General features: G+C 40.9%; 2 protein-coding genes, 2 long non-coding RNA genes and 1 pseudogene across 4 annotated transcripts in view; 3 read left to right on the top strand and 2 right to left on the bottom strand.

The window, feature by feature from the left end:
- mex3b (mex-3 RNA binding family member B) overlaps positions 1-2,974 on the top strand; it is a 5,001-nt gene extending 2,027 nt beyond the window's left edge. The window contains exon 2 of the mRNA XM_071472957.1: positions 263-2,974. Coding sequence (XP_071329058.1) covers positions 263-1,656 — 1,394 coding nt within the window. The 3' untranslated portion in view covers positions 1,657-2,974. The remainder of the gene's footprint in view (positions 1-262) is intronic.
- A 9,503-nt stretch (positions 2,975-12,477) lies between these two features.
- LOC139615096 (uncharacterized) lies at positions 12,478-15,063 on the bottom strand. Its single transcript, XM_071472924.1, has 3 exons — positions 14,954-15,063; positions 14,402-14,783; positions 12,478-13,594 (listed from the first exon to the last, which is right to left on the bottom strand). Exons 1-3 carry the CDS (start codon positions 15,061-15,063, stop codon positions 12,857-12,859), a joined length of 1,230 nt encoding a protein of 409 aa, XP_071329025.1. The 3' UTR covers positions 12,478-12,856.
- Positions 15,064-28,990: 13,927 nt separating this feature from the next.
- On the top strand, positions 28,991-62,290 carry LOC139615097 (proprotein convertase subtilisin/kexin type 6-like; annotated as a pseudogene).
- A 3,755-nt stretch (positions 62,291-66,045) lies between these two features.
- Positions 66,046-101,017, bottom strand: LOC139615140 (uncharacterized). Its single transcript, XR_011687237.1, has 4 exons — positions 100,380-101,017; positions 95,561-95,596; positions 69,527-69,592; positions 66,046-68,378 (listed from the first exon to the last, which is right to left on the bottom strand). It is a non-coding gene; the product is annotated as an uncharacterized lncRNA (long non-coding RNA).
- A 205-nt stretch (positions 101,018-101,222) lies between these two features.
- LOC139615146 (uncharacterized) lies at positions 101,223-102,994 on the top strand. Its single transcript, XR_011687241.1, has 2 exons — positions 101,223-102,463; positions 102,651-102,994. It is a non-coding gene; the product is annotated as an uncharacterized lncRNA (long non-coding RNA).
- Positions 102,995-104,459: the final 1,465 nt, after the last annotated feature.

A 104,459-nucleotide genomic window follows, 5' to 3' on the forward strand; every position in this document is an offset into this window, starting at 1 on the left:
CTCCTTCCCATTTCCATAATGCCATTAATGTAAACCAAGAATAAGAACTGCAGCTGTTGTCGATGTTGACTATATTGTAGTAAATGAACAGTTATCATGTACCCAGAAGTGAGGGTTCTTTTGAGATATTTTTGTCCTGCTGTATATTTGTGGTGGTGCATCATAAGGGTGGTTTCATCTGATTCCACAAAGTAATGGTTAAACACATGACATATTATTCTGCGACATGCCTTCACTTTTACCATTTGCTTCCATGCCCCAGGTTGCAAGATCAAAGCACTGCGAGCAAAGACCAACACCTACATCAAGACTCCAGTTCGAGGTGAGGAACCTGTTTTTGTGGTGACAGGAAGGAGGGAAGATGTGGCTATGGCCAGGAGGGAGATCATCTCTGCTGCTGAGCATTTCTCTATGATTCGAGCCTCAAGAAACAAAAATACCACCCTGAATGGGAGTGGCACCCCAGTTCCTGGACCACCTAACCTGCCTGGACAGACCACGATCCAGGTGCGGGTGCCTTACCGTGTGGTGGGGTTGGTTGTAGGACCCAAGGGTGCCACCATCAAGCGCATCCAGCAGCAGACCCACACCTACATCGTGACACCTAGCCGAGACAAGGAGCCGGTGTTTGAGGTGACGGGGATGCCAGAGAATGTGGACAGAGCACGTGAAGAGATTGAAGCCCACATTGCCATGAGGACAGGAGGCCTTATTGAGCTCCAGGATGAAAATGACTTTCATGCCAATGGGACTGATGTGGGTTTTGATCTGCAAGGGCATGCCACCCTGTGGTCCAAGCCCAGCACCGGGATGACCCCTTCATCGGTGCATAAACCCTTCTCCAACTACCGCAATGACTCATCCTCCTCCTTGGGCAGTGCCTCCACAGACTCCTATTTTGGTAACAACAGCTCACGCATGGCTGACTACAGCCCTCCCAGCCCCGCACTAAGCAGCACCACGACCAACAACAATGGCAACAACAATAACAACAACATCAATGTCATCGGCGATGATTTTGTTTACGAAAGTGAGGTGATCTCGCCTGATTGCACTGATGTGACTTTTGACTCCTCACCAGGGTTTGACCCTACGCAAGCTCCACCGGGCCTCCTTTGGTCCCACTATAATAGTTGCATGACCCCCTCATCCACTGGAGGCAGCTCCCCCACCTCCACCTCAGCCATATTCCTCACCAACACCCCAACTAATGCCAATGGGATAGTGATGAGTCAGAGAAGGGTTAATGGATGTACCCCACAGCCCAGACTGTCGCCTCCACTCCATAGCCACACTGGAGGTTCCAGTGAGCACCCATTAGCACGGAGGGTGCGCAGTGACCCGGGTGGAGGCCCACTTAGTTACCCTGGTTACTCCAGTAGTATCGCTGCCCTACCGGGCCCTCACCTACCTGGGGTTCCATGCGACTCATCTGCTTCGTCCACATCTTCCTCCTCCTCCACCTCATCTGGCACCAGCCGAAAAGGCAGCCGCGACTGCTCAGTGTGCTTCGAGAGTGAGGTCATTGCAGCCTTGGTCCCCTGTGGGCACAACCTCTTCTGTATGGAATGTGCCAATCGAATCTGTGAGAGGAACGACCCCAAATGCCCTGTCTGCCACACTGGCGTCACTCAGGCTATACGTATATTTTCATAATAAGTGTAACTCTTTGACTATCTTGACAGCGAGACTGGCTGCAATCGCAACAACAGACTCTTCATACTGCTTTAATGGGATTACCCAATCATCATTTGGAAAGTGTATATAGATATACATATGTATGTAAGAGGCTGCAGTATCCAGAGAAAGGGACAGATAGCCTTTTGGGCTCAGTTGCTGCCGACTGGTCTGCTGTAGTTGTTAATAATATACCATAGCCTGGGGAAATAATTTCAACATCTAAGTGCATGTTTTAAATAGAAAAGTAATCAATAGTTCTAGTAAATTGTATTCTATATTTATGAAGTGAAGAGACACAGCAGGGTCAGGACGGAGGTAAGTGGGTCAAACTGTAAACTGCAGAGCCTTACAGTTTTGCCAACTGACTGTAGGAAGAGGGGAGGCCATGCTGGGAAACATGGAGGGCTCCAAGCCAATAGGACTATTGACTTACAAAGATACTGCAGCTTGAGGTCAGAAACTACGTGAGGTAACATATCCTACATATATATGTATAGAATAAATTTCCACAAGTTGAAAGTTTTGAATGACATTAATACAGATTGAAGTATTTTATTCTTTTTTGACTTGAAAGAATATATTTGGTATTGCAAAGATGTTTACAGATATTTTAATTTAAGTTCAGTGAACTTTTTGTAGCTGGGTTGAAATAGTGTTTATTTTTCAGTATGGCCTTATGGCATTGATCACTGTATTATTTTAATATCACATTACTGTGGGAGGAAATCCACAAAATGTGTATTGTATTTGGCAGTATTCTGTTGGGATGGAGTTTTTATAGTTTCAGCAAAAAATGTCTTTTAAATCTGCTTTACCCAGCACATTTTTTATTCAGTAATATAAAATATATTTTATTCTATATTATTATGAAACATTGAAATGTACAAACTTAGTAAGTTGAACACAAAGAAACCGTTGCTTTCTAAAATTTGTATGACTTAGATTCCAGTGGGAATTACAGGCTTCTGTTGCACCACTATAGTTTTAGTATTTCTATTTTAATACATTTGTTTACCACTTGTTTATGTATATGTAGGTGAAGTTACTTGAGCATAAATGTACTTTATTGAGCAAAGTTTAAGAACAAAGTATATTTTATTTTATGATAAAGGGCCTTTAACCTCATGGTCAAATACTAATATTATATTTGCTGAGACAAGATTTGAAAATGTATCAAGAGTTTTATTTTTCTGACATTTAAAGTTATACATGATAAAAAGTAAGTAATGGTGCTACTTTTTTTTTTTTTTTTTAAAGTATTTCTATATAATTCCAATAAAAAATGGTACATTCATGAGGTGTCTGCTTCTCATGTTCATCCTGACCTGTTGTGTTCAGTTCTGCTTGTGTTTACAGCAGTCAGAGGTGAGCATTTAGGCTTTTGAGGATTGTTTATTTGTTGTCTGAACATCTAACCCCTCTTTTCTCCTAATGGAAGCAGGAGATGGCAGTGGCCTAATTATTGTGTGTATGATCTACAGTAAGACAAGTGGACAAGGCCTGGCTTGAACGGTCACAGAACGTGATTATTGCCTGTCACACTTCAAACAAGACACACACATTTTAAATTGCACGACTGCAATGTAAAGCCTTACCTTTGTTGCTTTCCTTGATGCATCATCATCATCAAATCATCATATGAAATCTGCCCAGCAATTGCTTGTTTAATAATTATAGAGATAGAAGTGTGCTATTTGATAGATCCCCCTCCATCACCAATTCTTACATAATCTTGCTTGTCCAAGATACTGTGACATGTAATAAATATATATACATAATATATACATAAAATGTGACATTTCATTGCTATGATTTGCTATGATATTTTGTAACAAAGGCTGGTTATCAAATATCATATTTTGAAAAAAACAACCTTACTGTCACCAGTTATTGATAATTGTAATGGAAAGCTGTAAGAAGTTTCACTAACAAATTAATCACCAACAATTAAATCATTTCAACATTAAAGTCATGTATGAAATAATGAAATCTCACAGCTTCTCAAATGTGATGATTTGCTGTTTCTGTCTGTTTTATATTATTGTAATCAGAATACCATTGGGCTTTGGCCTGTTGGTGGAACAAAACTAGACATTTTCAGATGCCAGAGGACTACACAATGATTGATCGACCAATTGAAAAAAATGATCAGAATCAACTGTGAAAATAACCACACTTGTTAAGGCCTGCAGCAAATGTTTGGTCAGATTCCTAGTCTTGTTCATTTTGATCAGATATTTACCAGTACAGAAAGCTAAAATAGACATAAATGACAACATTTCATTCTGCAGTGGACAATATTCAAATACAAAAAGTCACATATTGCATTTTCATTTACATAATATGTTGGGGACAAAATGAAAATGCAATCTGTGAGTTCTCTCATCAAGGCGGGTCTTCAGATAGGACTCATTGCCTTGTCACTTGTTTGTCACTGTACTGTAAACTGGGACAATGGTAGCAGCTAATAGCTGGTTGTTCAAAATACGCTCTGCTGTTTTCTATCAAATGAAGTCTCACTGTAGCCACCAGTAGCATGCCATCAGGGCAAGGAAGGCAAGCAGTGCTTGCCCAGTTAAAGCTAAAAAATAGACATAAATTAAAACCATACTTAAGTTGAAGTGATATCTCTCTTTACATCTGATCCCAGAACACCTTTCTGTCCCATAAAGGATCTGATGCCCGTTTGCATTCATCATGTAATTTACTGCCCACTTGTGGTGACATTAGGGTATTGTCCCCTTCCAGCTGGCTTGCCTTCCAGCAATTTCTGTCATTTTCGTGGGTGTGACTATGCCCCATTGTCAAATGCAGGAGCTTGGCAAGTGGAGAGGACAACAGCTTAATTTGAAGGTTTGTGCATGCGCGTTGAGGATAATCCTGGGATTTTTGATTGGTGATTAGTTACAGTATGCTAGGCAAGCTGTTCTTGACTCAGCTTCTACTGTTCTGAGATTAGTTATGATTTTTGTGCTTCACTAGCAAGGACAGGGTTTGTTTGAACGATTTCTTGAAAAGATGATGAAAGTTGTTCTTGTGGTTTCTTCCTTGTTTTGGATGCATTGTGGGGAGCAAAGCACAGAGCGCAAACTCTGTGGGATTACTCCCACAGACCAACTCTCTGGAATGAGTTGGTGTTCTCCATTTCGGGAGGAGACAGTCCTTCATTAAATCTGTCAGCAGAGGGTTGGTTGAGGGAAGGCATGCAAGGTCTACATAATTACCATCTATTATTTGTTTATAGATATTGGTTGGGACTGGGGAAGGATAGGAAGCAATAAGGTAGGAAAACGCATGGGAGGATTGGCAAAGTGAAGCTGCTGCGGGGGCTGTGGAGGACAGCTTGATGCCGACATCCTGGTGCTGACAGCTCCAGCTGATGTGAGCAGCAGGGGCTGGTGGTGCTGAGAGGCAGAGGATCCTGGCAAGAGCTCCTCTACAACTACTGTGAACTGCTGCAGTTGGAGGAAGGAGGCAGCGGGGGGTACTGGCATCCCAGTGCCAGGTTCCTATGCCAAACTGACATCTTTCACTATAGTCTATGTCCAGGCTGAATCTGAAAATGTCATAGACATGAAAAACTCTAAATATATTTTTTAACCATTTTAGCAGCTACATTGGTTGTCATGCACTTGAATATCACACCCTAGGGTTCTCAGTATGCTGTCCGTTTTTGACCATAATAGGAGTCAACTCCTGTGCAAAGGAATGGACAGCTAATAACCTAAAATAATAACCTAAGACAGGCAGGTGTGGAAGGTCAGCCACCGATGACAGGCAAAGCAGGATGCTTGATGCCATTGTCTCCCTACAGTAACCAGTAGTGTCAGTGGGTTTCTGAGAAGGCACACTCAGGGCCAGAGAATTCGCTCATCAAGTCTTTAATAAGCAGATTGGTGACTGGGTGTGAAGGAGCCAACACAACCGGGTGCACAGAATTCTCATGAGACCCATGACCATTCTGAAGCCTTTCACCAACACTTATGAGGCATGTCAGCCCCTCAAGCTCAGGAGCAAGAGCTCTGAGCTTGCTGCTGAGAGGAAGAGGCTTGCCAGACTGCAACAATTTTAGCTCCAATGGAAAACTTGCTGCTTGACATTGTTTCAGCTGTCTGATCTCAGCATCCTAGCACCAATTTATAGGAATAAGTTGGTGCTGGTGAGCTCTCAGAGGCTTAGTTTGAGATTTAAGATTTACCCTATTCTGATTTATGGAATCATGATAGCAATCAGTCTCTCATTTGCTTATGGGAAATAAATCTTTAAATGTTGACAACTGACTTGGTTGATGAAGTTATCATACAGTTGTTTTTGTTACCAATACTTAAAGATTGTCATGCGACAGATTAACAACTGAACTTCCCTTTACAGGGAAGTTACTGATGTTCAGTTTTTCTTTATTATCTTCCCATAGTGAGTTTGTGCCATACCTGTTGGTGTAACAGGTATAGCATGTGATTCCACTTGCTGTATTTGCCATGATTTTATGTTTATTTATGGATTTATTGGCTCAAGGGCTCCCTCTCCTGTATGCAGTAGATATATGCTCCTGGCGGCTATGAGGCTAGTTAGTGAGAGATGTGCCCGAGGTGAGTTGCTGAGCGCAGCACAGTGTGCTAATATTGTGTAATTAAAAACCACATGAATTAGCACAACAGCTGAGGAACAAAGAGAATGATTGAAAATTAGTAATTTCGACTGCTCTTTTTTCACAAAGCAGTCCCTTCCAACTAGAAGAGAGACAGGGAGCCAGTGTGACATGGAGAAAGTCACTAGAGAAGTAGGATGTCAGACAGATCAGTTTGTGGGGAAAAGACTGTGGCCACACTGTCACTAAGGACACTGGGCAACAGAAAGAATACAGGTAGGTTTAATGTTATTGTGAATGTCTGACCTTAATTAATTTAATGGTGGAAGGCCAGCAGAAAACATTTTAAAGGTCATCTCTCTTAAATATGTAAACACTACACATAAAGAAAGCTTATTAGCATTACTATCTGTATTTACATATTTCACTGGTTCTCAAGCAATGGTAGCCACCAGAACTGTTGCTGTGGGCAACGCTACATCCCAGCTTTTTCCGCTCAGTTGATCTACACCACTAAAGTGCAAAGTGGTCACATCTGATTGTCCACCATCAAAACGTTCTCTTTTGGAGTCTTCCTCTTTTCAGGAATGTGACCTTGCAGATCCTGATGACTCTACCTACTTACCTAGCAGGTCAGAATTGGATGACAAGAACAGTGAACACTGAGTAGACTTCCTCATTTTTAATCATAGTACATAATATGAACAAACTTTTAGTCAACTTTATTTTAGCATTTAACCAGTTTTATATTTATATTAGATTTCTGTCACATTATTTCACTATAAATGTGGATTTTATAAATAACAACCTTTGAAGGAAGTTTTTGTGGTCATTGGCAGTTTTTCTGTCAATAGAGCACCAACCAAGAAACCGCAGGAGATGGAGAAGTGCTGGGTGTATGAGGAGTGCCTGCTTGAGCTTTTTAAAATTTGGCCCACCTGCTCAAGAGTCTGCAAACATTTGTGAAAGGAACATTCTTTTCTATAAAACAGAGATGCCTCCACCAGAGCTGCTATTAAACCACAGAATGGAAAAGCATGCCACTTCTGGGAAGCTCTCCAGCAGGGAATCTGCACCTGTCTGCCGCTGTGTACTTCACAGGCTGTTCTTTTGTCCAGACTAACAAGGTTTGTACAAATGATGAGGTAATCTAGTTTGTCTTCTCTTGCAGTTTTCTGTTTTTTTAACCTTGCAGGAATCTTACTGTACTCACGTTTCTATGGCCAGTGTGTCCAACAGAGCCACATTGGTGGAGCTACTGTGAAGTGCATACTATTAGCACTGTCACAGATGTACTCCGTTTTTACATTACAGGTGCTCAATGTGATGCATATGAGAATCTTTAGTGGAATGACACATGAAAATCATGTACATTCTGCACTTCCGTGCTGCAAAAATTGAGATCGCACCAGTCCGACCTGCTTGAGGGACTGAAACAAAGGAAAGCTGTATCTCTTGGTGGTAACATGAGAGCTGACAGTCCTGGCCACAATGCAAAGTATGGATCTCAGCACAAACAAAATTGTTGACATCCAACCTGTACAGGTAAACAAATTATAAAAACTTATGAGGTTGTGTACAAGCACAAGTAAATATCAGTAATTACATTAGTAAGCACAATTTGAGAAACTACATTTTATAGTTTTGAAGTCTGTATTTAAAAGACATTTTACACTTGTTTATGTTTGAAAGAGCAATGAAGTGGGAAGCAGTGTTGGTATGGGAAAAGGAGCTGTAGAAAAAAATCACCTACATCTACAACTGTCCTTAGCACTCACCAAGAAGGTGGATGCCCTCTCCAAGGAGAAGGACTGCAAAAAGGTCAAATTGTGGCAAAAAAGTATCAAAAATCACCTCTACAGGTCAGCATCATGTTCTTCCAGCAGACAGGGAACACTGGCAAAGTGGACATCTCTTCTCAACCACATCCAGAATATACATGTCCATGAAAGTCCACTCTTTCCCAAGTGCTTCCACCCCCTTCCTCTGACAAAAACAAGTGTTTGAAGCCTGGTATGCAACTTTTCAATGGCAATCAAATTAGATTTTATTTAGAATCCAGTAATGTACTTTCAGCAGCTGTGCTTTTATGCATTTGTTGTTCTCTTTCTCCCCCTAGCTACATAGGCCATCTACACACTGGAGAAGGTGCTGATGAACAAGTGTGTTCTAGGTGATGTGAAAAAGCTCAGCCCTCTTTACTAAACATCTGTACTGGGGGGATTCCACAGTCTGATCCTCAGGTTTGCACTGAAACATGCGTCATTCTCATACTTAGGAATGTTGTGCAGGTAAAAGTATGTTAATCATGTTGTCAATATACAGTAGTGCAGTAACAGGAGTCCAGAGTGCTGTAATCTAAGTGCCCTTTCACAATTTTGGACTAATCTCATTAAAAATCTTTCTCATTTAAGGCTTTACCTTGCTGCACTGCATTACAATGAAAATTCTGTGCACACACAAGCAAAGACAGCAGCAGGAGAACTGCGTTTCAAAATTACATTTCCCAAGGCCAAGAGGGGGGTAATATGTTCTGTCAGTTGTGAAGACCAATTACACTACTGGTTAGTTAATTTTTGATTCTCTGATGCAAGTATTTATTTCCACACCAATATTACAGATATGTTTACCTCATTGGCAAGATTTTGGCACCACATAAGAGACGGGGTGTAGGACATTTTCCAGTGTGTCAAAATTAGAAACAAGTAGTAAACACAAAATTTACAGTTTAATTTACTTGGACTGTATGCTACATTATATGCTCTCTTGTGTGTTTTAGAATATGTCACTGAGTTTATAGACCTCCTCTTAATGAGGTCATTCATTACCCCGCAGCATTCGTTGCTAAGGGTGAAAGTGGTGTCTGTTCCTGGATTCCTTTGTTCACAGTATAAACGATCTAACAAGGCAGAAGCAGTTGCTAACCATGTGTCCAGGCTCAGCAGTCCAGGTGGGGTAGGCACAGCTCCAACACATGGTGACCCAGCACCCGTCTAACATCTCAGTGATGCTTTCTGCTGTATACATAAGTCACCATCACCAAAATAACATTGTTACTCTATTTATATTATTACTCAAAACATTGTAACTTGTGTTATGTATATGTTACCGGCGCCAGAGCTAGGGGTCTCTGGTCCGGCAGCATGAGCTACTCAGGCGGCGGCACTGAGCGGCTATGGTGTGACTGTGGATCCAAACACACGACACGAGAGCTGTTAGCTCATGCTATTGCTGCTCAGCGGGTTTATTCTCTGCACACGCGCCAAATGTTCACATTTCATAAACACAACATGGCAAATACCATACCAATTACTCTCAGAATAGTATTAATAAACAATAACTACTATCCAGCAACATTTATGGTCGGAACTACTCACACACACGTACACACTCACTCTTGTTTAACCGACCTTTTGCGGGCGGGAACGCCCGATAATAAACCACAACAATAAGGTACATATTTCAACATTCTACCATGCTTAGCTTCATTTCACGGCTTCGCCGTATGTTGTTACATGGTTTAACTAAACAAAACTGTACAAATAATACATTTTACATACCTGTGGATCCAAACACACGACACGAGAGCTGTTAGCTCATGCTATTGCTGCTCAGCGGGTTTATTCTCTGCACACGCACAGAGCAAAGCAGAGCAGAGACTATTTGCTTGGACCCACTGGTATTAGAGCACCCTCTACTGGTGTAAAGTGGTAATGCTTCTGCAAAGGTTCAAATAAAGGTTCAAATAAAGGTTCAAATATTAAAATGAAAAAGAGGGGGTGTCTGTTAATATAATAAACTATATGTGGCTATTTCAGACCCACTACATATACATCACTCAAATGCTCTTCCTTTGTGTATTTCGCAAAGTGAGCAGTAAAGTTAATTGTCTCAAAAACAAATGCACCACAGATGCAGATTTCCTGTTGTGAAAAATGCCAGAAGGTTTGTAAAAGTACTCATCTCTCTCATCTAATCTCTCTATTCCTTGTTCTTCAAAGAAGGATTCCAGATTTGACACCAGTGTTGTCACCATGAAACATTTTACTCCAAAACAACTGTGGAAGGCTTCAGTGAAATTCATTAAAAGTGCATGAAACAGATAATCTTGTACATTAAAAAAAAGAAGTAGAACATTATGATGTTTACATTGTTTCACTGATTCTTGAGATAAGGGACAAAACATCAAAAAGTGTTGTTTGTGTTAAAAATCAAGAAATTATTTTTTTTAAAAGGACTTGTTTTTTAAGAATTTGTTAAATTTGTTAAATTTAATTTGTTAAAATACAGGCTCTGTACTCTCAAAGTACATGAAATTTAACCTGTCCTCAGCAAGAGGTCACGATGTCAAACTGCCAAAAAAATGCTACAAATGCATGACTATAAATATCAAATGAATTGAATGGTTAAATAAGATATCACATTTACATAAAGTGAACTTTAAATTATATAATCCATAAAAATCTGCCTGTCAAAATTAGGGTTCCTCACTTTCTGTCCCCTCCGTCAGATTTTTTAATAATCCTGAATAAATCAGGCAATGTCTTGGTCAGCTATAACCCTGAGGACCCCTTTTGCACATCCTGCTCTTGATGGATGCAACAGTAGGACACTTGGTCTTGTAAGTTTTCAACTTTTTTATATTTTAAACAAACAATGTTGAAATCACTGCAGTCACAGCTTTAATGTGTCAACACCATCTTCCCATTGTGATAGTCTTAGTCAAGAATTGTGAAATTAATTTTGGCATGTTAGTTTAGGTTATGGAGGCAGCTGGCAACTGAGGAAAAAGAAAATGGTTCCAGTGTACAAGACATGATGAGGATGGAAAAATATTTCATTGTCAAGACATCAGACGTCAACTGTTTCACCTGACAGATTTGACAAGTGCTCCCAAAAATCTTTTGTATGTAATGGATAACAACCATATATGCTAATTAGCTAGCTATTGTCCCTTAGCTAACTTATATTTATTGCTTTTATCTGTGCTGCAGGCAAGCATGGCTAGAAAGAAACTGTCAGTGGAAGAACAAAGAAAGAGAAATAGGGAATATCAAAGAAAGCGAAGAGATAAATTAAATAGTGGCCAAGAAAACACAAGGGAGATGCTAAAGAAGGAAAGACAAAGGTAGAAGAAGAGGGTTCAAGACAAAAAAGTGAGAAAAAAATAGGAGAATTGGGAGCAAGGGAGCAGAGGCGTCAGAGAAGATATTGGAGGGATGCTCAGAGAAGGTCAAGAAAGTGAAGGGCTGTGCAGCAAGTAGACACACCCCCAGATAGTCCACGAGACCAGAGTACTGAAGAGCCAACTATGAGCAGATGTGCTCTCGCAAGTAAGAAGGAGAGAAGAAAAACTAGGAAAAGGCATTCAAGGGAAATAAAAGCTTTGAAAGAGAAAATTAAAAACTGACTGAGAAAGTAGAAATGGTGAAAAAAGAAGGCTCCAATAATTGTCAAATCAAATGGTAGGCAAAATAGAAGAGATGAAACAAAAATAGACTCTTCAAAGACAGAAACTGAGAAGAAACATCAAGAGAGCTCTTCTCTTCCACAATGTTCTCTACCAACAACTTAAAATGAACAAACAAACTCCTGTATTGCGGAGACAGGCAACTGACAAATCAACTAGTCAACAACTGACATTGTCAGACAAGATTCTAAAGAAATATTGCCTTCTTCATAAGATCCGCCAGTTTGGTTTCAGTTACAAGTTACTGAGTGAAAAGAACTCTTCTTGCATGACAACAGATAAAACTGACACCATCACAAGGAACAATTAAGTGAGTAGGCACCAGTGAATGATTCTAACTCTGATTGATTCAAACTCCGAATGATTCTAAATCTAATTCCATGCTCAACCTCCACAGTGAATTCATCAATAAGAACCCAACTGTGAAGCTCAGTTACTCTTCCTTCTGTGCAGCTGGTCCTGACAGCATCCCAGGATGGGCGCTCAAGGAAATTCAATTAAATTCAATTCAATTTTATTTGTATAGCGCCAAATCATAATATACATTATCTCAAGGCACTTTACAGGGTAAGGTCAAGACCTTACTTTGTTACAGAAAAAAACCCAACAGTTCCCACAACGAGCAAGCGCTTGGCGACAGGGGGGAGGAAAAACTCCCTTTTAACAGGAAGAAACCTCCAACAGAACTGGGCTCAGGGTGGGCGGCCGTCTGCCTCGACCGGTTGGGTTTAGGAGAAGATAGAAAGAGGGGGAGGGGGAGGAGAGGGGAGAGAAGAGAGAGAGAGAGAGACCAGGAACAGCTGTGTCGGTAATGGTGTTATCAATAATAATGACAGGTAACAGTGGTTAATAGTAAAGATGAGTAGTAGTGGATCTGGATCCTGCTGCTCCCGAGGCAGAGATACCTGCAGAATGAGGACAGAGAGAGGGAGAGAGAGGAGAAGCACAAACTACGGGAGAGAAAAAATACAAAGTTAATGGCATGAAGTCATCGAGAGAGAGAGGGGGAGAGAGACAGAAATAGAGAGAGAGCGCCCAGTGAATCATGGGAATCCCCCAGCAGTCTAGCTCTATAGCAGCATAGCTAAGGGATGGGCCAGGACATACCCGAGCCAGCACTAACTATAAGCTTTACTAAACAAGACAGTTTTAAGCCTGATCTTAAAGGTAGAGAGGGTGTCTGCCTCCCGAACCCACACTGGGAGCTGGTTCCACAGGAGAGGAGCCTGATAGCTGAAGGCTCTGCCCCCCCCCATTCTACTCTTACAAACTCTGGGAACCACAAGTTGACCTGCATTTAGAGAGCGAAGTGTCCTATTGGGAAAATAGGGAACTATAAGCTCTCCAAGGTACGATGGTGCTTGACCATTAATGGCTTTGTAGGTGAGGAGGAGGATTTTAAATTCTATCCTGGATTTTACAGGGAGCCAATGCAGAGAGGCTAACACAGGAGAGATGTGATCCCGTTTCCTAGTTCCTGTCAGTACTCGTGCTGCCGCATTCTGAATCAATTGGAGGCTTTTTACTGAATTTTTGGGACATCCTGACAATAAAGAGTTACAGTAGTCCAGTCTTGGGGTAACAAATGCATGAACTAGTTTTTCAGCTTCCTTTAGACATAGAATGGGTCTGATTTTAGCAATATTGTGCAGGTGGAAGAAGGCTGTCCTAGAGACTTGCTTTATATGTGAAGTAAAGGACAAGTCCTGGTCAAAAATGACACCAAGGTTTCTGACTGTAGCACTGGAGGCCAAGGTGATGTCATCCAGAGTCAGTATATTATCACATAGTGTATCTCTGAGGTGTTTTGGGCCAATTACAATAACTTCAGTTTGTCTGAATTTAAGAGTAAGAAATTACTGGTCATCCAGATTTTTATGTCCTTAAGACAGACCTGAAGCTTGGCTACCTGGTTAGTCTCACCTGGCTTCAAGGATAAGTACAGCTGGGTGTCATCTGCGTAACAATGGAAATTCATCTGGCGCCTCCTAATAATGTTTCCCAGAGGGAGCATATATAGACTGAAGAGCATTGGTCCTAGCACAGAACATTGTGGAACTCCATGACTAACTTCTGTGATGATAGAGGAGTCATTATTAACATGAACAAACTGGAGTCTATCTGACAGATATGACTTAAACCAGCTTAGTGTGGTTCCTTTGATGCCGACCATATGTTCTAGTCTCTGTAATAAAATCTTATGATCGATGGTGTCAAATGCAGCACTAAGATCTAGTAGGACAAGTACAGAGACAAGTCCATTGTCTGAAGCTATGAGGAGATCATTGGTAACCTTAACCCTTCAACACCTGAGCCTCAAAATGGCCGCCCGGAGTCCTCTGCTTATTTTGACCATAAAAAGGTCAGAAAATGTCCTGTGAGTTAGTGCTTTTGTCCATGTCTCCAGAATACTTGGAACTTACAATATCTGGCAGTTATTTTCAATTTACTGCATGGTCTAACACTGCAATAAGAGTTTAAATGAAGGGAGAACACACAGAGGGAATTTGATTTTAGAGTTTTAATAAAGAAAAAAAACAGAAACTGTACATGAACAACAGGTTTTCTGAAATATGAAAGTATAGCACTATTTACAATATAATTTGTGAACTTACAATAAACCTGTAGTGCATAACACACCATGAGAAAATCAAACTATATACAGGGGTAGTTTCCCCACACAGGGCAGTTGCTCCTCTGGCTGTGGACTCAAACACCTTGGTGGTGCTGCCAGTAGCAGCTCCTCTCTGGCTGCAGACACAGGGCACATCACCTTCCTGACACTTCCAGGGAGTGCTCCTGTTAGGGAGCCTGCAGCGCCGTCGCCCCATGCGGGCTCCGTCACACTGAGTGGGGCCCATACTGAGAGGGGGTTGGACACCTGGGGTGTGTTTGGGTTGAACCTCGGTGGTTGAGGGACTCATCATCAGGCTCTGCCTCGGTCCTCCCCCTTTGATGACGCGGTGAGCGGCTCCGGTCCCAACACCGTCACCGGAGCCTCCAGCATCCCCACGGCCGCTCCCTCTGCGGCCCTGAATGTGACCCCTGAGGGACGGATAGATAGATATAACTTTATTCATCCCCATGACTAAAAGAGTCACCACGCAATACAAGCGTCGATTTACACATACAATAACATCAGGAAAGTAAAAACTAGATAGAGAGAAGTTAGAGAGAGCTTCATTCAGTCAGACACTCAGCTTGTCTAACGTTACCTTTCTTCGCCAGAAGTTGCTCCTTCGGTCGCTCCTTCGTCCTCAAACTCACCTGTGACTGTCCACGGAGGTTTTGTTGGCGGGAAGGCCGTTTTGCTGACATTTTCCATCAGTAATGTGCTGTATTGCTCCACTCTGTGTCTCTGTATTCGGGGCACTTTCCCGGTGTCACGGCAGCAGCGGGAGTGAAATTACCATAATGACATGTATCTGCCTGTAAAGCGCAAGGCCTTCACTTTCAGAGACCGTTGGAATTTTTCGGATCGCTCAAACCGTTACAGTGTTATGGTAATCCGAAGTGCGCCTGCGCAAATGTGTCGCCGATGACACGTTCCGTGTTAAAGGGTTAACCAGAGCTGTTTCTGTGCTATGATGGACTCTAAAACCTGACTGAAAATCTTCAAACAAACCATTCCTGTGCAAATAATCACATAACTGGTTTGCAACAACCTTCTCAAGGATTTTGGAAATAAAGGGGAGGTTGGATATAGGTCTATAATTGGCTAAAACATCTGGATCAAGAGTAGGCTTTTTAAGTAGAAGTTTAATTACTGCAACTTTAAAAGCCTGCGGTACATAACCAATTGATAAAGATAAGTTAATCAGACTTAATATAGAGGTGTCGATTAAAGGAAAAACTTCTTTGAACAACCTTGTTGGAACGGGGTCAAGAAGACAAGTCGATGGTTTAGATGACGAAACTGTTGAAATGTGCGGACAAGTTACCAGAGGTGCTAACAGACATTTTCAACATCTACCCCAATCAAGCTATTGCCCCCACATGCTTCAAAAGTTCTCCCTTGCTCCCAATGGCAAAGAAATCAGTAGTGACCTACCTGAATGATTACCGTCCCATAGCCCTGACCCCTATAATAATGAAATGCTTTGAATGCCTGGTTAAACCTCACATCACTGCCAGCCTCTCACCATTGTTAGACCCCCTTCAGCTTGCCTATTGCCCTAACCATTGTACAGAGGACGCCATCTGCACGACACTGCACACAGTACTCACACACTTGGAAAATAAAAACACCTATGCCAGAATCCTGTACATTAATTTCAGATCAGCTTTTAATACTATAATCCCACAGAGGCTGGTGGAGAAATTAGCTCTGCTGGGCCTGAACACCACCCGTGCCACTGGATCTTGGACTTTCTGACAAAGAAACCACAGTCAGTCCATGTTGGCAAAAACACCTCAGGCACAATTATGCTGAGCATTGCCCCCCCTCAAGGCTGTGTGCATTGCTCTCACATGACTGTGTTGCCAGATTCAGGGAAAACAGAATAATTAAATTTGCAGATGACACCATGGTAGTGGGACTCATCAGTGGAAATGATGAAACAATGTACAGGGAGTGGACATGTGCGGCAACAACAACTTGGAACAAAAACCAAGGAGATGATTGTGGCCTTCAGGAGATCAAAGCCCAAACACACACCCCTTAACATCAGTGGCACTATGGTGGAGAGGGTGGAGAACATCAGGTTCCTAGGAGTGCAGATCACAGACAGTCTCACCTGGTCCAGCATTAAAGCCCGAACAACTAGACTGCTAAACAGCGTCCTTCCGCGGGCTGTGAGGCTGCTGAACATTCACTTCAACATGAAACTTAACTTGCACAAAAACTTAGAAGTGAGACCACAACACGTTTGCTTGGTTCACAATCAAACAAAAGCATTCAGAAATTGTATTGAGACCTGCAGTGAGAACACAGTCATCATGCATGTTTATTTTTCAGAATCCTGGAAGTACAAGTATGCCTCTGAAGTTCAAGCCTGACATTTTGGCCAGAATTTGCCACAGTTGAATCTTCATACTGGAATGTATTACACCAAGGGTGAAAAGGCTGCATTTTGCACAGTTTCATATTCTAAGAGACAAGATGTTGCAGCAATCTGGCCATACATGGATCTAGTCCTTAAAGATATTTGGACAAAATATCCATTAGTTACCACTGTGCACTTTTAGTCAGATGGTCCCAGTAAGCAGTATAAGAACAGGAAATACTTCTTCCTCCTTTCTGAGAACTATATGGAATTATTTTCGAACATCCCATGGCAAGGATGCCCCAGATGGCATTGAGGGAACAGTAAAGAGAACTGCAGACAAATTGGTTGTGCGAGAAAATGTGACAAAAAGTTATTTGAAATGACCTCAAACAGTCTAAATGGTGTTCATCGGTATCTCAGTGAGGAAGAAGACATGGAAAAATATGACACACTTCTTATGCGACAACTCAAACAGGTTCCATTGACAAGAAGAATACAGCAGGTCATCCCACATCAAAATAGTGTCTACCACAGAAAATTATCATGCTTTTGCAGTGAGCCATGCCAATGCTTTACCCCAGCTACTTTCTGTTTACATGACTGCAGAGGAACAACAGACTGATATAAGAGCCAGGAAGAAAGGTCCTTTGGCCATGTTGATGGAGGAGATGGAAGAGGAGATGGGGGAAATGGAAGAGCTGACAGAGAAGGAAATGGAAGAAGAGCCCCTGAAAGGTCCTGAGGGCACTATAGTCGAAATAACTATTGACAGTATTAAGGAAGGAGACAGGCTAGCAGTGGTGTATGATGACCACTGGAGGCAAGCAAAGGCCATTGATATAGACACTAGGCACCAAGATGTTAAAGTGGAGTTCATGCATCCTCATGGTCACCCAAAACATGGGAGGAGGGATGTCTGTTTCTGTCCAGTCAAAGACATTCTTCTGAAACTATTTTTTTTTAAGAAATATGTTACTCTTTGTTCAATTTATTGTGTTTATATATTAAAACACCAGCTAATCTACATGCAATGATGTCTTATTTGCCTAATAATATGGATTATATATTTTTTAAATAAAAAATGTTACAAAATCAAGTAATTTCTGAAACAGAATTTTTCAAAATAGTGTAAAATGAGAACAAAAATGTATATGGTGCATTTTATTAATTAACTCTGTCACATAACACAGTTATTAGATACTTGAGGACCTTACACTTGTTGAATTGATCAAATTAAAATAGCATGCTTCTTGATGTGTCAGACGGAGTTGACACAAATCAAGTTATGATGTGAATAAATGTCAGTTTTCATAAAAAGTATTTCAATAAAAATCCTGTTCCCCTACATGGTTTGTTAGCAGACATTTGCCTATACATATATCCATTTCAAATTAAAGTAGTATTTAAAAAAAAAAATTAAGACTGAAAGCATGTTTTGTCCCTTACCTCAGGAATCAGTGGATTAATTTAATTAAAAATACAATGTAATTAATTCAATTTTAAATGGGAGGTTTGAAGCCTGTGCACTCCTCATCTTTATCAGGGTGCACCTCTCAAATACGCTGCACAACACAAGCTGCGATTACTACCCGGTTGGGCTTTCCAAGATATCCCCACTGTAGCAGGATGCGGCACACTGCGTCTCTGCATCAACCCAATTTAAAAAGATGGCCTCCAACTGCATGACTCCCCCTGGCCAATTGCAGTGGGGAGAGGGGAGTATAAAAGCTGGTAGGGATTACGAGATCTCTCTCTCTCTTGCTTGTGGAGGCCGAGGGCAGGTTACTTCCTGTTGCCTTGTCCCTGTTACTCTTCCACTGTTGTTGCAGGTAGGCTAGCGGTGGCTGCAATGTCGCAGCAATGTTGTCTTAATAAAGTTAAAATATGCGACAGGAAGAGTATCCCCACTCCTCCTTCTCAGAGTAAATCTCCCCAAACAACACAAGGAATTCAGACCACTCATACTGCTTGCCAATGATATCGGGACAGGACACACACAAAAAAATAAAAAAAGTTTAGATGATTTATTTTATGTTGGAATTGAAGTTGCCTGCAACTTGCAATTAGTAATATTGATTGCCCGTATTAATTTTACGTTCATTGTGGTTATTTTGAGCAGGTTGCAGATAATTATGTTGTCTGTCCTATTATGATTCAATTTATTTTGTATTGATTATTTTTCTATCCAGTTTAGTTATTTCCTTTTTGTGTGTGTGGTCAAGAGGTTTTTTTTTTTTTTTCTACATCCTTAATTGGGTTTCTGTGTCCTTTCAGAGGCCGAGACTACGGTGGTGGGATTGATGTCCCAGGTGGTGGTGTCTCCTCCCTTTGTGCTGTGTGTGTGTGTGTTTTCATCCCGGGTTGATTTTCACTACTATGTCTGTATGCCACAAGTGTTTGGGGTGACTTTCCTGGGATCCTTCTTACCCCTTGGAGCCATCTCCCTACTGGTAGGCCTTCACCCTGACTGGTTTCTCCTCTTTCCCCTGAAACATCAGTGTGAATGCCAATTGATACCTTTTATTATTTGATGTCTAATAAAGTAATTTTATAATTCGTACCTCGTCTCTGCCCCGTTGTATGATGGACCCAAGTGGACGGACCCAGGGTAGGCAACACTGAGCTAAGGTTAGTGTATCAGTTGGTTAATGTACAACCCCGGCCGCCATACCAGCACCAAGAAACAAAAGAACTGTAGGCCAGACAGCGAGCACACCTGTAATGAAAAAAATAACAATTATGTGATTATTTCATATGTATTTGGGTCTAACTGCAATAAATTATGAAACAATTGAGCTGTAGTTCAAGTGTCTTTGTAGAAATCACGTGTCTTTGTTCACTGTATTTGTTTGGTTGATGGATTATGCTAAATCAGTCTGATAAGACAAATTGTTTTGGTTGGACTGATAGACCAGGACACAGACAGCCATTTTGTTATTTTTTCAAATGAATTTCGTTGGTGGCCCACATCCAATTCCATAACAACATGGAGGATAAATAATGCCTTCTCAGAGCACTTTTTGTTTTACTGACAAGGATTGAATGTTCAGAGTTGGACTGAAAGCAGGGGAAGCTCAGTTTTTATAGTTACAGTTTTAGTATAGTTTTTTAGAAATCACTTGTCTATTCACCATCTGTCTCTTTACATTTAATTCTTCCTGTTATTAACCAGCTATCCGTTTGATTCTCACTTGCCAAGGATGTAATCTTTTGGCACACAATCAGACTGAGATAGTTAACAAGTATACAGTACAATAGTTCATGTCTATGCAGTTTATGATGGTAATAAGTCATTGTCTTTGACTGAGGCTGAGGTGTTGAACAGTCTGATGGCAGTGGGAACAAAGGATCTTCTGAATCTCTAAGTCCTGCAGCAAAGAGAGATGAGACATTGGCTGCTGCTGTAGCTATTCCCACAGGTTGGGAGCCACTGATCTAATGTATGTGACGTAAGTGATGTTTAATTGTACAAGTTGAGAAATCCTTTTGAAAGAGATCCAGAATGTCATGGTTTTTCTTCTAGGCAACTAGATGACAGTGGTTGTGTCACGGGTCTCCTTGCAGCTCCTGCTGAAATATATTTTATTGGCGTTTTTGCAAACTTTTACCAAGTTATCTTTATCCCAAAGTTGTAAGAGACTTGAGAGACTGGAAATATGCCAGGAACGAGACAGAAGACTAAAGATATGCCCCCCTCTACGGCTGACTCCTAGTCCACGGCTAAGTTAGCTAACCAACCTAGCTTGTGCTCCCCCCCGCCCACACTGACAATGGATGCCGCTGCTGACTTTCAAGCCGCCATCAACAAACTGAGGAACGAAAACCTCAAGTTGCTTGCAAACTTTCAGAAAGAGTGTGGCGTGGCTATTTCAGCTCTGCAGCATACGGTTGATGCACATGGGAAAAAGATTCAGGACGTGGAGGAGTTCCTAACCGACATTTGTGACCAACTCGCGGGGCTAGGTGAGACAGTAGCGCGGCTGACGAAGGAAAACGAGGCCATCGAGAAACAACTTGACTACTTGAGCAATTACACACGAAGAGAGAATATCTGCATTATTGGCCTGCCCGAATCAGTGGAGATGCCTAAACTGGCTGATTTCGTGTGTAACCTCCTCTGTGAAGTTTTTGGCCCCAATGCCTTCGAAATGCCTATTATCATTGACCATGTCCATCGAACCACCGCACCCAAACCACCAGCTGAGACCAAGCCAAGACCACTTCTGGTTCAGAAGCACAGCTACAGAGTACGCAAATCGGTGCTGTGTCTCGCCAGCCGGCATGAGGGGCCGTTTCTGTACCAAGACAAGCGGATTCACTTTTTCCCCGATGTCAGCCCGGAGGTTTACCGGTGTGAAACGCAGACTTCACCAGACTAACATCACCTTTCATCTCTACCATCCCGCCCGTCGGGTATTCATGTGGGACAACCAGAAGATGAGCTTCACCGAGCCTTCGGAGGCTCTCAGCTTCATAGACCAACATATGCCAGCAACCTCCGGTGATTCCATATAATATAAGAAGTTTGCTATTTTCCTGTTTGTTTTCTATTTAGCCAGGATGCTGCTAAAAAGGCATTGTAACCTACCCTACAACACAGTTGCCTTCACCCCATTTGGGGGGGTGAAGTGCATTTACTTCAGTTTAGTCGTGTTTTTTTGTGTTTGATTCTCCTTATATCTATTTTTTTCACTTTTTATTTTTATTGTTTTTTCCTTTTTCTTTCGGTGTGTTCCTTGTAGTTGCCCTGTCCACAGGTTCAGTTGCCGCTGCTTCCTCACCTTGGGGAAAGGTAATTATACCAATAAACACTCTCTAGGAAATTACATACGAGTCTGGTCAGCTGGAATGTAAACGGTCTAAATAATCCTGTGAAAAGAAAGCATGTACTTGGCCATCTTCAACACCTGGAAACAGGCATTGCCTTTTTGCAAGAGACACATCTTTGTACATTAGACCAGTTTAGGATCAGAAAGGGGTGGGTGGGGCAAATGTTCCACTCTAATTTTCATTCTAAAAGCAGAGGTACTGCAATCCTCATCCATAAAGATGTTCCTTTTTCTGTATCCAGCTCCATTTTGGACCCTAATGGTCGCTATGTGATGGTCTTTGGCACCATGTATAATACAACCCTTGCACTGGTTAACATCTATGCTCCTAACTAGGATGATGTTAATTTTTTTAATAACCTCTTTAGCTCTATACCAAATTTAGACACACACCATCTAATCCTTGGCGGTGATTTTAATTTAGTTCTAGACCCTGCCTGTGATCGCTCCTCCAATAAATCATATCCTGCCTCTAAATCATCTAAGGTAGTTAAATCGTTCTTGGAGACCCTTGGCATTCAAATTCCCTAACTCCAGATGCTACTCTTAACAACTCAGCGCGCAGAGGAATCACTACTTAAATCCCACCAAAAACAAAAAACATCACATTTTTATAAAAAAAATTTCAGACAAATTACTGCCCCTTTTGCATGTGATGTACACTGAGTCCTTTCAAACAAAAACTCTTGGAGTTTGTATCATGCCACCATTTCACTCCTCTTGAAAAAGGACAAGGATCCCCAGTGCTGCTCGACCTATAAGCCTCCTTATTCAGGACTTTATGATTCTAGGTAAAGCCCTAGGTCTCTGTTTGGAGATGATTCTCCCATCCATCGTTTCTAATGATCAAACCAGTTTCGTCCATGGTAGACAGTCATTCTTTAATGTGACAACTGCTCAATATCTTCCATACCCCTTCTCAACATTCAGGTGCTGAGGCTGTAATTTCATTAGACACAGCAGTTGATTTTGTTGAATTGGAGGAATGCTGCTCCGCCCACCCACAAACATCTCATCAAGAGTATCATGTGTAATCTCAAGTTAGAAAAGATCGGGTATACTGTTAATGGTGCTCTTCAGAACTTTCATAAGACATGGGATGACTTTATTGAATTTGTAAAGCAATTACATGGGCTTTAATTAGAGTGATAAACTTCCAGCTGACCCATAATAACTTCATGTACCCTGACTGTGTTACAGCCTGGCTGGGGTTTTTTCCCCAGTGTTTCTTTGTGTGTCTTTTGTCTGTCTCCTCCCCCGTGTTCTTCACAGCAGGGGCGTGGTGAAGCACTGGCAGCCTGACCCACCTGCAGCCCATCATTCATCAAGCCAGTTTGAAATCCCCGGTTCATCACCCACTCTCTACCAGATTGTTCTGCTTGCTTAGTGGTAAACACTTCAGGCCTTACCAGTCCCTTGTGGATAATCGCTTTGTGTTTTTTAAAGTACTCATCAGTGTTTTCTCCTCGATCCAGAATTTCCTGCTCCAGTGCTTCTACCTGCTCCTGCTGTGAGGCCTGTCCTGCTCCCGCAACCCCGACTCTCCCTGAGTCTCCACACTCCACAGCTATTCCCTGCCACACCACTCAGAGCTGCCGAGTTCTGACAATAAACCTTCCTATTTCCTTGATCTGTTTGTCTGAGTCTGAATCTGCTCTGGGGTCCAATCCAGACAAAAGTACAAGCCTTAACAGGCTGAGGACAATTAATTCAATGTGCAACTGGACCCCCCCCCACTCCCAATCCTTCCCCTCCTCTTTATGTTGTCCCTTCCTGTCTGTCTGTTTTTATATGTGTCTTATTGTCCTTTTTTTTCAGTTTTTCTTATATGGTTACTTTTCATATTATATTCTACTTGCATTGTTTCAGTATATTTTGATTCTATATAATTTTGGTATTATTATTTTTGTACTTACCTATAATTTTGCTTCATTCTCTCATCAAAGTTGTAAACATTGACACCCGTTTTGACACGCAGGGAGCCTTTGACACTCAATTCCGCCCTTGTGTAATTTGCAGAACCCTAAGCAACTTGAGTAGTTAGTGTATAGCTCCGCCCAAGCTATATGGTGTTTGTCTTAATATAGATAGGCTCCAGGGCATATGATTGTGATGGATCGGACAATTTAGAGCAATTTGGAATGTGAAAATATATATAGGTAAAATTGAAATATAATATGTTCTTTGTTTTATTTATTGATAGCCTAGTTGTATTTGGCTAGGTTCTGCTTGTCAGTATAATGCTAAATAAATGAGAGGAAAAACTTCCCAATCTGTTGCAGACTGAGAGGAACGGGGTTGTTGGCTCATCTGGCTCAGAATTCAAGTCTGGCTCCGGTGGCTCAAACACGTAGGGCTGTATACAACCAATATAGTAAGTTGGATGTAGTCATGTTTCCTCTCAGCATAGATTTGTTAGACCGTTAAGCAATGTGGAAGCTTTCCCGATGTTGGGCATGATTTCAGTGCCTCCAGCAGCAGTGTTCCAGAGTTGATTCACTCAGTAGCAGGGTAACTGAAAGTAACTGGAGCTTAGGGGGCTTACTAGTGCAGGGTAGGCCCATAAAAGGGGGATCCCAGGAGAAGCCACCTGAAAGCACACGTACATACACACCCACACAAGTGGAGTCAACACTGGGAGACTCAAGACACTGCACACAAAAAAGAGGGCTCCACCACCAAAGAAGGACACCAGCCCCACCACCACTGCAGCTACCCAGCTCCTAAAACAAACAAAACATAATTAGGGCATTACAACTTCCAACATAAGATATAAACCATGCAGTGGCCAAATGCTGAAACCTTGACACTGGTTATAAGCAGCTCTCAAAATGGCCTCCTGCCAGTGGTGTAACCAAAGAAAAAAAAAGGAAAGTAAACTAATAGAAAATAGACTAAAGAAAAGAAACTAATTAGTGCTAAATGATCAATTCAATTAATAAATCAGCACATATATAACGATACATAAATTAACATGAAAATGAAGAGTAATATCATCTTACAAATCCTATGTATAACAAAATAAACTACAAGACTATTTGTGGATGAACAGCTGTGTGACTGCACTCACACAACGTAAACCATACCTGATTAAGGCTGCTTAGATGGCAGCTGTATTACTGAAACGAGTAATAAATCACAAATAATACAAACAATAAGAAAAGTAACCAACCATACGGAAAAGTAGATACAAAATTACAAATAAATCAGAACATCGCAAAATAGAATCTTGCACGATCACATTTCTTCCCATTCACACTTAAAAAACGGGCCCAAGTTAAAATAAACACAGACACATTAAACAATTACAGGCCGAACAACAGCCAGAGGCAAAGCAGCAGCGTCCCTGCTGTGTGCGCCACAGCAGCAGCCGTCGCTCCAATAAGGCTGCGCACGCCAACAGCAGGCCAATTCCTACAATGCATGTAGATCAAATTAGACCACAATAATAAAATAGAAAACTAATGTTAGAGCAGGCTACATACCAATCGGGCCGCGTGAGCTCTCACCCGCAGGAAGACAAGGGAATCTGCAGGCGCTAGTCTGCTACAGCAGTACCAAGTGATCTAACAGAAAGATCCTCTTAAGCCAAAAGCCACTACAACAAATCTTTATACTGCTACATAAGCAAAATTGAATGTTTAATGTTAATCTTAATATCATAGAAATCCAAAAAGCCATTATGTATCTCAAAAACAAGACACCAGGCCCTGATGAGCTTCCAAATGAGCTGTGCAAGAAAGTTAACAACATTCTGGATTGGATTGGATTGGCTTTATTGTCACTGTAACAGTACAAGTACAATTGCCGCGAAATTACAACAATCGCCCCGTCAACACATAACATAACAGGATGACTGTAGCAAAAAGGGGGGGGAGAGAAACATGTGGAGAGGAGAGGAGAAAAAAAAGAAATAAACCCAAACTATACTCCGGGGGGGTACAGTGTGGATTTGATAAAAAAAACCTCGGCAACATATAAGCACATTTTACAACATATCGACGCAAACAACTTGCTCCAGGGGAGGGGGGAGGGGGGGAGGAGGTGGTTCCAGTGCAGACAGGCAGCCAGCCTTAGCCGCTGCCATTGAGGCGCCGCCATCGGCCCCCGCCCGCCGCACTGGATGGGAAGAAGCGGCGAAGGCGTGGGATGGGGTTGGGGGTTGGGGTGAGTTGCATATGTACATGTGAGGAGTGCCGTGAATGTGTGTGTGTGCATAGGCCTGGAGAGTCGCTTCGTCTAGTTCACAATCAGTGCCTCAGTTCGCAGGGTGTCATCGCGATAACACAGCAAGTTGCCATGGAGACATCCTTGATCGGGTCCCGGACGGAGTCAACAATCAACAGGTGTCCGTGGAGGAAAGGAGGGAGGGGTAGGAGTAGAAGCGTCTCACTGCAGAGATCTCGTGGGGGAGTTCTTCCAGCACCGGCCTTGGCCAAGGCTGGTGCTGCGGGGGCTGGAACACAGATTAGATTATGATTGTTTGGGTTAGGGCGTACTCAGAATGTACACCTAGAAGGTATACTACCACCAATCCTTACTGAGATGTCAATTATATTGATCACAAAAAAGATACACAAGATCTACATTTTTTTTTTGTGATCATGTATAGCCAATCTCTCTTTTCAATCTGGAAGGAAGCTGTTTGCTAAAATTTTAGTGAATAGATGAAGTCCCTTGATAAATAAACAAGGATCAAACTGGCCCAATAGAAGTTCTACTTTTAATTTAAAACGTGATGCATGTACAGAAAAAGGGAGGGAAAGGGCCTGGTCATTCTTCCACTTGACGCTGAAAAAGCATTTGACCAGCATTTGAATGGTCATATCTATTTGACATCCTCAAGAGGTTTAACTTTGCTTATTTTCTTGCATGGATTAAGCTCCTTTATATATTGTTTAGAGGGACGAGACATTAGTATTTAATAATAATAACAATAATAATAACAACAACAACAACATGTCTGCTTCAATATTTGCACTTGCCATTTAACCATTAGCAAAGAGTATTCTTTTAGACCCTTAAATCGAAGGAAACTACAATACAAAGGAAACAATAAACAAACTATCTTTTTGAGCAGATGATATCCTCCTATATATAACAAAACTACAAATTACCATACGAATGACATTAGAAAAAATTAACTTATTTAGTACATTTTCAGGATATATTAATTGGAACAAAAGTATACCCCTTTAAAACTCTAAAGCAGTTAGAATTTTGACACAGAAATGTACTTATTGTACTGAAGGTATATTTTAACTCTAACTCTCCCGATCTCCTTACTCATCAGAATTAATTTCATAAAGATGATCTTTCTACCTCAGATATTATATCTTATCTTATTAACTCACCTTACCTTATTATACCTATCTTGCTGACTATGTCAGCAAAAAGCTAAAATCAATAATTATGCATTTAACCCCCTTGAACCATTTTACCCTTTGCACGAAACCCTACATTTGACCCATCCAATTTAGACAGAATCTTCTGCACATGGAGTGATATTGAGGGTACATTTGCCATCTTTACACAATTACAACAGAGATTTTACCTCCCAAACAGCTCTTTTTCAGATATTTACAAGTAAGAAATTACATACTATCAGAACATATCTATCATGATTTGAAAAAGAAAGTCAGAGGATCCAGATCCACCACTACTCATCATTATTATTAACCACCGTTATCTGTCATTATTATTGATAACACTATTACCTACACAGCTGTCCCTGGTCTCTCTCTCTCTCTCTCTTTTCTCCTCTCTCCTCCCCCCACCCCCCCTTTTTCTCCTCCTAAACCCAACCGGTCAAGGCAGACAGCCGCCCACCCTGAGCCCGGTTCTGTTGGAGGTTTCTTCCTGTTAAAAGGGAGTTTTTCCTCCCCCCTGTTGCCAATCGCTTGCTCGTTGTGGGAACTGTTGGGTTTTTCTGTATAACAAAGTAAGGTCTTGACCTTACCCTGTAAAGTGCCTCGAGATAATGTATATTATGATTATGATTATACAAATAAAATTGAATTGAATTGAATTTAATTGAATATTGAAATACCAAACGACATGGTTAGAAGGAACCAGACAAATACACAAATGTTCAACAATGCCAGACCTTATACAATTTAAAATAATTGATGTCTTCAAAAATATCTCAGAAATTACTAACACTCTGCTAAATGCAGAACTTTTGCTTGTTATTTTTGGAGTATCTGAAGCATCAAAACTTGCAGCCCAACAACTGCCTCATCACAGCACCAAAAAAAAAACTGTTACTAATGTCATGGAAACAAACAACAGTTCCTACATGTCATAGGTGGCTATGAAATTTCACCAGGACATAGAAAGGATATGTCCTACAAGGCAGACTCCAACAGTATGACAGGATCTGGCAACCCCTTATTTTATACCTTCACGTAGAAATCTCTTAGTTGCAGTTGTTTATACACAGTTTCTTTCTGCTTAAGGAGTAAATGAATGAGAGAGGGGTAGGGCACAGGGAATTTTGACTTTTCTACCTTATTTATTATTTAGCACTTACACATTTCATTTTGTCTGCTTATTGAGATCATCATAGTACATCATCTTGTACTAGATCTCTCCACAATGAGTACTGGGCTTAGACTGTGTTACTGCTGACCTCTGAGTTCAGTGGGATCTGGCTGGCCTGTGTGTTTAGGCCATGCAGGCCAACAGCAAACAAACAACTTTCATTATATCAGAGGCAGAGGACTAGCAGAAGACACAAACATGCACACACTAAACATAGGACACACTGAACAAGAGACAGCAGGAGAGAGGGAGGGAGGGAGAGAAGCCATTGGTAACTGATAAAGAAACTAGCAGATCTGAATAGCATGCGAACAACAGAAACACCAGCAACTGGAAATTAGACTTTATTAGCACAGCAATAAAAGCCCTGTTAAGAAAATGGTTTCTGCCCACTGAAAGGCTACGGGGCATTTAATTTTACAGGAAATGTAACGTAATGTAGAAACTTTAACAAGACAACTGGAAACAAGGCTTCAAGCTAAAATACCTATGAATAATTCTATATATCAAACAGAGGTTAGAAATGAAGACCTGCTTCTATGTTCTGGAGGCTGTTGGCTATTGTGGATCCAGAGCTGGGTGAGAGACAAAATAAGAAAGATAATCTGTCACTTCTAACTTTCTTGTCTGAGCGATCATCCGTCTATCTATCAATTTTCTTCCACTTATCCGGGTCAGTTTGCGGTGGCAGCAGGTTAAGCAGGGAATTCCAGACATCCCTCTCTCCAGCAACGCTTTCCAGCTCCTCCTGCTCCCGCAGGTGAAGGTGTTCCCAGGCCATATGGGATATATAATCCCTCCTGTGAGTTCTGGGTCCATCCTGGGGCCTCCTCCCAGTTGGACATGTTTGGAAAACCTCCAAAGGGAGGTGCCCAGGAGGCATCCTTACCAGATGCCTGAACCACCTCAGCTGGCTCCTTTTGAAGTGAAGGAGCAGCGACTCTACTCACAGCTCCCTCCATATGTCTGTGCTCCTCACCCTGTCTCCAAGGCTGAGCCCAGTCACCCTAAGGAGGAAACCCATTTCAGCCACTTGTATCTGCAATCACATTCTTACAGCAGGCACTACCCAGAGCTCATGACCATAAGTGAGGGTAGGTGAGCGATCATTTTATATGTAAATACAGCCAAAATCACAGCACAGTGTATGTCTTTACATTGTGTTTGGTGAATTTGTCAGATGATATTATAAAACTCGGACTGGATAATCCTAGTTTGTCCAAACTGTCTTTTTCTGTTTTTCTGTCAGCTTGGCTGAGGACATTACTTATGACTGGCAGAAACTCAAGTAAAGCCAATGCAACAGCACACAGGTTTAAATACAGCAGGCATTTCTGAGACAAAGCCCCCACGCAAAGACAGCAAAATGCTTACAGGGGCACAGATTAGTTAGTAAATTGGCTGCAACTGCTGAATGAGACTCACTGCGTAACTCATGAGGATGCAGGATCTGTTTCATTCCCCAGAACAGGCAGAGAGATTCAAACCAGATGTAGTGACAACCAAAATGTTATCACTAAGCCATATGGCTTCACAGGCTATAATGAATGGAGAGTATGCACATCATGACACCTACGTAGCATGAGGCCACCATGTGCCAACAGTCTTCACTGTGGTATGAAATGCTATGAATGATTTGTACCGCTTTTACCAAAGGGTTTCCTGCTTAATTCCATTTCAGCAGTTTTGAAATCATGTTCTGCACACAGTGGCAGTATACAGATGCAAAACATGTCACGCTGATAAGCTCCAAGAATTACAATATCATCTCAAGATTATACACATGATTATCTGTGTGTAGGATGTGTGGCTATTGGTTTAGGAGAATATTTGATGAAAGAACATGTGGCTGTTTGGAGGACAGGAAATGTAAAAACAGTTGAGAAAACTGGGAGAACAAGACAAGGCAATCCTAATGAGATGTAAGACGAATTTTTCATATATGCTCCTTTTGTATTCTCTTGCCCTGGGTTTTAAGTGGGAAGCACAATTAAGTAGGCGTAATAAGTCTTTAGGTAAGTAATTATCATTGTCTTTCCTTAGAGTGTGTGTCCTCAGAGATGTTTTTCTGCTTAGTACTGCAGGATGTCTCTCTCTGGATATCACTGTATTGTGTTGAAGAGGGAGGCCCTGTGCAACACAAAGCACATGTGGAACTGGACTGCTCGAACCATTAAGAAGCTCTTTTCTGAGGGAGCTGAATTCTTGTCAATTTCTTAAAGCTGTATTTTTATTTACACAATTGATCAACATGGTAATAATGATGAAAGATGTCACAAAAGTTGTCACCTACACTCTTTTCTTCAGCTCTCTGGAGTATTTGAGTGTCACCTGGTTCGTTGTTCTGGATGTTCTGCCCACTTAACTGTTCTGGTTCAGTGAAACACTGACACAGTCAGCAAGTAACCAAATAACCAAGTGCTCAGTGTGAAGTGGTGATGCTGCTCCCAGATTGACTGAGGTTTCCCACTCAGGAGGTCCAGGATCCAGTTGCAGGGGAGGTGTTCAGGCCCAGCAGACTCAGCTGAGGAATATTTGTGTTGAATGCTGAAGTCTATGAACAGTATTCGATGTATGTGTCCTTCTTGTCCAGGTGGGAGGGTGGTGGCTATGGCATTGTCTGGTGACCTGTTTCGGGAATGTGCAAACTGCAAGGGAGGGGTCTAGTGAAAACTACACCGAGAGTAAACAATTATTTTATTATTTATTGCCTCTTAATTTGCCATAACATTACCAGAAGCCAGTTGCTTGTTTACATTTCTCAGATATTAATTTTCTGATGTATAAAAACAATAGTTTTTTTAAATCTTATGGTAATTGTTTCTGTGGCAGGCAATATTCATTTTCAAATTTCATTTTAAAAATCTGTTAATAATTTGAACAAAGCTGCATGGCAAACTGTAAAAAAAAGATTCTCTTCTTTTTTTAACTCCTCTTCTTCTTCTTTTTTTTTTTTGCCTCATGGCGTGTTACATAGCTGTCAACTCTGTGACTTCTAGAAGTTACTGGTATGAAGATCCAGGTGCAACCACAGAACATTTCTCTAGTCTACATCTGCTTGAGGTTTAAAATATGAAAGAGTGCAGTTAAGTTACATTCAGAATGTCAATATGGACAGTGCGTATTCTCTCACTACACAATATCCACAGTGTATTAGTTACTGGTCAGTTCATTCTTGATCTCCACACATAGGTCTGGCTAGGAATTATATGTACAGGGTAACTCCAAAATCGATTCACAGGTGTGTGCAACTGGTCGACGGTCCAGTCCCTCCAAAGCTGTAAATATGATTTTATTCAAGTCTCAGCAGCAGTCTGAGACCCACCTCATCAAATCCGTATGTACTGCTGTAAAAATCAGAGGGCTTGTCTTTCAGCTGGAGTCACTGTACTTGGTTCAGTCAGCTTCCAGACTTTCCTGCAAGTAGTTTTTTTCTGTGTACCTGACCTGTATGTCAGGAGTTGTTCTGCAACTGCTGACATGTTATCATGCATTTTGGTTGCTGTATTATTTGTTTGTGTGCTACTTGAAGGGGGTCTGCCCTCAGGTTATCTCGTGATCGAACAACTTTCACTTCCAGACAATCTAATAGATCTGACCATCACTATCACGATCTTACTGCAAAGCAGTGATTATGAGCTCTCTTCCACACAGCAAAGATTCAAACCGTGTCTCCAAGTATCAGTGCTGTGGTAGATGCTGGGCAATGTGCAGAAATCCCAATATTCTTCTTGGCTTGGCTCCTGTGGGCTCCTCCTCCTGCCATTTTGGTGTTAGGGATGGCACCCGCATTTCTGCCACTTTACAGAATCCAAGAATTCTGCCCAAAAAGCAACAAGGGCATCCCTGACCACACCATCTGCATCTACCCTTGTCATTAATAAAACTAAACTTTGTAAGGCACTTAAAAATTGACTAATCTTTGAACTGACAGATTTATTTTTAGTATGTTGAACATGGTCATGGTCCTGAGACAGGAATGGAGAGGGCACCACTGATGACTTCCTTTGTTGGAGTGAAAACTGGAACAGCATCATTCAGCTGGATCTCTGAGAAAGGGTCATAATGTGCGATTGAATGGACAGCATGGTCAACACAATCTACTGAGACGAGAGGATGTGGAAAGGGCAACTTTGATATCTTCTGTGGAAAGAAAAACTAGGACAGTGTCATCCAGCTGTCCTCCATTTGATACACCTATGAACACCTCTGAATCATAAGACTGGGAGCTAAGATCAACAACATCAAGAATAACTGAATGTGAACCTAAGCTTCTTCAGCTGTACCAGATGGTTATATTTGTGATTCATTCACTCTAACTGGCTTTTCCTGGTCCTTCTCATCAGAATCTGGTGCACCCACCAAAATACTTACTAACTTGTTTTCCATTATGGATGCATCTAACTCAAATTTTCTCAAACTCTTCATGATGTCATATGTTGTTTTTTGTTGTTTTTTTTTTGCAGGCCAAGGTTCCTGTTCAGATTCTTTATCTTGGCTTTCTGTAGATGTCCTTATTTTTCTTTCGCTTTTTCAAGTTTTACAAGAAGAGACATCCTTGAACTAATGTCTTGTTTTCAATTTTTTTTGTCCAGACAGTATCACCTTGTAGCAATCCTGTCCCCAGAAACAGGTATGTAGTGTGCAAGGTATGGATCCCATATTTCTCTGATGAGCAATGTGTCAATCTGTGAATAAACATTAATAAATACAGGAGCTATCTTTTATGAGAAGCCATCTAGGCCAAAACTGAATACTTCACTTGCACCTACATGCATACTATCATACTATCATGCATATACATACATGCAAATAGACATATTTTGCACACACACATGCACACGCACACACAAACAAACACACACACTATGTACTTTCAGGTAGTACATTTTAAACAAAAAACAAAAAACATGGTATCTAATGTGAAAGTCCACACTGGAATATCTTTGTATCTTTTTTCAAATGTTTTCTATTAGCAGCTGTTCTTCACCCACAAGGCTGTCTGTTTACAAATTGTGTCACACAATCACATTTTCTTAGTTCACATGGACTGTTCTTTTGGACAGCACTGTTATTTATTTATTATATGCTATACTAAACATTGGCAACAATGAAAAATTAGTCAACATGTATCATGTATCAACAATAATAAAATATGTTATGATGATTTTGGCTCTTCCACTATTCACAAAATGTCTCAAATGATCCTCTTGCTTCAGTTTCCGATTGAATGGTTTTATTGTGCATATTCCTTTGTGAATAATCAACTTCCCATAGTCCTAAATCCAAGAAAGTTAAATACCATAAATTAATACATTTTAAGAGTAGTAATGCAGTTACCTTTTTGTGTTTGAGGCTGTTTCCTGATAGGACAATCTGGGAATCTGTGAAAAGATAACCTACTTTCAGATTTTCCAGGCTACAAGGTGCACTAGCCAGAGATTGTTCATTTTTTAATTGTCTGGAATTGACCTGAAATCTCATAACTGCCACAGAGTTGTTAATTTTTTTAATCTGATAACATTTGTTTTAATGATTACTGTTTCTTTAATAAATGGTTTTCTAATAAACATGTATTCAGCTGGTAAATGGCAAATGACTTCAATATGAAATATTACTATTATTAATATTTCTGCATGTATATTTCTACATTGATGTGTCAGGTATGAAGGCAACAGGGTAGAAAACCCAGACCCAGTTTTCCTAAAGGGGAGGGTGTGCACTTGTATTTACTTCAAGTTTAGTCATTAATAAAGTATGTCTGAACATATAAGATTACTAGTATAATCTCAGCTATTTTTATCATGTATAAAAATATAGTCATATGTATAGTCATATAGTCTCATTCACACTCTCCTCCTCTCTCTCCTCTTCCTCTGGCTGGACTGTCCCCATGTTCTCACTATCACCATGCTCCAGCAGCTGCAAGTGTAATAAGCAAATTTATTATTTATTTACTATTATTTGCAATGGCTGTCGAAGCCATTTGGTGGAGGCTGAGGTGGAGACCATTAATTTGCCCATTCAGGTGGACACCGCAGGGTTATCCATACTTGGGAATAGTGATAACACCATTGCTTCATCAGTTATATGGAGCTAAGCCCACACCATTGCTTAAACATATATGTCAGAACCTTGAAAAGGTGGACTTCCTTACATCAGGAGGTGGACCCCTGTTTCAATGTTCTTAAACTTTATGTATTTCAGATGCTCCCAATCTTACTCCCAGGAAAAGTAATTAAAGAAATAAACAGTCGGTTTTGTACATTTATTTGGAATGGAAAAACCTTGTATGAGTCTGACCAGACTTATGAAACCACAGGAAAGAGGGTCTATTCTTGGTTCCTAGTTCCCGATGTTAGGCTTTACCAGCTTTACCAGCTGGCTTCACAACTACGCTACGTTACTGATTGGATTAAAATGCATAATAACAGTGACTCTGTGACAAAAAAGATTAAAATATTAAAGCCTGACAGTATTGGTTGCAGATGTATTGAAAAATGGAAGGACTAGGACTGTTCTTGGCAGTATGGGGCAACATACTACAACACTGACAGGGGCATTTTTACTGTTGGGCATCTTTATGAAAAGGATGTTTACCAGATGCACTGAATTGATCTTCCACACTCCACCACAAAAATAGTTTTATTTTTATGACTTGATGTCAGTACAGACATGTTACAGCTGGTACAAACCATCTGTCCATCCATTATTTATACCACTGGAACCAATCCCAGCTGACATTTGGCGAGGGCGGGGTACAACCTGGACAGGTCACCAGTCTATCATAGGGCTGACATATAGAGACAAACAACCATTCACACTCACATTCACATCTACAGGCAATTTAGAGTCAGTCAACCTAATCTTTGGACTGTGGGAGGAAGCCAGAGTACCCAGAGGGAAACCATGCAGACACAGGGAGAACATGCAAACTCCACACAGAAAGGTTGAGGCCAGAATGTTCTTGCTGTGAGGCGACAGCGGTAACCACTGCACCACCGTGTCACCCTGGTACAAACCATTTAAATCAACATCGGAATTAGAAGAATATTTATTTTTCCGGATTTGTCTTGTCACAGCGTGGATGCATGTATAGACAACTTAAATGTACAGCCACAAGAGCTAAGCAAAGTATAAAGAGATATGTGGTGAAATGAGAAATTAAGGGGTAGGTGTAAACAGGCAGAGTCCACCTTGACAAGCTGATATCACTCAATCACCATCGCACCAGACATGGGAGGCCAAATCAGACTAGTTTCCCTCAACAAAAACTGAAAACATGTTTATTTAGTTTTTTTTAGCTGAAATAAATTCTTGTTCCATTTATTTTGTATCTATGTATTTTAAACATCTTTGATGTCTAAAGTTACTGTGGTTAGAGGTGTTGTTGTTGTCCTTTGTGAGGTTAGCAGAAATTTGATTCATAGCTTTGTAATTGTTCATATTATTACGTGCCGGAGTGTTGTGTGTTGTGTGTGTGTGTGTGTGTCTGTGTGTCCTCTGCCCTTCCCTTTTCCTCCAGCAGGTTAATTAGCAAAGCGGTTCTTGATTACCTAGCTGGAGTACAAAGGAGAAGCGGGGAGGCCTGGTTGGGCCCAGATTGGGCCATTTTGGTGCTGTGGGATTCTCCACAGCTGCTTGGTCATGACAGAGCCAATTTTTAATTTATGGTGTTGGACAAGTGTTGGTGTTTGGATTAGTTCTGTTTCTTTTGTTCCAGTGTTCCACTGTTGGTTTTCATTTTATTCTGTAATTATTAATAAATTCCCTAATATTCCCCCTGAATCTGTTTTCCTGATCCTTTTGTTTTGCCCGGTTTTATGTATTTCATTTATTGTTACCTCCCTCACCTCTGGACGTACAACGGGAATATAACAAAACAAACAGTGCCTTTGTGACAGACTGGCTTTTTTGTTTGAACATAGCTGTTCTTGGCTTCTGTTTTGTTGCTACTTCATGCGGAATTTTCAGAGGGACTGTAGGTAAATGTATAACAAAACAGTAAATATTTTATACTAGCAATGACACGACTACTGTGAAAGGTGCAACTAGTGATGATTCCACAGAAAATATCACCAACCAGAGTCCTACACAGGCCCAATTTTCTTACAATAGTCTTACGACAGTTGTAAGAACTGTTGTAAAAAAAAAAAAACAGGACAGTTGTAGAAAAAAAACAGGACGTTCTGGAATGATGATGAATTAAGGGTTAGGCATTCACACTACAATATAATGGCAGCCAGGATTGATAAAATTGTGACAGTTTAGATCATAGTTATAATTTTACCATATAGTTATAAGTTATTTCTTATCTTTCTTTATTGTGGAACAAAAGGTGGTCATGGAATTGTAATTTTTTGTGGATTTTTATGAAATTAAAACAGTTCTATATTTACCACAGTATCATTACATACAAGCATATTATGCATATTCCATATTATATTTTAACTTTACATTAAGCAATACATATCTCAAAATATTAAATCAGATTAAATTGGAAAATATGATACACATACACAAAGTGGGAGCTCATATATGTTGTGATCAGGGCCACATCTGTCTTGTCTCCAATGCTGGCAAGGATCTGTATATGAAATCAGCTGTGGCTATATTTCTAACAGGATACCGTTGGGTCATGGAGGGGATGCTGGTGTGCTGCCAGACTGTTGAAGCAGGATGTTGGAGATGATCAGACTATAAGATTGAGCCTGGCTTTGCTAAGGTCATTGATGAGCTTCATGATATCCTCGAATTTCAATAAGTCCTTTTAGGACAGTAGCTGTGCTTGATAAACAGCATGCTTGGTCAGGCTTGGTTTGGGCGAGTTTGATAGTCTGTGATAGCCTTTTCTCTGTGTTACTGATGGTGAGAGCTGCATTCACAACCACAGCCCCTGCTTGTACTCCATATGCTGCCACCTGCTCCTTCAGTGAGAAGTGGTGTTGTGGCAATCTGCAGAGGGGGGTGGCAGACATGGCAGGCAGGCTTATCACTGTGGAACATCCAAATCTCTGCAGCTAGTCATTGCTGTCAATCTGCAGGAGGTGCCTCTAAGGTTTACCATTTTTAATTTTTCTGAAGACCAGTGAAAATACTCATACCTGCCACCTCTCCATGAATTTAGGCAAGCTAGCATTGTCGTTTCATTGAACCCTTGTTTTACCATGTGCTTCTGAAGTATTACTGGCATGCCACATCTGTTGCATCCTCGGTTTTTTGTGTTTTCTGCCTGAGTTGGCAGCCCGCCACCTACATTTTAATGTCAAAAGGGTGTGCACACACACATACATAGACAGACTCACACGCTTAAACATGGCATACATAGTCTGCACCTCCACTCTGCACCTCTCAATACAACTCTCTAGGAGCAACAGTATAAATGAGTCAGGAAATGTGTAGGTGGACACTACATTCAACCCAGCCATTAGTGGCAGGGAAGTGTGTGTGTGTGTGCGCAGATAGCTTTTAATTCTGACTGTGCTCCACTGTGAAAAGCAGGTCATGCCCCATGGATATGATTTTGGCTGTTGCTATTACTGCACGCATCCTATATCTGCTGCACTGTCTCTGAAATCTAAAAATTTAACTACTTTGACCATGTCCCTGAGTGATGAGCAGGCTTTATTTACTAATTCATTCTAATTTCTGGAACTCACTGAAAAGGTGGTGGTGACACCTTAATGAATTAGTGACTGAACCTGAGTGAGAAGAATTTATGGATGTGCAGTATGAATGTTGCGATAGATGTATTTAAGCAGAAAAATAATGTAGTCAGTCATGCTATAATGTTTTCCAGTCTGCACTCTAACTCAAGATTCAATTTGCTAATTTCATGGAGTACTACTCAGTCAGTGAAAACAGTTGTATAATGTATTTTGTAGCTTAATCAAATCTAAAAAAAAAAAAAAAAAAAAAAAGACAAAAGGGATCACCCTGGCATCTCAGCTTGGGCTTAGAGGGTACAAATTTATAATAGCTGCGTATAAACTGAGGGGACGAAGTTCTAAAGACTGTTTCAATGAAAGATGCAAGTTGTATTATAGGAAGTGCAGGATGCAGCGTTTCAGGGACTAAAAGTGAAAATATCTCAGTCTCTTCTGCATTGATTTTGAGAATTCTTTTTTAAAAGGTAAATGCACTTTGCCACAGCTTTTGCTGTTTTCTACCAAGTAGTACAGTGAAGCTTGTGGAAAAATGAATGCCTCGCTCACTTTTTTACAGATATATATATCTATAAAGGACACTTCATTGATACTCATTGATACCTTGGGGAAATTCAAATAATAGTCCAGCAACTCAATAATGTATGCAGTTAGATTTAAGTCCATGTCATGAGCCATTACCTTTGGCTGAGGTGGTCTGATGGCTGTGGCCACAAAGGATTTCTTGAACAGCTCAGTCCTGCAGTGACAGTGATGATGAGACGGTGGCTGCTGCTGTAGCTACTTCTCTGGCCTGCAAGGATGCTGTGGAGAGGGTGATTGGTATTACCGAAGATGATCTTGACTGGTCATGTCTTGAGTGAGTCCAGACTCCTACCAAGCACAGACCCAGCTTGTCAAGTCTCCTTGTGTTCTTTGTCTGACAGGCAGGCTGCCGCAGCAGACTGCAGCATAAAAGAGGACACTTGCCACCAATCACTGACATCTGCAGCTGCATGTTTTGCCAAAGAACCTGAGCTTCCTGAGGAAAAAGAGCCACCTCAGTGTCCTTCCCTCGAACGTTGACTGGCTGAAGAATGGGCTTAGACCTGTGTAGGTCAATGACAATCTCTTTGGTTTTCAAGGTGTTCAAAAGGCAGTTCTTGTCGCTCCATTCACGGAAGGCCATTGTCAGATGTACAGGGGTGTTAACCTTCCTACCCATTCCTGATACATGCCACAATAGCGGTATCATCCAAGTATATCTGGATGTGGCAAGAGTTGTATTTAAAGTCCAATGTATACAGGGTTGAACAGCAACTGAGAACACAGTGCTCCCCACCAGTGTGCCTGAGACACAGTTACCCAGCCTGACGTCCTGTGGTCATCTTGTGAGGTAATCCCAAGTCCGGGACGTGAAGTAGGGAGCCATCCCCATCCTATTGGATAATGTTAAATGCTTTTAAAAAATCAAAGAACATAATCCTCATGGCATGGGTGGCTCTTCCTGGAGGCATTGTCCATTACCAGGGTGACGGTTCTGCAGGTGTCTCTCCGTGGTTGTAGCTTTAGGTGAAGTCTGCCAACAGACTGTCTTCCTGGAGCACTCTTGAGGCTTTGATTTAAAAAGTTACAAAAATAGCCTGAGGCACTTCTGCTGCTTGATTCAGATGGTTTTGACTTGGCTTATAAAAATAAAAGATTGCCCATGTAGACTAAGAAAAGTAACTTAGAGCAAAGACAAAGAACACATGGAAAAATGATAAAGTGCAAAGAGAGAGGCACCAGTTTTACAACAGTTTTCACAACAGTTTTATCCCCTGGGGTTTTGCACACATTTGAGGGGCATTACCTGTCCTCTCCTTTTGTTTCAACTTGAGGAGTGAGTAACTTTCTATAGAACTTTTGAATTGTTTAAACTGGAGTTTATCTATATCTCACACACCCATCTTCCACCATGATCATAAAACATTAACAGACACAACATATAAACCTAATGGCACTAATAAAACATTAGAAAAGAAAACATTACAAATACGGATTTCATATTAGGCCTACATCCTTCAAGACTTTATAGTAAGTATAATTTAAGTAATTACATAAGTGGTTAACTGATCAAACAACCCAATCAGTGTTTCCTAAAGCTAATAGTAAATAAGTGTGGGTTACACAGTAGTCCTTTGATTATAATAGTAATAACAGTAAAGACATTGTGGATGTCACTAGTGTCTGTTACCTTGTGTGAAGAATGGTGAGTGTGGTCATATGAAATCTATATGTTACATCTCAGATCTATCACATAAGTTCCAGAGCAGTTAGAAAGTTGATTTTATAATTTTACTCAGATCTGTGTCTGCGAAGAATAAACTGCTGGTTTCTAGTCGGGAATGTAGCTTTTAGCCTAATTTATGATTCTGTTATCTAAAGAGGGACAGAGGAATATTATTAATATTGAAGCATTAGTTTAAGCAGCATGTTGCTGGTTGAACATATTATATATTACATATTACTAAGGCTGCAGCTGTCGATTATTTTAGTAATTGAGTATTGTACCTATTATTCCATCAATTGTTTAAGTAATCTGATAAGAACTACTTTTGTCTTATTAAAGAATAAGACATAAAAAACAATAGAATAAATACAAGATGCATAGAATATAGAAAATGTGAAAAAGAGAAAAGAACACCGATCTCTTAAAATGAACAACTAATTGGTTTCTTTTTAAGAAAAATTCATCTACATTTTTATTGACTAAATTGCTACATTATTATCTGTCAAAATTAAACCCAGCTCACTTTTCTCTCCTGTGTCTGTGTGTGCATGTGATGATATCGCTCTGAACAAAAAGACAAACTTGTCTGGCAATGTAAAATGAGACAGAGCTTTTCCTCCATGTTTCGACCTCACATCCATACACAAACAGTGTTTCAGGTCAGCAAAACAGAGATTTTTAAAACAGTTAAAATAGTGCTTATAATGGACATGACAGACATGACTGGGAAATGATGACATCACACATCAATTTGTGTATTACTATTGTTACTTTGTGTTATCACATGCACTTTAAATAACAACAACAACAACAATGGTTCATTGTTGTCCACAGTTTAAAGTCCACTAGAGGTTACTGTTTTAGACCAGGTCCAGTCAAACCAGACTATTGCCACCCACTGGCCCAGCATGCTTGTTTGACTTTTTTTAAACAGAGTAAATATAAGTTTTGAAACATGTGGACAAGGTCTTTCCCTTAACAACAAAGCTAATGCTAGCTGGGCTAGTGTTGCAGTGTAAACCTCCACAAAAAGCAACATGAATAACAACCTTCTATTGTTGTTATACAGTTGGCATCAATATTGAGGTTTAATGTTCCCCCAGTTTCTCCTCAGAAACTGAACTGAGTTAAAAGCCAAACAGTGCTAACAGAGATGGAATGAGCTGAGCTGTGTGTTTGTTTCTGCAGCCTTTTGCTGACGTGGAGGGATGTGCAGCATCTTCTGGTGAAGACGTTTCAACCCGTCCACCTGAAAGATGATGACTGGAAGACCAATGCTGCTGGATACAGAGGCACACTGCATTCTACTTCTAATACTAACATAGTACATCCACTGTTTTATACTTGAAACACTTGAATACCTTAAGTATGAAACTGTTGAAACTGTAACTGTACTAAAGCCTTAGATAATTACAGAGGTGTGGTACTCTCTCCTCACATTGCTCTGTGTCTTGCCATCAGTCAGCCACCTGTATGGTTTTGGTCTGGTGGATGCAGAGGCCATGGTGCTGGAGGCTACGAAGTGGAGGCCTGTTCCTCCTCAGCACACCTGCAGTCAGAGGCCTGAGCGACACACCAGGTGAGGTGAACCGCAGTGAGTGGCTCACAGGACTGAAACTCAACCGGCTGGACATGAGCAGAGACAAAAACTGAGGACGTGTGATGACCATTTGATGGCCAGTGGTAGACCACCTCTCTGTATTGTACTGTCCATACAAAGAAACAGCAGGCCTTTTTTCTTTTCATTTTGGTGAGTGGTTTAAACTAGGATGCACACACTTCTGGTAGGGACTCTGACTCAACGTAATAAATCACTGAGTTGCTACCACTTCTTGTATTTACTTCAGGCAGTGTAGACATAGATCATTGTTTCGTGGCAACCAACATTAAATGTCTTTACTATTTCACAAACTTAAATTCAGGCTGACTCTCATTAAAAAAAGGACAATTGTTGTGTACGTACATGAAATAAGTAGACAACATTTTGTGTATCTGGACATGAAGTGATGTGAGAGTGGGTTGGAGAAAACACATTAAATCATGAAAGTAACATGATAGAGACACAAAATATTTCCAGAGATAAGCACAGCCATCAGTTCACTTTATCTCCAGGCAAAGGGAAATCTAACAGGGGCTTTGTGTGTGTGTGGCCTGGAGTATCTGTGTGTTGTTAAAAATACCACATTTATCTGTTGTTCACAATGAACAGATAAAAATGTTTAATGAATCGTTTTTATGAATCTATTCAATGTAATTTCATAATGTTTATGGTGCTTCCAGGTACATCCATGCTGGCCAGAGCCTGAACAGCAGCATCACCACCTCTGGGTGCTCAGAAGAACCTGAGCAGCTCGTGGACTACCTGGAGCACGTGGTGGTCAAGGTTCTGATAGCCCACCCGCGACGAGGGGACCTGGAGATCAACCTCATCTCTCCATTTGGGACAAGATCCCAGCACACAAAAATGCACACAGCAGGTCCAACTAAATGAAGCCCACACCGGCCTCTTATTAAAGGCCCAGTGTTATCTATCCATCTATCAGATGCAGTTGTTTTGGTTTCAGCTGCAGAGGTTTGGACACTTCTCATTATTTTCTAGGGCTGCAACTAACGATTATTTTGGTAGTCAACTAATCTGTTGAATGATTTTTCAATTAGTCGATTAGTTAGTGATTATTTCAGTCACGCCAACCATCAGTGCATGGCATCTCTTCACTCAGACCCAATACAGTTAACTGTTGTTGTAGCGGTGGGGAAAACTAAGTAGGATCGATTTACAGCACAGTAAGTCATATGATATGAAAGTTTAACTGTAACACCATGTTTATTTGTGTAGTAAAACTAGACATGTCTCAAAGTTGTAGTTCAATGTGTGTGTGTTTAATTTCGTTGTTAGAAAAACTAAGTTAACATTTTAGCCTACATTTCTGTGCCTACATTTTTGTGTAAAAACGCTGTCAGCTTCTTTCTAACTGAAAAAGCGCTCTTCTTGGCTTCACTTGTCAAAAGAAAGACACCAAGTTTGAACACGGCCTAACACGTTAGCTGACATGACATAGCATTCAAATAGTTAAAGTCATCCTTGAGGCCTTCTTTTCTGAAAGGTAAACAAAAACTATAAATAGCTCCTCGGTAAAACTTACCCATCCAGAGCAATGTTAGGCGTCACAGCTCCAGGGTGCTTGCGTTTGAGGTGCTCATGCATCACCGCCATGCTGCCGTGATATGCCAGCTCTGCTCTGCAGTGTCTGCATTCAACCTATTTTGTTGCTTTACTTTCACTAAAATGTTTCCACACTTTTGAAAGTTTGGGCCTCGCCTTCACTTCACACTTCACACTTGGTTGCGCCATCTTTCATTTGTTCTTCTTCATTGCTTCAGGTTCACTGTCCATTGGTCAGACGGTGGTTAAAACAATGTTTAGCTTAGCCAATGACAACATGATCAAAGTCCTTTGAGGTTGCCTATAATACGACGTGTAGACAGTAAAATTCATGCTTGCAGCCCTATTATTTTCTACTGTTAGAAAACAGTTCACACTGAGATAACTGTACACTGGAGAGACTGTAATGTTGTTTTTGATAAGACAGTGTGATGGACCAAGCAACAGACAGTCATTATCATCCCTTGAGCCACACTGCTAGCATGGCTAAAAACCAAATTATGGTATGATACAGTGGATTAGAATATACTGTATCTACTGTACATAAAATGGTTATCATATAAATTATTACAGAAATTACATTTGACATGCCTTTGTTGTTCGTTTTAACCAGGTTAAAGATTTTAGTGACTGGGCATTTGGATCTGGAGGGTTCCTGAGTGTGAAGCACAGGAAGTACAATAGTAACTTAGCCTGGTGGCTAGGCTAGTGACACTTTTTATCCAGATTGCCAACTTTGACCTGTGAGGACCGTGCCCTTCTCCAGAGAGCAAGCAGAAAGATCACTGCCCATAAAGCTCCATCCAGTCTAAAGGTAGATGTCCACGTGTTTGTGATTATAAAGCAGGTCTAGGTTCTATATTAATACTGTGAAAGTATCAAAGCCTCAGTCCACAGAGAAATGCACACAGCCTGTATTCAGAAACCGAGCCTTAAAACGAGCCGTCAGGACTTCTGGAACTTTGTGATGTCACAACAAAGCAGTCACCACCCTCAGCCACGCCTCAAGCCCCGCACTCCTGGACCCACCATCCAACCTAGCAGGATTTGGTTTCTCGGAAGTGTTTGGGGGTTCAATACACATTAACAGGCAGCTGCACATTCTGCACTATGTCATGTCATATCCCGACGGCTGGGTGTGTAAATATGGAGAGCAGTGGTCACATTGTCAGATCTGTGAGCTCCTAAATTCAGAATTTTCTAAACTCTCACTATTTAAAACTTTGGTTGCTGAAGCTCTAAACTGTTTTCTAAACACAGCTTTTGACTAAGGACCTCAGATTTCCTCATGTGTGAATGGCACAGTTCAGAGTTGCTGGGGCCCCACCTTAGCTCATTAACATTAATATGTATCTGCTTAACGTCACCTTTTCTGCCCCCATCTCACTGTTCACAGGCAGTTTGACAGCTCCAACGAGGGCTTCAGGGACTGGGAGTTCATGACGGTTCATCTATGGGGTGAGAGGGCAGAGGGCACATGGACTCCAGAAATTATTGACTCACCATCAAAGCCATGTAACCCCGAGGTGCTGGGTAAGGTCCAACTACACATATACACTCAGGCTCATTTAAATTTACCAACCAGTCCTCCAACCTGAATCAACAACCCTCTGCTACGACCCACAGCAGTGTCTCCTGAAATAGCGCCCCTGTGGCGGCAGGCATCCTGGACCTTGTTTGCCATGGTTACAACAATAATAAACATGTGGACTGCACATACGACGTACATACCCTCTTCATCATGGTTACTAAAGTAACAGTTGTGGTGTGGTCGATCTTTGTTGTCATGGTTACAATAATAACAACAAATGGTCATAGATAATAGAAACAACATAAACTGCTACTGTCACATGGGAATCGAACACCGCTCTCCTGTGTCATATTCATCCATCCACCCCAACCTCCTCCTGACGTGGACTTTGTTGCTCTATAAACTATGTCGCTGCACTTTTCCCTTTGCTCCTGTCATCATTATTATGGCCACTAGATGTTGCCTAGCAACAAAACCTAACTATGGGTCATAATAACCTGCTGATAGATGACCTATGGGCTTGTTTGTTTACAGGAGGACAGACTTAAATTTATTACATTTGGCACTGATGTCATTATTTGAAGTAACTTAAAAAAAGCTCTAACATGGTTATTATTATGATTGTTATTTGACACAGGCAGCCTAAAAGAATGGACGCTGATCCTTTATGGCACATCTCAGGACCCTTACCAGCCCCACAGAACTGAGCACGTCCGTTCAAGGATGCTGGAGACCCCAGACCCGGAGGAGCACCTGGAGGAGCCAGAGCTCCATGAAGAGGAGGAGGAGTACAACGGTGAGAGAATCCAATCAAATACTTCATCACCTTCCCATCTAAACTGACTTAAGGTGGTGATAATGGTGCTGATCACAATCCCTGTGGTGTTCATCAAGGACCTTGTCACAGTGAGTGTGGGGACCAGGGCTGTGATGGACCAGATGCTGACCACTGTCTCAACTGTGTCCACTTCAGCTCAGGCAGCTTGAAAAGTGGCAGGTAAGAGCTGAGAAAAGGAACAGAGCGTTTTAGCTTCTTTTAGCTCATTGTTTTGGTTTTCCGACCCACAATCCATCTCATCAGTGGCAGTTCTGCAGCTTCTCCAAAAACCCACCGATATTAAGTCTTTTTGTTTCGTGGACTCAGTCAGTGAAGTCCATGTTGTGCTGTCAGCTGACTCTCTGTCTTCCTGTATGTGTGCAGAACCTGTGTGAGCCACTGTCCACTGGGACACTACGAGGACGCGGCATCTCGTCGCTGCAGACGCTGCAATAAAGGCTGCGAGAGATGTGTTGGTTGATCAGCTGGAGACTGTCTCTCCTGTCGAAGAGGCCTTTACCTCAACACACTCAACTCCAGCTGCGTCGACACCTGCCCTACAGGTTACTTTGCTGACGAGAGTAAGCTCTTTTATTAAATATCTGATCATGTACCAGTCGTATAAATCAGAGCTTCACCACTGTTCCTATATATTGTCAGTGCTCCTGCAGATTGGTCGTGGGATGTATTGGGGGTGTGTGGTTATTCATGGTCCCTGTCTGTCTAAATGATAAGGAAAGGAGCCTCAGTGCTTCCTGTCTTATCTCCTTGAGCATAGGAAACATTGGACCTTCCTTTTTGAAAGGATAGGAGAAAATGCTGTCCTGCAACTCCTTGCTGCAGCAACATTTAAAGCGATTTACCTATGGATGTATTGGACTCACATTGTAGTTTAACCCTGGCAGACCCACATTAATATAGAAACAGAGCAGCTGTTTTATGCATGTAACATGATCCAAAACTTATGGAAATCCTTGTCTAAGCTCCAAATCCATAAATATAGATTTATTCTTTTTAAATCTGTCCAGATTTCTAGTTAACAATATCATCATAAAATACTATATGCAAAAATGTCCTAATGACCTCTCCTTCACATCTTTCCTTGACCTCACGGTGTTTTCCATCAAGTTCAAGGAACAGTGGTTAGGAAAGGAAATTGATTAGGAAAGGTTAGGAAATTATTTTGACTTTTCAACTCTGTCCTGTTCTTGGCTTCATGATTCCACTGACTGCCACTTGGTGATAGTAAAGAAAAAGACAGGGAAGAAGACGACTGCTAGTCACCCAACATCATCGGAAAGAAAGCTGGCTTTGTATATTTAATGAGGAAGGAAACACACTCAACGTATTTGTCAGACCTTAAGGACACAGAGTGTTTCTTTGTTAGAATGAATGTAAACATGGTCTCCAGGTGAATGAAGTGTTTGTGCTTGTACAAAGATCATTTTTTTAATGTATGTAAATTCATGTTGAATGTTAAACAGACCCAGCAGTCCAGATATTGCTCCACTACACTGATGCCTGTGTGTGTTCCCTGTGGCAGATCAGAGACATTGTCTGAGGTGTCATGACACCTGTATGAGATGCCTGAGGTATGCAGACAGATGCAGTGCCTGCAGTGAAGGCTACAGGTACGTGAAGACGCAAAGACTGCTGCTTATATCTGAACTTTTGTAATGCAGCTGTGGTTTTTGTTTGCAGTCTGGCCGGGATGACTTTTGTTCCTGAATGCACCAATGGAACCTTTTTCCACCTGGAGGAGATGACATGCAGCCCATGCCACTCCTCCTGTTGGACTTGTACAGGTCAGTGTGTTTGTATGTGCAGAAACCTGAGGTATCCAGACCTGTGGTTTAAATGGTTCAGATACAGGTGTGAGTACATTTTGATCACCTCTGTGTGTGCTCCTGATAATATGTTGTACAGTGATCTGCAGGTTTTGATCTTGAGTTTTGACCCTAAGTGTCAGCACTGCTATTCTGGTACATTCCTCAGTCACATCTTGCATCGATTACTGTAACTCTGTCCTCTCTGGTCTTCCTCACAAACTCCTCCGTAAACTTCAGGTGGTTCAGGATGCAGACTCCTATCCTCCAGCAGCTGCACTGACTCCCTGATAAACTCTGCACTGACTTCATAACTATACTTCTCACTTTCAAGTCACTTCACAGCCTGCACTTTGGTACCTCTCTGATCTACTGCACTTCTGCACACCTGCCTGTACTCACCACCCTGGGGTCTAAATCCCACCTCAAAACACAACTCGTTAAGCTTGCTTATTCTGTTTAGCTCACTAGTGTTTATGCAGATTTATTTTATGCAATTATATTTATTCAAATTTATTTAGTATTGTTGTATTTTATGCATTTAATCTTTTACTGTGTTGTAAGGAATCCTTTAGTCCTTCAGTGCCTTTAAAGGCACCTATAAATAAAATTTCTTCTTCTTATTATTATTATTATTATTATTCTTATTATTATTCTTATTATTCTTATTATTCTTCTTCTTCTTATTATTATTATTATTATTATATCTGTTCCCCAGGACCAGGTAAGGAGGAGTGTATCCAGTGTGCTGAGGGCTTCCTGCAGCAGGAGTGGAGGTGTGTGCAGACCTGTTCTCCTGGCTACTACCCTGCACAGGCAGCAGGAGCCCCTCATAAGATGTGTCACAGGTGAGTGATTCTTAGTCTCACTGATTTAACCCTACATCATAATCCTGCTGCTGGAGTCCCTCCAATCAGCCCTGTACTCTGTCTATAAAAGGAAATGGGATATGTGTTTGTGTTTGTATAGATTTTGCTGATCTCAGCTCTGCTCTGCTGGTTTCATGTCGCTCTGCGTCTCCAGGTGTGAGGAGAACTGTCTGAGCTGCACTGGCCCCGGAACGACCTGCACCAGATGCAGAGAGGGTTACAGTCTGGTCAGCAGGACTTGTATTGTTAATGGTTCATGTAGTAATGGTGAGTTTGAGATTTTGACCCACATCAGCTTCATTCACTACAGATTTTCATGTGACGTAGTGAAGCTTTAGTGATAAGAATGGGGGATCTCAGTTCTCAGCTGCTGTGAATGACCTCCACAGCTACAAGTTCATGTCTCAGCTTTTCTGACTGGAAACTGAACAATTTCCTAATCATGGATTTGATCCACTTCATGTTTATATGATGTCAGCTAGCTATAATGTCACAAGTAAACCACTTAACTTCCTGTGTTTCAAAGCCTCACCAAAATATTTAAAGTTTTTCTTTCTCTTGTTGAGCTATAGAACAATGTTTTTATGAGTACACCCACATGCAAAGGAGGACTGACATGCTGCTGCGGATTTCATGTTATTTTGATAAGAAGTAGGTGATGCTTACAGGCTGACAAATGTTCCTGTGGTCGGGGGGGTTGAGTTATTTTCCTTGGGTATGTATTGTATATACTGGATACAGACCACAACATGTATTAAGTATTTCAAGTATTCTACATTTTTTATTACCTTAAGCACCTTTTCAGTGCTGGACACACAAACATGATTTGCTGGTGGAGGTAAAGAAATATGCTTCATGAAGCTGCAGCAGGAATCAGGAGTAGTATCCACAGCCTAACAGGCAAACAGGCTAACAGGCACATGGTCTACTGTCTGACTGTGGTACACAAACAAATCTGGTTAAATACAGATGTGATACTGGAAGTGTCACAGGGAAGTCAGTCTGTATAAGAGCTAGAATCAGGAAACTTTATGTACAGGTGCGATAAACCAGCTACACCACTGAACTCATCTGGCATAACACGGCTAAAGGCTGGCTGAATTACCTGTCAGCAGTTCCCTCTGAAAAGTGCCAATTCCCAGAAATCTGAGTGTTGAAGGAATTGAAGTGAAACTAAAACTAAAAGCCGGATATGACTCACACTCACACTTGTATTTACAACATTTATACACAAGGCCACAGATCTCAGCCAGGTGTAAATAACATCTGTACATGGAAGAAACGTTGAAAGGTCAGAGAAGCACTTGTTAATACCAGGTGTAAATACAAAGGCCCCACTGATCAGACGTCACCATCCACAGAGCGCATCCATGTATAGATTGCATGTTAATACCAGTAAGTTATGCACTTTTGAATCATGCATAATTCCAGGATTATATTTTCCAGACATTGCTATCAGTTTTCTCAGAAATGAAATTTAAAACAAGGCAGAAATAACTTCTCGTCAGTTGAACAGACAGTGAAGTTCTTGTGCTCAGCCTCCATGGATTTTCAGTATTAAACTGATTCTCTGCTCTGTCAGCTGATGAGGTCTTCTGTGACATGGTCAAGTCCAACCGTCTCTGTGAGAAGAAGCTCTACCGCCAGTTCTGCTGCCGCACCTGCCTGATGAATGGATGAGGAGCCAACCAGACACCTCTTTGTGTCAGGGTTAAACTTATGTTAGCTGCGTCATTTATAAAGAACTAAAATTTCTATTTGTGCTTTTCAACATACTGTAACAGGGCATTAAACTTATCTCACTCTGGAATCAATCTGTGCAGTTGTTTATCTTCTTTCTTTCTTGTTCCCAACATGTGGAACAAATACTCAAACGTCTAAAAGTACGAACCTGCATTATAATGTATGAAGTACTGTTTAAAAACCACTGTTTTTACTCAAACACAGGAGGAATATGGAGTTCATCAGTCTGCCGAAAAATGAATTTTAGAGAGTAAAAACTGGAATCTCTCAATGACATAAGTATTCACACACTTTACTCAAGTCTCCAGTCTTCTTGAGTAAGTCTTATAAACTGGAAGCTGCAGTGAAGAAACTTGATAAATGTTGGAATTATTGTACATAGAAGTTATCTTACATTTGCTTATACTGTTTAAGAGTCATACATATGCCTGTGTGTTTGCTACTATGTAGGATGTTGTGCAAGCTGTTTTTCAGAGACATCAGGAGGACTCTCATGCAGATTCAAGGACGGGGCGCAGAGCGAAACCACACTGAAGAGATAAACATGAAAGTCTTTGAGTTAGAGTAGAGGGATGTTCTGAGAAACTATGCAACTGATAAATTAGCAAGGTCCCAGACCTTGAACACCTGCTAGAAACAAAAACATTCTTACAACGTTTTTAGATAAGGAGTGCAGCCTGTGTGCTCCCCATCCTTTAGAGGCTGCATTTCTCATGTAACTAGGGACCACCCTAAGGAAATAAAAAAGAGGAGACGGCAAGATGTACTCAGAGCGGGTTGGAGAGTGTAACTGAGTACATCTCTGTTCGTTCTCCTCGCGAGTAAAAAGAGCTCTCACTCTGTGTCTTCTCTCTTTGTATTTTTAATAATGTTTTGAGTTGTTTAAACCTGACATTAACTTGGTCCTTCGAGCCGGATACCAATAGACCTGAGGATTCCAGCGGGCGGGGTGGACACCAGGAAAAAAACCGTGGCCACAGTGGACTCCATAGAGTGAGTTTTCTTAAAGACCCTTTCCGGGACTGGGAGATCCGACCCGCTGGCTGGAATCCAACGGTTGACGGTAGTCCAAGAGGGAAAAGACATATCGGTGAGTTACAGTTTTCTTTAAAAAGAAAAGAAAAAAAAAAAAAAGAGAAAAATGGAATGACTGAGGGTCATTGCGCGTTTAGAGAAAAACCCTGAATATCCTAGGCACTGGCAGGTAATTAGGACGACGGAGTCCTGTGACACAGTTAAATTCCGCGTGGGACGGCGGAGTCCCCTGCAAGGCAGTTAAATTCCGCGGGGCGGCGGAGCCCTCTGATGCACTTAAATTCCGTGAGAAAAAGAAACGCAGCGAAAAAACGATAAAAAAAAACTGAATGAGTGATTGTGAGTGTGATTGGAGATAAAATACCACTAGGTGCTTTGTCTCATACCAAAAAGCAAGAATCAAACAGTGGACTTTTGTGGATGCAAAGGCAAGAATTCTCCACTCTAAAAGAGTTGAAGTGAGAATTACCACAGAAGGAAATTTGAATCACTGTCCTGCTTAATTTTCCCAGTGTTTAGAACACCCTAGGTGTTATCACACTGGACTAAAACACATATAAAATGGGAAAAGGAAACAGTAAATATCAATCTAGAGAAGCATTGCAATGCAAAGATTGGAAATATATCGAAATGAAAGATCCGCAAAAGGTAAAGTACCTTGAAAAATGGATTAAAAAATATAACTATAATGGTAAATTGAGTTCTCATAAATTGATTGAATTACAAGAAGCAATTGCAAAAGCTAATAAAAATGAAAAGAAAATGTGCAAAGATGGGTATGAGGATGTTAAATACTGGCTGGAAACAGCACAGAAAAGGGAAGAAGGTGATAGGAAGGCTAAAGGAAAAGAAAGTGCAGAAATAGAAAGAAGCAAACAGATAATGTTTCACAGAAAGGAGGATGATGAAACAACCTCCAGTAGGCGACGTAGGCAGGAAGTAGCTGAGGAAGAGTTTGAGGAAGAAAGCGCAGCAGCAGTAGCAGCGCCGACACAAGGTGGACATGTTATGTTGAGAACAGGATTGTATCTAACCTTACCTCCAAATTACGAGGAGGTCACACCGCAAAGAAAGACCAGAGCCACAACAGAAGAATCCGCCCCATGGTCCAAAACCCTGGGCAAAATATTTAGTCCTAAGTTGCCATCAGCTCCACCCTTGCTACATGTAAATAAGGCAGACACTTACCCAATGATTGAGGTAGCAAATCCTAATGCTGATGAAGGAAATAGAACTATTCTGGTATACAGAACCTGGACGATTGACGATGTAAAAAAGGCTATAGAGGGCGTAACACCCTACAAAGAGGATATACGCCAATTTGTGATTGACATGGAAAATTTGAGAAGGTCATACCATTTAAATGGACAAGAGGTGCAGCAGGTGCGCGAATGTGTACTCCAGCTTCACCGACTTGTTACAAAAAAAAAAATTGGCTTTTTTTCAATTCAATTCAATTCCATTTTATTTGTATAGCGCCAAATCATAATATACATTATCTCAAGGCACTTTACAGGGTAAGGTCAAGACCTTACTTTGTTACAGAATAAACCCAACAGTTCCCACAAAGAGCAAGCGCTTGGCGACAGGGGGGAGGAAAAACTCCCTTTTAACAGGAAGAAACCTCCAACAGAACCGGGCTCAGGGTGGGCGGCCGTCTGCCTCGACCGGTTGGGTTTAGGAGAAGATAGAAAGAGGGGGAGGGGGAGGAGAGGGGAGAGAAGAGAGAGAGAGAGAGAGACCAGGAACAGCTGTGTCGGTAATGGTGTTATCAATAATAATGACGGGTAACAGTGGTTAATAGTAAAGATGAGTAGTGGTGGATCTGGGTCCTGCTGCTCCCGGGGCAGAGATACCTGCAGAATAAGGACAGAGAGAGGGAGAGAGAGGAGAAGCACAAACTACGGGAGAGAAAAAATACAAAGTTAATGGCATGAAGTTATCGAGAGAGAGAGGGGGAGAGAGACAGAAATAGAGAGAGAGCGCCCAGTGAATCATGGGAATCCCCCAGCAGTCTAGCTCTATAGCAGCATAACTAAGGGATGGGTCAGGACATACCTGAGCCAGCCCTAACTATAAGCTTTACTAAACAAGACCGTTTTAAGCCTGATCTTAAAGTTAGAGAGGGTGTCTGCCTCCCGAACCCACACTGGGAGCTGGTTCCACAGGAGAGGAGCCTGATAGCTGAAGGCTCTGCCCCCCCCCATTCTACTCTTACAAACTCTGGGAACCACAAGTTGACCTGCATTTAGAGAGCGAAGTGTCCTATTGGGAAAATAGGGAACTATAAGCTCTCCAAGGTACGATGGTGCCTGACCATTAATGGCTTTGTAGGTGAGGAGGAGGATTTTAAATTCGATTCTAGAGTTTACAGGGAGCCAATGCAGAGAGGCTAACACAGGAGAGATGTGATCTTGTTTCCTAGTTCCTGTCAGTACTCGTGCTGCCGCATTCTGGATCAATTGGAGGCTTTTTACTGAATTTTTGGGACATCCTGACAATAAAGAGTTACAGTAGTCCAGTCTTGAGGTAACAAATGCATGAACTAGTTTTTCAGCATCCTTTAGACATAGAATGGGTCTGATTTTAGCAATATTGCGCAGGTGGAAGAAGGCTGTCCTAGAGACTTGCTTTATATGTGAAGTAAAGGACAAGTCCTGGTCAAAAATGACACCAAGGTTTCTGACTAGCACTGGAGGCCAAGGTGATGTCATCCAAAGTCAGTATATTATCACATAGTGTGTCTCTGAGGTGTTTTGGGCCAATTACAATAACTTCAGTTTTGTCTGAATTTAAGAGTAAGAAATTAGTGGTCATCCAGGTTTTTATGTCCTTAAGACACACCTGAAGCTTGGCTATCTGGTTAGTCTCACCTGGCTTCATGGATAAGTACAGCTGGGTGTCATCTGCGTAACAATGGAAATTCATCTGGCGCCTCCTAATAATGTTTCCCAGAGGGAGCATATATAGACTGAAGAGCATTGGTCCTAGCACAGAACCTTGTGGAACTCCATGACTAACTTCTGTGATGATAGAGGAGTCAGATATGACTTAAACCAGCTTAGTGTGGTTCCTTTGATGCCGACCATATGTTCTAGTCTCTGTAATAAAATCTTATGATCAATGGTGTCAAATGCGGCACTAAGATCTAGTAGGACAAGTACAGAGACAAGTCCATTGTCTGAAGCTATGAGGAGATCATTGGTAACCTTAACCAGAGCTGTTTCTGTGCTATGATGGACTCTAAAACCTGACTGAAAATCTTCAAACCATTCCTGTGCAAATAATCACATAACTGGTTTGCAACAACCTTCTCAAGGATTTTGGAAATAAAGGGGAGGTTGGATATAGGTCTATAATTGGCTAAAACATCAGGATCAAGAGTAGGCTTTTTAAGTAGAGGTTTAATTACTGCAACTTTAAAAGCCTGCGGTACATAACCAGTTGATAAAGATAAGTTAATCAGACTTAATATAGAGGTGTCAATTAAAGGAAAAACTTCTTTGAACAACCTTGTTGGAACGGGGTCAAGAAGACAAGTCGATGGTTTAGATGATGAAACTGTTGAAGTGAGCTCAGGGAGATGTACAGGAGAGAAACAGTCAAAATATAAGCCAGTTACAGTCGACTCTGAGGCTGCTGAACTGGACAGTACATCTGAGCCAGCTGTGGGGAGGAGATGGTGAATTTTTTCTCTAACAGAGACAATTTTATTTGTAAAGAAGCTCATAAAGTCATTACAGCTGAGGGCTAAAGGTATAGATGGGTCAACAGAGCTGTGGCTGTCTGTCAGCCTGGCTACAGTGCTGAACAGAAACCTGGGATTGTTCTTGTTTTCTTCTATCAATGATGAATAATAGGATGTTCTGGCTTTACGGAGGCTTTTTTTTGTATGCCAATAGGCTGTCTTTCTTTCAGGTTAGCAGAACGCCACCTTCTTTCTAGTTTCCTTGAATTTTGCTTTAAAGCTTGTGTTTCTGAGTTGTACCATGGATTGTCAGAGAGACACCTGCTGTAATAGATTTTTTCCCCAGATGCTGTGTAGTCCATGACTGAAAACTCAAATGTTAACAGAGAATGGTCAGATAAAAGAGGGTTTCTGGGAGAAACTGTTAGATATTCAATGTCAATCCCATAAGTCAGAACCAGATCAAGGGTATGGTTAAAAGAGTGAGTGGGTTCATTAACATGCTGAGAGAAGCCAATTGAGTCTAATAATGAATTAAATGCAATACTCAGGCTGTCACTTTCAACATCTACGTGAATGTTAAAATCACCCACCATGATAACTTTATCTGTGCTGAGAGCTAACTCAGATAAAAAGTCTGAGAACTCAGATAAGAACTCAGAGTAACGGGCAGGTGAACGATATACAGTAACTAGTGGGACTGGTTTTTGTGTCTTCCAGTTTGGGTGAGACTGACTAAGAATAAGGCTTTCAAATGAATTATGATTAACCTTAGGCTTAGGATTTATTAGTAAATTGGAGTGATAAATGGCTGCCACCCCTCCTCCTCGGCCTGTGCTTCGAGGGATATGAACGTTAACATGAGTGGGGGGTGTTGATTCATTCAGACTAACATATTCATCCTGCTGCAGCCAGGTTTCAGTCAGACAGAGCAGATCTACATGATGATCAGTTATCAGATCACTGACTAGTAGAGATTTAGATGAGAGTGATCTGATATTTAATAATCCACATTTAATTTTCCTGTTATTTGGTTCTGGACTAACAGTTGTGTTAATTTTTATTAGGTTTTCATGTCTAACTCCTCCTCTGTTCACTTTTGATTTATTATATTTAAATGTAGGTGGTCGGGGGACAGACACAATTTGTAGGGGGTGAATGGCAGGCAACTGCTCTAAGAGAGGCGCAGAGAAGAGTGTAAGACTGCGACTCTGCCTCCTGGTCTCAACTCTGGTTTGTCATGGCTTTGGCTTTCTAATAAACTCAGTGAAGTTTCTAGATAAGAGAGCAGCTCCATCCAGCGTGGGATGTATGCCGTCTCGTCTAATCAGACCAGGTCTTCCCCAGAAAGTCTGCCAGTTATCAACAAAGCCCACATCGTTAGCGGAACACCACCTCGATAACCAGCGGTTGAACGATGACAAGCGGCTGTACATGTCATCGCTGGTCAGGTTGGGTAGGGGCCCAGAGAAAACTACGGAGTCCGACATTGTTTTAGCATAAGTACACACCGACTCCACATTAATCTTAGTGATCTCCGATTGGCGTAATCGGGTGTCATTAGTGCCAACGTGCATTACAATCGTACTGTATTTACGTTTATCCTTCGCCAGCAGCTTCAGATTAGATTCAATGTCGCCCGCTCTGGCCCCAGGAACGCATTTGACTATTTTATATTTTGAATTTTTTTGTATTTTTATTTTTTTTATAGAATGTGTGCCGAGCGGGCTCAGGAGCACACACGCACTCATACAGCACTGACAGCCGGGGTTGAGGGGAGGCAAGCCATCTCAACTCCGCAGGACAAAATGTCACCTGACGACCTGCATGTGACCATGTGGTACAGAAATACACCAGGTCCAGATAGAGATTATGAGAAAAAGCTAAAACAGCTAACTCCCACCAGAGTCACAGTAGATTACGTGTACTCTGACACAAAGCACAACTCTGTAATCGGAGTAACTTTGGGACCTGAAATCCACAAACTTTTAAAAATGTGGACCCCTCCTCACATATGTCTGTATAAAAGCAGAGACTTTGAGTGGAAAGATCTGGGAAAAATGGTACAGGATGGAGAAAAAGCAACTGACTGGATTCCCACATCTGTAAATACGTGGGCCAGTGCAGCAACAGGATTGATAAGAAAATCCTTGTTTTGGACAATACAGGTGCATGAGGGAACACACATGCACACCAAAGACATGTGAGACATATTGTTAACTGAGGAGGAAGAGAAATTGTGACAAGGAGTACCAAATGAACTATGGTCCAAGGGGCCATCTGATGTAGGGTTAATAAAAGGGGCATTACCTGTACAAATAAGACCAAAAACTGAGTACAGACCATGCATTAGGCAATATCCCCTTAAAACAGATGCACAGGAAGGCATTAAACCAGTAATAGAAGACCTCATAAAGGCTGGAGTGATAATTAAATGCGAAGACTCTCCATGTAACACTCCCATCTTCCCAGTTAAGAAGCAAGCTCCATCTACAGGATGGCGCATAGTTCAAGATTTACAAGCAGTAAATAATGCAGTTATTCAAAGAGCTCCATGCGTTCCTGACCCGTACACCTTGCTAAACTCATTAAGACCAGATGCTGTAATAGTGCAGGAATAGTATTGTTCCATCCACTAACACTTAGAGTTCCACATGCGGTTTCTGCACTCCTCCTGCAGACAAACATGACATTTTTGTCACCAGCTAGACATCTATCGTGCATGTCAACATTGCTATCGCAACCTCACCTAACAATTGAGAGATGTACAACCTTAAATCCAGCCACATTGATGCCACTGCCAAATGATGGCACAAAGCATGACTGTCAGGAATTAGCTGAAGCCATGACTAAAAGCAGAAGTGATCTAAAAGACCAACCTTTAGGAAAAGGGGAAGTTCTTTATGTTGATGGATCATCAAAAAAGAACGAACAAGGGAAAACCTTAACAGGCTACGCTGTAGTAACGCAAGATAAAGTATTAAAGGCAGGACAACTACCTTCAAATTACTCAGCACAAGCAGCAGAACTAGTGGCACTAACTGAAGCATGTAAGCTAATGAAAAACAATATAGTAACGATCTATACTGATAGTCAATATGCTTATGCTACAGTGCATACATTTGCTCAATACTGGCAAAACAGAGGAATGGTGACCTCAGTAGGAAAACCTGTGACACATGCTCAGTTGTTAACTGAATTATTACAAGCAGTAAAACTTCCTAAAGAACTAGCAGTATGCAAATGTGCGGCACATACTGGAAATAAAGACCTAGTCTCATTAGGAAATGCATTTGCTGGTAAAACTGCTAAAGAAGCAGCAGAAGGCACCGAAGTGATGAGTTTGGAACAAAATAACTCAATAACAGTTGATGTGCTTAAAGATATGCAACAGTCCACAAAACGAAAAAGATCAATGGATAAAAAATGGTGCTAAACTGACTGACGAGATCTATAATTGACCAGAAAATAAACCCATCCTACCAAAGAATCTATACAAATGGGCAGCGATATTGAGCCATGGTTCTACACGTCTCAACAGGAGGGATGGTAGGACAGATACATTTTTGTAAGGCATGTTAGATATGCGCTAAACATAACTCACAGGGAAATATGAGACCAAAGAGGGGTAAGTTTCCAACACCCCAATATCCGTTCCAAATAATCCATATGGACTTTATTGAACTTAATCAAAGTGAAGGAAAAAAGTTTTGTCTAGTAATAATAGATGCATTCTCCAAATGGATAGAGTTGTTCCCAACTAAACACCCAGATGCTCTAACAGTAGCAAAAGCATTATGTAAGGACATAATTCCTCGCTATGGCATACCGGAAAAAATTTACAGCGATAATGGAACACACTTTGTAAATCAAATAATAAAAAGGATAGGTGTAATGTTCCTCATAGACTTAAAAAACCAGTGTGCTTATCATCCACAAAGTGCAGGTCTAGTAGAAAGAATGAATGGAACAATAAAAAATAGATTAAAAAAGTGCATTGAGGAAACTGGCAGACCATGGACGGGCTGTTTGGATTTAGTGAAACTGTACATAAACATTACCAGCACTACTGGTCTGACCCCATATGAAACTCTGGACGACCCTACAGATTGCCTCAGTTTAAGAATGAATGGGAAACTGATGATGAAACAAATCTTGCAGACTATATGAGAAAAATATTAGAGAGACAGAAGAAAGACAACACTGATGACGTTCCCTCTGTCTCCCAGCAGGACACCCAATTAGTGGAACCAGGAGACTGGGTTCTAATAAAGAGCATCAAGAAGAAACATTGGTACTCTCCCAAATGGGAAGGACCTTACCAGGTATTGCTAACAACTCCTACTGCAGTTAAAATAGCGGAAAGAGGTACCTGGATACATCTAACACACTGTAAGAGAGTCATCTCAGCTGAAGATTCCGATAGGGGAGGTGAGCAAGAGTCTGATAATAGGGTGGTGTCAGATGTGTAGAGTCTGGTAAGACCTGAAAGTCAGTGAAAATTTTCCAAGACACCAAACCAAGTAGAGGATAACCCTTTAGCTGAAATGGCTCCAAGATGGCTAAAACAGTCTATCTGTTGTTGGATAACAACTGTGTTTTTTATCCTGACCTTTTTACTGGTATGGTACCTCTGGGAGCCACCCAAACAAAATCAAGCTGCCAATCACACCAATCGTGTTAAAAGAAGTAATGCTCCGGGATGGAATGGAATTCCATGGATAATATCCTGGACATATAATAACTCGATCACTATTACAATACCTCCCAATACAACCACTGCTGTAGATATTCCTATAAAAGCGTTAAAAGGGTTTCGGGGCACTGTAACACAAACGTTCTGCAACCTGGTTGTCTGGTAACGACCCGACTTACATAGACGCGATAGGAGTTCCACATGGAGTACCTGACAGGTACAAATTGGCTGATCAAATTGCAGCAGGGTTCGAATCTTTTATCTGTTGGTGGTGTACGATTAACAAGAACGTTGACAGAATCAACTACATCCACTACAATGTTCAGAAACTTGGAAATTGGACTCAAAGCGGTTTTGAGGCCGTTCATGGACAATTGTCAGCAACGTCACTCATGTCTTTCCAAAACAGAATAACTATGGATATGTTACTTGCTGAAAAAGGAGGCATTTGTGCGATGTTTGGTGAACAGTGTTGTTCATTTATACCAAACAACACCGCTGCTGATGGCAGCCTGACAAAGGCCATTGCGGGCTTACGCACTCTTAATAGCAAGATGAAAGAGCATTCCGGTGTCGACACCACGATGTGGGAGTCATGGATGGATGCCTTTGGAAAGTATTGAGTGTTAATTTCCTCAATTTTAGTATCATTGGCTGTGTTTGCAGCAATTCTGACATTGTGTGGTTGTTGTTGTATTCCTTGTTTGCGTTCTCTGCTTAACTGTCTCATTACCACAGCTATATCACCTATGGAACAACGTGTGGCGCAGCTGTATCCCCTGCTAGGTACAGACCATGACTCCGGAGAGGACAAAGATGACTCCATGCATCTTCCTGATCTCTTTCCCGATCCAGGAGATTATGAGTAAAACCGTCATTTGCATGCAACATTTTCCTCTGAGTGTAAATGTATTTGTTCTTATAACAATGACCTTACAGCTGAAAATCTAAGTGAAGTGGCTGAAAATAAGTGATATGAGAATTTAAGCAAATATATGATAAACAGGAGGGAAATGTTGGAATTATTGCACATAGAAGTTATCTTACATTTGCTTATACTGTTTAAAAGTCATACATATGCCTGTGTGTGTGCTACTATGTAGGATGTTGTGCAAGCTGTTTTTCAGAGACATCAGGAGGACTCTCATGCAGATTCAAGGACGGGGCACAAAGCGAAACCACACTGAAGAGATAAACATGAAAGTCTTTGAGTTAGAGTAGAGGGATGTTCTGAGAAACTATGCAACTGATAAATTAGCAAGGTCCCAGACCTTGAACACCTGCTAGAAACAAAAACATTCTTACAACGTTTTTAGATAAGGAGTGCAGCCTGTGTGCTCCCCATCCTTTAGAGGCTGCATTTCTCATGTAACTAGGGACCACCCTAAGGAAATAAAAAAGAGGAGACGGCAAGATGTACTCAGAGCGGGTTGGAGAGTGTAACTGAGTACATCTCTGTCCGTTCTCCTCACGAGTAAAAAGAGCTCTCACTCTGTGTCTTCTCTCTTTGTATTTTTAATAATGTTTTGAGTTGTTTAAACCTGACAATAACCAAACTGAATTAATCCAGATTTACAGGCAGATGATGACCAGCAGACAGGAACACAAGCAGGTGTGGCCGGAGCACGGCTTACTCCTCCTCACAGTGGGGCGCTGTGTCACCCTGTGGCACTGATTTGTGGGCGGGGAGCGCACCTTTATATATAGGGGCCTGGGTACACCTGGCGCACTCTCTCTCTTCCTGTTCCGCTCGTCCGTGGTGGTGGCTGGGGCCTGGAGTGGCGTGGTGAAGCCGTGTGGCGTGCTGGCACCAGAGCGTCTTCAGCGTTTTGCCATAATAACGCACGCTCTGCCCTTCAGCGCAGTGTAGCGTGCCCAGCATCAGTGCGTCTTTGGCGTGTCGCCAGAACGATGCGCGCTCTCCTTCGGCGCACTGGTAAGGGGCATTGGCGCACACTGCTGCTTTCTCTCCCACTCACGTGTTGACTATTTGGTGATATGGCTGTTTCTGCTACAGTGTGGCGGACTGCTGGAGTCACGGGGCTGAGCTGCCCCGCTGGGGGCCGGTCGGCGTTGTGGCGCGGTCTCCACGTGGTAAGTCGGCGTTGTCCGCCTCTCGTTTCAGCCTGTTATGCTGCTCCCGACTGATTGTTTTGTCCTGCTCTGTTGTCCTAGACCTCTCGGCGCTCTGTAATGCCCTGCTGGTGAGGCCCAGAAACTATTAAAGCCACCATTTCCTGGACCCACTGCTGTTTTGGCTGCGTTGGTTCACCCACTGCTGTTTTGGCTGCGTTTGGTTCACCCTGACTGTTTTGGCTCACTGAAGCCGTTTTGACTCTTCAGCTCTTCTGAGCTGTGGGGAAGTGACGTACTAAGGCTCTTCACAGAGCTGGTGTCAGGGCCTATTGCTGTTTTTAAGGATTCTGTTTAGTTCATTAATCAACCTTGAAAAGATTTATTTTGTATTCATTTGTTTAATTTGTTGAACATTATTGACTGTTTGTTTGTTGTTTAAGGAACATTATTTACCTTTGTTTGATGGTTTGTTTCGTTGTTTTTAATTACTTAAAGTAGTGTGTGTGTAAGTGTTAGATAGCAATTAAGGGCCATATTAACTGGGAGGCCAGTTTTATAACTTGCTTTCTTGTCTTTGTGGACAGGTGCGGAGGGCCAGGCGGCGACCCAATTCCTGGTGGTGGTATTTTCTTCACGAACCCCTTGCGGGTGTGTGTGTTTGCAGTGTCACGGGTGTTTTTGGTTAGTTATTCCTCCCCCTTGATTTGATTTTGGGCCGCCGTAGCCTCCACAGCCCTGTTCATTCTGCTCTGTGGCCCCAGTACGTAATTACGAGCCAGTATTGTTCAAGTGATATTTTAATTGGTTGTAAAATAAACTATTTTTCTACTTTTCTAAATACGTCTCTGCCTGTGGTATACGGACCTGTGTAGACCTGTGTATAGTAAATTTAACCATCTAACATCTATCCATCTCATAAACTATCTCCTGGGGCGAAACTCCCCAGGTGGCGTTGTCGGTACACCCTTTCCCACCCCTCCACTCGCCACACAGGTAACAGTAAATACTTAGAAAACACACAGAAGAACAGAGGCTGGAGCATGAGCAGATGATCTGGCACTGTCTGGATAGTGCTGGTAATGAAGGACCTGGGTTCAGGAGTGTGAGTGGGAGGAGGAGGCACAAATGATTGAAGAGAAGACACAAGATGTGTCAGGAGCCACATCCTTTGGTGGATGCCTTCGAAGCCGTTGTAGACCACCAAGGCTGAACTGAAATGACCTATGGAGGATTCCTGCTTTGGGTCCACAACTGTTTCCACCCTTACCGTTCACCACATCACAAAGCCCCACTCCTGTTGCCTAGCAACCTTGACTGCTCAGGTTGTGGTTGTGCCATGTCTTTCTGACAAGTTAAATGACAGAGCCAGAAATTTTCATTGTGTTGTTACATCACTGCCGACATGTTATGTATGAGCTGATAAAGTAAGTTGTGAACTGCTCATTGTGACTGTACTGTGGAGGCAGAGAGAGAATGGCACATTAATGGACAGAAATTAACAGTAACAGTAAATTAAGATATGAATGTGTTGTTGAGTTTGCTGCAGTTTCAATTCATTAGCACAGACAATATGGTTTTATAATATCAGATGAGAAGTTGACTAACTGTCAGCTTCAGTCAGCAGATACTCAACACACTGAGAAAGGTAACTAGCGTGAGACTTGCCAGAACCTCACAGCATCTCATCACATCAGACTGATGTAGACTATCACAGCAGGCTAATGATAAGCAGTCAGCCTGTGTTTTCTAGCTTTCCCATTCAACTTGTTACCATTAAAATACAGTCCAGCTGTTCATGAGCTGTTGTGAAGTAGAATAATGTGTACGTGTTTCACTCAGATACATTTGGACAAAATTTGGTTTGGCAAGTCAACAGCTGCCTTGCTGTTTCACTGGATCCCTCTTAACTGCTGCAGCTGTCAGGCTGATGTTCACTTTCAGGAAGTCTCTTTTTTTTTTTTTTTTTTTTTTTCCCCAGACCCCCATTTGTCTTGTATTGGAGTTCACTGACGCCACCATTTAGTGAAAGTCAGTGCGCCATAAAGCAGACTACACACAAAGCTGTGGGGTGGGTTTGGGAGTTTTGGAGCAAACCATATGAACTTTTAGCCATTTTTCTAAAGATGGTGGTCAACTTAAAGCAGATAAGTATTGGCATGGGTACCGACTCCGCTCCGGCACGGCGGCATTAACAAAATAAAACATCCGGTTATTTTTCAAAATAAAATACACTGTGTTCACAGCAGATCATATTTCTCTGCATTACCACCTTGAAAATGTCATATTAGGTGGAGGTAGGCCTGAAGTCAACAGGTCAGAGGTTTTCAGACATTTCATCACGTTGACATCATGAACGAAGAGCGCTGATTGTGGAGGTCAAAATTCACAACGTAATCTATGACCCATCACATCCCTTTTCTTTCCTTCTACGCCTCTCGATGGAAATAGTTTTATGGTTCTCTTTATAGAAGCTACATTCTGCTATATCGCACTATTATGTATGAATTCGTGAGCTCTCATGGGTCCTCGTCATTCCCAGTGGGTGTTGACAGATGGCAGGGCATGGAGCGAAAAGTTCAATAAAAAAGACAAAAAAATTTAGAAAGTATGTTTTATCCGATTACTCGATTAATCGAATAAATTTTCTTTGTTACATAAAAACTACAGTTCTCTTAGTCTGTGGCGTTTCTTAAATATACACCTATGTGTTTGATAGTTTCCTACAACTTATTAAAATGAAACCTAGTTAATTTCTGAGTTGTATTCCTTGTACTGCGCTTCTCAAACAGCTGTTGTAGACCACTGTGGCCAGCTGTGGTCATAGGAATTATTACGATGTTACCATTTCTCAGCTTTCGCGCGACAGTCTTTTCTCAGTAGTTAGTTTTTATACAGCCTAATATTCATTTTTATATCCACTTTGGGGCGGACGCGCAAGAGAAAAAACACCACATTTCATGCAGTTACCAGCCAGAACGGAAACAAGCCGTGCAATATTTGTTAATAGGCATCAGATTTTGAACTGTTCAAATATCTGTAGCAATTAGTACACATTGCACTTTACAAACACCAGATCTTATCATGGATTTGTTTTTCTATTGGTAATTTTCTATTTTATTTTTCTCTCCTAGGAACAACTACTTAATCATCTTTTCTATTTTATTGTTGTGCTTTCATCTAGATGAGCAGTCCTGCATATGGACTATTTGCTCCTGCTCTTTGGGGTTTTTTTTCACATCGCTTTGGCAACAAATAGAAAGCCACATCCAATGGTTTAGGTCTCTTGGCAGGAACAGGACTTGCTGCAGGAAAGCGCCTCTTCCCTCTGCCCCTGGCGAAAATACCTGGAAATGACCTATAGAAAATAAAAAAATAAAACATAAACTACAACCTCATCTATTTTGTGATAACATTAGAAGATTATTATTATCAAGTCTTACTGTGCTTTTCTTTCATTTCATAATTAATTTAACATGAGCCTTAAAGGCAGAGTCTGGAGGTTTTTGCTCAAAAATGAACGGCAGACTTGCCCTCTTAATTAACACCTATGGGCTTCTAGTCCTGTGTGGAAGTGACTCCCCCCCACCCCCCACATGTTTTGGTCTTTTGCTTTGTTTTGTTGTGCACCACTGAGTCCGAGAGAGGAGGGGGGTCAGTTTGAATATTGTGTTTACAAACAGCAACGGACAAAACTCCAGACTCGACCTTTAAGTGGCTGATGTTATACATTAAAATAACAAACTTCTCCTCACCTGGTCATTTCCATTTGAATTGAATCTGTACGTCTCTGTTCTCTGTAGGATTGTAGCCAAGAATATGTATTAAACATCAATACATCTACAATGTAAAGGTAAAATAAGCCATATGCACATGAATTAAAGTTTAATACTAAACCTCATATGTTGATTTGTGACACCACCACTGGGTGCGCCCTGTTGACCAGACGAACTGAGTAAATGTAATAAGTGGCGGGCTGACTGCAAAATATTATCCCCATGATTGTCCTGTCATCACAAACAACACAGAAAAAGTAAGAGGGGTATTACAAACCAGTAACAATTTTATACAAGTAATACAACAAAATAATCTCTCAATAGGAAAAGACACAAATTCAGATAAATCTTATTAAACATGCTTAATTATGCCTGAAATAATCTCTCTTCAACTCTCAACACGACAAACATAAAATAAAAACCTCCGGAATTACATGATAATGCAGCAGAAACACTTCTGTATTAGAAAATCAACAACAATAATAACAAATAATTTGTCCCGTTAAGTGAGAACGAACTCGAATCTGGGCCACTGCAGGAAACCCTGGTGATACCGACTCTACCAGGTGAGCTACCTGAGTGACCCCACGTCACAGCATGGAGTTCTTGACGGGCCGGGCTTGACAGATCAAACCGACCGGACTGGTTCTAAACGTCGGGTCCGAATATCAACACCCGCGGTTCGGGCTGATGTATGCAGCGTCTGGTGGGCAGGTTGAGCCATTTACAGGTAAAGCAGGGGGAGTAGGCCAGCTACAAGCAACATTTGTGCAACGACCCCAATCTGCCCCCCCCCCCCCCCCGTGTTCTATGCGTTCTATGACTAATGGTGCGTTCAAGTTGTACACGAATGTCGGAAATTCCTATGTTCAAAGTCGGGGCGCTAGTTAAACCCCAAATTAGTACACAAAAATAACTGCTTGATCAAAATTCCCATCTGCTCCCCTGGGCTAAAGTGCTGTCAGTCATCAATCTCGCTGCCCCAAAACCAAAAGTATGCTCACATACCGTTAGCTAATAAGACCTAAGACCACCTCATTAAAAGTTAAGTGTAGATATTGTTCAATAAATCCGGTTAATGTGCAACGTGTCGATTAACATCTGTTACTCAATTTTACAAACATATAAAGCAAATAGAGTAAACATACTCACCGAAATGCCATCACTGGTGTTGGACATAGCGCCTGTGTCAGTGTCACATGACCAGTGGAGCGTAACCTGATTGGCTGGACGTTGGATGAATTGAGACAGGGATCGATTGCTTCTCCTTAGTGACCCGGATGTTAACTCTGTAACTTTTTACACTGAATTTTTTGCGACTGAAGTTTTTGTGACTGAATTTTTCGAGACATTGAATTTTTTTACACTGAATTTTATATTTAGATTGAATTTTTTGCGACTGAATTTTTTGAGATGCTGAATTTTTTTACACTGATTTTTTTTTAGATGTTGAATTTTTTTTATGTCGAATTTTAAAAAACGGAATATTTTGAGACATCACATTTTTTTTACACTGAATTTATTTCAACATTGAAAAAGATCAGAGGTGAAAAAAAAGATGAGTGCTTGAAATTTGATGGTTTTTAAAATTCAAAGTCTGATTTCGATGCTGAAAAAAATCAGTGTTAGAAATTCATATTCAAACTCTGATGGCACAGAAAAACTTCCAAACTTCCAAAAACTTCCATACTTAGAGGTTCAGAAAAAGACACTTCAATGAATGTAGATACAATATGTTGTAGAAATCATTGAGAAAAAAAATGCTCCAATAACAACATAAGGAATAGTATACAGACTGTAACTCTGGAGTATTCTTGTAATTTCTGTTCAGAAGAAGATGAAACAATTTTTCATTTATTTTATCATTGTATGAGAAGAAAAAACTGGACAATGAATCCAATTTCAGGACTGAGACATTTTTCACATATCTTAAAGAAGTCCTGAACAAAGATGTTGTTTTTTGTGATTTTACTGAGAAATTCCACATTGATAAAAAGAAGTGGACAGACTCTAAACCAAACTTCAGTCACTTTCTGCAGGAACTGCAACAATATGGCTCTGCTTCAAAAGACTGAAGAATAAGAAGGCAATGAGAACAAACAAATGAGTTAGATCATTTTGTTTTGGACCCATTAAACTTAATTTAACTGTATTTATTTTTATTTATGCCCCTGGAATGAACAGTGCTGTGTGTAAATATTAATATTCAAATAAAGACTAACCACCATGCATCACCTCAAGTAGGTGCATAAAGTTTTTTTTTTCTCAAATGATTTACTATTGAAAACATTTCCCATTTCATCTTAACAAGTAAACACTGAACATGGAGGGAACAATCCAGCAGATCATGGCAGTACACAGAAGAATGAGAGAAAACATACAAAATAAAATGAGAAATTAATGCAACACATAAATAAAGACAATGAAATAATTAAGGCTTTACAAGTAGCTACTGTGTTTTTATTGCCTTAGTTCATGTAATGAATCAATACAGTGTCTGAATAAAACTCTGAGCTGTGTGTGTGTATTTTCTTTTTAGTCCATTTACACTGGTGGGTGTAGTATTTTCCAAATGTTTTTTCTTCTTTTTCTTTTTTCTAAATGAACAGTTGAACCAGTCAGCATCTATAAGGAAATATATATTTCTGTATATATCTATATCTAACCAAAATAATTTAATATACAAGTATTCATAAAACAATACTCTAACAGTACTTTCAGCTTTGTTATTGCAAAAGATGCACTTTCTATCAAGTTGGTCCCTGAATCTTCACAGTGTCTGGTTCACAGGAAAAAAATTCTAATTTTGTTGATGACTCAAGTTTTCTTATTATGATTCCAAACTGACTCACATTAATATTAGAGTTCCACAACAGTTTGGCAGGATGAGTCATGAACCTCTGGTAAATTCTCATCAGACATGGCGTCTGTTGAAAAACAGTGTGGGTAAGAATCAGCCCACTCCAGCATATGACCTTTTGGGGGTGGGGGCGTTTGCTCTGTAGCGTCTGACCGCTGTTGAAGAGACATTGATCTGTTGAGTGGCTGGTTGCTCCGACGACTCGTTATCATCCCTGTGTGGTGATGCTTACTGCTTCAGCTCTTCCATTTCCACAGTGGTTGCTGGCCCCGCTGGTGGTGGTTTGTCTGTTTGACAGTAACACAGAAAAAACCCCACATAACAACACTTAGCAACACACTGGCAGTGTTCAACTGCACATACTACACTATAGTCAATCATTCAGCCTCATGCTCCTTCTCCTCCACTGTGTTCCTCTAATGAATGTGGTCTGTCATTACCATCCCTGCACACAGACAGTCTCAGTCCAGAGTGTTCTGTGGTTCCCTGATGGTGGAACCAGCTCCCGAAGTCTATCAGAGCAGGGGCATCCCTCTCTATCTTCAATACCCTGTTGACTTCCTCCTCTCCTAACACCTCTAAAACCCTAACATGTCTAACTAGCTCTGACTCTCAGTTCACTTCTTTACCTGATCTCTGATGAAGCTTTACTGATGTCCATCACCAGATGACCAAATGTAAACTTAGTTCATCTTCAACAAAGGCAAGCGTTTGAGCATGTCTTGGATTTAATGACTTTATAATTAGCATTTTGAACACTTAATATGTAGGATTATTACTAGAGATGCGCCGATTACTTTTTTTTCCTGCTGATACAGATCATCTATGAGTGAAATCAGCTGATCCACAGCTGATACATGAGAATACACAGCGTACTACATGAGAATACACAGCGTACTACATAAGCGTACAAAGTGTACTACATGTGAGTACAGTCTGTCACATCCAGTTCCACTGCCTAAAGCCATATTTTTTGCTTCTTGTTCATCTTTATATCTGCTTCCTGTTTTATTTTGTATTTACTCACCTTGTCTCTCTTTGCAGAGACTTGTTTGATCACCTGCCCCCCCCAATGTGCTACACCTTTGTCTCGTTGTCTACCCCTGTGTGTATTTAGTTCGCCCTGTCTCCACATGTCCTTTGCCAGTTTGTCTTTGTACCTCAGTGTCAAGACTTCCAGTGTTGGATGTTCTTGCCCTCCAGTGTTTTTGACCTTGCTACCTGTTTTTGATGGATTTCCTTCAGAAGCTGAGGTGTCTGACATTTTACTGCTTCATGTACGTGTCCAGCCTGTCCTCCCTACAGCAGTGGCTTTATTACAATATTATGAGAACAAATTGTTGACTATGAGCAGCGGTTTTAAAATCTATGTGTTCTGCAGTGTAAGAGATAAAATATGAAGCACAGTGGTGAATCATCTTGAGAAGTCACTCACCAGCTTCTGTTGACGTGGTTGTGATGTTCTGGTCCTTGGGGTCATTGTAATTGTCCCTTGGGTGATCTGTTAAATATGCAATGACACAAAAGTTTTCAGTTTTGTTATGCCTCTGCCAGTAACGGCCATGGCCGCAGGCATTATGTTATCAGCTTGTCTGTCTGTCTGTCTCTCTCATTCTTGTGAACTCAGAGGGGATTTCATTAGATTTGGCACAAACATTCATTTGGACTCAAAGATAAACTGATGAGTATTTGGTGGTCAAAGTTCAGTGTAACTTAATAAAGCATGTTTGTGGCCATAGCTCAAGAATACTTATGTCAATTATGATAAAATTTAACATAAATGCCTAATATGATAAAATGATGAAGTGATGACATCAAATGGTCAAAGGTCAGTCATATTCTCATGAAAGCGGTATCTCAGGAACACCTTAAGAGAATTTCTTCAAAGTTGGTATAAACGTCAACTTGGACTCAACTCAGAATTGACTGGATTATAACAGAATTTCACAAAACTGTCTAATAGGATAAAATGATGACATTCCAAGGAGTCTGCATATCAGAGGACCTGACATGGAGCCTGAATACCTCAAACTTGGTCAAGATGGCCTGGCAGCGCTTCTTTTTTTCTGAGGACCCTCAAGTGCAATGGACTCCCCCAGAAAATGCTGATAAACTTAAAATCCCTTTGGATGAGGCAATGACCTGCAATTTGACTGTTTTTTGTTTCTCTTGAACTTACATACTGATACTGAAGACATACAGCAGAACAAGAACAGCAAAGCTGAACAAAGGTAAGGTCAGGTAAAATAAATTTTATATCACAAAGTTTTATTTGTGATATAAAATGTATATTTGTCTAAGTATCTACTTTGTGTAGATTCTGCTCCTCAGAAATATTTGAAATCTCTTATACTTTTTATATTTTATTTTGCATATTCTGTTTGCAGGGTGCATTTAAAAATTGTATTTAATTTTCAATGTTTTTAAATTTTAATTATTTTTTAAGTTTTCATGGATTGGTGCCACCATATCTTGCAGATCTTTTAATCTTTCACACGCCAACCAGAGCTTTGAGGTCATCGAACCAACTTTTATTACGTTTTATTACATGTTCATGTAAATTAACTTTTAAATGTTTTATTGTTTTACGGTTTTCTTGCTGCTTTTAATTTAGTGTTACATTTGTTTATGTATTGTCTGTACAGCACTTTAGTCAACTGAGGTTGTTTTAAATGTGCTATATAAATAAATAAAATGGAAAATGGAAACAGAACATTCAATTCAAATTTTCATAGTCAGTCCAGAATCCTAAGGGAATGTTAGGTGTGAGGAAATGTTTGAACTCAACAGAAATATCTAAAGACCCTTCGATGATAAACTCAACATTAAGAATAATTTAGATAAATGTTAATCTCATTTGAATTTGTGGTCTCAAAGAGACATCTCTATTATTGGTCGAATCTTATTCACAAAAATGGAGTGCATCTCAACATTCATTTATCCAGCATACTCAATATCACTTCAAATACTGTAATAAAAGCCATAAACCAAGCTAACTTTTCATTATATTTGGAAAAGAAAGACGCACAACATTAGGAAAGCAACAGTGGTTAAGGAGTGTAAGAAGTTAAGGCTAAAAGCCCTTGATATTGACTATATTAATGGTACCATAAAAATAAATTAAATCCTTTTTCAAAAATCCAGATAGCTTTTGATTTCATATCCCAAACCAAATCTTTATGAAGCTAGGAGGCATCAACTTCCTCCTAAGATGTGACAATGACCAATGAGTATCATTATATTGGAAATTGATCTACAAACATAACTTCAGCACTCATAATATCATTGTGGAATTGTAGATGCTATGGTGCTATTTAGGAATACATCTTAATTCCATGACAATTGGCTAGAGAAAGGAATATGGCCTGTAATGCATTTATTAGATGATACTGGAAATATTATACCTTATAGGACCTTTTGTTCCAAATTTAATTTAAATGACCAAAAACTGTACGACAAGTTTGTCAGCATTCCCACAATCAAAAATTCTGATGTCCTTTTGCGTAAGTCAAAATAATGTCAATCCACAACTTCCTGCGCTTTTGGTGAATGGATTACTGTTAATTATACAAAGTAAATGTGATCTTTGGCATAAAAAAAAGATATGGAATATAGTGAACACAATCATCATTCTTGGGAATTTTTTTCTATATAAGAGTAGATTCTTGAAAACAGAAATTAATTCCTACATTTTTCATAAGGAATTATGCTATTACTTTTCTTTGCTGAAATGGATGGAGAGAACGAAAGCTTTGAGGCTCTGCAGTGTGATAGAGTAATTTGAACTTGGCAAGAACTCCACGACTATTTATTTCCCCTACGTTATTATTGTGTATGTGATCATTCTTTGTTGTCTGATGTGTCTGATTGAAGTAGTATGGAATGTACCATGCCATTTATGTTTGTATGAAACTTCCGAAAGTTAAATAAAATTTGGATTTAAAAAAACAACAACTCACCAACAACCACAGTCTCACTGGATGCAGAAAGAGCATTTGACAAATTGAATTGGGTATTCCTGTTTTCAACACTAAAAATTCGGTTTGGTGCATCATTTACTCACTGGGTTATGGCTATGTACACATCACCAATGACCATGATCACCACCAATGGACTTATATCTCAAAGCTTCACTTTCCACAGGGGTACTAGGCAAGGATGTCCACCCTCTCCGTCATTATTTGCCATTTTCACTGAGCCATTTGCAGCAGCTATCCATCAAAACAGAAAAATCACAGGCATGAAACAGGAAACACCCATTAGAAAATTTGCCTATATGCAGATGACATTTTACTCTATTTACAGAATCTGTCCTCCTCACTACCAGAAACTATCCATCTCATAAACACCTTCTCTCATATATCAGACTAAACTATCATCTAGACCAAATCCACAATTCTTCCACTCAGCCCTGATTGCTGGGATTTGGCAGCCTAAACACCAACATTGGTAATATCACATATCTGGGGGTTCACATCTCTCCCAGGCTGTCAGAGTTACCCAATCTTAACTTCAAACAACTCGCCAAAACCAAAGAGGACAACCTTCAGCATTGGATGAATCTACCAATTTCCCTCATAGGCAGAATCTCCACAATAAAAATGACCATCCTACCAATGATTAATTACTAATTCTCAATGATCTCCTTCAAGCCCCCACCCTCATTGGTTTAAATCTTTACACGCCACAATTATGAGGTTTTACTGGAAAAACAAGACCTCCAGAATCAAACAATCCACCTTACAAAATCCAAAAACCATGGAGGTCTAGAGGAGGAGGACACCATCCATGCTTCAAAAACCCCACCACAGCTACAAATCTTACAGCCTGGTGGGAATTTCACCAAACAGCTAACACCACAATCTCATTGACCATGCACACTTCAATCTGGAACAATCCAGATTTTTTATGAAATAGAAAGCCACTCACTGGCTCAGCAAAGGCATCAGACACCTCAAACATATTTTTCACAATAACACCATGGTCTCATTCTTACACCTGGTCCAGAATAAAAGCCTTGGGGTAACAGTTTCTAGAGTTCCTCCAACTTAAATCATCTATACTGACAAAAATGAACATCAAATCACCCATGTTAGAGCCACCCGATCGACATCAGAAATATTGCTCATCAACACCAGAAAAAAACTATTATACTTTCCAAATTCTACAGTCAGGTCCATAAATATTGGGACATCAACACAATTCTCATCTTTTTGGCTCTAAACACCACCACAATGGATTTGAAATGAAATGAACAAGATGTACTTTAACTGCAGACTTTCAGCTTTAATTTGAAGGTATTTACATCCAAATCAGGTGAATGGTGTAGGAATTACAACAGTTTGTATATGTGCCTCCCACTTTTTAAGGGACCAAAAGTAATGGGACAATTGGCTGCTCAGCTGTTCCATGGCCAGGTGTGTGTTATTCTCTCATTATCCCATTTACAAGGAGCAGATAAAAGATCTATAGTTCATTTCAAGTGTGCTATTTGCATTTGGAATCTGTTGCTGTCAACTCTCAATATGAGATCCAAAGAGCTGTCACTATCAGTGAAGCAAGCCATCATTTGAAAAATCAAAACAAACCCATCAGAGAGATAGCAAAAAGATTAGGTGTGGCCAAATCAACTGTTTGGAACATTCTTAAAAAGAAAGAACGCACCGGTGAGCTCAGCAACACAAAAAGACCCAGAAGACCACAGAAAACAACTGTGGTGGATGACCGAAGAATTCTTTCCCTGGTGAAGAAAAACCCCTTCACAACAGTTGGCCAGATCAAGAGCACTCTCCAGGAGGTAGGTGTATGTGTGTCAAAGTCAACAATCAAGAGAAGACTTCACCAGAGTGAATACAGAGGGTTCACTGCAAGATGTAAACCACTGGTGAGCCTCAAAAACAGGAAGACCAGATTAGAGTTTGCCAAACAACATCTAAAAAAGATTCTCTCTTTTGAGCATGCATTTCACTTGCTGAAGACAAAACTGAAGGGAAAATGCCCCAAGAACAAGTAGGAGCTGAAGACAGTTGTAGTAGAGGCCTGGCAGAGCATCATCAGGGATGAAACCCAGTGTCTGGTGATTTCTATGCATTCCAGACTTCAGGCTGTAATTGACTGCAAAGGATTTGCAACCAAGTATTAAAAGGTGAATGTTTGATTTATGATTGTTAATTTGTCCCATTACTTTTGGTCTGTTAAAAAGTGGGAGGCACATATACAAACTGTTGTAATTCCTACACCGTTCCACTGATTTGGATGTAAATACCTTCAAATTAAAGCTGAAAGTCTGCAGTTAAAGCACGTCTTGTTCGTTTCATTTCAAATCCATTGTGGTGGTGTTTAGAGCCAAAAAGATGAGAATTGTGTCGATGTCCCAATATTTATGGACCTGACCGTATAAGGCAATCTCTCAAGATCATCCAGAAAGTACACCACATAGGGGAAAAGATGTTGAAAATGGGGTTCACAAATTAAGACATTTGTCCACACTGCACAAAAAATACAACAGACACATGCTACATGGGACTGCACGCCAATCAAACAATTCTGGGAAGATATCAGCAACCACCTATCTTTACTTTTCAGCTGCCACATTCTGCCACATCTCCCTCATCAATATCACAATTTGGAAAAATCTACTATTTTACCATCTCCATCAAAAACCCAACCACAGACTTCAACAGTATCTGGAACCCTTTAATCAGTAACATAACTTCATAATCATATACCGATACCAGTCACCTCTTTTTGCCTGTCCACCATTCATAGTAAATACATGTACCGAAACTGAAACACACTTCCCCTCCATGTACACTGTAAACCCTCTTCTTTCTTTCTTTATTATTTTGTTCGATTAGAAGTTACGTAGACAATTTTGTTTCTCTCTCTTATTTGGTGGTTTATTTTTTTACTTACTAATTCACTTGTTTGTTTTAGTTTTGGACTCTTAACTGATGCTGTTCTGTATATGCTGTCATGATAGATAGATAGATAGATAGATAGATAGATAGATAGGACTTTATTGATCCCACCACGGGGAAATTTGTGCGTTACAGCAGCCAAAACACAGGGGTAAAGAGCACCGAAATAAGAGCAGCATGATGGCTGTTGTCATTATTACTTCTTATATACTATTATTGCTTATTATAATTACTATTGAAATATTATTACAGTTATGATTAATATTATTCCCATTTACACATGTACATTCAATCACCCCTCCTACCTATACACGAACCACATCAAAATTGTCAAACATTCAAACCTACTCTGCTTATTAATTTCCTTAAATCTTACAGTGTTTAACACTCTCTTACACTCACACACACAGACTCAACCATCACAAACACATTAAATTCACAACCTCTCATCCAGATACAATCACCTGACCCCCAAACACGAATAACGGGCGGGGGGGGGGGGGGTCCAACGAAAAGGAGGAAAGGGAAAAAAAAAAGGTACCCCCCCCCCCCACCACAACAGAAATGCAGACATACACAGACCAGAACTTCTCTAGATGAAGACAAGAGGAGAGCAGAAAGTGAAAACTCTGATGAAACAAACCAGGAAAATGTGTCAGTCATGAAACTGCAAAAATGACAGACGGCAGCAGAGCTTACAGCAAAAGGCATTCCTGTCTGTACTGTCCTGTCAAGGCACTTAGTTTGCTAACACAGCAGTGAACCTGCAGTAGCAAAAGCTATTAGTCTTCCCTTGAAATCAAAAGAAAGACAACTTCATTTTGACCTCATTAGAAACAAAGGAAATTGTGCTCATAATAATGACGTCCTAAAGACTGGTAGTGGAACACTAACCAAGTCAGCAGACTGCAAACTAAGTGAAAACAAGTGACTACATGCACTGCATACACTGTGAGGCTTAGCTTAAAAGAAAAGCACTATGGAGGCACATCCAGGTGCAAGCTAGCACACAAATGCAGGATAATTAAAGCCAGGCAAAAGTTGCATCCAGTCAGGCTGTGCGTATGCTCAGCCTGTCCCAGATGGCATCAACAGAAGGGTTTGGGAGCTGGTAAATGCTATGCACCAAGATGAAGTCTCAAACAGGAGAAAAGCATTCTGAGACTTTGAGAACACTGGTATGCCAAGCATGGACAGACAAGACCAAAAATGATTACATAAGACAGAAGATGCATGGCATGTGTGTTGTGTCATCACGTGCCTTACAGACTCTAAAAGAGGGGAAATGCAACACTCTTCAGCTCCTTCCTTTCACTGAGGATGTGAAGAAAATGCACATGCAGCTTGACAAGTGCAGGGAGGAACACAAAGGCTTAGAATGGAGAATCTTCCAGATAAGACGAACTGAGAGGGTGAAGTTTCAAAGATGCTGCTCAGTGTATTTACCTTCAGAGACACTTCAGAGTCCATTCAGAAGTGGCATTTGGACTCTCAGGCCCTGTTCAGATCTGGTATTAACATCTGTCCTGAGTGATCCGATCACAAGTGGGCAGCTCGAAGTACAGGACACATCTGAGATCCAATCACTCAGACCACATTCGGAGGTGGTCTGGGCCACATTCTTTTAGCAATTTGAACACAAATGCATCCAGGCCACATTGAAGGACCACCTCCTCTACTGACGTTCTGTGACACAGGCTAATTAGTCCTAACACAGTTTCATAATGAATTCACATTCGCTGTCATTAAATCAAAGGTACTTTAACAAACAATTAGTTTAAGGGTGTGCACACTTATGCAACCAACTTATTATGCGTTTTTTATTTTTTATATTTTCCCCCCCTGACAAATTTGGGGTTTTTTTCAATTGAATTGTACAGGTTATAGGTTACATTAAAGGCGGGAAAAGTTTTGAAATTATTTATCATGGTCTCATTTTTTTTTACATCAGGAAAAACTTATAATTTTAACAGGGGTATGTACACTTTTTATATCCACTGTATTTGTATGACTGTCATTCTCAATGACAATACACCACCAGTTGTCACTCAGCAGCAATATAAATAGTAATTACTACATTAATTCAGAATTTGACATGTTATATGAAAGTTACTGCTTGATACTGTGGATTATTGATTATTAGATATGATTGGAATAAGATATGGGTGTGTTTTAATGTCATGTGAGTGTCATGTCAGTGAGCGATAACACCTCTCACCAGGCCAGGAATCTAGTCACCAATAGCACAGATTTACCCTAACCCCCCTTTTTTGCCCAGAGGTGTAAACATGTAGTATGTTTTTGTGGACAGATGAATGACAGATTTACAGTTAGGTTCATAAATATTAGACAAAAAAAGCTCCATCTGCTTGTAATAACATATTGGAATTGATAGAAAACCCATTATTATAATTTTGTAATGTGTTGCCTCGATTTTCAATTTTCAATTTCAATTTGAGGGTAATTCCACATAAAGTGACAGGTTATTTAAGTGCAGCTATCTTTTCCATAACTATTCATCAGATCTTTATTTTACATAAACACTGTTAATCCGTTGTAAATAATTAAATGTGAAGTTTTTGTTTCTCCTTTTTCTGCTCCAGAAATTTTACATTCCCGCAAAAATGAATGAATTTGAATTTTTAACTTGATGAGCTCATGCCTCCTCCACTCGCTGGGTAGTAGAGTTTGTTTCTGTTCTTTAATTGGCCAACTCTATATCCGCGGGAGCAGCCAGCCTTGAGAAGTCACCGACGAAGAAGATGCTTGTTCACGGTCTGTAGATGAGTGCGCCCGGTCTGCTAGTGCATGGAGCTGTGTGTTCGTGATAACATACATCTGTGGCACAGTGTAATGTCCTAAGTTCCATATGCTATGTGACTTCCTGGGTTTTGTATGTTGTAGTGTCTTAATTTCCATATGTTCTGTGACTTCCTGGGTCTGGTACATTCAATTAGGGGCCCTAGGTCAAAAGGACATGGGAGATGAGTGTTTCTTTGTCTTAGGAAATGAGGTCCATTTAGATATGGACCATAGATCTTGTCTCAGCTCCATGACAAAAACCAACCTATATAAGTGGGTAGTTAGAGCTGTTATGCAGAGGAGATTCATATTGGCTTCGACTCCTCTCTCAGGCAATCCATGGTGCTTGATTTGATGCTGGACTTCTTTGTAATAAACCTCTATATATACAAGCAAGACAGTGTCAGAGGAGCTTCCTTCATCACCTTCACATCATCGCTATTTAAGAAACAACAACAGGTAAATAAACAATTCATTTCTCAAACTTGAAATGTTCAACAGTTTGTTCTAGAAAAAATAGTTAGCTAGCTTCTGTTTGTGACCAAGGGTAGACATAATAAGATCATTCACATCAACGTCAGCTGAGGGGGGTTCATTCGTAACACTTAATGCTGCAACCAGCAGCTCTACATATAACTTTCTCTGTCGGTTGGTTTGGTCGATCCACAAAAAAATTCTCCTCGCTTTGCAAGCCACAGCAGTCGACTGGAGAGACTGAAGTTTGAGGTAACACTGAAGCGTGTGCACATAGTAGCTGCAACTTTGAATTTGCGCCTGTTTGATGCTGTTGTTACGCGGTGTTTTTTGTAGTGTCATCGAAGGAAGAAAAAACTTTTGAAAACGGGCGTTTGTATTGGGGTTGCCAAAATGATTACCTGTCATTTTCGCAGCAAAATGCTAGAGACCTTGAGGGGTTACGTGCTACATTGTAAAGTTCATAGGAACAAACCCCATCCATTTTTCAAATGTTTTGGCGCTGACTGCAAGCGGACGTTTTCTACTTATGCAGCTTTTAAAGCTCATTTCTATCGTGTTCACAATGTGCCTACACCATGGATTATAACACCTAGATGCCGGATCTAAAAATGGCACCCATTCAGTTCAATACAAGTTGCTCGCCTGGCGCATACGAGTTTCTGGCTTCCGGGTTACTTCCGTGTTATGCAGCCCATAGAGACTGCACCCATCATGCCTTTGGGCAATGAGAACGAGCGAAAAATGTTCTCAATCTGGCGCTGCGCGTTCACGAGTGCTCTGCTAGCGGACTTTATGATGTGTAACAGACTAATACAGGACTGGCCCGGGGCTTTAAACCACGGATTTATACAAACGGCAACAGCAACAACATCCAGTTTGAAGCTTTAGAGCCTAAAGTCACATTGGAATCAACATTTTAAAAAATCATAAACAGGCAAAATATTATGTTTAAATTGTCTTTTAGGCATTTTTAAGATGTTGATGATGCATGTGACAGATAACTACAACTCATCAGATAAAGTTATTACGTTTACTTTCTCTCATTGAGAAGCAGATTTATACGGCATGCCTTCTTAAAAAAAAACCAAAACAACCAAAACTTTGCAGGGCTATAGTTATGTCCCGTCATTGCTCTTTCTATTTTTCACTGTACTTTTTCACAGATATTTGATTTGAAAATGAAAAATGTATCAAAATTTTTTTTTATAAAGATTTCATTTAAATGATGAATGCCACTGGACATTTAGCTACTGTATACTGAACACACACTGAGGACATGGGGAGTTAGAGACGATGATGAGGACATCCAGGACGGTTCTTCCCCTCAGGGACAGAAGGGAGAAGGGGAGCAGGCTGCACCATCTCAGGCCACCGCTGCTGACCCAGAGGACGCTGCATCCAGGCCGGAGTCAGTTATCATTTGAATCCGCTGACACAGTGAAGGTCATTAATCTATAAAATAATAACACGGTTGTTGTGACTGATGACAGGCTGGTGACCTGCAGTCAGGATGAGACACTGCTGGCTCACACATCACAGAAACTATCACATAGAAGCTAAATGACTTAAATTAAAATACCTGACGAAAACAGTTACGGAGGAAGTTATGAAAAATCATATCAGTGTCTTAGTGAATCCAGTTATGTGGCGAATATATTGAAAAAAGTGTAAGAAGTGACAAATAAATGCGGAAAAAAAAAACACAAAATGAATGAACCTTGATGTGTGTAGAAGAAAACTCGCCTTTGTGTTTATTCACTTTTCATACTAACTTTTTCTTGTCCTGACGTCACTAGCAGTAACCTAGCAACCATCCTCGTTCCCGAGACACAGCGGGACCGTGGATAGGGTGCACGTACACAGTGGTGACGTCACTTTGAGAAAAAATACTTTTCTGGGCTTTGAAAAACTTTTACAAAGATTAAAACCCCATGGCTTAAATATTTAGATATTTGGCTGTGTGCACAGCTGGAGGTGTCCTGTTAAAAGTTTCACAGGCCTCTCTTTTACTATTGCGGTCTATGGGGAAAATGCTTCTTGGGCCGCAGGGGGATTTTTCGCTGCAATACCACGAGTGGCCACTGGAAAAAATTGACTGCAAGGCTGAGCAGCGGCGATGTACCTGCATTGGTGGGTTTACTGAAAACTTTAGTCATTCTGAGTACTTTTGCAGATATTGTGAAATCAAATGAAGCGAGTTTCAGAGTGATGATCCAAACGTATGTGGTCCACAGTGTACCCCTGAAAGGTATGATTCTGCTGTTGGTGATCCAGGTGCTGAGGACGGACACAGGAGCAAAGGCATTAAGGTAAACTGTTTTCAAAGCTCTGAAATATTTTCATGTTTGCCAGCCCAGTCTCCCACCTTGCTTAGGCCATGATATATTTGAGGGTGTCTTATCATATGATGTTGCACTGTACTTGAAGTATTTCATTAAGAAAAGAAAATGGTTTACATATTCACTTTTGAACCGGCACATTAAGCAGTTTAAGTGCAAAGGAGCTGATGCTCTCACCAAGCCATGTGCTGTCAACTCTGAGGGGTTCAAGCTTTGCCTGTATTAATTGGTGACAAAGTGCAAACTCCAGAAGATGATGTGTGGCAGTTAACTCTGCAGTTTAAAGATATTGTTGATATGATTTGTGCACAAAAGATTTCGTTGTCCCAGGTAGCCTATCTTGACATTATAATCCAAGAATATTTGGAGTCAAGAAGGTGTTTATTTCCTGAGATTCCACTAAAACCAAAACACCATTTCATACGGCACTACCCAGCATTAATTTTGAAATTTGGACCCTTAATCAGAGTATAGACAATGCGTTTTGAAAGTAAACACAGCTACCTCAAGAGATGTGCAAGGCATTTGAAAAACTTTAAAAAACATTTGTCTACTTGTGGTTCCCAGACTTTGTAAGAGTAGAATGGGGGGGTAGAGCCTTAAGCTATCAGGCTCCTCTCCTGTGGAACCAGCTCCCAGTGTGGGTTCGGGAGGCAGACACCCTCTCTACCTTTAAGATCAGGCTTAAAACTGTCCTGTTTAGTAAAGCTTATAGTTAGGGCTGGCTCGGGTATGTCCTGACCCATCCCTTAGTTATGCTGCTACAGAGCTAGACTGCTGGGGGATTCCCATGATGCACTAGGTGGTCTCTCTCTCTCTCTCGATTACTTTATGCCATTAACTTCGTTTTTTTTTTCTCTCCCGTAGTTTGTGCTTCTCCTCTCTCTCCCTCTCTCTGTCCTCATTCTGCAGGTCTCTCTGCCTCTGGAGCAGCAGGATCCAGATCCACCACTACTCGTCATTACTATTAACCACTGTTATCTGCCATTATTATTGATAACACCATTACCTACACAGCTGTTCCTGGTCTCTCTCTCTCTCTTTTCTCCTCTCTCCTCCCCCCACCCCCCCCTTTTTTATCTCCTCCTAAACCCAACCGGTCGAGGCAGACGGCCGCCCACCCTGAGCCCGGTTCTGTTGGAGGTTTCTTCCTGTTAAAGGGAGTTTTTCCTCCCCCTTGTCACCAAGCGCTTGCTCTTTATGGGAACTGTTGGGTTTTTCTCTGTAACAAAGTAAGGTCAAAATAAACATGATCTTGGCCACTGACATTATATACTCAATCTGAAACAATATATTGTGCAAATAAAAGTGATCTTGGTCACTGGTAGAGAAAGCATACTAAAATGCACATGTATGATTAGTAAAAATGCTAAAATATTATTTGAGAAATATAAAAGGGACAGTTTCTTTCTTTCTTTTTTCTACAAGTACAGAAATAAAGTGTTAATCCTTACTCAATTATATACTCAAAGTATTTGTTCTTATCTGTATATGTACATTGTTACTTGGCTAAGTGTCTAATTACTTCTTGCTTCTTGAAAACAAATGTCATTCTACCTAAATTCCAGAAAGTACTGACTTGGAGCAAACATTTCTAGGCACCGCCATAACTGAGGTTTTGCCTAAGCTTCCAGAGATGACAAAGGATATTCTTGAAGAGCATTTAATGTCCCTTGGGGTTGAGACATATGATGATTTTCAGTTTATTGAAGAAGCGGATCTGCTGTCCGTGTTGAGGCCAATTCAAGCCAGAAAAGTCATTGCTGCTTGGAAACTGAGATGTAAGTCAAGTTTTGCAGTACAGTATGCAAACAGTGTCCAAAGTAGCATGCATAAAAGATCAATTGGAAATATAGAAGTGTTCACATTGTGGTCCTGATAACACTGTGTGCGTGTTTATTTGTTTATTTGTTTGCAGGCCAGGCTCCGGAAACCATCAACTCATCTGTTGTTGATTCACAAGAACCTCCAGCATCCTTGGAGTCTATTTCACCCAGAAGTTCATCGTCAGTCTCTTCCAACAGCCACCAAAGTCCTGATGTAGACTGGGTGGACACCTTTATGATACCATGGGATAAGTTCCCAGAAGAACAGATGCAGTCATTGGAGAGAGGAAAACGGCCAAGTCCACAAATGAGAAGGGAGATGGTCCGTATCGTGGTGTCTGAGATGATGCGAAAAAGTTTTTCCCTAAGTAAAAGGGACTCCACTGAAGTTGCCAAAAAGATGGTGGCAAAATATCCAAAATCTCTCCAAGACATAATAGAGGGGGACGTGACTGGGCCCAAGTATCACTCTCTAGTCAAACAACTGCAAAATAGGGTAGAGAATGTGAGGTGATCTACGACCCCAAAAATAAGAAAACAAAAGCATTGCACCGATGAGTCTGATACAGACGAAGTCCCTCCAGAACAGAGAGCAACAATCCAGGACACCTATGGGTGCATTAACTGTGATTTAAAATTCCTGCCCCTTGGAGAAACCCCAGAGAGCCAGGAGGAAAAGAAAGAAAAACTGAAGATGATGAATCAGCAAACTGAAGTAAATCCAGAGGAGGTCAAACTTCTTATGAAATTGACTTTCTACACACAGTGTAAACAAGTCAACCAGGGGGAAAATATTAAATACCTTCTGGAAGAGTGGCCGTTTTTGTTTGACGAGCTTGGCATGGCAGTCCACTTCAAGGAACTTACTGAAATTGGGCTGAAAGAAACTTTCACACGGAATGTGGATCTAAAGGGGAAACGGCTCCGTAACTACATTACACTGTTTGTGTGAACAAGAGCATAAAGTTCCTACGGAGTCTAACAAAGTTTAAAGTGATGAGGGGAGAGCTGAGTGGTTGCTCTGAAGATGTCAAAGAGATGGTGCTGCTTCTGCTGTCCTACTTTGATTAGAAGGAAGAGGCGATGTTCTGTTATGTGGAGGACACATGCCTGGCTGGGGAAGTACAGATGGACCAAGTTCACTTGACTCCCACCATTAGGGCGGGCCATACTCAATTTTTTTTTAATCAATTAAGAGGGGTGTTCAAATCATGTATTTTGGTGTGTAGAAGACAAATCTGAATTTAATTTTTAAATCTGATAACCCTAACCTACATCAATTTGCAGTTGATTGTTTTTAAATTTCGGGTTATTTTGCTATTCTTCTGGAATGATTTGAATTGTATTTGTGATACCATCTAGCTCAGAAATGGTAAGAAAATTACTATTTTGAGGAGGTTTATCAAGTAAAACATTACATTTTATATGATTACAGGATATTCTGGAGTGAAAATCTTCTACCTCATAAGAGCCACCTGACAGTTAAGGCTCCCACATAGTCGGGCGGACTGTGCACGTACTGTGCGGACTCCACATGCACTGTACGCGGAAGTTTGAGGTTTCATAGTCGAGCATACGGTGTCACAGGTCGATGTGAAGGTTTCTCACCGAGTAGTCTATTGCGTGACACTGAGTACACGTATGCGGAGTCCACGCAGTTGTAAAAATTGAGCTTTGCGCAGACGGGTCCGGGTTTCATATTGTGTTGAGTTGTGCAGTAGTGAAATGGCTCATGTTAAGACAAGGATGAAATCAAGCTCACATTTGAGTATTCTTGGTGGCAACTGCCAGGAGCTGTTGGTGTCTGAACTGCCAACTGTAAGGGATATCCTGAGGTATGGCATCTACTTGAGGGAACAAAGTGAAGATGACCGGAGGAACTACCCAGTGGATCAGCTGGTGGGTGACATCTATCCTGCTCTGATCTGTCAGTGGAGAAAAGCTAATGCTCTTTTCAAGCCCCCTGTCATCAATGAAAAGGTGACCATCATGTCAAAGCTCAAGGACGTCTGGAATCAGGCAGTGAAGTTTTCTCTTGGGAAGGGCAAACTTGATGCAAAAGAGAGGTTCATGCTCAAGTTAGACAAGTTATTTGATATTTTGACTTGCAAGTGTCAGATAACCAATTGTGAGGAAGAAGGCTGTGAGGGCTGTGTGAACCAAGCCCACATTAACTGTTCCTGCAGCAGAGAGAAAAAGATTCCTGTTAAGGAGCTTTCCTACATCAAGGGCCAGAAAGAGAAGGTTGGAAGTAAAGGTCCCCACCAAATGGGGGGGGGCTGATCTGCCAGAGCACAAGAGACAGGTGAAGAAATTGGAAAGACAGGGGATGGAAAAGAAGAGAGAGGAAAGGAGAAGGAACAATGAGGAAAATTTTGCAGCAGCAGAGAAGGCAGTCAAGAAGGACATTGAGAGATTTTTGGCAGATGGTGATGAGGATCTGGAAGTGGAGAGAAGTGGTGCTGAAGATGGGTTTGTCCCTGAAACTGACCCTGAACCTGCAGCTTCAGTGAAGATACAGAAAAACTACGATGAGATTCCAAACATAGCCCTTGCTAGTGTAAGGTATGGCATAGGGCTGAGGTCAACTGCAGCCATAGCAACTGCAGCCCTGATTGATGCGGGAATCATCACAGAAGATGACACAAGTAAAGTGATTGATAAAAACAAGGTCAGAGAGCACAGGAGAAGCTGATGAGAGAGCTGGGAGAAAAGTTTGAGGAAAAGTGCAGGGAGGAAGGTGGGATCTTCTGTATCCTCTTTGATGGGCGGATTGATCTGACCAATGTAATGATGGAGGCCGACAGCAGTGTCCAGTCTTTTCCTGCAAAGATCAAGGAAGAACACTATAGTGTTGTTAGTGAGCCAGGCAGCAACTATCTGTTCCACTTCACCCCAGAGAAAGCAAGTAAAGAGGAGTCACATGCAGAGAAGATTGCTAAGGTCCTGTTTGCCTGGCTGAAATAGCGGGGTTTTGATAAGACCTTGTGGGCCATTGGAGGAGACTCAACAATTGTCAACACTGGTGAGAAAGCTGGAGTCATGCGCAAGCTGGAGCTGCACATTGGAAGAAAGCTGGTCTGGTTGGTGTGCAACCTGCACACTGGTGAACTGCCCCTACGCCATCTCATTGTTGCCCTTGACGGCCCTACTCTGTCAGACAACAAATTATCTGGGACAATAGGGAAACTCCTTGATTCTGTTATCTGGAATGATGAGATAGGTTCGACGTGCTGCGGTAAGCGTATTGTGTCACTTCCAGTTGTTGGTGGTGTTGTGTTTGTTGCTGCTCTCCCTGAATTCAGCTGATCCTAGTTGTATCTTTGTATACAACCGCTAATTATCTGTTGTACTGTCGAACTCCTGTTCGATCACTCTTAGCTCTCTCCTTCTCTTCGTGAGATTCTCATTAAAACACAGCTGTTTACACGCTAGCTCTGTTAGCTACTTTAGCTTAGCAGTTAATGATGGCTTCTGTCTCTCCCTCTCCTGCTCTCTCTTGCTCAGCCTGCTTCATGTTTAGTTACTCCTCTGCCTCCTTCAGCGATAATGGTACATGTAATAAATGTAGTTTGTTCGCAGTTATGGAGGCGAGGCTCAATGATTTGGAATCTCGGCTCCGCACCATGGAAACCACATCTTTAGCCTCTCCAGTTAGCCAGCCCCCAGCAGCTGGTGCGGACCGACCCGGTGTGGCTCCTTCTGTCGCTCCTTCTCTCCCCCCAGCAGCTCCCGAGCAGCCGGGAGGTCAGGGCGGCTGGGTGACTGTTCGTAACAAGAAGAGGCTTAGTCCTAAACAAAAGCCCACGGCTCACCACCGACCTGTTCACGTTTCTAACAGGTTCTCCCCACTCAGCGACACACCCGCTGGGAAGCAAACTCTGGTCATTGGTGATTCTATTCTGAGAAACGTGAAGTTAGCGACACCAGCGGCCATAGTCAAATGCATTCCTGGGGCCAGAGCGGGCGACATTGAATCAAATCTGAAGCTGCTGGTGAAGGATAAACGTAAATACAGTACGATTGTAATGCACGTCGGCACTAATGACACCCGATTATGCCAATCGGAGATCACTAAGATTAATGTGGAGTCGGTGTGTACTTATGCTAAAACAATGTCGGACTCCGTAGTTTTCTCTGGGCCCCTCCCCAACCTGACCAGCGATGACATGTACAGCCGCTTGTCATCGTTCAACCGCTGGTTATCGAGGTGGTGTTCCGCTAACGATGTGGGCTTTGTTGATAACTGGCAGACTTTCTGGGGAAGACCTGGTCTGATTAGACGAGACGGCATACATCCCACGCTGGATGGAGCTGCGCTCTTATCTAGAAACTTCACTGAGTTTATTAGAAAGCCAAAGCCATGACAAACCAGAGTTGGGACCAGGAGGCAGAGTCGCAGTCTTACACTCTTCTCTGCGCCTCTCTTAGAGCAGTCGCCTGCCATTCACCCCCTACAAATTGTGTCTGTCCTCCGACCACCTACATTTAAATATAATAAATCAAAAGTGAACAGAGGAGGAGTTAGACATGAAAACCTAATAAAAATTAACACAACTGTTAGTCCAGAACCAAATAACAGGAAAATTAAATGTGGATTATTGAATATCAGATCACTCTCATCTAAATCTCTACTAGTCAATGATCTGATAACTGATCATCATGTAGATCTGCTCTGTCTGACTGAAACCTGGCTGCAGCAGGATGAATATGTTAGTCTGAATGAATCAACACCCCCCACTCATGTTAACGTTCATATCCCTCGAAGCACAGGCCGAGGAGGAGGGGTGGCAGCCATTTATCACTCCAATTTACTAATAAATCCTAAGCCTAAAGTTAATCGTAATTCATTTGAAAGCCTTATTCTTAGTCTGTCTCACCCAAACTGGAAAACACAAAAACCAGTCCTACTAGTTACTGTATATCGTCCACCTGCCCCTTACTCTGAGTTCTTATCTGAGTTCTCAGACTTTTTATCTGAGTTAGTTCTCAGCACAGATAAAGTTATCATGGTGGGTGATTTTAACATTCACGTAGATGTTGAAAGTGACAGCCTGAGTATTGCATTTAATTCATTATTAGACTCAATTGGCTTCTCTCAGCATGTTAATGAACCCACTCACTCTTTTAACCATACCCTTGATCTGGTTCTGACTTATGGGATTGACATTGAATATCTAACAGTTTCTCCCAGAAACCCTCTTTTATCTGACCATTCTCTGTTAACATTTGAGTTTTCAGTCATGGACTACACAGCATCTGGGGAAAAAATCTATTACAGCAGGTGTCTCTCTGACAATACCATTAGCAAATTTAAAGAAAGAATCCCATCAGTACTTAGCCCACTGCCATGTATCAATGCAGTAGGGAACAGCTCTCTTAACTTCACATCCACACAGGTTGATGATCTTGTTGACAGTACTGTAGCCTCACTGCGTGCAACTCTAGATACTGTGGCCCCTCTGAGGAGGAAGGTAGTGAGTCAGAGAAGGCTAGCTCCATGGTACAACTCAGAAACACGAGCTTTAAAGCAAAATTCAAGGAAACTAGAAAGAAGGTGGCGTTCTACTAACCTGGATGAATCTCTAAAGGCTTGGAAAGACAGCCTATTGGCATATAAAAAAAAGCCTCCGTAAAGCCAGAACATACTATTATTCATCATTGATAGAAGAAAACAAGAATAATCCCAGGTTTCTGTTCAGCACTGTAGCCAGGCTGACAGACAGCCACAGCTCTGTTGATCCATCTATACCTTTAGCCCTCAGCTGTAATGACTTTATGAGCTTCTTTACAAATAAAATTGTCTCTGTTAGAGAAAAAATTCACCATCTCCTCCCCACAGCCGGCTCAGATGTACTGTCCAGTTCAGCAGCCTCAGAGTCGACTGTAACTGGCTTATATTTTGACTGTTTCTCTCCTGTAGATCTCCCTGAGCTCACTTCAACAGTTTCATCATCTAAACCATCGACTTGTCTTCTTGACCCCGTTCCAACAAGGTTGTTCAAAGAAGTTTTTCCTTTAATTGACACCTCTATATCAAGTCTGATTAACTTATCTTTATCAACTGGTTATGTACCGCAGGCTTTTAAAGTTGCAGTAATTAAACCTCTACTTAAAAAGCCTACTCTTGATCCTGATGTTTTAGCCAATTATAGACCTATATCCAACCTCCCCTTTATTTCCAAAATCCTTGAGAAGGTTGTTGCAAACCAGTTATGTGATTATTTGCACAGGAATGGTTTGCTTGAAGATTTCAGTCAGGTTTTAGAGTCCATCATAGCACAGAAACAGCTCTGGTTAAGGTTACCAATGATCTCCTCATAGCCTCAGACAATGGACTTGTCTCTGTACTTGTCCTACTAGATCTTAGTGCCGCATTTGACACCATTGATCATAAGATTTTATTACAGAGACTAGAACATATGGTCGGCATCAAAGGAACCACACTAAGCTGGTTTAAGTCATATCTGTCAGATAGACTCCAGTTTGTTCATGTTAATAATGACTCCTCTATCATCACAGAAGTTAGTCATGGAGTTCCACAAGGTTCTGTGCTAGGACCAATGCTCTTCAGTCTATATATGCTCCCTCTGGGAAACATTATTAGGAGGCGCCAGATGAATTTCCATTGTTACGCAGATGACACCCAGCTGTACTTATCCATGAAGCCAGGTGAGACTAACCAGATAGCCAAGCTTCAGGTGTGTCTTAAGGACATAAAAACCTGGATGACCACTAATTTCTTACTCTTAAATTCAGACAAAACTGAAGTTATTGTAATTGGCCCAAAACACCTCAGAGACACACTATGTGATAATATACTGACTTTGGATGACATCACCTTGGCCTCCAGTGCTACAGTCAGAAACCTTGGTGTCATTTTTGACCAGGACTTGTCCTTTACTTCACATATAAAGCAAGTCTCTAGGACAGCCTTCTTTCACCTGCGCAATATTGCTAAAATCAGACCCATTCTATGTCTAAAGGATGCTGAAAAACTAGTTCATGCATTTGTTACCTCAAGACTGGACTACTGTAACTCTTTATTGTCAGGATGTCCCAAAAATTCAGTAAAAAGCCTCCAACTGATCCAGAATGCGGCAGCACGAGTACTGACAGGAACTAGGAAACGAGATCACATCTCTCCTGTGCTAGCCTCTCTGCATTGGCTCCCTGTAAAATCCAGGATAGAATTTAAAATCCTCCTCCTCACCTACAAAGCCATTAATGGTCAAGCACCATCGTACCTTGGAGAGCTTATAGTTCCCTATTTTCCCAATAGGACACTTCGCTCTCTAAATGCAGGTCAACTTGTGGTTCCCAGAGTTTGTAAGAGTAGAATGGGGGGCAGAGCCTTCAGCTATCAGGCTCCTCTTCACTGGGCTCTCTCTCTCTCTCTCTCTCTCTCTCTCTCTCTCTCGATTACTTTATGCCATTAACTTATTTTTTTTTATTTTTCTCTCCCGTAGTTTGTGCTTCTCCTCTCTCTCCCTCTCTCTGTCCTCATTCTGCAGGTCTCTCTGCCTCGGGAGCAGCAGGATCCAGGTCCACCACTACTCATCATTACTATTAACCACTGTTATCTGTCATTATTATTGATAACACCATTACCTACACAGCTGTTCCTGGTCTCTCTCTCTCTCTCTCTCTCTTTTCTCCTCTCTCCTCCCCCCACCCCCCCTTTTTTATCTTCTCCTAAACCCAACCGGTCGAGGCAGACGGCCCCCCACCCTGAGCCCGGTTCTGTTGGAGGTTTCTTCCTGTTAAAAGGGAGTTTTTCCTCCCCCCTGTCGCCAAGCACTTGCTCTTTGTGGGAACTGTTGGGTTTTTCTCTGTAACAAAGTAAGGTCTTGACCTGACCCTGTAAAGTGCCTTGAGATAATGTATATTATGATTTGGCGCTATACAAATAAAATTGAATTGAATTGAATTGAATTGGAATTGGATATCAATCCAAACTTCCCTCGGATCTCTGTTGGCCCACCACTGATCAAGCTGTCTGACAAGGTCATTCAAGATCTCTCAACTGATCAACACTATGGGTATAAAATTGTCTGTGCAGTCAGGGATGGAGTGCTTCCTGCAAGGATAGCTCTGTTGGAGATAGGACCAGTGAACCACAGCCGTTGGCTCACCACAGCGAACAGACTTCTCAGGCTCTGGGTGTCAAAGCACAGACTTAAAGGAAAGAACCTGAAGAATCTGCGATTCATTGTGGAATTTATCATTGGAGTGTACTATCCATGTTGGTTCAATGTGAAGGTCAGTCACTCCTGGATCGAAGGGCCTAGGCACATCCTGTTTCAGCTGGACTGCCTCAAGTCCCAGAGGAAGGAGGTGCTGGACATTGTGATGCCAACTGTGAATCTGCTTGGTATGCCCACAGCGAAGCCCTCATCCAGACACTGTTGTGCTCTGAGGATCAGAAGGAGAGGATTGAGGGGGTGGAGAGAATCCTGGCTATCAGGGGAGACGGGGACCCAGACACTCAGTTGGGGGACTCCTCTGTCAGGACCAGAAGGACACCGGACATCAACTGTGATGCTTCCACCATTGGTGACTTGATCAGCTGGTCAGAGGGTGTATCAGAACCACCTCTCACTTGCTCCCTAAGCACTTCAGAAGTGAAGAACTTCATCAACATCCCCATGAAGGTGCCCAACTGGCCTTGCCACACACAGAGCATTGAGAGGGTTGTGAAAATGGTGACTGAGGCTTCTGCCAAATACTTCTCGCAGGAAAAGAGGGATGGAGGGATCAGAGCCCAAGAGACCAGCAGGAGACTGATGTCCAAAAATGAATCAAAGCAGGACTTGCGCAACCTGACAATGTTCATGCATTAACCTGTTAATAAATATGGAAATTTGAATTGGATTTGTCCATTAATTTCCCTAACATCTTCTTATATCTTACAAAGGGTTTCGAAAGGGTAGAATTAGTTATTTAAATACAAAATTGATGTAGGTTAGAGTCATCCAATTAAAAAAATAAACTCATATTTGAATTCCTCATTAGAAAATACATAATTTAGACACCCCTCATGTTAGGATTTCCTTTAGATTCAAGTTTTCACATGAGTATGGCCTGCCCTACCCACCATTGTTGTGTGTGGTAAGTTAACATTTTTTTCTTGGTCTTTCTTTCATTCTCTCTGTATTTCTCTATTCCTTTCCTTTTCTTTCTTTCTTCTGTGTATTTGGACACAATTCAGGTTGCAGAATGCTTTTTGTTACTGTATGCGCTTGAGGTTAGTAATTTCTCTCCAATATAAACCTGCAAATACACTTTTCTCTGTTTTGATGTTAGGTAATTAAACTTTAAAAACTTACTGCTGAAATTGTTATGTGAAATGTCTCAGGAACTCAAGTCTTGTTTTAAATCTGTTTGAATTATGTTTTGTTGTTTCTGTTGTCCCACACCCACCCTTCTTTTTTTTTTACGACGATCCTGCTATTCTGCAGGGCGGTTCATGCTGAGTGTGGATGCAAACATTGTACAGGACAACATCCTCTCCTTCATTTGTGCCCTGTGTATGATGTTTGGGAGCTACTATTGTTTCAACATCCATTACCCATCACAGCTTGGCATCAACCCTGGAGTTTCTGCAGGTGTGTCTATTTGGCTTTAATTGGCTTTATCCAACGTTTTCACTTTATTGAACTCAAACAAATCAAAAGTAGCTGCTGCAGTGACTAGGGGATTAGGGGCCTGGTCATTTTACCTTTTTCTCCTATAAGTGGCTTTACAGCATGAAGAAATATTATTGATGTGAATCTTTTTGTAGTTAATGAAACCATCATTATTAATAGTCGTCTGTTTTTCATCTATTTCCACAGGTGTTTTTTCTCCATCAACCCGGAGAAGGGCACTAAAGTGAAGACAAATACATACATACATACATACATACTGGTTGTGGTATGTCTTAGTTCTGTTTTGTACTGAGCAGTTCATTTTATACTCTGTCTACATACTGTGAGTCAGTGGGGTTTTGCAAAAAGGGGGGAAAAAGCTATGAATGACTTTTGTTGGTACTTTATGATATTTTTGGTTAAAGTTATGCACTTGCAGTTGCAAAATACCAACACACATACATACATGATGGGAAAGTAAGCAGCTGCACATAAAGCTGTAGAGAAATCACACACACACTCTTTTAGCAGAGAGTTAGGATTATGGAGGGCAGAAAGACTAGAAAGGTCTAGAAAGACTTAAAATTATTTTGTTTTCCCTAGTAGCCGCAGCATTGCCTGGGGTTCTCAGCCCTGTCACTCCTTTTCAGAGGAGAGAGGCTGTTACTAAATGGTGTTTTCTATTTGAATGTTTGTAAAGTAAATATTAGGAATATGTATATTGGAAATGACAGATGTTTTTGTTCACTGCTTTTAGGTTAATAAATTCTTGGACAGGAAAGTTATTGGATTTTAAGAAGTTTTTCAGTAAAGTTGTTCTTGAGATATCAAGCTTTGCTTTTCAACTTTTAAACGCTTAATCTGTGTACACTGGGTTACTTTTTTCACATTTATGGTAAAAGGCAAACATCTTTAAGAAGGCAGTGCAGTTTAAATGAAATCTAATCATCCAATAGTCTTATAGTCTTTAGTCTAATCATCTAATCAGCATTCTATAGAAACAATTTCTATTTTTCACTGAGTAATAATCCTAACAGGCAATTTAAAATACTTTTAGACATTTTTACAGTTTAAATTTTTGATTAATATTAGATAGGAGTCATTGAACAGGATTTTATGCCTTTAAATTGTAATTTACATTTTATAGAAAATTCAGTTGTAGTATTTAGATGTAAAAACTGTAAAAACTTGTAACTAATCCTGCAAACTCCTGTTGTTATTACGGAAAAAAACTGGCAGTTGTAGTTGCCAGAATAATTTTGTAAAAAAATATGGTAAAGATGTAAACAGCTTTACAAAACAACTTGTAAATTTGTAAAAAAAAAATATGTTTTCAAAAAAATCATTGATATATACATAAATCTACTCAGTGCCATCAGAGTGAGCAAGACAAGCAGTGTTTGTCCGGTTAAAGCTGACAGACATCAATCAGAACCATACTGAAGTGATATCTCTCCTGACATATGATCTCAGAACAGCTTTCTGGCCATAAAGGATCTGACATCTGTTTGCCTTCATTTAATTTACTGCCCTCTGGTGGTGGCAGCAGGGTATTGTCCCTGCAAAATAGCTTGACTTAGAACTGCTGAATCTATTGGTTCTGTCATTTTCATGGGCATGACAGTGTCCTGTTCACAAAGGCTGGAGCTTGTCAAGTGGAGAAGCCTTTCTGGAATCATTTACAACAGTGGTTCTCAAAAGTCCAAATATGATTTCTAGATAAGGTCAAGGACACTGGTGTCTCATTCTCTTGTGCCCGCAGGACTGCACGTGAATGCCTTTCAGCCCTTAGCTAACTTGCTAATGTTGACATGAAGCCTGATAACTGAAGCGCGTCAACATTGCATCATACATGCACCGGCTGTGAACGTTGCCATGGTTACATCTTAATCTGGGGCCAGGATCGCCGTAAAAATCTAAAATATGTTATACTTTACAAAAAGAACAATTTATTGATAAGAATAAAACATTTTTTTAATGTACTAAACATACATTTCATTGTATCGTACCAATGCATTCCTAATATAATGTGTGGGCTGGGTCCAGATTGACCTGCCGTTCAGTCCGGATCCAGGTCCGGACTTTGAGAATCGATGATTTATGATATTGCAGCATTATACGCATATGCAGATGTGTGGGAACTAAAGTAAACAAGCAGATTACACAGATTTGTCATCTCTGTTGCCAGTACTGCAATAAGTTCGAGAAGTTTTAGACGGAATATTATTACAGAAGGAGAGCTGCTCCTTTCAGGAATAGGTCAGTATGTAGGTTGTGTGTGTAGCAGAAGAAAGAGGAAGAGAACAACACATACCTGTTTATTTGCATATCAGACAAGGAAGTGAGAGCCAATCACCAGTTATCACTGGAGACGCCATTTAAAGCAGGTGTGAACTGACGTACTTAGAGCAGACCACTTGTGTTTGGATCACTGAAGATGCATGTTAATACCAGGTCTGAACAGGGCCTGAAACAGTTCGCTGAATGATTCACAATAAATAATAAATGAGTACACAAACACAATTATTTCTGTTTATGATTTGTCAAATAGTTTGTGTGTAAATAGTAAAACTTATAATGATGATAAATGAAGTTGTTTAGTTTGATGTTAAATTCGGTGTCTCCTCTATTTACACTTCCCTGTCTCTTTAACTAAGCTGCTTTAAAAAAAACTCCATCACCTGATTAGAAGAATGACCAGGTGATCACAGTCTGTTCATAAATAGTGATTCATAAAAAAAAAAAAAATACTGATTCACGTGCAGGAATGGCATATGCATGGTTTTTGAGTGTGCGCATCATTTATGCATCTGGCCCAAGATGTTTTCCGACTTCATCTACCAACCTGCTATTAAGATGAACTCTGATATGCAGGGAATGATTTTCACTCTGAAGTTGCAGCTCAGACTGTTCTAGACTTATGCCCAAGACAAGACAAAACTTTGGTATAAACTTCAACCATGAATCACAACAGATCAAGCTAGAATTACCACCTTTGACCTTTGACCACCATAACTTAATCAGTTCGTCCTTGAGTCCAAGTGAAAGTTTTTACCAAAGTGGAAGAAATTCCATCAAGGCGTTATCCCTTCAAAAGTCCAAAACCATGTTTGTGAGGTCACTGTGACCTCGACCTTTGACTTTAGCCACCAAAATCTAATCAATTCATCCTTGAGTCCAGGTGAACATTTGTGCCAAATTTGGAGACGTTCCGTCAAGGTGTTACCAAGATCACATTCACAAGGCCAAAACCATGTTTTGTGAGGTCACCACGACCTTGATCTTTGACCTTTAACCACCAAAACTTAATCAGTTCATCCTTGAGTTCAGGTGAACATTTGTGCCAAATTTGAAGAAGTTCCTTCAAGTTATTGCTGAGATATCGTGTCCACGAGAATGGGACAAACAGACAACCCTAAAACAAGCTGCCTCTCTGGCTGTCACTGGCGCAGAGAAATAAAAATTTATTCATTTACCAGCTCCTCTGCAACCTGATTGATTTGGTTTCACATCTGAAAAAAAGGAGAGGAAGAGAAAATTACTGAGAACTTTCGCATATTGAAGTACAGAGATGGACAGAGTACTCGACCCCAGTACTTGAGTAAGAGTACAAATACTACCGGTCAAAATTTACTCCGTTACAAGTAAGTAGCTCAGTCTAAATGTTACTCGAGTAAGAGTAAAAAAGTACTTGCTTTTAAAGGTACTTAAGTATCCAAAAGTACATGCTTTTAAATTTACTTTAAGTAAAAGTAAGAGTAAGAGTAAACTTCTTATTTTTCACATCAATGAATTACTATAATTTTTTCTAAATGAATTTAAGGACCTTTTAACTCTTGTTTCTGAGAATTAACTCTTTGAAACCACCTGCACTGATGTGCTTGCTTTTAGAACCACAAAGTTATATAAAGCCTGCAGAAACACCATAAGAACAAATAAAATGAATGGGATCATAAGAGGACAGCAGATGTTGCAGATGCAGTGTTTATTAACAATCATTAAAATTGTAACCAAATGAACCTGCACCGTCCAACTAACTCTCTATCATTTAGCTAAGTTGGGAACTGGAACCCCCTCAAAGACCAATGTTGTCCCCAGACCACTGGTTGAGAACCACTGCTTTACAAAAAACTACATCTCTGCTTTCAATAACTCAATGTTGAAGTCACTTGACTTTCCAGGAAGGACATGTACCAGTACAATATAGGAGCACAACAAACTCTGTCTCCCCATGTCTGTCTTGTCTGTCTCCGTGCCTGTCTCCCAATGTCCGTCACCCCATGTCTGTCTTGTCTCCCCATGTCTGTCTTGTCTGTCTCCGTGCCTGTCTCCCAATGTCTGTCTCCCCATGTCTGTCTTGTCTTGTCTCTTGTCTCTATTATCCGCTTTTACGTAGATCCCAGTGGAGAGCGTGCACTGTGATAGGTTTCATTCTTTGACAAACACAGCTTGTGTCCAATAGTATTTTAGAAAAAAAAAAAAAAAAAAAAAAGAGCAGACCTGAAAGTAACGAGTACTTTTCAGCCTTCCTAGAAATTTACTCGAGTAAAAGTAAAAATATTTGTCTTAGAAATGTATTCAAGTAAGAGTAATAAGTACCAAAGAAATCTAATACTCAAGTAAAGTACAAATCCTCTGGATATGTACTTAAGTACAGTACTCAAGTAAATTTACTCCGTTACTGTCCACCACTGTTGAAGTAGTAAGAGCTTTACAGTCACAGTGTGAAATACTTTGCACTTTACTGTGCTGACAAATTTAATTGAACCTTGCAGAAATTATATTCTTGTTATATTTAAGACTTTTACATCACATAAAATACAGTTTAATGCATGACTGTGGTCAAAGCATGAAAGCACTGTCAGTCTGAAAGTGGTCGGCCACCTGCCACTGCTAAAACAGTATGTGCCAGTGGAACATCAGCAGCATACGACTAGAGATCGGCAAATGTTGCTGAGGGGATCAACATGAGCTGCTCCACTAGCTCCACTAGCAGTATACCATTTTGACATGGATGTATTGTAGGACCTTCTAGTAATACCTCCATGCTTTTCGATCTCAGCGTCTCTGCATGAATGTTAGTTGCCATGGCTGCCCACTTCACGTCACAGGCGTTGTATGACCAACCTTATCAGCTGGATATTGGTTCAATTAAAGACAGAGTTGATCACTTATCCTTGGTATCCCAGATGTTAAATCTGAATTTTTTACTGAATTTTGGGATCTGGATTTGACCTGTTGAATTTGAGCAACTTGAATATATATGATCTGAATGTTTTAACGCTTCAATTTTTCATTCTGAATTTGTGAACATTAAAAAAAAGAGTTTTTATCTGAGTTAGTTCTCAGCACAGATAAAGTTATCATGGTGGGTGATTTTAACATTCATGTAGATGTTGAAAGTGACAGCCTGAGTATTGCATTTAATTCATTATTAGACTCAATTGGCTTCTCTCAGCATGTTAATGAACCCACTCACTCTTTTAACCATACCCTTGATCTGGTTCTGACTTATGGGATTGACATTGAATATCTAACAGTATTTCCCAGAAACCCTCTTTTATCTGACCATTTTCTGTTAACATTTGAGTTTTCAGTCATGGACTACAGAGCATTTGGGAAAAAAATCCATTACAGCAGGTGTCTCTCTGACAATACCATTAGCAAATTTAAAGAAAGAATCCCATCAGTACTTAGCCCACTGCCATGTATCAATGCAGTAGGAAACAGCTCTCTTAACTTCACATCCACACAGGTTGATGATCTTGCTGACAGTACTGTAGCCTCACTGCGTGCAACACTAGATACTGTAGCCCCTCTGAGGAAGAAGGTAGTGAGTCAGAGAAGGCTAGCTCCATGGTACAAGTCAGAAACACGAGCTTTAAAGCAAAATTCAAGGAAGCTAGAAAGGAGTTGGCGTTCTACTAACCTGGATGAATCTCTAAAGGCTTGGAAAGACAGCCTATTGGTGTATAAAAAAAGTCTCCGTAAAGCCAGAACATCCTATTATTCATCATTGATAGAAGAAAACAAGAATAATCCCAGGTTTCTGTTCAGCACTGTAGCCAGGCTGACAGACAGCTACAGCTCTGTTGATCCATCTATAGCTTTAGCCCTCAGTTGTAATGACTTTATGAGCTTCTTTACGAATAAAATTGTCTCTGGTAGAGAAAAAAATTCACCATCTCCTCCCCACAGCTGGCTCAGATGTACTGTCCAGTTCAGCAGCCTCAGAGTCCACTGTAACTGGCTTATATTTTGACTGTTTTTCTCCTGTACATCTCTCTGAGCTCGCTTCAACAGTTTCTTCATCTAAACCATCAACTTGTCTTCTAGACCCCGTTCCAACAAGGCTGTTCAAAGAAGTTTTTCCTTTAATCAACACCTTTATATCAAGTCTGATTAACTTATCTTTATCAAATGGTTATGTACCGCAGGCTTTTAAAGTTGCAGTAATTAAACCTCTACTTAAAAAGCCGACTCTTGAGCCAGTTATAGACCTATATCCAACCTCCCCTTTATTTCCAAAATCCTTGAGAAGGTTTTTGCAAACCAGTTATGTGATTATTTGCACAGGAATGGTTTGTTTGAAGATTTTCAGTCAGGTTTTAGAGTCCATCATAGCACAGAAACAGCTCTGGTTAAGGTTACCAATGATCTCCTCATAGCCTCAGACAATGGACTTGTCTCTGTACTTGTCCTACTAGATCTTAGTGCTGCATCATAAGATTTTATAACAGAGACTAGAGCATATGGTCGGCATTAAAGGAACCACACTAAGCTGGTCATATTTGTCAGATAGACTCCAGTTTGTTCATGTTAATAATGACCCTTCTATCATCACTAAAGTCAGTCATGGGGTTCCACAAGGTTCTGTGCTAGGACCAATACTTTTCACTCTATATATGCTTCCTCTAGGAAACATTAGGAGGCACCAGATAAATTTCCATTGTTACGCAGATGACACCCAGCTGTACTTATCCTTGAAGCCAGGTGAGACTAACCAGGTAGCCAAGCTTCAGGTGTGTCTTAAGGACATAAAAACCTGGATGACCAGTAATTTCTTACTCTTAAATTCAGACAAAACTGAAGTTATTGTAATTGGCCCAAAACACCTCAGAGATAATATACTGACTCTGGATGACATCACCTTGGCCTCCAGTGCTACAGTCAGAAGCCTTGGTGTCATTTTTGACCAGGACTTGTCCTTTACTTCACATATAAAGCAAGTCTCTAGGACAGCCTTCTTCCACCTGCGCAATATTGCAAAAATCAGACCCATTCTGTGTCTAAAGGAAGCTGCAAAGCTAGTTCATGCATTTGTTACCTCAAGACTGGACAACTGTAATTCTTTATTGTCAGGATGTCCCAAAAGTTCAGTAAAAAGCCTCCAATTGATCCAAAATGTGGCAGCACGAGTACTGACAGGAACTAGGAAACAAGATCACATCTCTCCTGTGTTAGCTTCTCTGCATTGGCTCCCTGTAAAATCCAGGATAGAATTTAAAATCCTCCTCCTCACCTACAAAGCCATTAATGGTCAGGCACCATCGTACCTTGGAGAGCTTATAGTTCCCTATTTTCCCAATAGGACACTTCGCTCTCTAAATGCAGGTCAACTTGTGGTTCCCAGAGTTTGTAAGAGTAGAATGGGGGGCAGAGCCTTCAGCTATCAGGCTCCTCTTCACTGGGCTCTCTCTCTCTCTCTCTCTCTCTCTCTCTCTCTCTCGATTACTTTATGCCATTAACTTATTTTTTTTTATTTTTCTCTCCCGTAGTTTGTGCTTCTCCTCTCTCTCCCTCTCTCTGTCCTCATTCTGCAGGTCTCTCTGCCTCGGGAGCAGCAGGATCCAGGTCCACCACTACTCATCATTACTATTAACCACTGTTATCTGTCATTATTATTGATAACACCATTACCTACACAGCTGTTCCTGGTCTCTCTCTCTCTCTCTCTCTCTTTTCTCCTCTCTCCTCCCCCCACCCCCCCTTTTTTATCTTCTCCTAAACCCAACCGGTCGAGGCAGACGGCCCCCCACCCTGAGCCCGGTTCTGTTGGAGGTTTCTTCCTGTTAAAAGGGAGTTTTTCCTCCCCCCTGTCGCCAAGCACTTGCTCTTTGTGGGAACTGTTGGGTTTTTCTCTGTAACAAAGTAAGGTCTTGACCTGACCCTGTAAAGTGCCTTGAGATAATGTATATTATGATTTGGCGCTATACAAATAAAATTGAATTGAATTGAATGTTTGCAGTACAAACTGAAGTTGATTTCAGTTTATGCTAATATTAGCTTACTTACTCCATCATGACAGAAGCAAACGTCAGAGCCATTTCTTTGCCACTTCCATCTCTGTTCTGTCCCGCTGACTCTGAACGGAAGAGTTACGTTAATGCCAACTGCTGCACATTTTTCTTCAGCTGGACTGGAACACTTCCCCTTCCTCCAGACAGCTGTAACAAAACACACAAGAGATCAGATAGATATAGGAGAGATAAACCAGTCTAGTTTGGTGAAAATCATATGTTGTTATTTAAGGAAAGCAGCTAAATTACAAATTGTTGCGCCTGAATTCTCATCATTTTTCATAATTCAATGATGCATTTCCTCAATGATAAACATAAAAACTGTGATATGACAGAAATCTGAGAACTGTGTGCTCAAGAAGACACAGAAAAACCTTTGTTTATGTTACCGGCGCCAGAGCTAGGGGTCTCTGGTCCGGCAGCATGAGCTACTCACTGAGCGGCTGTGGATCCAAACACATGACACAAGAGCTGTTAGCTCATGCTACTGCTGCTCAGCGGGTTTATTCTCTGCACACGCGCAGAGCGTTCACATTTCATAAACACAACATGGCAAATACCATACCAATTACTCTCAGAATAGTATTACTAAACAATAACTAATATCCAACAACATTTATGGTCGGAACTACTCACACACACGTACACACTCACTCGTTTAACCGACCTTTTGCGGGCGGGAACGCCCGATAATAAACCACAACGATAAAGTACATATTTCAACATTCTACCATGCTTAGCATCACTTCACGGCTTTGCCGTATGTTGTTACATGGTTTAACTAAACAAAACTGTACAAATAATACATTTTAGATACCTGTGGATCCAAACGCACGACACGAGAGCTGTTAGCTCATGCTACTGCTGCTCAGCGGGTTTATTCTCTGCACACGCGCAGAGCAAAGCAGAGCAGAGACGATTTGCTTGGACCCACTGGTATTAGAGCACCCTCTACTGGTGTAAAGTGGTAATGCTTCTGTTAAGGTTCAAATAAAGGTTCGAATATTAAAATGAAAAAGAGGGGGGTGTCTGTTAATATAATAAACTATATGGGGCTATTCCAGACCCACTACATTTACTACTGGAGCTGACAACTGAGGATACGCACAGAGCTTCTCTGGTTTGACTTCAGGGCCTTCATCGACATCTGCTTTGACGACGGCTGAAAGTGAGTGACCAGCAGAAGAAACTTTCAACAAACTTCCAAACATAATACCCTTGAGTTTACATATTCAAAATCAGGCAAGACAGTAAACAGAGCCTAATCAAATAAGTTTTGAAGTGGAGTGAAAAACAAAAGCAAAATCCTCATTTTTACTCCTGCGCGATTCAGCGCAGTTCACACCTTCTGAGCTTTTAATGTGTTGCAGCGATTACAGGTCATGATGAATATGTCACCTGAATATATATCATTCACAAACAGCTGCTTTAGGCTTATTCTTTGCATTTGATCTAAGTTAAACCACCTTTTGTACTTATTTGGAATGGAATAAAGCTGCCATTTATTTTGTTTGTGTCGACCTTCTCTGTTATTCTCTCATTACTGTTTTGTTACATCTATCTGTAAGCAATGATGACAGCCTACATGTGCCCACACACATATAACTGTGACAGTGCTGTTATCTTTATTCTCCTGTTTTATCTGTTTAAGTCTCTCGTCTTAGTATTTTACTCTTTTAAATCCTATTTAAACCTGAATTTTTATTATGTTTTTTTCTTATGTAATACAGTAGTAATGCAACGATTAGTTGAAGTGTGAAGTGAAGGCGAGGCCCAAACACACAAAAGTGTGGGAACATTTTAGTGAAAGAACTGCTGGTGTCTGTGTCTGTGCTGGAGACCTGCAGACCCAGCAGATCAGTTTTATTGATGATGTTTATTCTCGCAGTGCAATCGATCGTCACGTAAGTGCGCGTTAACATTAAGTGTGGTTCAGTGTTTTTAGTTTTCCGTTAATTTCATCGTTAAAAATGGGCGTCAAAACATCTGTTGGAATTATTCTTTCTCTCTTTCAGAATAAGTTACATCACTGTCTGCTTGGATTGATTATTGCAGCTGCACCCACTCAATGCCACTGAAGTGAGTATTAGTTTCTATTATATATTGTAAAACAGTACAGCAGTTTTTACAACTAGCTGGAGGGAGTACTGTATTTTCAGATAACTGCGCGGAGTTAATCTAATAAGAGTGCTTCTTATTTGACCTTTTTCCAGCTAGAATATCATACATATCTCACTATTACAGTGTTTCTTTCCATCTGGCCAAGGTCTGGATCTACTACATCCATCGTGGAGCCCAGAGAGCTACCGAGACCACGGGGAACCACCTTGGTGATGATGGTGTCTCCATCCACTGGTTTGGCTGGGGAGGTCTGAAGGGGAGGAGCTGTCTAACACCTCTACTACTTGTTACTAAAGATGAGGGATTGAACAATTTATTATGCAAACTTGTGACAGTTCACCTTTACTTTGAGCCACAAAAGTATTTTATTTTTTATAAAAGTTACTGAATTTAGTAAAAACTTTTTACATACCTTTCCAGTATTGTTGATGGTTAATGATTTTGTTGAAATTGATGATTTTTAAAAGGTGCAATAAAAGTATTTATGAATCTCTTGGTCCTAAGTTTGTTGATGGTTTTATGGTATAAATTTTGACAATCCTAGAACATTGACAATGAAGGATCAAAAGCCAGATATTTTAGTTTGTGCTTTCCATGTGTTTTATGTACTTTATGTACTATGAATGATCAACTTCAATGACACTGAACACTCATTCACCAAACTGTACTGTTAAATTCATCACAAGGTGTATGGTAAATCTGGAAAACCCAGGCAATACTTCTGTAGTTCATAGAAAATGCTCTCAGTACACTTTAATCACAGTAGGTTTATTTAAGATTCCATAAACAAACCTACAATCACAAATTAGAAAAGCACATTAAACACATTTCAATGACAGTAACAGCAGATATGAGTAAAACTAATGCGCATAAGCTGTACTTCACTATACAAAAGGAAAACCATAAAAGGACATAAAATATCGATTTCTTTACTGCTGTCTTCACTTGACTTTTAAAATCTCCCTGTCAAATCTGCAGTACACACCAAAGATTTTGGAAGGCTAATATTGCTGAAGTGGTAACAGCAGCACACATCTGTTACAGGAGTCACATTCTGCTCCTGCTTGCACTTCTGGTTGGACAGTGCCAGCTGTTGTCCAGTGAAGATCCTTTAAATGTCAAATTGGGAAATACTTTCATTTGTCAGAGTGGTGACTAAAGTAAGACTAGAGTAACACTAAGGACAAAGAATATTAAACAAACTCCTACAGAACTGGTCTGTCTTTCCACTGGAAGTGGTTTTCCAGCATAATCATCACCATCCATTTGAGAACTAAGGATGTTGTCCATGCAGCCTCCTTTCTCCACAGCCAGATGAATGGAAACGAATACTGTGCTCCATACATGAGGTCCTCCTTCTGTTGGCAGTGGTCCTTCAGCTTTCAGCATGGATACCTTTCAAATCACAGTAAAAGACTAGTTCAGACATGATGGATCAGTTTATCACATACATAAACCAGCTGTCAGGATAACTGCATGAATGTCTACTTCAGTTGAAGTTCAGTATTAGATGAATGAACTGCTAAGTGTTATGTCCTAATGTTATTTTCTACATTGTGTATTATACGTAACTTCTGACTGTATTGTGATGATGGGAGTGAATGAACAGAACTTCTACACAGAGACTCTAACGTGTGTCTTTTGTGCACAACACATCAACACACCACAATTAACACTTGACTTCAGGGCGACATAATCTCTAGGGTCCTTCAAATTATGAGTATATTTGATTGTCCAGTAATAAGAATATCTGGGTTGAATAAAAAGGACAGATCCGGTAAATGCTTTTGTTACTATCTGCCGCTTGTGAACTGAGGACCTGATCAGAAGATGTAGTATTGGCTTCTGTTGTTCCAGTCAGCATAATGTGCAATCTACATGTTAACCACATTTAAATTATGTTAAGGTTAAGTTAACCTGAACTTTCACAACATCCAAACTGACATTTTAAGAA

This window comes from Trachinotus anak, unplaced genomic scaffold (assembly GCF_046630095.1).
Source record: "Trachinotus anak isolate AG129_WGS33_773 ecotype Australia unplaced genomic scaffold, CSIRO_AGI_Tana_v1 ptg000042l, whole genome shotgun sequence".
NCBI classification, from domain to species: domain Eukaryota; kingdom Metazoa; phylum Chordata; class Actinopteri; order Carangiformes; family Carangidae; genus Trachinotus; species Trachinotus anak.

What these genes read in the sequence shown, in the direction of transcription:
- LOC139615096 (XM_071472924.1), bottom strand. Translation starts at nt 15,063, where the DNA reads ATGGAAAATGTCAGCAAAACGGCCTTCCCGCCAACAAAACCTCCGTGG. An exon ending in GCAACTTCTGGCGAAGAAAG is followed by an intron (nt 14,784 to 14,953) that starts GTAACGTTAGAC and finishes TCCGTCCCTCAG; the next exon opens with GGGTCACATTCAGGGCCGCA. An exon ending in TGTGTGGGGAAACTACCCCT is followed by an intron (nt 13,595 to 14,401) that starts GTATATAGTTTG and finishes GATGACCAGTAA; the next exon opens with TTTCTTACTCTTAAATTCAG.